At 36.6% G+C, this 117,878-nt stretch overlaps 2 protein-coding genes across 3 annotated transcripts; one reads left to right on the top strand and one right to left on the bottom strand.

Moving 5' to 3' along the window:
- The first annotated feature begins 34,345 nt into the window (after positions 1-34,345).
- On the top strand, positions 34,346-88,026 carry LOC138330440 (kinesin-like protein KIF18B). 2 transcript variants are annotated; one of them, XM_069278069.1, is made up of 21 exons: positions 34,346-34,447; positions 39,258-39,715; positions 40,574-40,731; positions 41,027-41,131; positions 45,513-45,623; positions 46,714-46,911; positions 47,227-47,324; positions 47,634-47,709; positions 50,903-50,977; positions 52,274-52,371; positions 53,463-53,622; positions 60,247-60,420; positions 64,776-64,897; positions 77,022-77,224; positions 77,721-77,906; positions 81,894-82,694; positions 83,236-83,344; positions 84,026-84,231; positions 85,430-85,511; positions 85,933-86,007; positions 86,999-88,026. In XM_069278069.1, exons 2-21 carry the CDS (start codon positions 39,313-39,315, stop codon positions 87,054-87,056), a joined length of 3,498 nt encoding a protein of 1,165 aa, XP_069134170.1. In that variant the 5' UTR covers positions 34,346-34,447; positions 39,258-39,312; the 3' UTR covers positions 87,057-88,026. The 2 variants fall into 2 exon arrangements, with proteins under 2 accessions (XP_069134170.1, XP_069134169.1); XM_069278068.1 differs by having other exon boundaries at positions 52,274-52,395.
- A 65-nt stretch (positions 88,027-88,091) lies between these two features.
- Positions 88,092-108,271, bottom strand: LOC138329920 (WD repeat-containing protein 76-like). The gene is made up of 7 exons (XM_069277203.1): positions 108,248-108,271; positions 107,641-107,762; positions 103,935-104,036; positions 92,885-93,040; positions 92,418-92,468; positions 91,207-91,309; positions 88,092-89,526 (listed from the first exon to the last, which is right to left on the bottom strand). The coding sequence occupies exons 1-7, from the start codon at positions 108,269-108,271 to the stop codon at positions 89,371-89,373; spliced, it is 714 nt and encodes a 237-aa protein (XP_069133304.1). The 3' UTR covers positions 88,092-89,370.
- Positions 108,272-117,878: the final 9,607 nt, after the last annotated feature.

Raw genomic sequence — 117,878 nt, 5'->3', positions numbered from 1 at the left:
CACACTACACAACAAGAGAAGTCCATATACTATGAAGGTCACACTACTTCACTACGGGAGACCTGTATATTGTATGAAGGTCACACTTCACAAACACGGAAGTCCATATACTATGAAGGTCACACTTCACTACGGGAGACGTCTGTATATTGTTAGGGTCACACTACACAACAAGAGAAGTCACATAACTACATATCTAAACAACAAGAGAAGTCCATATACTATGATCACTATGACGTCTGTATATTGTTAAGGTCACACTTCACTAACGGGAGACGTCTGGAGACGTATATATGTTAGGGTCACACTACACAACAAGAGAAGTCCATATACTATGAAGGTCACACTTCACTACGGGAGACGTCTGTATATTGTTAGGGTCACACTTCACAACAAGAGAAGTCCATATACTATGAAGGTCACACTTCACTACGGGAGACGTCTGTATATTGTTAGGGTCACACTACACAACAAGAGAAGTCCATATACTATGAAGGTCACACTTCACTACGGGAGACGTCTGTATATTGTTAGGGTCACACTTCACAACGGGAGACGTTTCAGTATACAATGTTAGGTCACACTTCACAACGAGAAGTCCAATACTTGTCCATATTCACTACGGGTCATATTGTTACTCACACAAACAAGAGAAGTCTATATACTATGAAGGTCACACTTCACTACGGGAGACGTCTGTATATTGTTAGGGTATTGTTTCACTACGGGAGGGTCACACTAACAACAAGAGAAGTCCATATACTATGAAGGTCACACTTCACTACGGGAGACGTCTGTATATTGTTAGGGTCACACTACACAACAAGAGAAGTCCATATACTATGAAGGTCACACTTCACTACGGGAGACGTCTGTATATTGTTATAAGGTCACACTACACAACAAAGAGCAGTCCAATACTATGAAGGTCAGCACTAACTACGGGGAAGTCGTCAGTATATTGTTTGGGTCACACTTTAAAAAAAGGGAGAAGTCAATATACCATATGAAAGGTCACAATTAACTAATAATAAGGGAGGAAGTATGGTAATATTGTTAGGGTAAATCTTCATTCGTGAGACGTCTGTATATTGTTTAGGGTTCACAAGTCAATACGGGAGGAGTATGTATGTTTGTTAGGGTCACACACTACACAACAGGAGCGAAATCAATATACTATGACGGTATTCACTAGGGAAGGACGATCTGGTCATTTTTTTAGGGTACACTTCGCTACGGGAAACGTAGTATATTGTTAAGGGTAAAACTAAACAAGAAGAGGATCTCAACATACTATGGAAAGGTTCAACTTCATACTAACGGGAGCCGTCTGTATATTGTGTTAAGGTCCCACTACTCAACAGAGAAGGTCCCATAGATATGAAGGGTCTACTTCACTACGGGTGGTTGATATTGATAGGGGTCACACTAAACAACAAGATAGAGTCTATAATCACTATGAAGGTCACACTTCACTTACGGAGACTCCTGTATTTTTTATGGTCATACTAAACAATAAGAGGAAGTCAAAATACAATGAAGGTAACATTTTCACTTACGTGGAGAAAGCCACTGCGCTATTTTTTAAGTCCACACTACACAACAACAGAGCCATTATACATTTGAAGCACACTTTCACCAACGGGAAGACGTTTGTATATTGTTAGGGTCACACTACGACAATACCAGAGAAGTCTTTTTACTATGAATGGTCACACTTCACACAAAAGGGAGACGTCTGTATATTGTCAGGGATCACACTTCACCAAAAGAAGAAGACTGTATAATAGTGAGGTACTAAATTAAACTAACGGGAGGACGTATGTATATTTGTTAAGGTCACACTAAACAACCGGGAGAAGTCCATATATAATGAAGGGTCACACTTCACTACGAGAGTTATCTGTTTATTGTTAGGGTCACACTAAAACAACAGAGAGATATCTAATATACGATGAAGGTCACACTTCACTTCGAGAGACGTCTTGTATATTGTTAAGGTCACACTGAGCACTAAAAGAGAGAGTCCATATACTATGAAGGTATCACACTTCGCTACGGAGAAGTCCTGTAATATTGTTAGGGTCACACTTTAAAAACGGGAGGAAACGTCCATTAACATTGTTAGCGTCACCCACTTTCACAAAGGGAGATGTCTGCTTTATTTGTTAGGGTCACACTACAAAACCAATAGGAGTTCAGGTATAATATGAAGGTCACACTTCACTACGGGAGGGTGACGTCTGTATATTGTTGTAGGGTCACACATACACAACAAGAGATGTCCAATATTCTATGTGAAGGTCACATTTCACTTAGGGAGAGCGTATGTATATTGTTAGGGTCACACTTAAAAACTGGTAGACGTCCAAATACAATGAAGGTCACACTTCAATCGAACGGAGATGTCTGTATATTGTTAGGGTCACACTAACAACAAGAGAAGTCAACTATACTATGAGGCTCACACTTCTCACTAAGGGAGGACGTCTGTATATTGTTTGGGGTCACACTAAACAACATCGATCGAAAAGATTCGATATACCTATCGCAAGGGTAACACTTCAAAAACTTTTACGGGAGACGTCTGTATTTTGTTCTAGGGTCACACTACACAACAAGAGAAGTCATGCTATACTATGAAGTTTACACTTCACTACGGGAGTAGACGTTCATGTATATTGTTAGGGTCACTACTACACAACAAGAAGAAAGTCAATATACTATTGAGGGTCACACTTCATACGGGAGACGTCTGTATTTTTGTTAGGGTCACACTTCGTACGGGGAGACGTATGTATATGGTTAGGGTCACACTAAACACAACGAGAGAAGTATCGATTATAATATGTAGGTCACACTTCGCTAAGGGAGAGTTCTGCTATAATTGTTAAGGTCACCATAAACACCAAGAAGAAGTACAATATATGTATGAATGTCCCCACTTCCACTCTCAAATGACACGCGGCTGACGCTCCAGCTCTGTATATTCGTTAGGGTCACACAAAACAACGAAGAAAAGAAAAGTCTGCCTATACTATGAAAGGTCCAACTTCACTACGGGAGAACGTCTGCTGTATATTGGTAAAGTCAAACTACACAACAAGAGAATTCAATATAGCTATGTCTATATATTTTGGGGTCAAACTATGTGAAACCTTTGCAAAACACAATTTATTATTATTTATCAATGCTATTGCAAGACACTTGTAACAATTCATTTTATTTTTTTTATTTCATTTTGGTATGGAAGCACAGGTTTAATAACTTAACTTTTGATTTGAATTTAAATGTATAAAATTCTGCATGAACTTAAAAGAGTGTACTAATGAATAAACATAAAATCTTAAATAATGTGTTCATTTCATAAGAAATTCTATGAAAATTATTATTGCCTTAGCCTTGTCGAGTAAAAAACTTAAGATTAGAAAATAAATAGATGAACAAATATTTTCAAAAAATATTTTTGATCAAATCACTACAAAAAATTTAAAACATAGTTGTGATGTCATCTATTGTTGTTTCTGTACTTTTAACTCCAGGATTATGGGGCCATTACTTGTAACTGTCCTATATGCTTACCTTTAAACTGTCTTATATGTGACTCTAATATAAGGAACAGTCCCTTATAAGGTACAGTAAAAGGTAACTTATGGAGAGAGTTATACACAATGAGGGTGAGTATATGTCTCCGGGCCAGTAATCCAATAATTATTTTAATTAACACGTGCATCGAGCACCACCCAACCTGCTCAGGAATATTCCATAATTTTTAAATCCAAATTTACGAATAAAATCCAACACAATGAATATGGAGACAATTTATTTTCTCTTTTGATGCAGAATTAAACACATCCACCAGAATTTCTGTATATATCCCATATCAAGTTTTCCTTCTTATTATGAATTCACATTTAAACACTTATCTACAGCATTAACTCCAATTTCCGCTTTTCTGAAAACCTTGTTTTTGTACACCCACCTTTTGATTTTAAATTTCCAAATTATCTACAATGTAGAAGTTTTTACATTTCTTTTGATTTTTGTTTCAACAACAAATATTTCAAGATTTCACCTAAATCCCATTCAGCTTGTTGAATGAAATTGCACATGGTATAAATTAAATCCCAGATTGTCCTAGAGAGGTCGAAGAAGTTTTAAATCCTTTGAAAGCAATGTAAGTTCTGAGGGCACACCGACTGTTTTGAACTAGCCTGGAAAATCTACAATTTGTTATGCGATCATTTTAAGCAAGACGCTTTTATCAAACAAAACAAAAAAAACCTAAATTGCAAGTCTAGTTTCATGTCATTTACTTAACTCGACATCCAGGACAGTGACATCAGGACGAAATGTACCTTTTAAGCAAAAAAGAAATAGAAGCAAAAAAAGTCATCTTAAGTCAACCTTCATTAATATCTTAAATTAATATAAAGAAGTAATATCCTTCCATCATGTCGGTGGCATGGTTAAAAAGGAAAGCGAATACAGATAGTTGCAGTCCAAACCCAAAAGCATGCTTCTTGCATTCCCCCGTTCCCGTTGAATGCTTATTCATCACATATAACACAGGCAAAGTAAACAATTCTTATGTTGCCTATTGTCTATATTGGATTTGCCATGGTTGAATGCACATTTGGTAAGCATTACCATGAGCTCATAGACAAAGGCAAACCAACTGGTTTATATTAGAAATAAAAGTGTACTTTAAATAATCACAAAGGCTTGCTATGTTTTTAACGTTAGAGATAAGCCGAAAACTGTACAATATGTTGAAGAAAGAACAGATCTGTCGGCCCTGACGGGCCCTCGATACAGTTCTATTCTCTCAAGGCATATTGTACAGATTTTCGGCTTATCTCCCATACCCTTACATTTCAAAGAATTCTCAAGTCAAACCACTATTCTCTGCGAAAATTCAAGCGGAGGGCCGCCATTTTGACCCAACCCCTCGGACGTCTTTTTTCCTGACAGGAACGATACCCGAGATTATAATTGTGTCTTTCTTGACGTCACCATGAACTTTCACAGCTGCAATGAAAATCTCCCCAGGTGATTTTTACACTGCAGCTAGTGACATAATACAAAAATATAACAGGGGACGTGACATATACAAACATATAAACAGGTGTACGAAATTCATGGATATGATGATTATGTGGTAATCGATTTATCTTCCACCCCGGTTTGGGTTTATATCAAATTATGACCGCCATCTGTTATTTTTTTTTTTTTTTTGTTATTTTTTTTTTATTGTTTGTTCTCCCAACCACTTGGAGGAAAAAAGGAAATATTAGTTGAACGTTATATCCAACTTTCAATCGTATTGACCGTCACCAGGTTCAATTTATTGAGCACGCAATTAATTGAAAACACAAGTGTAGCACGCAAGGAATATTTATTAGAAACGATGACGTTAATTAAAAAGCCTCGGTTCCCCTACCATCAAAGTTTTGACAATTAGCTAGGCAGATCTAGACCCATAAATACATTTAGCCATTGGGCATTCAGAATTTTATTATGTTATACCAGATGGGCAAATCACGAAGAAACTGGACAATGTAAGCGATAGAAAGTGAAACGTTTCCAGCCTAAACGGACAGTGTTACAGATATACCCCTATACACACGTCGTCAAGATTGTAAGTGGTTTTAAAGTAACAGAACCTATGAAATCTAATAGGTAATATCATCATATAAAGTAGCAGAAAAAAATATCATATAATTTTTCATTTGTTTATTGTTTTAAAACCTTTTGTGTTGAACGATATTCAGAAGCATGATGATTGGCAGTTCCGACTAAACCTTTGTAATAAACACAAAGCCAAAAAATAAGAAAGGAATATTTATCGCCTGGATTTTTAAAGGTCGTTCTATAAGCAATTAACTGTTACCGAAGCATGGACATAACGTTTATATTAATCCCCCTCCGTTCCAGAAAATAACCAGGAATGAAGGGGCGCCATTCTATTTATCTCCTTCCGATGGGCTTCATAAGAAGGGTTGTCCAATCTGGTAAACAGTTATTGCTATATGATACTAACGGGTTAAGAAAGGGCCGGGTTCGACGGTTTATCGACTTCTTTTTCGACTAATGTAATAACTTTAGCCAAAAATTAAAATAAACGCCTCCAAAGCAGCTTCATCGTCTTTGACCACAATACAGCGGAATGTATAACTTCGACCTATAGGGTTCCATGATGGATTACGGGTAAGGGCCTTGTAATAAAAAATAACCGGTCAAAGAGCTGGATTAATATTAGGCCTAGTACAAGAAATAAATGATTAATATCACAAGAGAGGTAACTCGTTGATGTCTTGCGCACAGAGCTAAAATATCTGTACCTATTATGTCATCGAGAACTGGTTCATCCAAGAAAGAGTTTTATTGAGTAAACGTTATTCAGCACATTAAATTAACAGGAGTTTGAACTTACGCATTTCTATAATGCAAAGGTTTTTAATGTTACACAAATATCAAAAATGGTCTATGCTTGTATTGCCAAAAAAATATGATACAAGAGTACAGATAGTGCAACAACGGGGTAAAGAAAAGACGGTCAACCTCATCCATGACGACACTCGCATGGGGTTCCGATCACGTACGTCAAAGGGCTGAATTCCTTGTTCTGTTCTGTTGCCTCCAGTTTTAACTATGAGATAGTCCAGGGGTGTAGTATATTGTAAGTTATATCGGAACCCCTGGAGTATTGAGGGTGGGTGTCAGCCTCAAGAAACTAAGATTGTGAGCTAAAAGAAATAAAAACAATATCTAATTTGAAAAGAAAAATCATTATCAGTTGATCATTGTAAAGCGCGCTCGTTAATCATTTGTTCATGTTTTAGTAATTAAAGTCTAGGTAACGTCAGTATTGTGACTTATGTTTTACAAAATATTATAGTCCGTTTAGGTCATCTGGTGGGATCGTATTTGTGTTCCTTTGGGTATAAGTCTTTTTACTGTCGATTATGAACGGAATGTTAGAATTATATTACGGTAAATGATAGCAAAGAGTTATCTTCACTTGTATAGTTTAAATATAGTACCCATTTTTATCAGTTGAATAATAAAACAACATTAACAAAAACAATCATATGAAATGACTGTAAAATTAAAGAATATCTTGTTTATATGAAGGTTAGAGTGGTGGGCGAGAGGAGGGGAGGAAAGTCAGTAGGATACCCTTCGCATCAACTCATTTATTGATCAGTCAATCTTTTATTAATAATAGATATTGCCCATCCCTCTTCTCTTCTCTTATATTCACACATCGTAAACAATTAGTCATGTATTCAACACTTAAAATGTCACTCGCCAAAGCTGAGATGACACAAATTTTCATATCTTACTATTATAGCTAAACTGATGTGGAAGACATACCGTAGATCACTGTAGAATGGTTAAATTATGACACTGTACATAATAGACTATAGTAAATTGCTATGGCGACTAGTCATCCCTTTAAAGATCTCACCTACTCCTGGTCTAAGACTGTGGTGACTCAATAACTATAGTACGAAGAAAACACTACCTTTGATAACTGCTACAAACGCTCTATTCTGTATTTGAATATTACAGAGTTATCTGTCCGTGTGGGTAGGTATTGATTGTGACGTCGTGTGTTTGCAAGCGTAATGTCATATTTTTTGGTAAAAACGACGTGAATTGTTTCAACAAAATAATGACGTAAAAATCGATACTTACCCGGGAGCTAACTCTGAAATATGCAAAAACGGATAATTTGAAGTTGGATTACAAGAATATTTCTGAAGTGATAATTTTGCTTTATGAGCTTAAATGTGAACAATCAGTTTCGTTGAAAACAAGATTATTATTTTTGATTATGTACATGTACATTATACATGTAAATCAAGTATAAATGGTTTGAAAAAGATGCCCCACCGCCGACAGAGCATTAAATGAATATTCATCATTTGAACAATAATTAGTGTTTAATCGTGTATACATAAACTCTAATTAACACAAAAAATTGTATTTAAAAATAATTTATTTTGCCTTTGGGTCATGAGCAATTGTCTAGTATTCATTCATTCCATATAGGAACAAGTGCCACGGAATTTTTTTCGGGATGCATTAATTATTTTTTATTATTTTTAACTTGAAGTAAAATTAAAGTCAAACTTTTCAATAGAGCGGTAATTGATGTATCAATAAGTAACTTTTGTAACTGAATAAAAATACTTAATCGTCTAACCACACTGTTTTTGTAAGTGAAAAAATACCATTTTTTATCAACAAATCGGGTGGAGCATCTTTAAATGATATCGTATCAAAAACATACAAAATGCTGTATACATAGAATCTGTAAAAACAAATTTCATCAACACTCGCATTTAATTTGAGGGACGTGATTCTGCTAAACCTGTCAGTCAAATCTTATAATGGTCAAATTTTATTTCCTTATAGGCTAACTGATTAACAGATATCTTTCCAATTCTCTCGGCAAATTTTAACGAGAGATTTGCCTCTAATGCTAAAAAACAAGGTGATATTTGAAGGATAAAGAATGTTATTCTTCAAAGTCAATAATTACTTCTAGATTGGTGAAGGTGATTGTTTTTTTAATGAAACAAATCATTTTGATCCTAAAGCGGAAGAAGGATTTTAAATAATTTACTTTATTTCACCCTTTTTTTTACATAATTAATCATTGATATAGTGATAAATGAAACATATGGTAATTGCAAGATCTCAGCGATGTTTTAGCTGAATCAAATACTTCAAAATGTTCCAATATTGGCTTATTAATCCGCGTTTATATTTTAAATGAATGGAGCTAAAATAGTGAACTGTAGGCAATCGTAAACTGTTAAACACATCTATGTCAACTGGTGTAATGCTTGATGTAAGGGCTTTTACAAATATTAATAACATCCTAGTAAATTATAATACAAAAGAAGATTCAGAATGATTTTGAAATTTTCGGACATATATCGTCTTCTTAGTAATATTAATAAAGGTATAACTGTGTATATAGAAGTGATTACATTTAAAACATGTACAGTTTAAATAACATTTACAAAAAATCTGTTATATCAAGTTGATTTTCACTAACTCCAAATCAACAATCAATGTTATCAAATAAAAAAATACAGTGGTAAATTTCAAATCCATAGCATATTGATGTTGACTTTCGTTTTGTTTAGAATTATGAAATCAAAAAAAAAAACACAGTAAGTTTACATTTTGAAGTAAGGATTGTGACCTAAATCAACTAATTAAGTTGACTATTATCAATTGAAATGTTGAAAACAAACTATTTTATGTCTAGTTTGTAATCTTCCATTATCTTGTAATACAATCTTAAAACAATGAACATCCATAAGGGATGAATCGGAAATTAGTGTAAATGCTATTACAGTTACACCTTGAGGTCAATATTAAATTATGGAAACAAATGTACTGATACAGGGTAAAATTTTGTGAAAATTCACAATATTGATTTGAAATTCAAAACATTATATTTGTTATGAACTGTTAAAGTATAAAATGATATATTTTTTTTGAGGTACAAAAAATTGAGACTAGAGAGAGAGTAACTTACGTACTAAAAGTGTATAAAATTGATTTAGTCTTCATGATTAGATGATTATATAACACAAATAATGGTCTGAAATATGAGAATTATTTTATGAGGTCAAATAGTTGCTGACAAGTAAAATTTACAAATGTCTTTCTAAGATTATATGTAATAAAGAGGAAAGATACATTTTGTACTTAATAATTTTATGATAAAAAGAAACAATGTAATTTTGTTTGTACGTTGTAAAAACAATCATATAAAAAAAGTACTAATTGTCATACAAGATACTCAGTTTCCATACAAAATACATTAATTGTACGTACAAATTATTATGTAGTTTGAATACAATGATTATTGTTGTTACGTAATTACTAAGTTCAAATAAAAGTTTTATCTTTTACAATCTTTGTAGTTTCAAGAATTGTACGTACAAGTTCTAAGATTGTACGTACAAGATACTGTGAAATTTTGTACGTACAAGATTAGAAAAGACTTAGTACGTACAATGAGATACTATACTTGTACGTACAAGATAACTTCTTGTCAGTACAAAGTACTAATTATCTTGTACGTACATCTCAAGAACAATGTTGTACGTAAAACTATAGTTGGACTGTACGTACAAGATATTAGTATCTGTGTACACAGATACCGCAATTTATTGTATCGTATATCAAGGGAATACTATCTATGTACGTACAAGATAAGTATAAATAAATGTACGTACATGATAAAATAAAAAATGTACAATGTAGGGCCCTAATACGCCGCCGTAATTAATATGTACCAATTGTATACCTGATGAAAGTATTTGTAAGCGGAACTGATTGATTTTGTTTGGTATGGAATGATGTCAAAAAAATATAAAATGCTCAATAATTCAACAAGTCAACCAGTATTACTTTAATTAGCGATTCACAAAGACGATCATCGTAACCATCACATTGGAAATACTTATGATCGCATACAAATTTTTTATTAAGTCCCATTGATTCACCACTGAATTATATATAATCATTTCACATAACTACGGATAAGCCGATGTGTTTAATTATTTTCCATTAACTTTAAACGTATTATTATTTTTTGAGTTTCAATTTCGCGATCTGTTTTATTGTGTAAAACATTTTGCGATGGTTATAATTTTGCATTGTTAAACACCTTACAGCTCAAACATACTGTAAAACAATGCAAATGTTCACTTGTTGAAAAGATTATCCTGAATTTAAAGTCCTCGGTTTTCTCCTCAGTAATTTCAATATACTACATTAGAAAGAAATTTTCACTGTAGGTTGCCAGTAACATATTTTCAGTAGTAGTAATCACATCAAATAAATCTCTCTCGACAAATTAATGTTTAACTTTTATTTGTTAATTCGAAACTGATTTTTATCTATAACGTTTTATCAGCCGTAAATGGGCAAAAATTATGACAAGTTATTTTTTTTTTTCAAGTAATTTATATTACAACCATTAAGTTTGATAATTATTAAGTTGTGAAAATGAATCATATAAAACATTGGACTAATGAATGACATTTTTTGTAACAATGAAAGAGACTTGCTTTGTAAAGTTACAACACAGAATGTATGCATAATAAAATGTTGTTTTTATACCTTACTGTATATTTAGATGGTAAATAACACACAATAGATTAATCATGCATAAATTTATTGTTAAAAAAACCACCAATTGTAGGTGAAATGATTTGAATTGACCCACTTATTTTGGCTTTGTTGCTTTTATGTACCCTATTTTACTTATAATAAGATGTAATTATTTTCAGCTATTATTTGTGTTTTGCAATTTAATTAAACAATTATGCCAGCCTTGTAAGCATGTAATTTCAAAACTTACTATCTTTTTTTGTGGTAAAGTAAATGATAATGTAAAACTTCCCTGATTCGTTAGTCAATGAAAATACGTGACATATAACTTAAAGATCTCAATTTGTAAGTATTTTTATAGCTATCAGAATTTACGTTTTACTTAATGATTCAAATACTACAACAGTAAGATTTCGAAAAAAAAATTGTCTTTCTGATGATTTCTACCTTAATCCCCAAATAATGATTTTATATGTACTTTTCATTTCATTTATTTTCATCTTTTTCGTCATTTTTCCGTGTTTTGTAAATATATATATATATATACTAACGAAAAAATGTAAAGACAAATGATACTATACTTGTAAAGATACATAATCTTAAGAAAGATAACGCCTTAATCTCTTTGATTACTTTTTTGATAGCAAATTTCAACACATACTATTTGATGTACAATCATACTATCATGTGAGCCTTAATTCCTTTCGCGGCATTAAAATTTACAAACTTGAATTTCAAAGAAAACAATCAGACCTTGTATCAAGAATTAATATTCAGTACTGTTGAAATGAAAGTCCAGTATTAGAATTTTAACAAAGATTTTCAACCCTACAAGAAGAATTTTTTCGAGGTTATCGTCGTACCCAATGGATTGTTTTTGTCAAATCCATATGAAAAAATCAAATAGGAAGTGAAATTTGTACTTGCATCATTTTTCATGGACTAGTAATTGTTACTATATTCAATATATTTTTAGATTATTTTGATATTAATTCTTAAAATATTTTTGATGTAGTAACAGATACCTAAATTTTTATGCACTTTGTAATTTAACAGTTCGTGGACTATTTAAAGATTAACAAGATGCAATTAATAATGATTGTAAGTACAAGTAATTTTTCCGTAAACAAGCCATTGTAGTCTATAATTAATTGATTTAATTGATATTATACTTCGAATACTTAGATTTACTTACATAAAAGTAAACTTAATTGTCAGCTAGGTTGTTTTTTCTTGGAGTATTATATAATGAAAAAATGGTAAGGTCATATGTACAATAAAGCCTAATAAATGAATATAACTTTTTATTGTTTTCAAATGATAATAAAGTAAATATCTACTAATGATTCTTTACTGTTTCATTCATGATACTGTTACTCATTTACCATTGTAATTGAAATCGCTTGAAATGGCTTCTGTAAACGCTTAATCTTTTCATTTTTTAAGATTTGATGTAGCACATCGTATTGAATGTGTACGTAAGATAAATCCTATGTTGTGCAAAAAAAGTATATATAAATATTACACATCGCTATTTTAAAGTATAACTGTCAATATTTCAGATTTGACTTAGACGGATTTTCGATACAATTCTAATTTTTTGCATGACTATTGAGTTAATCGGTAAAAAATGTATGTCCACAAATTGTGACGTCCCTCACTTTTATGATTTATTTTGTGGAAAAAAAAATACGTCGGTAATTTCTGCAAAACAAATGGTGACGTTTTATCGAAATAACATGGCGTTGACATTGATACCTACCGGCAATTGCAAATAACTCAACCAATAATCAAATAAAGAAATAGTATATGCAAATATATGTAAATGATTCACACTATTTAGTGATCCCAAATATTTGATTTTCAAAAATTTTCCACCCTTAGCATTAAAATTTAAAAAATAGTTTGCATAACTGGTAGTAAGTGAAACTGAAACTACAATTCATTTCGTTCAAATGCCGGTACTTACATGAAATTTTAATCGAATTACAGATTAAATAGTGTTATCAAATGTAAACTCTACATGTCTAGCTCTTTAATTAGTAGGTCCAAGCTAAGAGTAAGAGATTGGTTCTACACCTTTTAACTCTCCCTATTTTCTCCGCTCATTATGTCGGGCAAAGGGTAGCAGTGATATACATGATAAAGACATCCGAAATGAGACCATAAGAGCTGAGGTTTTTATAATTAAGCTGAAGCCCTCCTGTTATTAATTTTATGCATAATATTAAAATTATAAACAATTGATTTTTGTACCTAAATGTGGTGTGTAAGATTCAAACTAGGATTGTGAATTAAATGACAGGCTTCACATTTGCATAAGAGATATTTCTTCAGTCCAAAAAAAAATTCCACAAATGGGTTTCAAGCTATAAATCGTGTTTATACAAGGTATCCGATATGAAAGCTGTCTAAGAATGGATAAAAAAACAAAAATAATCCAGATACTAGTAGACATGAGAAATTGTTAGCTGGGCGGGGTACGATGGTTTGATTGTCTACACAAAGTGTATTGATATAATCCTATGTCGATATACAAGGGCTATCTGGGTCGCTAGTCACGGGCAGTGATTGACAGTGGTTTTTTTAAACTAGTCTGTCAAAGCAAGAAAACAAAAATTGGCTCACTATGATAAAGGGGTGTATGATTTTGGTACGAATAATATATCCAATTAGTTTTATTTGGCATTTTTTCAAAGAAAAACTAATTTGGTTACGCCATGGGTTTTTTACTACGTACTACTCACAAAAACCACAAAAAAGCAGACCTTCGTCCAAAACATTGAAACTCTGCATAACTATTTGCAAATGTTGTGTAGATTAAATATATATATACTTTTATATAGATGTTATATCTAAGGTTAAACATTGCTGTGTACGTGTACACATAATTCATAAGAGCCTGTTGCACTTCATTTTGCTGAATTATTCAAATCTAACAGTACACAGCTTACGGTTAAAAGTCCACTGCCCACCTTATAAGCTGACATGGACATTCTCTAAAATTGTTTATAGGAAAATGACCTTGGAATTATAATATGATATATGCTATACAAATTCTTCATTCATATTATCCATAGAAATCACAATCACTATGCTATCTCATATTTGAAACTGTTGTAAAATACATATTATTTCTTCATTTTACAACTATAAAGAGTAACCAATGGCGTCATTTTGCCATTCATGCATAGATTTTGCATCAGACCATAGGTAGTGGTCATGATATGCTTGCGCACTAAGTTATATTGAATTATATAAACATATTTTAACACTTGGAAACAGACGGGAAGTGGGGTTGAAGGAGAAGGGGGGAACACGACTTAAAAAAAAAAAAAACAAAACAAAACACCCCCCAACAAACCGCCCTCTACCACCACGCGACCAAGAGCACCTGAGTTATAACACCATCCCCAACCCACCCCACCCCCCGCTCCCACCCCCCACTCCCCCCCCCCCCTCCCCCCAATCCACACCCCCCCCCCACTATTCCCCCAATCCCCACCCGCAACCCACCCCCCCCCACATCTCCCACCCCCCACAGCCCACCTATCATCCACCACCCTCCGCCTCCACCAGCCCACACCCCTCAAAACCCCCCCCCGGAAACCTAACAGCACGAAAGTGCATAAATAATGGACACAATTTTTCATTGATAAATCTCGTTTTCATATAATTAAGCATAATATGTAGGTTTATTGTACCAAATGAGTGTTCAGGAAAAACATAAGACCAGTAAATTGTCAATTATAATTGACACCATTTTATCTTAAGATAAAAGGGAAAAGAGACTCTATTTTTTCAACAAAAATGGTAATAAGTACAAGTTTTAAATGATAATACATGATTAATAACTTACTGGTATGTCAAAGGGATCTGGATCACAATATTTTGATGTAATATGCAAGGAAATTATGGAAATTTCTTTAGAATGTCATTATTAAGATTCTTATCTATCAGAAAAAAGTGTCTTAAAAATGCAGAGAGGGAAAGTAAGCAATAAGGATATTTTGTATTGTCAGAAAACAGAAAATACATAACACTAAAGTTTTATTATAGAACGTAACATTTTGCCACATATAAATGATCACGTCACCATAATTATGACGTTATATGGTAACTATGCGTCACAGTACGGGTCAGATTTCATAGAAACCCAGTAGTAGGTAAAGGTCAACCCAGTAGTAAGTTTGAGTAAGTAGTTTTTATTTTAGTTAGTACAGTTAGTATTTTTTTTATATCATAAGTTAGTTATTAAAATACCCCCTGTAGTATAATTTCACTTTCCTTTTTCCGCAATTAGCGGTAGACGAGAAACTACCCAAATAATAAAAAAAAAAATCGGCCATATCAAAATTAATCAGAATCAATTTTATTTCAGTATAAGAAAGGGGGGAGGGGAAATAACAGCGATCATTGTTATTAAACTTTTCAATTTTTCTCAATTACACTCCACCTTGTTACTTAGTATTGGATGGAATAATTGGTTGTAAAATAATACCTTTATAGAGATGGAGAAGATTGGACATTCAATACGTTGACTATGTAGAGATTACACAGGATCTCCGAGACTAGGTCAATTATTGTTCGATCCACAAACTTATTTAAGACATAGATTTGGGTTTTCGGGAAAACTTGTATAAGGTAGCAGTGTACAGTAAGACCGAATGGCCATGGGTGAGATTTTTATTAAGCAGAAAGCCCCTGTTTTATTATATGCATAAAAAATTAAAAAATGTATATGTCCTAAAATTGGTGAATTCAATCTAGAGAATTATATGCAGGCTTCACATTTGCATAAAGAAATTCCCCAAAATGGGTTCGAGATTAATGGTTTAGAGGGTATCCGAATGTGCGTCTAAGATGGAAAAACTCGATACTGTAGCAGCAGAAATTGATAGCTGGGGTACGAGGTAAGATTGCTCAAAAGTTTAATGATATACCTATGTCGAAATAGGCTCAGTTCCGCTATCACGGCAGTGATGCTTGGTTTTAAACTGTGTTCAAGAAAAAAAATTCTCCTAGAGGGGGTGTAATTTTGGGTTGAAAATCCCAATTTTTTGCATTTTTTCAAAAAAAACAAATTTGGTTACCATGGTTTTTACAGGCTCACAAAACCACAAAAAAGCAGACCTGTCCAAAATTGAACTCTGCATAACTATTGCAAATGTTGTGTAGATTAAAAATATATATACTTTTATATAGATGTTATTTAAGGTTAAAAAGCTGTGTGTACATAATTAAAGCCTGCACTTCATTTTGCTGAATTTTTCAAATCTACTGTACACTGCCACCTTATAAGTGACTGAAATTCTCATTTTTTGGAAAATGACCTTGATTATAATTGATTTTGCTAAATTTTCATTCATTTATCCTAGAAATCACAATCAAACAGTTTGAAACTGTGTAAATACATATAATTTTCATTTGGTACAACTAAAGGGAGGTAACTGGCTCATTTTGCCATTCTGTAATTTGCTACCTAGGTATGGTATGATATGCTTGACTGTTAATTGATTAATCATTTTACACTTGAACAGCAAGCTGAAAACAGCTAACCGCGTGTCTCTCAGTCCATTTAATATGAATTCTAATTAATTTTGCTCTGCTAATTACCCGGTATCCATGGAAATTTACAGCAAAAGTGCTAATTTTGGGATTTTTTTTCATTGATTTCTCAGTTTTCATATAATTAAGGCTATATATATATGTATTTTTTGTACTAGAATGAGTGTTCGGCTAAGCCGGTATTGTCAATTATTGCCATTATCTTAAGATAAGAGGGAAAAGGGGCTTTTTTTCAATAAAATGGGAATAACGTACAGTTTTATATGATTACATGTAATATTCTGTATTTCAAGGGTGGGATCACAATATTTTGATGTAATATGCAGGAAATTATGACATTTTGAATGTCATGTTAAGATTTATCTATCAGAATAAGTGTATTTAGTGCTAAGGTGAATTAGAATAGGATTTGTATTGTCAGAAATAATAACACTAAGTTTTTATGACGTCATTTGCACATATAATGATGACGTCACCATTATTATGACGTCATGGTAACTATGACGTCACAGAACAGGGTCAGATTTCATAGCAACCCAGTATTTTTTTCACTTTTCTGCATAGAGAGAAACTCCAAATACCATATCAAATTTTCAGAATAATTTTATTTCAGAAAACAGCATAGTTATTAAACTTTCATTTTTTCAAATTACCTCCCCTTGTTACTTGTATTGGAGGAATATTGGTGAAAATATACCTTATGGGGAAATTGGCATTACTCGGTGACTATTAGAGATACACAGTATCCGGATAGGTCATTTTGTTCGTCACAACCTTATTTAGACATAATTTGGGTTTTCGGAAAACTTGAAAATACAAAACATGCTGTATAAGGTAGCAGTGTACAGTAAGACCGAATGGCCATGGGTGAGATTTTTATTAAGCAGAAAGCCCCTGTTTTATTATATGCATAAAAAATTAAAAAATGTATATGTCCTAAAATTGGTGAATTCAATCTAGAGAATTATATGCAGGCTTCACATTTGCATAAAGAAATTCCCCAAAATGGGTTCGAGATTAATGGTTTAGAGGGTATCCGAATGTGCGTCTAAGATGGAAAAACTCGATACTGTAGCAGCAGAAATTGATAGCTGGGGTACGAGGTAAGATTGCTCAAAAGTTTAATGATATACCTATGTCGAAATAGGCTCAGTTCCGCTATCACGGCAGTGATGCTTGGTTTTAAACTGTGTTCAAGAAAAAAAATTCTCCTAGAGGGGGTGTAATTTTGGGTTGAAAATCCCAATTTTTTGCATTTTTTCAAAAAAACAAAATTTGGTTACCATGGTTTTTACAGGCTCACAAAACCACACAAAAAGCAGACCTGTCCAAAATTGAACTCTGCATAACTATTGCAAATGTTGTGTAGATTAAAAATATATATACTTTTATATAGATGTTATTTAAGGTTAAAAAGCTGTGTGTACATAATTAAAGCCTGCACTTCATTTTGCTGAATTTTTCAAATCTACTGTACACTGCCACCTTATAAGTGACTGAAATTCTCATTTTTTGGAAAATGACCTTGATTATAATTGATTTTGCTAAATTTTCATTCATTTATCCTAGAAATCACAATCAAACAGTTTGAAACTGTGTAAATACATATAATTTTCATTTGGTACAACTAAAGGGAGGTAACTGGCTCATTTTGCCATTCTGTAATTTGCTACCTAGGTATGGTATGATATGCTTGACTGTTAATTGATTAATCATTTTACACTTGAACAGCAAGCTGAAAACAGCTAACCGCGTGTCTCTCAGTCCATTTAATATGAATTCTAATTAATTTTGCTCTGCTAATTACCCGGTATCCATGGAAATTTACAGCAAAAGTGCTAATTTTGGGATTTTTTTCATTGATTTCTCAGTTTTCATATAATTAAGGCTATAATATGTATTTTTTGTACTAGAATGAGTGTTCGGCTAAGCCGGTATTGTCAATTATTGCCATTATCTTAAGATAAGAGGGAAAAGGGGCTTTTTTTCAATAAAATGGGAATAACGTACAGTTTTATATGATTACATGTAATATTCTGTATTTCAAGGGTGGGATCACAATATTTTGATGTAATATGCAGGAAATTATGACATTTTGAATGTCATGTTAAGATTTATCTATCAGAATAAGTGTATTTAGTGCTAAGGTGAATTAGAATAGGATTTGTATTGTCAGAAATAATAACACTAAGTTTTTATGACGTCATTTGCACATATAATGATGACGTCACCATTATTATGACGTCATGGTAACTATGACGTCACAGAACAGGGTCAGATTTCATAGCAACCCAGTATTTTTCACTTTTCTGCATAGAGAGAAACTCCAAATACCATATCAAATTTTCAGAATAATTTTATTTCAGAAAACAGCATAGTTATTAAACTTTCATTTTTTCAAATTACCTCCCCTTGTTACTTGTATTGGAGGAATATTGGTGAAAATATACCTTATGGGGAAATTGGCATTACTCGGTGACTATTAGAGATACACAGTATCCGGATAGGTCATTTTGTTCGTCACAACCTTATTTAGACATAATTTGGGTTTTCGGAAAACTTGAAAATACAAAACATGCTGTATAATTATAAGTGACTGAAATTCTCATTTTTTGGAAAATGACCTTGATTATAATTGATTTTGCTAAATTTTCATTCATTTATCCTAGAAATCACAATCAAACAGTTTGAAACTGTGTAAATACATATAATTTTCATTTGGTACAACTAAAGGGAGGTAACTGGCTCATTTTGCCATTCTGTAATTTGCTACCTAGGTATGGTATGATATGCTTGACTGTTAATTGATTAATCATTTTACACTTGAACAGCAAGCTGAAAACAGCTAACCGCGTGTCTCTCAGTCCATTTAATATGAATTCTAATTAATTTTGCTCTGCTAATTACCCGGTATCCATGGAAATTTACAGCAAAAGTGCTAATTTTGGGATTTTTTTCATTGATTTCTCAGTTTTCATATAATTAAGGCTATAATATGTATTTTTTGTACTAGAATGAGTGTTCGGCTAAGCCGGTATTGTCAATTATTGCCATTATCTTAAGATAAGAGGGAAAAGGGGCTTTTTTTCAATAAAATGGGAATAACGTACAGTTTTATATGATTACATGTAATATTCTGTATTTCAAGGGTGGGATCACAATATTTTGATGTAATATGCAGGAAATTATGACATTTTGAATGTCATGTTAAGATTTATCTATCAGAATAAGTGTATTTAGTGCTAAGGTGAATTAGAATAGGATTTGTATTGTCAGAAATAATAACACTAAGTTTTTATGACGTCATTTGCACATATAATGATGACGTCACCATTATTATGACGTCATGGTAACTATGACGTCACAGAACAGGGTCAGATTTCATAGCAACCCAGTATTTTTCACTTTTCTGCATAGAGAGAAACTCCAAATACCATATCAAATTTTCAGAATAATTTTATTTCAGAAAACAGCATAGTTATTAAACTTTCATTTTTTCAAATTACCTCCCCTTGTTACTTGTATTGGAGGAATATTGGTGAAAATATACCTTATGGGGAAATTGGCATTACTCGGTGACTATTAGAGATACACAGTATCCGGATAGGTCATTTTGTTCGTCACAACCTTATTTAGACATAATTTGGGTTTTCGGAAAACTTGAAAATACAAAACATGCTGTATAATTATAAGTGACTGAAATTCTCATTTTTTGGAAAATGACCTTGATTATAATTGATTTTGCTAAATTTTCATTCATTTATCCTAGAAATCACAATCAAACAGTTTGAAACTGTGTAAATACATATAATTTTCATTTGGTACAACTAAAGGGAGGTAACTGGCTCATTTTGCCATTCTGTAATTTGCTACCTAGGTATGGTATGATATGCTTGACTGTTAATTGATTAATCATTTTACACTTGAACAGCAAGCTGAAAACAGCTAACCGCGTGTCTCTCAGTCCATTTAATATGAATTCTAATTAATTTTGCTCTGCTAATTACCCGGTATCCATGGAAATTTACAGCAAAAGTGCTAATTTTGGGATTTTTTTCATTGATTTCTCAGTTTTCATATAATTAAGGCTATAATATGTATTTTTTGTACTAGAATGAGTGTTCGGCTAAGCCGGTATTGTCAATTATTGCCATTATCTTAAGATAAGAGGGAAAAGGGGCTTTTTTTCAATAAAATGGGAATAACGTACAGTTTTATATGATTACATGTAATATTCTGTATTTCAAGGGTGGGATCACAATATTTTGATGTAATATGCAGGAAATTATGACATTTTGAATGTCATGTTAAGATTTATCTATCAGAATAAGTGTATTTAGTGCTAAGGTGAATTAGAATAGGATTTGTATTGTCAGAAATAATAACACTAAGTTTTTATGACGTCATTTGCACATATAATGATGACGTCACCATTATTATGACGTCATGGTAACTATGACGTCACAGAACAGGGTCAGATTTCATAGCAACCCAGTATTTTTCACTTTTCTGCATAGAGAGAAACTCCAAATACCATATCAAATTTTCAGAATAATTTTATTTCAGAAAACAGCATAGTTATTAAACTTTCATTTTTTCAAATTACCTCCCCTTGTTACTTGTATTGGAGGAATATTGGTGAAAATATACCTTATGGGGAAATTGGCATTACTCGGTGACTATTAGAGATACACAGTATCCGGATAGGTCATTTTGTTCGTCACAACCTTATTTAGACATAATTTGGGTTTTCGGAAAACTTGAAAATACAAAACATGCTGTATAATTATAAGTGACTGAAATTCTCATTTTTTGACCGAATGGCCATGGGTGAGATTTTTATTAAGCAGAAAGCCCTGTTTTATTTTATATGCATAAAAAAAATTAAAAAAATGTATATGTCCTAAAATTGGTGAATTTTGCAATTCAATTTGCTACCTAGTATTATATGCTTGATTGGCTTCACATTTGCATAAAGAAAGATTTCCCCAAAATGGGTTCGAAGTTTAATGGTTTAATTAGGGCTATAATTACGATCCATGGAAATTTACAGCGTTTCTAAGATGGAAAAACTCGATTACTGTAGCAGCAGAAATTAATATGATAGCTGGGGTACGAGGTAAGATGTTCTGCTCAAAAGTTTAAATGATATACCTATGTCGAAATAGGGGCTCAGTTCCCGCTATCAAAATGGCAATGATTGACTTGGTTTTTAAACTGTGTTCAAGAAAAAAAATTCTCCTAGGGGGGGTGTAATTTTGGGTTGTAATTAATATGAAAATCCCATTTTTTTTTAAGCATTTTTTAAATAAGTGTAAGTGTAAGGTGAATTAGAAAGGATTTGTATTGAGAATTAAAACAAAAGTGACTGAAATTCCAAAATTGAACTCTGCATAACTATTTCAGCTCATTTTTTGGAAGGAATAAAAATATGACCTTGATTATAATTGATTTTTTGCTAAATTTTTCATTCATTGCCACCTTATAAGTGACTGATCATAGAAAATCACATTTATCCTAGAAATCAAACAGTTTGAAACTGTGTAAATACATATAATTTTCATTTGGTACAACTAAAGGGAGGTAACTGGCTCATTTTGCCATTCTGTAATTTGCTACCTAGGTATGGTATGATATGCTTGACTGTTAATTGATTAATCATTTTACACTTGAACAGCAAGCTGAAAACAGCTAACCGCATGTCTCTCAGTCCATTTAATATGAATTCTAATTAATTTTGCTCTGCTAATTACCCGGTATCCATGGAAATTTACAGCAAAAGTGCTAATTTTGGGATTTTTTTCATTGATTTCTCAGTTTTCATATAATTAAGGCTATAATATGTATTTTTTGTACTAGAATGAGTGTTCGGCTAAGCCGGTATTGTCAATTATTGCCATTATCTTAAGATAAGAGGGAAAAGGGGCTTTTTTCAATAAAATGGGAATAACGTACAGTTTTATATGATTACATGTAATATTCTGTATTTCAAGGGTGGGATCACAATATTTTGATGTAATATGCAGGAAATTATGACATTTTGAATGTCATGTTAAGATTTATCTATCAGAATAAGTGTATTTAGTGCTAAGGTGAATTAGAATAGGATTTGTATTGTCAGAAATAATAACACTAAGTTTTTATGACGTCATTTGCACATATAATGATGACGTCACCATTATTATGACGTCATGGTAACTATGACGTCACAGAACAGGGTCAGATTTCATAGCAACCCAGTATTTTTCACTTTTCTGCATAGAGAGAAACTCCAAATACCATATCAAATTTTCAGAATAATTTTATTTCAGAAAACAGCATAGTTATTAAACTTTCATTTTTTCAAATTACCTCCCCTTGTTACTTGTATTGGAGGAATATTGGTGAAAATATACCTTATGGGGAAATTGGCATTACTCGGTGACTATTAGAGATACACAGTATCCGGATAGGTCATTTTGTTCGTCACAACCTTATTTAGACATAATTTGGGTTTTCGGAAAACTTGAAAATACAAAACATGCTGTATAAGGTAGCAGTGTACAGTAAGACCGAATGGCCATGGGTGAGATTTTTATTAAGCAGAAAGCCCCTGTTTTATTATATGCATAAAAAATTAAAAAATGTATATGTCCTAAAATTGGTGAATTCAATCTAGAGAATTATATGCAGGCTTCACATTTGCATAAAGAAATTCCCCAAAATGGGTTCGAGATTAATGGTTTAGAGGGTATCCGAATGTGCGTCTAAGATGGAAAAACTCGATACTGTAGCAGCAGAAATTGATAGCTGGGGTACGAGGTAAGATTGCTCAAAAGTTTAATGATATACCTATGTCGAAATAGGCTCAGTTCCGCTATCACGGCAGTGATGCTTGGTTTTAAAACTGTGTTCAAGAAAAAAAATTCTCCTAGAGGGGGTGTAATTTTGGGTTGAAAATCCCAATTTTTTGCATTTTTTCAAAAAAACAAATTTGGTTACCATGGTTTTTACAGGCTCACAAAACCACAAAAAGCAGACCTGTCCAAAATTGAACTCTTGCATAACTATTGCAAATGTTGTGTAGATTAAAAATATATATACTTTTATATAGATGTTATTTAAGGTTAAAAAGCTGTGTGTACATAATTAAAGCCTGCACTTCATTTTGCTGAATTTTTCAAATCTACTGTACACTGCCACCACTTATAAGTGACTGAAATTCTCATTTTTTGGAAAATGACCTTGATTATAATTGATTTTGCTAAATTTTCATTCATTTATCCTAGAAATCACAATCAAACAGTTTGAAACTGTGTAAATACATATAATTTTCATTTGGTACAACTAAAGGGAGGTAACTGGCTCATTTTGCCATTCTGTAATTTGCTACCTAGGTATGGTATGATATGCTTGACTGTTAATTGATTAATCATTTTACACTTGAACAGCAAGCTGAAAACAGCTAACCGCGTGTCTCTCAGTCCATTTAATATGAATTCTAATTAATTTTGCTCTGCTAATTACCCGGTATCCATGGAAATTTACAGCAAAAGTGCTAATTTTGGGATTTTTTTCATTGATTTCTCAGTTTTCATATAATTAAGGCTATAATATGTATTTTTTGTACTAGAATGAGTGTTCGGCTAAGCCGGTATTGTCAATTATTGCCATTATCTTAAGATAAGAGGGAAAAGGGGCTTTTTTTCAATAAAATGGGAATAACGTACAGTTTTATATGATTACATGTAATATTCTGTATTTCAAGGGTGGGATCACAATATTTTGATGTAATATGCAGAAAAATTATGACATTTTGAATGTCATGTTAAGATTTATCTATCAGAATAAGTGTATTTAGTGCTAAGGTGAATTAGAATAGGATTTGTATTGTCAGAAATAATAACACTAAGTTTTTATGACGTCATTTGCACATATAATGATGACGTCACCATTATTATGACGTCATGGTAACTATGACGTCACAGAACAGGGTCAGATTTCATAGCAACCCAGTATTTTTCACTTTTCTGCATAGAGAGAAACTCCAAATACCATATCAAATTTTCAGAATAATTTTATTTCAGAAAACAGCATAGTTATTTAAACTTTCATTTTTTCAAATTACCTCCCCTTGTTACTTGTATTGGAGGAATATTGGTGAAAATATACCTTATGGGGAAATTGGCATTACTCGGTGACTATTAGAGATACACAGTATCCGGAAATTTTGTTCGTCACAACGTAGTAAAACAAGTCACGTGCTAAATACCTCATTCATGCCATTGGCCGAAATATATACATGGAAATGTATTACGGGTAACTAGTGATCACATGATTGTGTGTTTACTTCAAATATAGCGATTCTCTGACCTGTTATTTATAGTATGAATAATTTGGCTTTTTGACGGAGATCTTATTTTCCTTGGGATATATTTATCTGTTTTGAAACCCAAGCAGGTAAATATAAATTCAGCATTCTACGAATTTGGCCGGGAGTAGCCGATCTTCGCTGATCCTAGATTAGACGGTTAGACCGATTGAATTTGTCATTTCGCATTATATCATTTATACATAAAACGTGGAAATGGCGGCTTTATATCTCATTTCAGTCCATAATTGACGTAAATCAGTACATATCTGCAAGTCAAAATGATATGCATGCAATATATAATAACATTTTTAAGTCTAAATATTTTCAGATAAATAATTTTCTGAAAAAATGGCAAGCAAACTATCACTATATTTGGAAGTAAACACACAATCACGTGGTCACTAGTTACCCATAATGCAATTCTATATTTCAGCCAATCGCATGAATGAAGTTTAAGCACGTGACTTGTTTTACTACGTTTTTACTACAAAAAATTGACGCAAATCCATATCGCGAAATTCAATGTAGTTCCCAACTTTGGAGGTAAAACCACATCCCGGGAGGATTATCACCCCAAAGGTTGAACCAATATATATTATATTTTGTACATGGCCACTGAGACTCTAAAAGAAATCCGTTATGCCTTTATATAAGTGTAGCGGGGAATGTAAATATTTTTGTATATATGTGGACAGGCTAGGACAAGCTAACAAGTTAAGTTAAGCTGGTCCCTTTGTGTAACTATATGTATACTGTGGTAGTGTTTGCATCGTGAATTTATTTCTCGTGAGTTTGCTCTTGTCGTGATTGGCTGTTTAGTCTCGGGTATTAGATAAATTCATGGTAGGAATTGCATATTGGGCGTTGTAGGCTCGGTTATAACTGAAACATTAAGCCCCATCAATCAATCATATACCTTGGTCGTATCTGATCAACGTCCTTCGGAGAAGGACGTCAGATTCCTTCCGTGTCAATCGGTGTACGGTCAGTCACGCCATACACGTTAAAGATCCTCTCGTGGTATTCGAAAAGAGAAGGCTTATTGCAAGCCGCCACAGAGTAGTTTGTAGGTTTTGTTAGGTTAATATAGATTAGGTAGCTGGGTAATGTAGGCATAGGTAATTCTGTGACAGTCCAAAAATACCAAGTTTATTTATATGTATTCTTCGCACCTCTTTCAATCCATTCTCTCACAATGGACACTTTTTTCGGATTCTCTCCATAATCAAACAATTATAAATATATATACAAGTATTAGCTTCCCAAAAAGTTAAATTGAATATGGAAATTAAACAGTGAATATGATAATATTGGTTAGCAATTTTAAATGATCGAAATGAAACCACGATCCGCGAGGGATTTTCCAGATAACTGTACAAAACACGTGTTCCTTGCAGTAAAACGTAGTAAAACAAGTCACGTGCTAAATACCTCATTCATGCCATTGGCCGAAATATATGGAAATGTATTACGGGTAACTAGTGATCACATGATTGTGTGTTTACTTCAAATATAGCGATTCTCTGACCTGTTATTTATAGTATGAATAATTTGGCTTTTTGACGGAGATCTTATTTTCCTTGGGATATATTTATCTGTTTTGAAACCCAAGCAGGTAAATATAAATTCAGCATTCTACGAATTTGGCCGGGAGTAGCCGATCTTCGCTGATCCTAGATTAGACGGTTAGACCGATTGAATTTGTCATTTCGCATTATATCATTTATACATAAAACGTGGAAATGGCGGCTTTATATCTCATTTCAGTCCATAATTGACGTAAATCAGTACATATCTGCAAGTCAAAATGATATGCATGCAATATATAATAACATTTTTAAGTCTAAATATTTTCAGATAAATGAATTTTCTGAAAAAATGGCAAGCAAACTATCACTATATTTGGAAGTAAACACACAATCACGTGGTCACTAGTTACCCATAATGCAATTCTATATTTCAGCCAATCGCATGAATGAAGTTTAAGCACGTGACTTGTTTTACTACGTTTTTACTACAAAAAATTGACGCAAATCCATATCGCGAAATTCAATGTAGTTCCCAACTTTGGAGGTAAAACCACATCCCGGGAGGATTATCACCCCAAAGGTTGAACCAATATATATTATATTTTGCACATGGCCACTGAGACTCTAAAAGAAATCCGTTATGCCTTTATATAAGTGTAGCGGGGAATGTAAATATATTTGTATATATGTGGACAGGCTAGGGCAAGCTAACAAGTTAAGTTAAGCTGGTCTGTGACCTTTGTGTAACTATATGTATACTGTGGTAGTGTTTGCATCGTGAATTTATTTCTCGTGAGTTTGCTCTTGTCGTGATTGGCTGTTTAGTCTCGGGTATTAGATAAATTCATGGTAGGGATTGTATATTGGGCGTCGTAGGCTCGGTTATAACTGAAACATTAAGCCCCATCAATCAATCATAAACCGGACAGCCTGTCCTTCGGAGAAGACGTCAATCCGTGGTCCGGTGTACAGTCAGTCACGCCATACACGTTAAAGATCCTCTCGTGGTATTCGAAAAGAGAAGGCTTATTGCAAGCCGCCACAGAGTAGTTTGTAGGTTTTGTTTGGTTAATATAGATTAGGTAGCTGGGTAATGTAGGCATAGGTAATTCTGTGACAGTCCAAAAATACCAAGTTTATTTATATGTATTCTTCGCACCTCTTTCAATCCATTCTCTCACAATGGACACTTTATTAATATATATACAAGTATTAGCTTCCCAAAAAGTTAAATTGAATATGGAAATTAAATAGTGAATATGATAATATTGGTTAGCAATTTTAAATGATCGAAATGAAACCACGATCCGCGAGGGATTTTCCAGATAACTGTACAAAACACGTGTTCCTTGCAGTAAAACGTAGTAAAACAAGTCACGTGCTAAATACCTCATTCATGCCATTGGCCGAAATATATGGAAATGTATTACGGGTAACTAGTGATCACATGATTGTGTGTTTACTTCAAATATAGCGATTCTCTGACCTGTTATTTATAGTATGAATAATTTGGCTTTTTGACGGAGATCTTATTTTCCTTGGGATATATTTATCTGTTTTGAAACCCAAGCAGGTAAATATAAATTCAGCATTCTACGAATTTGGCCGGGAGTAGCCGATCTTCGCTGATCCTAGATTAGACGGTTAGACCGATTGAATTTGTCATTTCGCATTATATCATTTATACATAAAACGTGGAAATGGCGGCTTTATATCTCATTTCAGTCCATAATTGACGTAAATCAGTACATATCTGCAAGTCAAAATGATATGCATGCAATATATAATAACATTTTTAAGTCTAAATATTTTCAGATAAATGAATTTTCTGAAAAAATGGCAAGCAAACTATCACTATATTTGGAAGTAAACACACAATCACGTGGTCACTAGTTACCCATAATGCAATTCTATATTTCAGCCAATCGCATGAATGAAGTTTAAGCACGTGACTTGTTTTACTACGTTTTTACTACAAAAAATTGACGCAAATCCATATCGCGAAATTCAATGTAGTTCCCAACTTTGGAGGTAAAACCACATCCCGGGAGGATTATCACCCCAAAGGTTGAACCAATATATATTATATTTTGTACATGGCCACTGAGACTCTAAAAGAAATCCGTTATGCCTTTATATAAGTGTAGCGGGGAATGTAAATATTTTTGTATATATGTGGACAGGCTAGGGCAAGCTAACAAGGTCTGTGACCTTTGTGTAACTATATGTATACTGTGGTAGTGTTTGCATCGTGAATTTATTTCTCGTGAGTTTGCTCTTGTCGTGATTGGCTGTTTAGTCTCGGGTATTAGATAAATTCATGGTAGGAATTGCATATTGGGCGTCGTAGGCTCGGTTATAACTGAAACATTAAGCCCCATCAATCAATCATAAACTGGACAGTGAGTCCGTCGGAAAGGACGTCAATCCGTGTCCGGTGTACGGTCAGTCACGCCATACACGTTAAAGATGTTCTCGTGGTATTCGAAAAGAGAAGGCTTATTGCAAGCCGCCACAGAGTAGTTTGTAGGTTTTGTTAGGTTAATATAGATTAGGTAGCTGGGTAATGTAGGCATAGGTAATTCTGTGACAGTCCAAAAATACCAAGTTTATTTATATGTATTCTTCGCACCTCTTTCAATCCATTCTCTCACAATGGACACTTTTTTCGGATTCTCTCCATAATCAAACAATTATATATATATACAAGTATTAGCTTCCCAAAAAGTTAAATTGAATATGGAAATTAAACAGTGAATATGATAATATTGGTTAGCAATTTTAAATGTTCGAAATGAAACCACGATCCGCGAGGGATTTTCCCGATAACTGTACAAAACACGTGTTCCTTGTAGTAGAACGTAGTAAAACAAGTCACGTGCTAAATACCTCATTCATGCCATTGGCCGAAATATATGGAATTGTATTACGGGTAACTAGTGATCACATGATTGTGTGTTTACTTCAAATATAGCGATACTCTGACCTGTTATTGATTTTCCCGATAACTGTACAAAACACGTGCTCCTTGTAGTAGAACGTAGTAAAAGAAGTCACGTGCTAAATACCTCATTCATGCCATTGGCCGAAATATATGGAAATGTATTACGGGTAACTAGTGATCACATGATTGTGTGTTTACTTCAAATATAGCGATTCTCTGACCTGTTATTTATAGTATGAATAATTTGGCTTTTTGACGGAGATCTTATTTTCCTTGTGATATATTTATCTGTTTTGAAACCCAAAGGAGGTAAATATAAATTCATCATTCTACGAATTTGGCCGGGAGTAGCCGATCTTCGCTGATCCTAGATTAGACGGTTAGACTGATTGAATTTGTCATTTCGCATTATATCATTTATACATAAAACGTGGAAATGGCGGCTTTATATCTCATTTCAGTCCATAATTGAAGTAAACCAGTACATATGAGCAAGTCAAAATGATATGCATGCAATATATAATAACAATTTTAAGTCTAAATATTTTCAAATAAATCAATTTTCTGAAAAAATGGCAAGCAAACTATCACTATATTTGGAAGTAAACACACAATCACGTGATCACTAGTTACCCATAATGCAATTCTATATTATAGCCATGCACATGAATGAAGTATAAGCACGTGACTTGTTTTACTACGTATTTTATATCGCGAAATTCAATGTAGTTCCCGACTTTGGAGGTAAAACCACATTCCGGGAGGATTATCATTCCAAAGGTTGAACCAATATATATTATATTTTGTACATGGCCACTGAGACTGTAATAGAAATCCGTTATGCATTTATATAAGTGTAGCGGGGGATGTTAATATTTTTGTATATAAGTTAAGTTAAGCTAGTTTCCCAATGTGTATTGTTTATCTGTTCTGTGACCTTTGTGTAACTTTATACTGTGGTATTGTTTGCATCGTGAATTTATTCCTCGTGGGTTTTCTCCTGTCTTGATTTGCTGTCTTAGTGTCTAGTCTCTGGTATTGGATAAATTCATGGTAGGGATTGTATACTGGGCGTCCTAGGCTCGGTTATAACCGGGACAAGGACGTTAAGCCCCATCAATCAATCAATCATATGCTGGGCAGCCTGTCCTTCGGAGAAGACGTCAATCCGTGGTCCGGTGTACGGTCAGTCACGCCATGCACGTTAAAGAACCTCTGTTGGTATTCGAAAAAAGAAGGCTTATTGCAAGCCGCCACAGAGTAGTAGGTTAATATAGATAAGGCAGAGTATTGTAGGCATAGGTAATTCTGTGACAGTCCAAAAATACAAGGTTATTTATGTATATTCTTATTTAATTATATTTTAGTATTTATCTTCTAGGCACAGTGAATGTGGTTCTGGCCCAACAATGTTTGGAACTTTTATTTAATGCGAAATTGCCTCTCGTAGTATCCCCACAAGGAATTTGCCGAGTTTAGTTTACATCGTGCGGCAATCTGATTAAAATCTGATTAAAATCATGGGCATTTTGCTCGAACGTTCATTAAAGAAATCATTAATTAAATCATCATTAAATCTTTATGATTCATCAACCCACTAATGATAAATTAGCTAATCTATCATTAAGACGGCGTTGTTCAAAACGTCATTTACAACGGAGTATCAAATAGCTGTTTTCAATGAGAATTCATCGTGGGGAATCTATATTAAATCATTCATACTCATCTGTTAGCTACATGAACACCATGTGATAATGACACCGGCACTACATGTAGGTACCTCTTGAAGCGTGAGTGAAAAAATCAGGATTTGAACAGCGCTAAGATTATCTCCATTTAGAGATGTTTTTGGATACTGACGTATGATAAACGCGTTTCCGAATATATCAGCCACACAATAATATATAAATGGTTTTCGCGAACTGTCGCAAAAAAACACCTTGAAAGATGTAAACATGTCACCACGTCAAGGAAGGTACCGACGTAAATCGCCTGTCTTTAGAACAGATGTTGGAAAAGATTTTTCCATCGACCAAAATACATCACTTACACTCATCTACCATAGAAATGACCTCCAATGCACCCACCAATGCAGGGGCAGATTCAGTTTTAAGATTAGAGGGGGCATGGGACCAAACAAATCAGGCGAAGGGTAGGCGGCCCCCAGAAGCTCTCGAATAAATGGTGCAAAATCCTGCATTCTATGGACTTTATGAACATTTTCCAGAAAATAATTGAAACCATTCAAGGATGTTTATTTATGATTTTCATGTCTAGTGTCATATTTTTTTTATTTTAAGTTTTAATTTAATTTTCCCATCGCAATACCAAGTAATCTTAATATTAACATGGACATAAAGCGAAGAAGGGCGGGAGTCTGGGGGCCTATGCCACCAGAAGGCTCTTGAATAAATGCTCATAAATCCTGCATTTAGAGGACTTCGTGCACACATTTGCCAGAAAATAATTGAAGCCATGTAAACATGTTAGTTTAATGTCATATTTTGAATATTAAGTTACAGAATTGCAATACCTAAAATCTGAATATTTATAGAGGCACGAAGGAAAGAAAGGGGTGGGGGTCTGGGGGCCGCCTATTTTAGGTTTTTATAGGACTAATAAAAATGTATATGAACTTTTTAAATAGATCTTTTTATCTTTATGCATTACGTGCCAGGTTAGATAATTTATTTTCCTAACATATACACAATCTTCATAATTCGTATATTGGACAAATAAAGAAAAGAAGACTATTCTATGGCCAGACGCTGCAATGAATCATTACTATCATTGTGTTTTCTAATACGAACACTTTCCACAAATTAGAAAACAATCATGACCCTTTTGCCATGTATGTTACCTTTTAATATTGTTTTACCTATCTTAAAACATTCATAGGGTGCACCCAGACCCCTAGAAGTTCTCAAAACCTTCTACAAAAACATGTATTTTATTGCCTTGAGATCGTCTTTAAAACTGAAATAAGGACCCCTTTTGATTTACATTTCCATTTTCTTCATCCATTTTCTGTCGCATTTGGTTCTCCCTTTGGTTTGATTTTCCACCTTTTTCTTTACACACATTTTCTTAGGACCTAGAAGCATTCGAAGTCAGTAGTGATGCTGAATACCTTAATTAATTTCACTTGTAACTGGCGCGTTAAAAGTACGCACACATTTTACATTGATAGTCGGAACGAAGGGCATGATTTGTAGTCAACCAACGATGACCCATGGCCACGTACGATTGTAGTGTATAGTTGCTGCTGTCCGGTGGTTTGTTTTGTGTACGTATTCATCAGCACTGGGTGTGTTGTGCTCCGATTGTGTATAGGGGTTGTCTCCCTTCAGCTAGTGTATTGTAGTTCAGAGAGGTACTCTGTCATTATTTTCATGTGTTGTACATAGATATTTGGATAATGTTACTGGTAGTAACCATCATTATTTGTATATATTCATAACAGGGACCCAAGTATATCTTGGTAACAACCCCCGCCCGGTACGTTACACTTCTTTTCCTTCCTTCCCCTCTTTCTTTTCCCTTCTTTTTAACTTTTCCCCCCTCCCTTCTATTTTAGGAGAGGGGGTGATTGGGGCGGGGGCGTGCGCCTTGTCCGCACCTCTCCCCATTGGATCTGCGCCTGTAATGAAGATATTCGGAAGGAATTATCCAAACATAGAGCAAGTATGTAGTATTAGTACAATGCCACTCTCTACACTTGCATAAGGAAAACACACATGGCCATGCCAATCAGGGTTTATAGGGGAGCTTTGGTTACATTGCAATAATTCAATCGTATTTATTACACGCTGGTACATTGAGCACTGGTTGACGGCACATTACTCTCGCCCTGTTACACTCTTATCAGAGACATAGATAATTACTATCTAAATCTCTGCTCTTATATAGTCACACAAAATGTCTCGTAATGAAAATGTATATGACAAGATACTAATCAGTGTCTATAGACCATAAAACATTACCCACGGCATTCATGTAAAACTCTACACAGACGACTTATGAATAAAAACCCATTAAATTGTATACCTACATATACCCCAATAACTAGGCCGAAATCAAAATCTACGCTTATGGTGTTACACCGTACCCATGCAATGTAACTGTGTCAATCCACAATATCTGTTAGAGGTGCTATGTCCCTTACTTTGCAGAATCTCCATTTAAACATCGTGCAGTTCACTTACTTTAACCATCACTGTCTAGCTGCAATATTGTAGCTCAAAAGACTTTTTGACAGAAAATGGTGTCGTCTTTAGCGCTACAATTGGTGCCTATTACTGCTAATGGAGCAAAGTAATGAGTATGCAAACCATTATAAAACGTTTGTTGCATTTTTATTGTACTTGTTTGATATCGCTTACCTTCTTTAATTGTGAGCGGTACGGTAGATATTAAGAATGGTAGTTATGTTTGTTTTGGACAAAAACCATATGTAAATGCATTTATACGCATAAAATAATTGAAAACCTACAAAAAAGTAAAGAAAACGATGCCCAAGTGATTTTCGGAGGCAGTGCTCCACTACGACACACGGACCAGTTCGTACCCGGTCGAAAGGTAGTCAAAAAAAGAAGAACAAACAAAAAATGATATGAAGGTTCGATTTTAAAGTTTGTTTGTGGTCAAAATGCTTTTTACAGTTAAAATACAAAATAGCTAAAAATGAATTCGTCGATGGTGAGATTTGAACCAACTTCGTAAAGTTCTCTGTATCAGCACCTCGGGTGACCGTCATCTGACTGCAAAAGTAATCTCCCCTTCCAAATTCGCACTTCCGGAAAATCGACCAATCAAATTCTTTGTGATGGAATAGAGGGTATTTTGAAAATATGTCGAAAGAAGTTCACAAGTAAACAAACCCCAAAAGAAAGACTTTTACAGGTAACTCTCCGATACATAAGTAGCTAATTGCACCTAAGGATTCGCCGTGTTATTAGATATACTCACCGAAATAAATGATCGCAAAACGCTTAAAAATAATTGCGAACGAAAAGTCAACAGCTTGGTCGACGTCTCACGCGTTTCGTAGTAGGCCTAGTCAACATTATTGTAATCTGTGTGCTTATATCTCTGTTCTGATTGAGTTCACGTGCCAATTGAATTGTGATGCTTATTGAGTTATTGCACACGATCGTTTCCTACACAAGTTTTAAGGAAAGTGGTACTAGGCAGGCCTACTTTATTTATTAGTGCAAGTCGATTTGCATAAGTTTTAACTCACTGTGACCACTGTATACATGCAATCACCATTTCGGAAATTTGGCTTGCATCTACATAAATATTGAGTCATGTCTGACGGATGTCTAAGCTTGGTGTAAGGGCCAAACTGGTTAATTGAGAATAGACTCATCAGTGTCTGAAAATATAGAATAACTTATAATAGCTGTACTGGGACCCTACCATTAGTCGTGATTGTGGGGAAATTTGATTGTTTGAATCTCATGAAACACATTATTTCCAGTTAACCCTCTTGCTGCCAGAACTCTGTTTGAAATATGTGACGTCACTGCCAGAACTAATGACATAACGTCAAGTTCGCGACGTTGTATATGTACATGCAGCTGCAGGTGCAGTACCAGTTTAGTATTGACGATCCCAATCATTTACGTCATCAACCTCGATGATATTTTACAATAAAAGAGAGAAGAGATGGAACTGTACAATGTGCATTATTTATTATTCTTGTTAAGCACACAGGGATCTGAGAATTCATTGACCCACCAGAGTGTCCTAACACCATTTTAGACGTTTTAGAGCTACGAGGTCTAGATAAAAAACGGTAAAAATCATAAAAAAAAATCAAAAATGAATGTATATTCTACCATGTATGATTTTTATCGTTTTTTCATCTAGAGGGTAGGTGGGTCCATGATTACATAATGTGTAACTTATTCTCAGATCCCAGTGGTTAAGCACGCTTGAAGTTTCGCGAAGAGAGCTATTTCCTAAACATTTTTTCCTGAAACACACTTAACACACATTTAACACACAGTCCGGCATCACGAAAAGAGCACCATATTCTTCTTTGACTTAGGCCTATCTGACAAAATTTCTTTTTGGATCTTAGGCCTAAAATAAACCCCATTATTACCACTTACATATACTTTATATTGAGATTTACAACAGGGGTATTGAGCTTCTTTTCTTTTTTTTTATGTCGCAAGTAATAATGACGATTTGTCGATGAATAAAAATACGATAATAATTTATTGATCTTTTGATTCTCCTTGTCACGTCATATTCGTAAATATGTGTAAACCAATATTTTGTATCATTACACTATATAATTCTTAACTTTTTGAATACATTTGTATCAAATCTTTTATTTTTTTATTGAAACAGTAATTTGTAGTTTCAAAGATTTACCGTGGGGAGCCCATCGGAAACAAATTGTCAGTTTTCCGGTCACAATAACGAGGACCATTACATGTATATATTTCTGCACTGTATATGTAGGTTCCAAGTGTTTTGAGAGAAATACATACAGCTGTATGATAGCCTGTTTCCGACTTGGCCAAAACGAGTCAAATCTTTGTATTTTTGTCTTCCTATAATAGAAAACGATAATTCTCATTTATGCAAAACAAACTCGCGTTTTCTAATGAGCATGGATACATTAAAATTAAGTTAACAAACGCGCTTAGATTTAACCTATGAGTATTTTCGTGGTTAGACTACACTGTGTTAAAATAAATAATGGAATCTAGGCTTGTCTGACCATATTTATTCTCAAATGTACAGTGATGGATAATGATTCTAAATTGAAAATGCTCTCGCTAGAATCATATGAATCTAAGAATTAGTTGTATTTCTTAAAATATTTTTGGACCATTTTAGATTTTTTAGGCGTTCTACATGCTGTGTATCCGGCCATGTAGGGTATGATGTTTACCTACTTTTATATATCCCCAACCACGACTAAAACTGGTCTTTGAAGGCTAGGATATATAAATGTCCAAATTTATAATACTGTATCAATTAATAATTCTCATATCCCTCTGATCAAAATGTTCTATGGTCTTTATTTCAATTCTATTTTACATTTTTTTGCCAATTTACAGTTAGGAAATCCGTATAGTTCAACACTACTTTTGAAACTCACAATACTTTCGTCGATTGTCAAATCCCGGGCTACATTTCATAACCCATTTTGAAAGTCCGATTGAATAAAGCCAGATTTTTTATTCTTCATTAATCCTATATGCTGAATAATGCAGTTGGAAATAAAGAAATTGAAATGAATCGGTATGACTGCTATTGTTTTCCATCCGTCAATATCGTCGGATATTTGAGTCTGGTAAATGATGAGGGGGGGTTATACACAGTAAGGGTTTTTGTTGAACGTGATAGAATGAAGAAAAAAAAACTAGATAGAAAAGAAGAAAAAATGTAGAAAACAAGAAATTTTATGGCTAGCGAATCGTTGTAAAGGATTCAAGGACTTTTATAGGGATATCTGCCTTGAAGTCTGCTAGTGTGGTGCTACATTGTATGATACAATATACTGCTTCCGTTGTGTAATTGTGGAACGGGAAAGGGGTGTTTTACACGATGTGTATGCATATTCTTACACCGGATATTGCTATCAGTGAAAGGTATGTAGATCTAGATGAACTATTTACACTATAATCATAATAATTGTTTTTACATGTTGGCTTGTTTACAAAAGTTACCTACTTAGCCCATATATTATTTGTATATGGTTAAGATGTCCCGACATATTACCACAAGCCCTCCACCTCTGGGAAGCGGGTTCGAATCCCATGTGGGGCAGTTGCCAGGTACTGACCGCTGGCCGGTGGTTTTTTCTCCTGGTACTCCGGCTTTCCTCCATCAACAAACCTGGTACGTCCTTACATGACCCTGGCTGTTAATAGGACGTAAAAATAAACAAACCAATATTTGCATACCCTGAATCTACAATATTTGTTGGGGGAATTGGTGTCTTGGGTAGCAGATATTTATCTACATGTTAATGTGCCTACCTATAGTTCTACTACCTGTTCCAGTTAATATTATTATTATGGTATAAAAACCATATCATCGGACATGTTCAATAAGATAATATGCATTTTTGACGGTCACGACGAAGAGATACAGCCATACACATGTCACTTTATCTGGATTTGTATCCTGCCATTCATGCATTTAATCCATAGCACGGTGTTGTCTTGATCAAAATACTTCCTTTTGTATATGTTAATATCTTGGACATAACCTCATTTAAATGAGTTTCCGTTCCGGGAACTGAAAACAGGTTAAAGTAGTCAATAGAATCCGATTTGATATCTGGCGAGTCGATGAACCTTATGTCTTTCACAAACTCACATAAGTGTATACGTCACGAAGATCTCGTCCATTGTCCTCGAGATCTGGCGGTCCTCGCCTATAGCATTAATTATCTTCGTTTGATATATCAAATTCCATATCAGAATCGTTTTCTAAATAATATTCCATATCAACATGTTTCGTATATGGTGTCACTCATCTAAATTACGTAGTTACGTGCTAATCGGCGGAGTGACTACATTAAATGAGATAAAAAAGTTATATAAAGTACCGAAGTTGTAACGCTGTGCAACATCTTACGATTTACGATATACAGACGTCAGTAATTAGATCCCTCTTACCCAAAGTAACCTTGTAATTGCACTGAGTTTTTTCTTTTCATTTTGTGTTTCTACTGTATCTTATTTTGATGAGAAACATAATTTGGCCCAATACAATGATACATTTGAGAACAACCGCTTTCAATAACGTCATTATTTTGCGACCGTTTCCTATCGCAGCAGAGTTAAAACCCGCAAATACGCTGTGTATTTCTCCTATAATATTCTATCGTAATGACATTATCACTGTAATCCAAAAGACTTCTGCTATTTTTAACAAATTATCCTCTGCTGAAAAGTAAATGGGTTTCTCAAAAACCATTGCCTTGTTCATCATATTGTTCCGTACGTCATATATGCTAATCTTTGCGTCATGTGTTAAAATGTGTTTTTTTTTTTGACAAAGTGGGACATTAAAAAGTCACTGTGTACCATGAATTATTTCAAAATGAAATATTTTCGCTGTATATATGATGGAGTCGTGATTCTAGGTTCATTGGAGACCAATAACGATAGTCTGTTGAAAATCAAGCGAGCTATACGCCACGCACACGGGATTACTTGAAATGGACATATATGTACACTCTGGCAGCCAGCCGACAATGTACATATATGTACACTCTGGCAGCAAGAGGGTTAAACAAAACAACACCCATCATTAAGAATTCGTCAGCAGCTCCAGCCATTCGGAAATCTGGACGCAGAGTAGAATATGCACACAATCACGATTACTGTTTCGTCACGACAACTGGTTGGGTACTATTGTAAAGTCTAAAAACCTTGCCGTTAATACCACACTGGTGTTTTATGATAGCGTCCTAATCAATTTTAAATAGATCAATTAAATATTATTTAATTCCAACTCTGCATCATCAAATTAGACATTTACAAACAAGAGGTGGAGGAAAGAGGTAGATAGTTGGGAACGGACACCTCTAGTCTAATAAACTTCAAGTTATATCAATTAAAAACTATACTTGGCCCCCATACACAATAATGATTGAAATGTGCAGTACTAAAAAAATATGTCTTCAATATCTGACTAATAATTGTTATTGTTCATTTCTTCTCTCGCATTTCAGATTAAATGTGATGTGATAATTTTGATGAAGTAGTTTGAGTTTGTTTAATGACACCATGACGCTTGGACAGAGGACACGTGCACCGAGTTATGCAGAAGTGGTAGCCACGCCTCCTCACAAATCTTCAGATTCGTCAGAATCCTCAGAGGCAGGGAAGAACAAGGTCAAGGTTGTGGTCAGAATTCGGCCTGAGAATGCATCAGAAGGGGGAGGCAATTCTCGGGTAGTGGTTAAAGCCATGAATGAAAACGTATTGGTGTTTGATCCCAAAGAACAAACATCACCTAGTTATGGCTATCGAAACCGAGGTCGTCGGAGAGACATTCGTAAGAGACAATGTAAGGATCTGAAATTTGCTTTTGACCATGTGTTTGACCATAATTCTGCCAATCACAATGTTTACGAGGAATCAACCAAGCAAATTCTGGATGGATTGCTGGATGGATATAATTGTTCAGGTATATATTTAAGTCATGATTGAGTCTTTTATTACATGTACACAAAAATACTATACCAAAGTGGATATCAGGATGATTATGTTATAAATAAAAATATTTCAAATTAAAAGCCTGCTTTATTGAGATTAGTTTTACCTTTCACAATCAATCTATCTAATATTTAAGCATTAATTTAAAAATAAATCATAACACGCTAATGTATGTTATTCAATTTGTCTGCAATCCTTGGAGAATTATAGGACCATAAATCACCCAGTTACCATTTATATCCAATTACCCTTTTCCCTCCAAAGTGGAGTCAAGATCTCTTCATTTGAAGTACTGTGGCACCATTCACAGTACGGAAAAATAAGTCCATGGAAATAAACATAAAATCATAGTACACTTCCAACATTTAATCAATATGCCTATGTTCCATCTTACTATATTCAACATTTTAAAATCAAAACTACAAATATTGTTGCCAATAACGTGGAACAATTGGGGTTTTTCATTCTTGTAGCACATACGTACCCACAAAAAATGTGCATGGCATTGTTATGTCATGACGTTGGCAGTAGCTCGACATCACCAAACATGCTCTATATATCACTACACCACAGGAGTTATTCTGTATTTGCATATTACAGAGTTATATACAAGCGTAATGTCATATACTTTATGGAGAAAATGATGTCACTCGACTCACAAAATAATGACGTAACAAACAATACCTACCCCCAAGGGAGCTAACTCTGTAATATGCTAAGACGGAATAGGAGAATTATGATCTCATTAATTCCCTTTTTGGTTGGTAAGGTTATATAGTGTCAGTCCCGAACAAATGAAACATACCAATTATCTATTTGTCATCGATAGTGTTTGCCTATGGAGCTACGGGGGCAGGTAAAACACACACCATGCTGGGAAACCCAAAGCAGCCTGGAGTTATATACCTTACAATGATGGACCTTTACACACGAATAGGGAACATTCAGGACGAGAAAATCTGTGACGTAGCCGTGTCTTATCTAGAGGTAATTACAGTACTCATCGTTAGGCACAATTGGTGTAAATTTAACATTAACCATGTAAAGAGACATCAAATGTTATTTTAAAGATGTTTTTATAAAATACTGTAACAACCTAATTTTTGTATAGATTTGTTTGTGAAGCTTTGAGGATAAAATTATTTATCATTACTGGAGAAATCAACTCAATTAATTATAAGATCATCTGCTCTATTACTAATTGTAAAATAGAAAAATTTCAGTTTATCTGTATGAAAGAAGTTGATCTGTCCTATATCTAGTTTTTACTACTTACTTTTAGGTGTACAATGAGCAGATACATGATCTGTTGGTCAAGGGAGGTTGTCTGCCTGTCCGAGAGGATGCCAAGAGTGGAGTCACAATAACAGGACTATCACTGCATACGGTCAGTCCACTTGGTAAACCATAGTCAGAATAACAGGACTATCACTGCATACGGTCAGTCCACTTGGTAAACCATAGTCAGAATAACAGGACTATCACTGCATACGCAATAACAGGACTATCACTGCATACGGTCAGTCCACTAGGTAAACCACAGTCACAATAACAGGACTATCACTGCATACGGTCAGTCCACTTGGTAAACCATAGTCACAATAACAGGACTATCACTGCATACGGTCAGTCCACTTGGTAAACCACAGTCACAATAACAGGACTATCACTGCATACGGTCAGTCCACTTGGTAAACCACAGTCACAATAACAGGACTATCACTGCATACGGTCAGTCCACTTGGTAAACCACAGTCACAATAACAGGACTATCACTGCATACGGTCAGTCCACTTGGTAAACCACAGTCACAATAACAGGACTATCACTGCATACGGTCAGTCCACTTGGTAAACCATAGTCACAATAACAGGACTATCACTGCATACGGTCAGTCCACTAGGTAAACCACAGTCACAATAACAGGACTATCACTGCATACGGTCAGTCCACTTGGTAAACCATAGTCACAATAACAGGACTATCACTGGATACGGTCAGTCCACTTGGTAAACCACAGTCACAATAACAGGACTATCACTGCATACGGTCAGTCCACTTGGTAAACCACAGTCACAATAACAGGACTATCACTGCATACGGTCAGTCCACTTGGTAAACCACAGTCACAATAACAGGACTATCACTGCATACGGTCAGTCCACTTGGTAAACCACAGTTACAATAACAGGACTATCACTGCATACGGTCAGTCCACTTGGTAAACCACAGTCACAATAACAGAACTATCACTGGATACGGTCAGTCCTGCTAAACCATAGTCACAATAACAGGACTATCACTGCATATGGTCAGTCCACTAGGTAAACCACAGTCACAATAACAGAACTATCACTGGATCGGTCAGTCCTGCTAAACCATAGTCACAATAACAGGACTATCACTGCATATGGTCAGTCCACTAGGTAAACCACAGTCACAATAACAGGACTATCACTGCATATGGTCAGTCCACTAGGTAAACCACAGTCACAATAACAGGACTATCACTGCATACGGTCAGTCCACTTGGTAAACCATAGTCACAATAACAGGACTATCACTGCATATGGTCAGTCCACTAGGTAAACCACAGTCACAATAACAGGACTATCACTGCATACGGTCAGTCCACTAGGTAAACCACAGTCACAATAACAGGACTATCACTGCATATGGTCAGTCCACTAGGTAAACCATAGTCACAATAACAGGACTATCACTGCATACGGTCAGTCCACTTGGTAAACCATAGTCGCATAACAGGACTATCACTGCATACGGTCAGTCCACTTGGTAAACCATAGTCACAATAACAGGACTATCACTGCATATGGTCAGTCCACTAGGTAAACCACAGTCACAATAACAGGACTATCACTGCATACGGTCAGTCCACTTGGTAAACCATAGTCACAATAACAGGACTATCACTGCATATGGTCAGTCCACTAGGTAAACCACAGTCACAATAACAGGACTATCACTGCATATGGTCAGTCCACTAGGTAAACCACAGTCACAATAACAGGACTATCACTGCATATGGTCAGTCCACTAGGTAAACCACAGTCACAATAACAGGACTATCACTGCATACGGTCAGTCCACTTGGTAAACCACAGTCACAATAACAGGACTATCACTGCATACGGTCAGTCCACTAGGTAAACCACAGTCACAATAACAGGACTATCACTGCATACGGTCAGTCCACTTGGTAAACCACAGTCACAATAACAGGACTATCACTGCATATGGTCAGTCCACTAGGTAAACCACAGTTACAATAACAGGACTATCACTGCATACGGTCAGTCCACTAGGTAAACCACAGTCACAATAACAGGACTATCACTGCATACGGTCAGTCCTGCTAAACCATAGTCACAATAACAGGACTATCATTGCATATTGTCAGTCCACTAGGTAAACCACAGTCACAATAACAGGACTATCACTGCATATGGTCAGTCCACTAGGTAAACCATAGTCACAATAACAGGACTATCACTGCATATGGTCAGTCCACTTGGTAAACCGTAGTCGCATAACAGGACTATCACTGCATACGGTCAGTCCACTTGGTAAACCATAGTCACAATAACAGGACTATCACTGCATACGGTCAGTCCACTTGGTAAACCATAGTCGCATAACAGGACTATCACTGCATACGGTCAGTCCACTTGGTAAACCATAGTCACAATAACAGGACTATCACTGCATACGGTCAGTCCACTTGGTAAACCACAGTCACAATAACAGGACTATCACTGCATATGGTCAGTCCACTAGGTAAACCACAGTCACAATAACAGGACTATCACTGCATATGGTCAGTCCACTAGGTAAACCACAGTCACAATAACAGGACTATCACTGCATACGGTCAGTCCACTTGGTAAACCATAGTCACAATAACAGGACTATCACTGCATATGGTCAGTCCACTAGGTAAACCACAGTCACAATAACAGGACTATCACTGCATACGGTCAGTCCTGCTAAACCATAGTCACAATAACAGGACTATCACTGCATATTGTCAGTCCACTAGGTAAACCACAGTCACAATAACAGGACTATCACTGCATACGGTCAGTCCACTTGGTAAACCATAGTCACAATAACAGGACTATCACTGCATACGGTCAGTCCACTTGGTAAACCATAGTCGCATAACAGGACTATCACTGCATACGGTCAGTCCACTTGGTAAACCATAGTCACAATAACAGGACTATCACTGCATACAGTCAGTCCACTTGGTAAACCATAGTCGCATAACAGGACTATCACTGCATACGGTCAGTCCACTTGGTAAACCATAGTCACAATAACAGGACTATCACTGCATACGGTCAGTCCACTTGGTAAACCACAGTCACAATAACAGGACTATCACTGCATACGGTCAGTCCACTTGGTAAACCACAGTCACAATAACAGGACTATCACTGCATACGGTCAGTCCACTTGGTAAACCACAGTCACAATAACAGGACTTTCACTGCATACGGTCAGTCCACTTGGTAAACCACAGTCATAATAACAGGACTATCACTGCATACGGTCAGTCCACTTGGTAAACCACAGTCAGAATAACTGGACTTTCACTGCATACGGTCAGTCCACTAGGTAAACCACAGTCACAATAACAGGACTATCACTGCATACGGTCAGTCCACTTGGTACACCACAGTCAGAATAACTGGACTATCACTGCATACAGTCAGTCCACTTGGTAAACCACAGTCAGAATAACAGGACTATCACTGCATACGGTCAGTCCACTGGTAAACCACAGTCATAATAACAGGACTATCACTGCATACGGTCAGTCCACTTGGTACACCACAGTCAGAATAACTGGACTATCACTGCATACAGTCAGTCCACTTGGTAAACCATAGTTTAAGTGGAACAAGAGATGATCAGATGTCCTGACATATTTCCACTAGCTCTCTATCTCTGACTCTGATGTATAGCAGGATGAAACATGTTTGAAACATTATGTTGTGTTAGGCAGTTTACACGATGTTGATATTTTTAAAGTTTGGATTGTGACAGTATTTTAATGCATTTAGATAGGCAACAATGGTTTTTTTTTATAGATAAACCAATAGTTTGACGAAATCAGATGTGAAATATATTCACATATCTTAACATAAAGTTTGTATTGCATATCTGAATAATTAATTTTTCTTTGTTTTCATACCAAATCTGGCTTTCTGATTGGCCAATATTTTTTTTGCATACCACTATGAAAAAAATAATCTAGAATGGCGCGAAACCCCGACGTTATCCTGACGTCACAATAGAGATGTGGACGTTGCGTATTGATTCGGAAAAAAGAATCCCTTGAAAAACCACTATAATGTTACATTTAAACATACTTCATTTTTATCAAATAGAGTATAAAATTAATTATAAGTATTGATGTCACTATTTTTTTATTTTATCGGGTTATGAAAAAAAAAATTGTTTGCAAACTTTTATGAGAATCCGCTACGCGGATTCACACAGTTTGCAAACAAATTTTTTTTCATACCCCGTTAAAATTAAAAAATAGTGACATCAATGCTTAAAAAATTTAAGAGTTCCAAATAAGACAATCTCATAAAGACATGATCTTGTGATATCGGGATGCTGTCTATAGACCTGCATGATCTTGTGATATCGGGATGCTGTCTATAGACCTGCATGCTAAAACTGCTGTTTTGAAATTAGTTAAAATAAAATTTGTGAATTTGGTGACATTGCAGCCTCGGGACGCTCAAGAACTCCTTCACATGCTGCACTTTGGAAATCAAAACAGAACACAACACCCTACTGATGCCAACGCTGAGTCATCGCGCTCCCATGCAGTCTTTCAGGTAGTATACCATGATAACTCTTATAAATCGTTTGTTCAGTAGCTAGGACACCAAACCACCCTGATATTGCATGTGACTCTGGCATTGAACAGTGTTTTTATTGCGTGAACACTGGTATGAACGCAATTAGATACATATCCTCTATTATTTAGATTTCACAAAATTTCCACATTTCTATATGATTTTCATAATCTAGGCATATTTAGGACCGTTTTTTGTTTAAAAAATTCATCTAAAAACCACAGAACACATCTTTGTAAAAAACAACTTTATATTCTCCTAAAGATGTATCTGAAGTTACTATTTGAAATTTTTGTATGTGTATTTGTATTTCAAAGGAAGAGGGAAAAGAAGAGAAAAGATCCCTCTTTTCATTATTTGACATTATACAAATATTGTATATACAAAGACTTTTTGCAGGTTAATAGAGGAATTGTTAAAACTGAGAAAGGTGATATTCCCCGAGGCCAAAGGACGAGGGAAATATCACCTTTCAAAGGTTTAACAATTCCTCGTATTAACCTACAAAAAGCCAATAATTGTTTTGTTATATGAAACGATACAATGATACAAGTTTTGCTATTGGAACAATTTTGAAACAAGGACAGCGCAAAGACTAATTAATTAAAAAAATCAAGAAAATCTTCATCCATATATCCTAAGTAAGTACTTTTAGTACTTCTGCTGTACTTCTTCACAATATCACTTTCGAACATATAGCTATATTTAAAAATGTGTGAAAGCATCTTTCCTAATCCTACCTCACTGTTGTCTGCCATGTTGGATTTGGCTATTGTCCGATGATCGACAATGCTCTATTTTGATTGGTTAATAATGTGGAAGAGACAGGGAATTCCCTGTATCTATTTATAGCCAGGTTACCGGATTTGCAATGGCAACCTCTGAACAGGTGTTCATCGGTCTCAGGTTGACATTGCATTTTGTCAAGACCTGTCTGAGCGGTCTAGACCAATCAGAAAACGACAAAACTCACAGTCATATAACAAAGATAAGTCTTTGGCGGACGCTAAGATCCTTCTGGGATTCCCTTGCTATCATTCTAATAACATGTGTTCATTGATTTCTGTAGGTGTTTGTGCGACAGCGAGATAGGACAGCCAATGTCTCAACAGAGGTACGTGTAGCTAAGATGTGTCTAGTGGATCTAGCTGGCTCGGAGAGAGCAACCGTGACCAAAAATTGTGGGGCAAGGTTCCGTGAGGGTGCTAATATCAACCGCTCACTCCTTGCACTTGGAAACTGTATAAATGCCTTGGCAGACAGCAAGGTAAGAATTAATATATATTCTCGACTTTAGCATTTAAATTGTAAAATTTTTGTAAAAACAAAAATCCAAACGTAATTGGAAGAGTCAAGCTGTTTTGTTAGTCTATAGTTCTATATCTGTTTCCCACTAAAGTCTACGAAACATATGGTAGACCTCAGCATTTCATGAACATGATGAAAAAATTGGATGTTGCCTTGGATGTTTAAAACAATGTTCTATGTTAAATTCTTCTTGTAAAATGCTAAAACTCCCAGTTTATATGAAAATGGGAAGTATCAAATGGAATGTTGTATAACCAATGCTAATTTCCTTTAGTACAAAGGCTATGTGCCATACCGAGACAGCAAGCTGACCCGACTGCTGAAGGACTCCCTCGGGGGCAACTGTCAAACTGTTATGATAGCGGCTGTAAGGTAAACATTTACTAACCGGGACATCATATTGAAATGTATGTGTTAATTATCTATTATGGCCTTGTTTAAATGGCACTATTCATCACAATTTCACATGACAGAATACTGGATTCTGATTGGCTACACACGTTAATATTGGTAATTGCAAAAGTTCTGGGGAACTAGGCCCTATTGAAGTGGTACAAAATTGGCTAAGCTTATCCAAGTAAAACTTTACACCAACATCACTTCAAATGGATAGAGTTTTCAAATTTTCAGTGGTAAATGTTGTCATTTATATTTATCATTTTAATGCTTTGTGTTTTTAAGCCCATCCAGTTTGTCATATGAGGATACGTACAACACTCTTAAGTACGCTGACCGGGCCAAACATATACAGACTCAGGTAAATATACAGGTTAATCATAGCTGACAGGGCCAAACATATACAGACTCAGGTAAATATACATGTTAATCATAGCTGACCGGGCCAAATATATACAGACTCAGGTAAATATACAGGTTAATCATAGCTGACCGGGCCAAACATATACAGACTCAGGTAAATATACAGGTTAATCATAGCTGACCGGGCCAAACATATACAGACTCAGGTAAATATACAGGTTAATCATAGCTGACAGGGTAAAACATATACAGACTCAGGTAAATATATATACAGGTTAATCATAGCTGACAGGGTAAAACATATACAGACTCAGGTAAATATATATACAGGTTAATCATAGCTGACCGGGCCAAACATATACAGACTCAGGTAAATATACAGGTTAATCATAGCTGACAGGGTAAAACATATACAGACTCAGGTAAATATATATACAGGTTAATCATAGCTGACAGGGTAAAACATATACAGACTCAGGTAAATATACAGGTTAATCATAGCTGACCGGGCCAAATATATACAGACTCAGGTAAATATACAGGTTAATCATAGCTGACAGGGTAAAACATATACAGACTCAGGTAAATATGCAGGTTAATCATAGCTGACAGGGTAAAACATATACAGACTCAGGTAAATATATATACAGGTTAATCATAGCTGACAGGGTAAAATATATACAGACTCAGGTAAATATACAGGTTAATCATAGCTGACCAGGCCAAACATATACAGACTCAGGTAAATATACAGGTTAATCATAGCTGACAGGACAAAACATATACAGACTCAGGTAAATATACAGGTTAATCATAGCTGACCGGGCCAAATATATACAGACTCAGGTAAATATACAAGTTAATCATAGCTGACCGGGCCAAACATATACAGACTCAGGTAAATATACAGGTTAATCATAGCTGAGAGGGTAAAACATATACAGACTCGGGTAAATATATATACAGGTTAATCATAGCTGACAGGGTAAAATATATACAGACTCAGGTATATCTACAGGTTAATCATAGCTGACCAGGCCAAACATATACAGACTCAGGTAAATATACAGGTTAATCATAGCTGACCAGGCCAAACATATACAGACTCAGGTAAATATACAGGTTAATCATAGCTGACAGGGTAAAACATATACAGACTCCGGTAAATATTCAGGTTAATCATAGTTGACCGGGCCAAACATATACAGACTCAGGTAAATATACAGGTTAATCATAGCTAACAGGGAAAATATATACAGACTCAGGTAAATATGCAGGTTAATCATAGCTGACCGTGAAAACATATCAATCCCTTGTAAATTTAGCACAGTTCTAAAAATTAATTTGCCCAACTCTTTGAAAGGGAAGCTGCATGGAAATGTCAGCAAGGACAGAGCCAGTCGGGAGTACATTTTAGGATTCCTATGATATAGATTAATTTCTTTGCATGCAGAACGATTTTGATGGGAAATTTTATTTTTCTATTTCATAAGAAATTATACTGGATATCTTAACACCATTTTTACAGATTTTAGCGTTCTTTGACCGACTATTCACTTTATTAATTTTATATGTTTTTATTTTTTTAGCCCACAATCATCAGATGGTGGCCTATTCAATTCGCCTTTTGTCCGTGGTCCGTCATTAGTCTGTCCTTCCATCCATCCATCCGTTAACAATTCTTGTTACCGCTATTTCTCAGAAAGTGCTGTAGGGATATTTTTAATTTCACATGTAGGTTCCCATAGGGCCCTAGTTGTGCATATTGTATTTTGGGACCAATCGGTCAACAAGATGGCCGACTGGTGGCCATCTTGGATTTTGATATTTAAAGTTTGTTACCGCTATATCTCAGAAAGTACTGAAGGGATCTTTTCAAATTTCATATGTAGGTTCCCCTAGGACCCTAGTTGTGCATATTGCATTTTGGGACCAATCAGTGAACAAGATGGCTGACCGTCGGCCATCTTGGATTTTGATAGTTAAAGTTTGTTTCCACTATTTCTCAGAAAGTTCTGAAGGGATCTTTCTCAAATTTCATGTGCAGGTTCCCCGAGGGGTGTAGTGCATTTTCGGACTTATCGGTCAGCAAGATGATCGACAGGTAGCCTTCTTGGATTTTGATAATTGAAGTTTGTTACTGCTACATATCTCAGAAAGTACTGAAAGGATCTTTCTCAAGTTTCATATATAGTATGTAGTAAAAGTTTGAAAAGCAGGGAAAAGATCCCTCTTTCTGTTGTCAGACACAGATCATTCTTTGGTGGGCTCCAAGATCCCTCTGGGATCTCTTGTTGCAAAAAGATATGTACATGCATTTTAAACATCAGATAATTTGAAACATATAAAAAGCAGAAAATTTTCTGCAGTTCACTGAGGCAGTGCACCACTACTACCCATAGGGACAATTTCGCACCCTGTCTGAAAGCATAGTAGGCTGGGTACATATAATCAATACAAATGTATGTTAAAGGTTTACAGTTATCCTGATGTTCACTTGTCACTTCTACTATATAAACTGATCAAGCCAAAGTGAATCTGAGAGTATAAATGACACCCAAAACGTGTCCATCATGATGTCACTAACATGTTCACGTCAACAGATCACTGTCAAAATGGCTGTTCTACCTTCTGGAATATATCCCTAAAAATTGACTGTTGTTTATCACACTTCCGTTAGTTAGTTTTCAATTTTTGAAGTAGGCACAAGCTTTTCAAAATCACAAAAATGAACTATTTAAAGAGAGTTTAGATAAACATGATAAATAAGAGGCTTGTGTTGGGGAACTTGTTATCCCACTAAGTTATTTCTTATTCCAGGAATCTTATGCTACAGAGTTTATCTCATGATTTTCCATTGTGAAACATTCATCAATATGGGATTATTGGTTATGCAGACAATCTTTATAATAGATTCTTGAGATGCCAGAGCTTTGCAGACATAATGCACGATTTATGGACATTGTTTGTAAAACCCTGGCACCAGTATAGACCATAGATTCTATATGAAGATAAAGTTTATGCCTTTATTTACATAATTAAGTCATTTTGGGGTCTCTGTATTAAAATTGCTTAAATAAACTGTAGCTTACCAGTGATTTGTTGATCTTAGGGGCAGAGATAAACCTCCAGCTCAGTTTGTTCGTTAGTAAGCATGATTAATTGATAATGACCTCATATATTTGTTGCAGTTGAAGAAGAATGTCCTCAATGTTGACTTCCATGTGGCCAGGTATGGTCAGATCATCAAGGAGCTCAGAAAGGAGGTAGGCATTTACAGGATAAGCCTTAGGGTTGATATACATGTTAGAATGGTCTTATTATCAACTTGAATTATACATAGTACTTGTATTATACGTTGTACTTGTATTATACTTGGTACTTGTATTATACATGGTACTTGTATTATACATGGTACTTGTATTACACTTGGTACTTGTATTACACTTGGTACTTGTATTACACTTGGTACTTGTATTATACATGGTACTTGTATTATACTTGGTACTGGTATTATACATGGTACTTGTATTATACATGGTACTTGTATTATACATGGTACTTGTATTATACATGGTACTTGTATTATACATGGTACTTGTATTATACTTGGTACTGGTATTATACATGGTACTTGTATTATACATGGTACTTGTATTATACTTGGTACTGGTATTATACATGGTACTTGTATTATACATGGTACTTGTATTATACATGGTACTTGTATTATACATGGTACTTGTATTATACATGGTACTTGTATTATACATGGTACTTGTATTATACATGGTACTTGTATTATACTTGGTACTGGTATTATACATGGTACTTTTATTATACATGGTACTTGTATTATACATGGTACTTGTATTATACATGGTACTTGTATTATACATGGTACTTGTATTACACTTGGTACTGGTATTATACATGGTACTTTTATTATACATGGTACTTGTATTATACATGGTACTTGTATTATACATGGTACTTGTATTATACATGGTACTTGTATTATACGTGGTACTTGTATTATACTTGGTACTTGTATTACAATTAGTACTTGTATTATACATGATACTTGTATTATACGTGGTACTTGTATTATACATGGTACTTGTATTATACTTGGTACTTGTATTACAATTAGTACTTGTATTATACATAGTACTAGTATTTTACATGGTACTTGTATTTTACGTGGTACTTGTATTATACGTGGTACTTGTATTATACATGGTACTAGTATTTTACATGGTACTTGTATTATACATGGTACTTGTATTTTACGTGGTACTTGTATTATACGTGGTACTTGTATTATACATGGTACTTGTATTATACATGGTACTTGTATTATACATGGTACTTGTATTATACTTTGTACTTGTTTTATACTTGGTACTTGTTTTATACATGGTACTTGTATTATTCTTCAATCTTGTATTACACTTGTATTGGACTTGCTACTTGTTACATTTTATTGCACTTGTTTGTGTGGTTGATGAAAACTTCTGCAATTTTTTATGTCTGTGAACATGCATTGGTTTTCATTTCAGATAAATGAACTGAAAGGAAAACTCCAGAGTTACGAGGATGGAAAGATGGTGGTTACTACCCAGCAATTATGTACAGTACCCAACAAACATGTGTCAAGGTATGACAATGTCAAGGTCAAAAGGTATAGTGGTCAAGGTCACAATTTACAGTAGTCAAGGTCACAATGTACAATAGTCAAGGTCACAATGTACAGTAGTCAAGGTCGCAAGGTACAGTGGTCAAGGTAAACATAAATGTTTTCACATCAAATATTTTATTTTTAAAAATATTTAGATATTCGTGAATATATTGATATTAAATTTTATTCATTTCATCTCACATAACTATATTTAATATTTTTTTGAAAAAAATCACGATAATGGGTACAGTAACTTGACGTGATTACGATATGTTGCAGCTTTTTTCAAACAACTGCTTTTGTTATAAAATTGGTTATAAATTGATAGAAACAGCTATTAACTGAACTGTTGTGAGGTAAAGATTATTTAGATGCCTAAAAATCATACATTAAATACGAGAAAAATGTCCATTTTTTCACGATAATGGGTGTCCAGCCAGTAGTTTTTTTTCTCATATCCTATCATATACACTATATTGTAGTATAGTTACATACTGTATAACTGTTGATGAATTAAAGAATATATCCTTTTAGTTCTACCTCTTTATATCAACTGTCCATGTTAAAAGAAATGCAATCGAAGGGAAATAATTCTTTTTACATCCAAACTAAATTATCTCCCTTAGTTTGTTAAAGATGCTCCACCGCTGACAAATGGTATTTTTTTCACTATCAAAAACAGGAACAGACGATTTAGTATTTTTCTTCAGTTACAAAAAGTACTTACTTTTCACCATTACCACCATTGAAAAGTTTTTAGCTTCTAATTTTACTTCAAGTTAAGAATATGAAAAATAATTAATTGCATCCCGAAAAAATTCCGTAGTGCTATATCCTACATGGAATGAAAAATTGATTGCACATGCGCTAAAGGCGAAATAAATTATCTTATGTTATTTTTTGTGTTAATTAGTCACATATATACACGATTAAACACCAACTATTGTTCAAATAATAAATATCATTCATGCTCTGTCGGCGGTGGAGCATCTTCAAAATAACTTGCAACACCCATAGGACCTATATTCACAACAATATCCTGTCTTACACTGTAATTGTGTTATTTTCAGGTTGAAGGAAAATATGGAGGACATTTTCCTCTCCAGACTACAGATATGCCGTGAATATCTGGATTCTGAGTTGAAAAGTCGTGACATGAGATGGATAATCAGTCGAAAGGAACGCTGTCTGGCCAGAATGGCTTGTTTTAATGGTTCTCAGCAAAATGGGGTAGGAATTAGTGGATTTCAAAAAGAACGGATTGTTTTGTAATTATAATGTTATAAATATGAAAGTCCTTTTAATTGTGCAATACTCATTTTCTTGGTTTTATTCCTTGAAGCATTTTCCTGTTTCAAACCTACACATAAAATACGAGTTTGTTGTTACCTACTGTACTTCGGCATAGAATTGTTGTTATTTCTGAATTGAAATTGGGGCTATACTGTATATGTAAGAGGGGTTATACTGTATATGTTAGAGGGTTATACTGTATATGTTAGAAGGTTATACTGTATATGTTAGGGACCTATACTGTATATGTTAGAGGTTATACTGTATATGTTAGGGACGTATACTGTATATGTTAGAGGGGTTATACTGTTTATGTTAGGGACCTATACTGTATATGTTAGAGGGTTATACTGTATATGTTAGAGGGTTATACTGTATATGTTAGAGGGTTATACTGTATATGTCAGAGGGTTATACTGTATATGTTAGAGGGGTTATACTGTATATGTTAGAGGGTTATACTGTATATGTTAGAGGGTTATACTGTATATGTCAGAGGGTTATACTGTATATGTTAGAGGGTTATACTGTATATGTTAGAGGGTTATACTGTATATGTTAGAGGGGTTATACTGTATATGTTAGAGGGTTATACTGTATATGTTAGAGAGTTATACTGTATATGTTAGAGGGGTTATACTGTATATGTTAGAGGGTTATACTGTATATGTTAGAGGGTTATACTGTATATGTTAGAGGGTTATACTGTATATGTTAGAGGGTTATACTGTATATGTTAGAGAGTTATACTGTATATGTTAGAGGGTTATACTGTATATGTTAGAGGGTTATACTGTATATGTTAGAGGGTTATACTGTATATGTTAGGGACCTATACTGTATATGTTAGGGGTTAGTAGTTAGGTTATACTGTATATGTTAGAGGGTTATACTGTATATGTTAGAGGGTTATACTGTATATGTTAGAGGGTTATACTGTATATGTTAGAGGGTTATACTGTATATGTTAGAGGGTTATACTGTATATGTTAGAGGGTTATACTGTATATGTTAGAGGGTTATACTGTATATGTTAGAGAGTTATACTGTATATGTTAGAGGGTTATACTGTATATGTTAGAGGGTTATACTGTATATGTTAGGGACCTATACTGTATATGTTAGGGACCTATACTGTATATGTTAGAGGGTTATACTGTATATGTTAGAGGGTTATACTGTATATGTTAGAGGGTTACACTGTATATGTCAGAGGGTTATACTGTATATGTTAGAGGGTTATACTGTATATGTTAGAGGGTTATACTGTATATGTTAGGGGGTTATACTGTATATGTTAGGGACGTATACTGTATATGTTAGGGACGTATACTGTATATGTTAGGGACGTATACTGTATATGTTAGAGGGTTATACTGTATATGTTAGAGGGTTATACTGTATATGTTAGAGGGTTATACTGTATATGTTAGAGGGTTATACTGTATATGTTAGAGGGTTATACTGTATATGTTAGAGGGGTTATACTGTATATGTTAGGGACGTATACTGTATATGTTAGGGACGTATACTGTATATGTTAGGGACGTATACTGTATATGTTAGAGGGTTATACTGTATATGTTAGAGGGTTATACTGTATATGTTAGAGGGGTTATACTGTATATGTTAGAGGGTTATACGGTATATGTTAGGGGGTTATACTGTGTATGTTAGAGGGTTATACTGTATATGTTAGAGGGTTATACTGTATATGTTAGAGGGTTATACTGTATATGTTAGAGGGTTATACTGTATATGTTAGAGGGGTTATACTGTATATGTTAGAGGGTTATACTGTATATGTTAGAGGGTTATACTGTATATGTTAGGGACCTATACTGTATATGTTAGGGACCTATACTGTATATGTTAGAGGGTTATACTGTATATGTTAGAGGGTTATACTGTATATGTTAGAGGGTTATACTGTATATGTTAGAGGGTTATACTGTATATGTTAGAGGGTTATACTGTATATGTTAGAGGGTTATACTGTATATGTTAGAGAGTTATACTGTATATGTTAGAGGGTTATACTGTATATGTTAGAGGGTTATACTGTATATGTTAGAGGGTTATACTGTATATGTTAGGGACGTATACTGTATATGTTAGAGGGTTATACTGTATATGTTAGAGGGTTATACTGTATATGTTAGAGGGTTATACTGTATATGTTAGGGACGTATATACTGTATATGTTAGAGGGGTTATACTGTATATGTTAGAGGGTTATACTGTATATGTTAGAGGTGTTATACTGTATATGTTAGAGGGTTATACTGTATATGTTAGAGGGTTATACTGTATATGTTAGAGGGGTTATACTGTATATGTTAGAGGGTTATACTGTATATGTTAGAGAGTTATACTGTATATGTTAGAGGGTTATACTGTATATGTTAGAGAGTTATACTGTATATGTTAGAGGGTTATACTGTATATGTTAGAGGGTTATACTGTATATGTTAGAGGGTTATACTGTATATGTTAGAGAGTTATACTGTATATGTTAGAGGGTTTTATTGTATATGTTAGAGGGTTATACTGTATATGTTAGAGGGTTATACTGTATATGTTAGAGGGTTATACTGTATATGTAAGAGGGTTATACTGTATATGTTAGAGGGGTTATACTGTATATGTTAGGGACCTATACTGTATATGTTAGAGGTTATACTGTATATGTTAGGGACGTATACTGTATATGTTAGAGGGTTATACTGTATATGTTAGAGTGTTATACTGTATATGTTAGAGGGGTTATACTGTATATGTTAGAGGGTTATACTGTATATGTTAGAGAGTTATACTGTATATGTTAGAGAGTTATACTGTATATGTTAGAGGGGTTATACTGTATGTTATGTTAGGAGAGGGTTATACTGTATATGTTAGAGGGTTATACTGTATATGTTAGAGGGTTATACTGTATATGTTAGAGGGTTATACTGTATATGTTAGAGGGTTATACTGTATATGTTAGAGGTTATACTGTATATGTTAGAGGGTTATACTGTATATGTTAGAGGGTTATACTGTATATGTTAGAGGTTATACTGTATATGTTAGAGGGTTATACTGTATATGTTAGAGGGTTATACTGTATATGTTAGAGGGTTATACTGTATATGTTAGAGGGTTATACTGTATATGTTAGAGAGTTATACTGTATATGTTAGAGGGTTATACTGTAATGTTGAGGTATATACTGTTAGAGGGGTTATACTGTATATGTTAGAGGGTTATACTGTATATGTTAGAGGGTTATACTGTATATGTTAGAGGGTTATACTGTATATGTTAGAGGTTATACTGTATATGTTAGAGGGTTATACTGTATATGTTAGAGGGTTATACTGTATATGTTAGAGGGTTATACTGTATATGTTAGAGGGTTATACTGTATATGTTAGAGGGTTATACTGTATATGTTAGAGGGTTATACTGTATATGTTAGAGGGTTATACTGTATATGTTAGAGGGTTATACTGTATATGTTAGAGGGTTATACTGTATATGTTAGAGGGTTATACTGTATATGTTAAGGACCTATACTGTATATGTTAGAGGGTTATACTGTATATGTTAGAGGGTTATACTGTATATGTTAGAGGGTTATGTATATGTAGAGGGTTATACTGTATATGTTAGAGGGTTATACTGTATATGTTAGAGGGTTATACTGTATATGTTAGAGGGTTATACTGTATATGTTAGAGGGTTATACTGTATATGTTAGAGGGTTATACTGTATATGTTAGAGGGTTATACTGTATATGTTAGAGGGTTATACTGTATATGTTAGAGGGTTATACTGTATATGTTAGAGGGTTATACTGTATATGTTAGAGGGTTATACTGTATATGTTAGAGGGTTATACTGTATATGTTAGAGGGTTATACTGTATATGTTAGAGGGTTATACTGTATATGTTAGAGGGTTATACTGTATATGTTAGAGGGTTATACTGTATATGTTAGAGGGTTAATACTGTATATGTTAGAGGGTTATACTGTATATGTTAGAGGGTTATACTGTATATGTTAGAGGGTTATACTGTATATGTTAGAGGGTTATACTGTATATGTTAGAGGGTTATACTGTATATGTTAGAGGGTTATACTGTATATGTTTATAGTAGGGGTTATACTGTATATGTTAGAGGGTTATACTGTATATGTTAGAGGGTTATACTGTATATGTTAGAGGGTTATACTGTATATGTTAGAGGGTTATACTGTATATGTTAGAGGGTTATACTGTATATGTATAGGGTTATACTGTATATGTTAGAGGTTATACTGTATATGTTAGAGGGTTATACTGTATATGTTAGAGGGTTATACTGTATATGTTAGAGGGTTATACTGTATATGTTAGAGGGTTATACTGTATATGTTAGAGGGTTATACTGTATATGTTAGAGGGTTATACTGTATATGTTAGAGGGTTATACTGTATATGTTAGAGGGTTATACTGTATATGTTAGAGGGTTATACTGTATATGTTAGAGGGTTATACTGTATATGTTAGAGGGTTATACTGTATATGTTAGAGGGTATACTGTATATGTTAGAGGGTTATACTGTATATGTTAGAGGGTTATACTGTATATGTTAGAGGGTTATACTGTATATGTTAGAGGGTTATACTGTATATGTTAGAGGGTTATACTGTATATGTTAGAGGGTTATACTGTATATGTTAGAGGGTTATACTGTATATGTTAGAGGGTTATACTGTATATGTTAGAGGGTTATACTGTATATGTTAGAGGGTTATACTGTATATGTTAGAGGGTTATACTGTATATGTTAGAGGGTTTATACTGTATATGTTAGAGGGTTATACTGTATATGTTAGAGGGTTATACTGTATATGTTAGAGGGTTATACTGTATATGTTAGAGGGTTATACTGTATATGTTAGAGGGTTATACTGTATATGTTAGAGGGTTATACTGTATATGTTAGAGGGTTATACTGTATATGTTAGAGGGTTATACTGTATATGTTAGAGGGTTATACTGTATATGTTAGAGGGTTATACTGTATATGTTAGAGGGTTATACTGTATATGTTAGAGGGTTATACTGTATATGTTAGAGGGTTATACTGTATATGTTAGAGGGTTATACTGTATATGTTAGAGGGTTATACTGTATATGTTAGAGGGTTATACTGTATATGTTAGAGGGTTATACTGTATATGTTAGAGGGTTATACTGTATATGTTAGAGGGTTATACTGTTATATATGTTAGAGAGGGTTATACTGTATATGTTAGAGGGTTATACTGTATATGTTAGAGGGTTATACTGTATATGTTAGAGGGTTATACTGTAATATGTTAGAGAGTTTATACTGTATATGTTAGAGGGTTATACTGTATATGTTAGAGGGTTATACTGTATATGTTAGAGGTTATACTGTATATGTTAGAGGGGTTATACTGTATATGTTAGAGGGTTATACTGTATATGTTAGAGGGTTATACTGTATATGTTAGAGGGTTATACTGTATATGTTAGAGAGTTATACTGTATATGTTAGAGGGTTATACTGTATATGTTAGAGAGTTATACTGTATATGTTAGAGGGTTATACTGTATATGTTAGAGGGTTATACTGTATATGTTAGAGGGTTATACTGTATATGTTAGAGGGTTATACTGTATATGTTAGAGGGTTATACTGTATATGTTAGAGGGTTATACTGTATATGTTAGAGGGTTATACTGTATATGTTAGAGGGTTATACTGTATATGTTAGAGGGTTATACTGTATATGTTAGAGGGTTATACTGTATATGTTAAGAGGGTATACTGTATATGTTAGAGGGTTATATACTGTATATGTTAGAGGGTTATACTGTATATGTTAGAGGGTTATACTGTATATGTTAGAGGGTTATACTGTATATGTTAGAGGGTTATACTGTATATGTTAGAGGGTTATACTGTATATGTTAGAGGGTTATACTGTATATGTTAGAGGGTTATACTGTATATGTTAGAGGGTTATACTGTATATGTTAGAAGGGTTATACTGTATATGTTAGAGGGTTATACTGTATATGTTAGAGGGTTATACTGTATATGTTAGAGGGTTATACTGTATATGTTAGAGGGTTATACTGTATATGTTAGAGGGTTATACTGTATATGTTAAGGACCTATACTGTATATGTTAGAGGGTTATACTGTATATGTTAGAGGGTTATACTGTATATGTTAGAGGGTTATACTGTATATGTTAGAGGGTTATACTGTATATGTTAGAGGGTTATACTGTATATGTTAGAGGGTTATACTGTATATGTTAGAGGGTTATACTGTATATGTTAGAGGGTTATACTGTATATGTTAGGGACCTATACTGTATATGTTAGAGGGTTATACTGTATATGTTAGGGGGTTATACTGTATATGTTAGGGGCGCATACTGTAGATATATTACCAATTCCACTGTTGTGGTCACACCAATAATAGTGGATTTATATTACACTTTGAGACAACACTTTCTTTATACAATTGGATTTTTTTTTTATTAGACGACTGACAAACTCCAGCGGATGATCCACTCCGCTCATGAACGGATGACGAGTTTTGTGAAAATGAAGGAGGACAAGAATGTGAGACTAGCCAAGAGTAACCACAGTTTGGAGGGGCTGAAGTCAGCTGTGCAGGAACAGACAAGTCAAGGGGCAGAAAACCCAGCGGCAGAGGTAGACTGTCAGGGATGGTGAGGAGGGGGAAGGGGGAAGGGGGAAGGGGGGACAGACCAGTCAAGGTAAAGACATCCCCATGATAGAGGTAGACTGTCAGGGATGGTGGGGGAGGGGGGAAGGGGGATGGGGGGGACAGACCAGTCAAGGTAAAGACATCCCCATGATAGAGGTAGACTGTCAGGGATGGTGGGGAGGGGGAAGGGGGATGGGGGGACAGACCAGTCAAGGTAAAGACATCCCCATGATAGAGGTAGACTGTCAGGGATGGTGAGGAGGGGGAAAGGGGATTGGGGGACAGACCAGTCAAGGTAAAGACATCCCCATGATAGAGGTAGACTGTCAGGGATGGTGGGGAGGGGGGAAGGGGGATGGGGGGACAGACCAGTCAAGGTAAAGACAACCCCATGATAGAGGTAGACTGTCAGGGATGGTGAGGAGGGGGAAGGGGGATGGGGGGACAGACCAGTCAAGGTAAAGACATCCCCATGATAGAGGTAGACTGTCAGGGATGGTGGGGAGGGGGGAAGGGGGATGGGGGGGACAGACCAGTCAAGGTAAAGACAACTCCGCGACAGAGGTAGACTGTCAGGGATGGTGAGGAGGGGGAAGGGGGATGGGGGGACAGACCAGTCAAGGTAAAGACATCCCCATGATAGAGGTAGACTGTCAGGGATGGTGGGGAAGGGGGAAGGGGGATGGGGGGACAGACCAGTCAAGGTAAAGACAACTCCGCGACAGAGGTAGACTGTCAGGGATGGTGGGGAAGGGGGATGGAAGGACAGACCAGTCAAGGTAAAGACAACCCTGCGATAGAGGTAGACTGTCAGAAATGGTGGGGAAGGGGGATGGAAGGACAGACCAGTCAAGGTAAAGACAACCCCGCGATAGAGGTAGACTGTCAGGGATGTTGTGAAGAGGGGAAGGGGGATGGGGGGACAGACCAGTCCAGGGGCAGACAGCCCGGCGATAGAGGTAGACTGTCAGGGATGGTGGGGAGGGGGGAAGGGGGATGGGGGGACAGACCAGTAAAGGGGCAGATAACCCTGCGTTAGAGGTAGACTGTCAGGGTTGCTGAGGAGGGGAATGGGGGATGGGGGTACAGACCAGTCAAGGGGCAGACAGGGTTGGGGTAATTAAAAATGTAATTGTAATTAATTGCAATTAATTACATTTTTTCAAGTAATTGAAAGTAATTTGTAATTAAGAAATATTTCAATTACAAGTAATTGTAATTGTAATTAATTACATTATAAAAATGTGTAATTAACAATTACATTTCAATTACTTTTCAATTACATTTATATATTTACTAATGTCTAAATAATTACCAAGATTAATGAATGCATGACATTTATTTGGCTATGTAGAAATTTAAACAGGTAACATATGTGAGACAGTAACCATAGTATACAGTATAGTATAGGTACCTGTAGTTTACCCCTCAAGCATTATACAAGTTTGAAGTTGTGAACACAAAGCCTGTGATTACAACTCACAAAGGTCTTGCTTATATAACACCTGTTGATCACCTAATTTGCAAATCTAATGAAGGCAAAAATATAGATGATAGTTCAGATTTGTCTTCACTGCCCCTGCCAAGAAAATTATAATTAACAGAAGACTTTTTTTCAGTTTTCTTCCCACTATATAAATAACACTGTTACGAAAGAGACACAACTGAGGTCTTAAATCCAATGAATTGTAGGCATCTACATTAGTGAAGTTTGCACAGAGAAATATTGTGACCCATTAAAGTTCTGGAAAGATTATTCTTGCAGATTTCTAAATTCGGTCTTTTTTAGCTAGCAAGTACTTAGCTATACCAGCCACTTCAGCTCCAGTAGAGAGATTGTTTAGTGTTAATTTCTGGCAAAGTATTCCGACCAGACAGATAGAGACTGTCTGATGATGATTTTGAGATGCTAATGATGATAAAATGCAATAAAAAATATGAATACCTTGTACATAAAGCTGACGCATTTGACAATATTACTGCTAGGTCCAATAAAAATGTACATGTAAAACAAATACACCCTACCAATACTCAATTGTACCTTGCGGTTTATGTGAAGTGAACATGTGTTCTATCAGAATTTACTAATATCGACTTATTATATCTGTATAACTGCTACAGTGTATGATTATACAAATGTGTATATGCAATGACGTATATCTCACTTTTAAATCCTTGGTATAAACATATAAAAAACATAGTAAGAAAATGTAATGTGTAATTGTAATTAATTACTTTTTGAATGTAATTGTAATTGTAATTAATTACATTTACAAAACTGAGTAATTGTAATTGTAATTGAGTTTTGACCAAGTAATTGTAATTGTAATTAATTACATTGCAATGTAATTGACCCCAACCCTGGGGGCAGATAGCAGCAATATTGTAGCTCAAAAGACTTTGAGACAGAAAATGGTGTCATCTTCAGAGCTACAATTGATGTCTATTACTGCTAATGGAGCAAAGTAATGTTTATGCAAACCATTATAAAACATTTGTTTGCATTTTATCGTACTTGTTTAATATCGTGTACCTACCAGGCAATAAAACTGAACTACATAAAATATCAAATTCTCATTGAGGCCTTTTTTTTTTACATATTACATTAAGAAGAAGTCTTTCTGAACGGAATTTATACGGCAAGTCCCACAAATTGTGAATTTGACATCTTGTGAGCTGTACGGTAGATATTAAGAATGGTAGTTACGTTTGTTTTGGACAAATATAATATGTAAACGCATGTATACGCATAAAATAATCGGAAATCTACAAAAAAGTATGAAAAACAACGCCCGAGTGATTTCTGAGGCAGTGCTCCACTAAGGACACATAGGGACCAATTCGTACCCGGCCGAGAGGTATAGTAGGCTTGGTTACATATATTCCTTCTAACGGGCAGACAACCCTGCGATAAAGGTAGACTGTCAGGGATTGTGGAGATGGGGGATGGGGGGACAGACCAGTCAAGGGGCAGATAACCAGTGATAGAGGTTAGACTGTCAGGGATCGTGGGGAGGGGGATGGGGGATGAGGGGACAGACAAGCCAAGGGGCAGCCATACCCCGCGATAGAGGTTGACTGTCAGGGATGGTGGGGAGGGGGAAGGGGAATGGGGAGACAGACCCGTCAAAGGGCAGATAACCCTGCGATAGAGGTAGACTGTCAGGGATGGTGGGGAAGGGGGATGGGGGGACAGACCAGTCAAGGTAAAGACAACCCTGCGATAGAGGTAGACAGTCAGGGATGGGGGGAAGGGGGGATGGGGGGATAGACCAATCAAGGGGCAGATAACCCCTGCGATAGAGGTAGACTATCAGGGATGGTGGGGAGGGAGGATGGGGGGGACAGATCAGTCAAGGGCAGACCGCCCCACGATAGAGGTTAGACTGTCAGTTAATGGTCGGGAGGGGGAAGGGGGATGGGGGGGACAGACCAGTCAAGGTAAAGAACAACCCCGTGATAGAGGTAGACTGTCAGGGTTGGGGAGAAGGGGGATGGGGGACAGATCAGTCAAGGGGCAGACAGCCCCGCCATAGAGGTAGACTGTCAGGAATTGTGGGGAGGGGGATGGGGGGGACAGACCAGTCAAGGGGCAGACAACCCTGCGATAGAGGTAGACTGTCAAGTTTTGTGGGGAAAGGGATGGGGGGACAAACCAGTCAAGAGGCAGATAACCCAGTGATAGAGGTAGACTGTCAGGGATGGTGAGGAGGATGGGGGGATGGTTAAACAGACCAGTCAAGCGGCAGATAACCCTGCGATAGATATAGACTGTACATGTCAGGAATGGTGGGAAGGGGGGATGGGGGGACAGACCAGTCAAGGGTCAGATAACCCAGTGATAGAGGTATACTGTCAGGGATGGTGGGGAGGATGGGGGACAGTCTAGTCCAGGGGCATACAACCCAGCCCAGTGGCAGAGGTATACTGTCAGGGATGGTGGGGAGGGGAACAGATCAGTCAAAGTTGTAAAACACAAAGGTTGAGATCTCCTGTCTCACCTCTAAAAGGGTGAATGATTCATTTCTCTTACCCTGTGTACCAGTTTATGCCTATAATAATGATGTGTCAGCATGCTACTGATATTGTGACATCATGAAAGTGGCTGTGATGTCATGCAAATGTTGAGAATATGCAAAGATCTTGAGTAGCTTGCCTTTACCCTAGGGTGAGATTTAAAAAAAAATCACACACCGATAAATCTGCGGATATCCATAGCCCGTCCAGGGTTAGAGAATTTAAAATGCTAATTTTCGTATTGGTTTTGCACTAGGTATGAAAATCATACGTCATTAAGAAGCAATCGTTTGGTTGATTGATTACATTCCTGTTACTGCAGATCCTGAAGCTCAATCTACAGATACATGAATCCAGTCTTGCCTTAACAGAATCACAGCACTGTATGAAGTATATGGCTAAAGTGGTCCGCTCTCAGGAACGGGAAATCTCAGGTGCAGAGAGGTAGGGTTGCCATTTTAGAGTATGGTAGTAGAATAACCATATGTTTGAGTAAAATAAGTCCCACATTGCAGTGACTGTTAAACTGTCCCAATAATAAGTCCCACTTTCAGTGATTGTTATACTTTCCCACCTTCCAGTGATTGATATACTTTCCACCAATTAGTCCCACCTTCCAGTGATTGTTTATACTGTCCCACCAATTAGTCCCACCTTCCAGTGATTGTTATACTTTCCCACCAATTAGTCCCACCTTCCAGTGATTGTTATACTGTCCAACCAATTAGTCCCACCTTCCAGTGATTGTTATACTGTCCCACCAATTAGTCCCACCTTCCAATGATTGTTATACTGTCCCACCAATTAGTCCCACCTTCCAATGATTGTTATACTTTCCCACCAATTCGTCCCACCTTGTAGTGAATGTTATACTGTCCCACCAATTAGTCCCACCTTCCAATGATTGTTATACTGTCTCAACAATTAGTCCCACCTTACCAATGATTGTTATACTGTCCCACCAATTAGTCCCACCTTCCAATGATTGTTATACTGTCCCACTTGAGTCCCACCTTCCATGATTGTTATACTTCCCAATTAGTCCCACCTTCCAGTGATTGTTATACTGTCCCACCAATTAGTCCCACCTTCCATTGATTGTTATACTGTCCCACCAATTAGTCCCACCTCACCAATTAGTCAGTGATTGTTATACTGTCTCACCAATTAGTCCCCACCTTCCAATGATTGTTATACTGTCCCCCCTTCTGTCTGTCCACCAATTAGTCCCACCTTCCAATGATTGTTATACTTTCCCCACCAATTAGTCCCACCTTCCAATGATTGTTATACTCCCACCTTCCATGATGTTATTGTCACCAATTAGTCCCACCTTCCAATGATTGTTATACTTTCCCAACCAATTAGTCCCACCTTCCAGTGATTGTTATACTGTCCCACCAATTAGTCCCACCTTCCAGTGATTGTTATACTGTCCAACCAATTAGTCCCACCTTCCAATGATTGTTATACTGTCCCACCAATTAGTCCCCACCTTCCAGTGATTGTTATACTGTCCCACCAATTAGTCCCACCTTCCAGTGATTGTTATACTGTCCCACCAATTAGTCCCACCTTCCAATGATTGTTATACTTTCCCACCAATTAGTCCCACCTTCCAATGATTGTTATACTGTCTCCCCAATTAGTCCCACCTTCCATGATGATTGTTATACTGTCCCACCAATTAGTCCCACCTTCCAATGATTGTTATACTGTCCCCACCAATTAGTCCCACCTTCCAGTGATTGTTATACTGTCCCACCAATTAGTCCCACCTTCCAATGATTGTTATACTGTCCCACCAATTAGTCCCACCTTCCAATGATTGTTATACTGTCCCACCAATTAGTCCCACCTTCCAATGATTGTTATACTGTCCCACCAATTAGTCCCACCTTCCAATGATTGTTATACTGTCCCACCAATTAGTCCCACCTTCCAATGATTGTTATACTGTCCCACCAATTAGTCCACCTTCCAGTGATTGTTATACTGTCCCACCAATTAGTCCCACCTTCCAATGATTGTTATACTTTCCCACCAATTAGTCCCACCTTCCAGTGATTGTTATACTGTCCCACCAATTAGTCCCACCTTCCAGTGATTGTTATACTGTCCCACCAATTAGTCCCACCTTCCAATGATTGTTATACTGTCCCACCAATTAGTCCCACCTTCCAGTGATTGTTATACTGTCCCACCAATTAGTCCCACCTTCCAGTGATTGTTATACTGTCCCACCAATTAGTCCCACCTTCCAGTGATTGTTATACTGTCCCACCAATTAGTCCCACCTTCCAGTGATTGTTATACTGTCCCACCAATTAGTCCCACCTTCCAATGATTGTTATACTGTCCAACCAATTAGTCCCACCTTCCAGTGATTGTTATACTGTCCCACCAATTAGTCCCACCTTCCAATGATTGTTATACTGTCCCACCAATTAGTCCCACCTTCCAGTGATTGTTATACTGTCCCACCAATTAGTCCCACCTTCCAGTGATTGTTATACTGTCCCACTTTCTAGTGATTGTTAGTCCCACCTTCCAGTGATTGTTATACTGTCCCACCAATTAGTCCCACCTTCCAATGATTGTTATACTGTCCCACCAATTAGTCCCACCTTCCAGTGATTGTTATACTGTCCCACCAATTAGTCCCACCTTCCAATGATTGTTATACTGTCCCACCTTCCAGTGATTGTTATACTGTCTCACCAATTAGTCCCACCTTCCAATGATTGTTATACTGTCCCACCAATTAGTCCCACCTTCCAATGATTGTTATACTGTCCCACCAATTAGTCCCACCTTCCAGTGATTGTTATACTGTCCCACCAATTAGTCCCACCTTCCAGTGATTGTTATACTGTCCCACCAATTAGTCCCACCTTCCAATGATTGTTATACTGTCCCACCAATTAGTCCCACCTTCCAGTGATTGTTATACTGTCCCACCAATTAGTCCCACCTTCCAATGATTGTTATACTGTCCCACCAATTAGTCCCACCTTCCAGTGATTGTTATACTGTCCCACCAATTAGTCCCACCTTCCAGTGATTGTTATACTGTCCCACCAATTAGTCCCACCTTCCAGTGATTGTTATACTGTCCCACCAATTAGTCCCACCTTCCAATGATTGTTATACTGTCCCACCAATTAGTCCCACCTTCCAGTGATTGTTATTCTATCCCACTTTCTAGTGATTGTTATACTGTCCAACCAATTAGTCCCACCTTCCAATGATTGTTATACTGTCTCACCAATTAGTCCCACCTTCCAGTGATTGTTATACTGTCCCACCAATTAGTCCCACCTTCCAATGATTGTTATACTGTCCCACCAATTAGTCCCACCTTCCAATGATTGTTATACTGTCCCACCAATTAGTCCCACCTTCCAGTGATTGTTATACTGTCCCACCAATTAGTCCCACCTTCCAATGATTGTTATACTGTCCACCAATTAGTCCCACCTTCCAATGATTGTTATACTGTCCCACCAATTAGTCCCACCTTCCAATGATTGTTATACTGTCCCACCAATTAGTCCCACCTTCCAATGATTGTTATACTGTCCCACCAATTAGTCCCACCTTCCAATGATTGTTATACTGTCCACCAATTAGTCCCACCTTCCAATGATTGTTATACTGTCCCACCAATTAGTCCCACCTTCCAATGATTGTTATACTGTCCCACCAATTAGTCCCACCTTCCAGTGATTGTTATACTGTCCACCAATTAGTCCCACCTTCCAGTGATTGTTATACTGTCCCACCAATTAGTCCCACCTTCCCATGATTGTTATACTGTCCCACCAATTAGTCCCACCTTCCAATGATTGTTATACTTTCCCACCAATTAGTCCCACCTTCCAATGATTGTTATACTGTCCCACCAATTAGTCCCACCTTCCAATGATTGTTATACTGTCTCACCAATTAGTCCCACCTTCCAATGATTGTTATACCCACCTTCCAATGATTGTTATACTGTCCATACCAATTAGTCCCACCTTCCAATGATTGTTATACTGTCCCACCAATTAGTCCCACCTTCCAATGATTGTTATACTGTCCACCAATTAGTCCCACCTTCCAATGATTGTTATACTGTCCCACCAATTAGTCCCACCTTCCAATGATTGTTATACTTTCCCACCAATTAGTCCCACCTTCCAATGATTGTTATACTGTCCAACCAATTAGTCCAACCTTTCAATGATTGTTATACTGTCCAACCAATTAGTCCCACCTTCCAATGATTGTTATACTGTCTCACCAATTAGTCCCACCTTCCAATGATTGTTATACTGTCCCACCAATTAGTCCCACCTTCCAATGATTGTTATACTGTCCCACCAATTAGTCCCACCTTCCAATGATTGTTATACTGTCTCACCAATTAGTCCCACCTTCCAGTGATTGTTATACTGTCCCACCAATTAGTCCCACCTTCCAATGATTGTTATACTGTCCCACCTTCCAGTGATTGTTACACTTTCCCACCATGATTGTTATACTGTCCCACCAATTAGTCCCACCTTCCAATGATTGTTACACTTTCCCACCAATTAGTCCCACCTTCCAATGATTGTTACACTTTCCCACCAATTAGTCCCACCTTCCAATGATTGTTATACTGTCCCACCAATTAGTCCCACCTTCCAATGATTGTTATACTGTCCCACCAATTAGTCCCACCTTCCAATGATTGTTATACTGTCCCACCAATTAGTCCCAACCTTCCAATGATTGTTATACTGTCCCACCAATTAGTCCCACCTTCCAATGATTGTTATACTGTCCCCCAATTAGTCCCACCTTCCAGGATTGTTATACTGTCCCACCAATTAGTCCCACCTTCCAATGATTGTTATACTGTCTCACCAATTAGTCCCACCTTCCAGTGATTGTTATACTGTCCCACCAATTAGTCCCACCTTCCAATGATTGTTATACTGTCTCACCAATTAGTCCCACCTTCCAGTGATTGTTATACTGTCCCACCAATTAGTCCCACCTTCCAGTGATTGTTATACTGTCCCACCAATTAGTCCCACCTTCCAATGATTGTTATACTTTCCCACCAATTAGTCCCACCTTCCAATGATTGTTATACTGTCTCACCAATTAGTCCCACCTTCCAATGATTGTTATACTGTCCCACCAATTAGTCCCACCTTTCAATGATTGTTATACTGTCCCACCTTCCAGTGATTGTTACACTTTCCCACCTTCCAATGATTGTTATACTGTCCAACCAATTAGTCCAACCTTTCAATGATTGTTATACTGTCCCACCAATTAGTCCCACCTTCCAATGATTGTTATACTTTCCACCAATTAGTCCCACCTTCCAATGATTGTTATACTGTCCCACCAATTAGTCCCACCTTCCAATGATTGTTATACTGTCCCACCAATTAGTCCCACCTTCCAATGATTGTTATACTTTCCCACCAATTAGTCCCACCTTCCAATGATTGTTATACTGTCCCACCAATTAGTCCCACCTTCCAATGATTGTTATACTTTCCCACCAATTAGTCCCACCTTCCAATGATTGTTACACTTTCCCACCAATTAGTCCCACCTTCCAATGATTGTTATACTGTCCCACCAATTAGTCCCACCTTCCAATGATTGTTATACTGTCTCACCAATTAGTCCCACCTTCCAATGATTGTTATACTGTCCCTACAATTAGTCCTACCTTCCAGTGATTGTTATACTGTCCCACCAATTAGTCCCACCTTCCAATGATTGTTATACTGTCCCCCACCTTCCAGTGATTGTTATACTGTCTCACCTATTAGTCCCACCTTCCAATGATTGTTATACTGTCCCTACAATTAGTCCTACCTTCCAGTGATTGTTATACTTTCCCACCAATTAGTCCCACCTTCCAATGATTGTTATACTGTCCCACCAATTAGTCCAACCTTCCAATGATTGTTATACTGTCCAACCAATTAGTCCCACCTTCCAATGATTGTTATACTGTCTCACCAATTAGTCCCACCTTCCAGTGATTGTTATACTGTCCCACAATTAGTCCCACCTTCCAATGATTGTTATACTGTCCCACCAATTAGTCCCACCTTCCAATGATTGTTATACTGTCCCACCAATTAGTCCCACCTTCCAATGATTGTTATACTGTCCCACCAATTAGTCCCACCTTCCAATGATTGTTATACTGTCCCACCAATTAGTCCCACCTTACAGTGATTGTTATACTGTCCCACCAATTAGTCCCACCTTCCAGTGATTGTTATTCTATCCCACCAATTAGTCCCACCTTCCAATGATTGTTATACTTTCCCACCAATTAGTCCCACCTTCCAATGATTGTTATACTGTCTCACCAATTAGTCCCACCTTCCAGTGATTGTTATACTGTCCCACCAATTAGTCCCACCTTCCAATGATTGTTATACTGTCCCACCAATTAGTCCCACCTTCCAGTGATTGTTATACTGTCCCACCAATTAGTCCCACCTTCCAATGATTGTTATACTGTCCCACCAATTAGTCCCACCTTCCAATGATTGTTATACTGTCCCACCAATTAGTCCCACCTTCCAGTGATTGTTATACTGTCCCACCAATTAGTCCCACCTTCCAATGATTGTTATACTGTCCCACCAATTAGTCCCACCTTACAGTGATTGTTATACTGTCCCACCAATTAGTCCCACCTTCCAGTGATTGTTATTCTATCCCACTTTCTAGTATTGTCCCACCTTCCAGTGATTGTTATACTGTCCCACCAATTAGTCCCACCTTACAGTGATTGTTATACTGTCCCACCAATTAGTCCCACCTTCCAGTGATTGTTATTCTATCCCACCAATTCTAGTGATTGTTATACTGTCTCACCAATTAGTCCCACCTTCAATGATTGTTATACTGTCCCTACAATTAGTCCTACCTTCCAGTGATTGTTATACTTTCCTATCAATTAGTCCCATCTTCCAGTGATTGTTACACTTTCCCACCAATTAGTCCCACCTTCCAATGATTGTTATACTGTCCCAAATTAGTCCACCTTCCAGTGATTGTTATACTGTCCCACCAATTAGTCCCACCTTCCAGTGATTGTTATACTTGTCCCACCAATTAGTCCCACCTTCCAGTGATTGTTATACTGTCCCACCAATTAGTCCCACCTTCCAATGATTGTTATACTTGTCCCACCAATTAGTCCCACCTTCCAGTGATTGTTATACTGTCCCACCAATTAGTCCCACCTTCCAGTGATTGTTATACTCCACAATTAGTCCCACCTTCAATGTGTTAGTCCCCACCTTCCAATGATTGTTATACTGTCCCACCAATTAGTCCAACCTTCCAGTGATTGTTATACTGTCCCACCAATTAGTCCCACCTTCCAGTGATTGTTATACTTTCCCACCAATTAGGTCCATCTTCCAATGATTGTTACACTTTCCCACCAATTAGTCCCACCTTCCAATGATTGTTACACTTTCCCACCAATTAGTCCCACCTTCCAATGATTGTTATACTGTCTCACCTATTAGTCCCACCTTCCAATGATTGTTATACTGTCCCTACAATTAGTCCTACCTTCCAGTGATTGTTATACTTTCCTATCAATTAGTCCCAACTTCCAATGATTGTTATACTGTCCAACCAATTAGTCCCACCTTCCAATGATTGTTATACTGTCTCACCTATTAGTCCCACCTTCCAATGATTGTTATACTGTCCCTACCAATTAGTCCCACCTTCCAGTGATTGTTATACTGTCCCACCAATTAGTCCCACCTTCCAGTGATTGTTATACTTTCCCACCAATTAGTCCCACCTTCCAATGATTGTTATACTGTCTCACCAATTAGTCCCACCTTCCAATGATTGTTATACTGTCCCACCAATTAGTCCCACCTTCCAATGATTGTTATACTGTCTAACCAATTAGTCCCACCTTTCAATGATTGTTATATTGTCCCACCTTCCAGTGATTGTTACACTTTCCCACCAATTAGTCCCATCTTCCAATGATTGTTACACTTTCCCACCAATTAGTCCCACCTTCCAATGATTGTTACACTTTCCCACCAATTAGTCCCACCTTCCAATGATTGTTATACTGTCTCACCTATTAGTCCCACCTTCCAATGATTGTTATACTGTCCCTACAATTAGTCCTACCTTCCAATGATTGTTATACTGTCCCATCAATTAGTCCCACCTTCCAGTGATTGTTACACTTTCCACCAATTAGTCCCACATTCCAATGATTGTTACACTTTCCCACCAATTAGTCCCACCTTCCAATGATTGTTATACTGTCTCACTTCCAGGATTAGTCCCACTTTCAGTGATTGTTATACTGTCCCACAATTAGTCCCACCTTCCAATGATTGTTATACTGTCCCTACAATTAGTCCCACTTCAATGATTGTTATACTTTCCCACCAATTAGTCGCACTTTCAGTGATTGTTATACTGTCCCACCAATTAGTCCCACCTTCCAGTGATTGTTATACTGTCCCACCAATTAGTCCCACCTTCCCATGATTGTTATACTGTCCCACCAATTAGTCCCACCTTCCAATGATTGTTATACTGTCTCACCAATTAGTCCCACCTTCCAATGATTGTTATACTTTCCCTACAATTAGTCCCACCTTCCAGTGATTGTTATACTTTCCCACCAATTAGTCCCACCTTCCAATGATTGTTACACTTTCCCACCAATTAGTCCCACCTTCCAATGATTGTTATACTGTCTCACCTATTAGTCCCACCTTCCAATGATTGTTATACTGTCCCTACAATTAGTCCCACTTTGCAATGATTGTTATACTGTCCCACCAATTAGTCCCACTTTCCAATGATTGTTACACTTTCCCACCAATTAGTCCCACCTTCCAATGATTGTTATACTGTCCCACCTTCCAATGATTGTTATACTGTCCCACCAATTAGTCCCACCTTCCAATGATTGTTATACTGTCCCACCAATTAGTCCCACCTTCCAGTGATTGTTATACTTTCCCACCAATTAGTCCCACCTTCCAATGATTGTTATACTGTCCCACCAATTAGTCCCACCTTCCAATGATTGTTATACTGTCCCACCAATTAGTCCCACCTTCCAGTGATTGAAATACTTTCCCACCAATTAGTCCCACCTTCCAATGATTGTTATACTGTCCCACCAATTAGTCCCACCTTCCAGTGATTGTTATACTGTCCCACCAATTAGTCCCACCTTCCAATGATTGTTATACTGTCCCACCAATTAGTCCCACCTTCCAGTGATTGTTATACTTTCCCACCAATTAGTCCCACCTTCCAATGATTGTTACACTTTCCCACCAATTAGTCCCACCTTCCAATGATTGTTATACTGTCCCACCAATTAGTCCCACCTTCCAATGATTGTTATACTGTCTCACCAATTAGTCCCCTACCAATTAGTCCCACCTTTCAGTGATTGTTATACTGTCCCACCAATTAGTCCCACCTTCCAGTGATTGTTATATTGTCCTACCAATTAGTCCCACCTTTCAGTGATTGTTATACTGTCACACCAATTAGTCCCACCTTCCAATGATTGTTATATTGTCCCACCAATTAGTCCCACCTTACAGTGATTGTTATACTGTCCCACCAATTAGTCCCACCTTCCAATGATTGTTATGATTGTCCCATAATTAGTCCCACCTTCCAATGATTGTTATACTGTCTCACCAATTAGTCCCACCTTCCAATGATTGTTATACTGTCCCACCAATTAGTCCCACCTTCCAATGATTGTTATACTGTCCCACCAATTAGTCCCACCTTCCAGTGATTGTTATACTGTCCACACCAATTAGTCCCACCTTCCAGTGATTGTTATACTGTCCCTACAATTAGTCCTACCTTCCAGTGATTGTTATACTTTCCCATCAATTAGTCCCACCTTCCAGTGATTGATATACTTTCCCACCAATTAGTCCCACCTTCCAGTGATTGTTATACTGTCCAACCAATTAGTCCCACCTTCCAATGATTGTTATACTGTCCCACCAATTAGTCCCACCTTCCAGTGATTGTTATACTGTCCCACCAATTAGTCCCACCTTCCAATGATTGTTATACTGTCCCACCAATTAGTCCCACCTTCCAGTGATTGTTATACTGTCCCACCAATTAGTCCACCTTCCAGTGATTGTTATACTGTCCCACCAATTAGTCCCACCTTCCAATGATTGTTATACTGTCCCACCAATTAGTCCCACCTTCAATGATTGTTATACTGTCTCCCAATTAGTCCCACCTTCCAATGATTGTTATACTGTCTCACCAATTAGTCCCACCTTCCAATGATTGTTATACTGTCCCACCAATTAGTCCCACCTTCCAGTGATTGTTATACTGTCCCACCAATTAGTCCCACCTTCCAGTGATTGTTATACTTTCCCACCAATAAGTCCACCTTCCAGTGATTGTTATACTGTCTCACCAATTAGTCCCACCTTCCAGTGATTGTTATACTGTCCCACCAATTAGTCCCACTTTCCAGTGATTGTTATACTGTCCCACCAATTAGTCCCACCTTCCAGTGATTGTTATACTGTCCAACCAATTAGTCCACACCTTCCATGATTGTTATACTGTCCAACCAATTAGTCCCACTTTCCAATGATTGTTATACTGTCCCACCAATTAGTCCCACCTTCCAATGATTGTTATACTGTCCCACCAATTAGTCCCACCTTCCAATGATTGTTATACTGTCCCACCAATTAGTCCCACCTTCCAATGATTGTTATACTGTCCCACCAATTAGTCCCACCTTCCAGTGATTGTTATACTGTCCCACCAATTAGTCCCACCTTCCAATGATTGTTATATTGTGTCCCACAAATTAGTCCCACCTTCCAATGATTGTTATACTGTCCCACCAATTAGTCCCACCTTCCAATGATTGTTATACTGTCTCACCAATTAGTCCCACCTTCCAGTGATTGTTATACTTTCCCACCAATTAGTCCCACCTTCCAGTGATTGTTATACTTTCCCACCAATTAGTCCCACCTTCCAATGATTGTTATACTGTCCCACCAATTAGTCCCACCTTCCAATGATTGTTATACTGTCCCACCAATTAGTCCCACCTTCCAATGATTGTTATACTTTCCCACCAATTAGTCCCACCTTCCAATGATTGTTATACTGTCCCACCAATTAGTCCCACCTTCCAGTGATTGTTATACTGTCCCACCAATTAGTCCCACCTTCCAATGATTGTTATACTGTCCCACCAATTAGTCCCACCTTCCAATGATTGTTATACTGTCCCACCAATTAGTCCCACCTTCCAATGATTGTTATACTGTCCCACCAATTAGTCCCACCTTCCATGATTGTTATACTGTCCCACCAATTAGTCCCACCTTCCAATGATTGTTATACTGTCCCACCAATTAGTCCACCTTCCATGATTTTATCTGTCCACCAATTAGTCCACCTTCCAATGATTGTTATATTGTCCCACCAATTAGTCCCCCACCTTCCAATGATTGTTATACTGTCCCACCAATTAGTCCCACCTTCCAATGATTGTTATACTGTCCCACCAATTAGTCCCACCTTCCAGTGATTGTTATACTGTCCCACCAATTAGTCCCACCTTCCAATGATTGTTATACTGTCCCACCAATTAGTCCCACCTTCCAATGATGTTAAGTCCCACCAATTCCACCTTCCAATGATTGTTTACTGTCTCACCAATTAGTCCCACCTTCCAATGATTGTTATACTGTCTCACCTATTGCCCACTTCCAATTAGTCCCATTGTATAATGTTCCACCAATTAGTCCCACCTTCCAGTGATTGTTATACTGTCTCACCAATTAGTCCCACCTTCCCATGATTGTTATACTGTCCCACCAATTAGTCCCACCTTCCAATGATTGTTATACTTTCCCACCAATTAGTCCCACCTTCCAATGATTGTTATACTGTCACACCAATTAGTCCCACCTTACAGTGATTGTTATACTGTCCAACCAATTATTCCCACCTTCCAATGATTGTTATACTTTCCCGCCAATTATTCCCACCTTCCAATGATTGTTATACTTTCCCGCCAAGTAGTCCCACCTTCCAATGATTGTTATACTGTCTCACCTATTAGTCCCACCTTCCAGTTATTGATATACTTTCCCATCAATTAGTCCCACCTTCCAATGATTGTATACTGTCCTACCAGTTAGTCCCACCTTCCAATGATTGTTATACTGTCCCACCAATTAGTCCCACCTTCCAGTGATTGTTATACTGTCCAACCAATTATTCCCACCTTCCAATGATTGTTATACTTTCCCGCCAATTATTCCCACCTTCCAATGATTGTTATACTTTCCCGCCAAGTAGTCCCACCTTCCAATGATTGTTACACTGTCCCACCTTCCAATGATTGTTACACTGTCCCACCTTCCAGTGATTGTTATACCGTGCGTTCAATGTGTGGTGGCTGAGTCATGAAGATGTCCCGACATTTCAATTCTGTTATACTGTCTTCTGTTTATCTTAGATTAGTTATACAACTTCTTCAAATGGTGAAACAACAGCACAGTATCCTGAAAGACCATGACCTTTTGACCCCGACCCTTGACTCCCAGTACCACACCATTCAGTCGATGACTGAAGGTCGTGAAGTGACCTTTGCTGACCAGAGCTTTCCAGATCAGAATAATGCCTTCTCCTTGGGAGAAATGCTCAAGTCGTTACCAGCAGGTTTGTAATAATTTTTGCTCGAGCGTCAACTAATCGTAAAAAAATGTTCATCTTTAAAATAGCTTGCCAGCAGATATTTTGTAAACGATAATTTCACTTTTGTGTTCTCTTTGGAATGAATTATTTCAACTTGGCTTTTAATAACCACTAAAATAAACTCTTATTTTGAGTTATATCTCCATTACATACAAAATCTGTCCAAGGATTCTCTACATGAAAGTTGTGTTGGTATTAATATAAAGGTAAGAAATCTTGGAATCATATTCTTTCAGAGAAGTATTTACAATTTACTTTGACAAGGGCTAATTGAAACTACATGTTTACAGAATGTTTCTTCAAAAAGGACTAGGTACTTTCAAGAAATCCTTGTGAATATATGTGTTTTAAAAAACTCTACAAAGTTCCAAAGAATAAGGCAATAACCTATCTGTGTATATATGTGACCAGTTTTAAGGATTTTGTAGGTTGCTATTTCAATGATAATATCATATTACAGCTCAACATATGGCTGAGAAGAGTGCTTTCAAACCTAGTCAGTCATCTCTATCATTGACCAGCCATTCATCTGTGACTGACCAGCCACTGTGTGCTCGGTCATCTGTGACCAACCTCTCGTCAGTTACTGTCTCATCATCCATACAGTCCTCTGTGATATCAGACACGGATCAGGATACCATGCCAGGTAGGCCACTATTTATCTATTATGGCCTGGTTGAGAGGCCACTATTTATCTATTATGGCCTGGTTGAGAGGCCACTATTTATCTGATATGGCCTGGTTGAGAGGGCACTATTTATCTATTATGGCCTGATTGAGAGGGCACTATTTATCTATTATGGCCTGATTGAGAGGCCACTATTTATCTATTATGGCCTGGTTTAGAGGACTGTATTTATCTGTTATGGTCTGGTTGAGAGGGCAGTATTTATCTATTATGGCCTGGTTGAAAGGGCACTATTTATCTATTATGGCCTGGTTGAGAGGCCACTATTTATCTATTATGGCCTGGTTGAGAGGGCACTATTTATCTATTATGGCCTGATTGAGAGGGCTGTATTTATCTTTTATGGCCTGGTTGAGAGGACTGTATTTATCTATTATGGCCTGGTTGAGAGGCCACTATTTATCTATTATGTCCTGGTTGAGAGGCCACTATTTATCTATTATGGCCTGATTGAGAGGGAAGTATTTATCTATTGTGGCCTGGTTGAGAGGACTGTATTTATCTATTATGGCCTGATTGAGAGGGCAGTATTTATCTATTATGGCCTGGTTTAGAGGCCACTATTTATCTATTATGGCCTGGTTGAGAGGCCACTATTTATCTATTATTGCCTGGTTGAGAGGGCTGTATTTATCCATTATGGCCTGGTTGAGAGGGCTGTATTTATCTATTATGACCTGGTTGAGAGGGCTGTATTTATCTATTATGGCCTGATTGAGAGGGCAGTATTTATCTATTATGGCCTGGTTGAGAGGGTTGTATTTATTAGCCCACCTGGTCTGAAGGACTGAGGTGAGCTTATGGGATACCGCAGCGTCTGGCGTCCGGTGTCCGTCGTCGGCGTCCAGCGTCCGGCATCCGTTGTCCGTCAACAATCGATTTCCTCTCCATAACCGCTGGTCGGATTTCAACAAAATTTGACTGGTAGCATCCTTATGGGCTACTAACAGAAAATTGTACAAATTATGGGGCTGACCCACCGGGGGCCTGAGGAGCGGGGTCAAAAGGGGTCATTTTGGCTATTTCCATATAAACGATTTCTCAGAAACTAAGCATGAGAAAGCACCCATAATGCAATGGTAGCATCCTTATAGGGTGGGGATTCAAAATTGTGCAAATGACAGGGCTGACCACTGGGGGCCTTAGGGGCGGGGTCAAAAGTGGTCAATTTCCATATAAATGACTTCTTCTCTGCAACTTAACATGGGATTACGTTCATAATGCAATGGTTACATCCTTAAGGGTTTGGATTCAAAATTTTGCAAATGATGGGGCTGACCCCCCCCCCGGGGGCCTGAAGGGTGGGATCAACGGAGTTCAATTTAGCTATTTCCATATAAACGACCTCTTCTCTGCAACTAAGAATGGAAGAGCACTTATAATGCAATGGTAGCATCCTTATAGGGTTGGGATTTGAAATTATACAAATGATAGGGCTGACCCCCGCGGCCTTAGACAGCAATAGACGCGCGGTCAAAAATGTCAATTAGGCTACTATTTTCATATAAATTACTTTGTCTCTGAACCTATGTATTGGATAACATATTTGTATGGTAATAATAGCATCATTGTATGGTTGTGATTCAAAATTAAACTTTGGGAGTCAATTTTGCTAATTTTTCTTATTGTCTTTGTGATAATTACTAAAAAAAAACAGGTGAGCAATACAGACCCTCTGGGCCTCTTGTCTATTATGGCCTGATTGAGAGGGCTGTATTTATCTATTATGGCCTGGGTGAGAGGGCTGAATTTATCTATTATGGCCTGATTGAGAGGGCAGTATTTATCTATTATGGCCTGATTGAGAGGCCACGATTTATCTATTATGGCCTGCTTGAGAGGCCACTATTTATCTATTATGGCCTGGTTTAGAGGACTGTATTTATCTGTTATGGTCTGGTTGAGAGGGCAGTATTTATCTATTATGGCCTGGTTGAAAGACCACTATTTATCTATGATGGCCTGGTTGAGAGGCCACAATTTATCTATTATGGCCTGGTTGAGAGGCCACTATTTATCTATTATGGCCTGGTTGAGAGGCCACTATTTATCTATTATGGCCTGATTGAGAGGCCACTATTTATCTATTATGGCCTGGTTGAGAGGCCACTATTTATCTATTATGGCCTGGTTGAGAGGCCACTATTTATCTATTATGGCCTGGTTGAGAGGGCACTATTTATCTATTATGGCCTGGTTGAGAGGCCACTATTTATCTATTATGGCCTGGTTGAGAGGGCACTATTTATCTATTATGGCCTGGTTGAGAGGGCAGCATTTATCTATTATGGCCTGGTTGAGAGGACTGTATTTATCTATTATGGCCTGGTTGAGAGGGCTGTATTAATCTATTATGGCCTTGTTGAGAGGCCACTATTTATCTATTATGGCCTGGTTGAGAGACCACTATTTATCTATTATGGCCTTGTTGAGAGGCAACTATTTATCTATTATGGCCTGGTTGAGAGGGCTGTATGTATCTATTATGGCCTGATTGAGAGGGCAGTATTTATCTATTATGGCCTGGTTGAGAGGGCACTATTTATCTATTATGGCCTGGTTGAGAGGGCAGTATTTATCTATTTTGGCCTGGTTGAGAGGGCACTATTTATCTATTATGGCCTGGTTGAGAGGGCTGTATTTATTATGGCCTTGTTGAGAGGGCTGTATTTATCTATTATGGCCTGGTTGAGAGGGCTGTATTTATTAGTGGTGCGCGGTATTATCGGTATACCGATATATCCAGGTTCAATTTGAAAACGATACGTATCGCGGTACGATTTAGTCGTATCGGTTCACTCGGTATCATTCGGGGATTTTCCGTATATTTCCGTGAAAATTTCGTTTTTGACGGGAAATATTTTTAAAATGAGAATTTGTATAAAAATTAAAACTGAAATATATATTTTAACAACATTTCAGACAAATGTATAGGTTAAGATGGATTTTTGGGATGTTATTATACGTAGATTATGATTGATCTTGTGCTTAGTAAGGTTTCAAAATGGCGACCTTCATAGGCACGAATGATAACCTCGTAAAAAATCCCAAGCAAAAGCGGTTGTATGGCAGCATTTTGGCCTTATAGTACGTAAAGGGGAAATAAATAGCGAGTAAAGCATCGCTTGATGTCGATTGTGTACGGCAATCGTTAAATGTAGTGGCGGAACAAGGAACCTGACGACTCACTTGCGTCGCCATCACCCAGCTACTGAGTCCCGTCCAGTAGTAAGTGTTTGCAAAACATCGAGCGGAAGTAACACAGACATTATCTCGCATTTTTTAGATAAAAACAAGAATAAAAGTGATATATTGACAAAACATTTATTTCATACTCTTTTTAGGTGATTGACAGAAAAAACCATGCAATTCTTATTCTACAAAAATAATACCAAAATATCATGATACGTATCATAATACACTTATGATGTATCGTGATATATCGCGATACAAAATTTTTCGCGATACCCATCCCTAGTATTTATCTATTATGGCCTGGTTGAGAGGGCTGTATTTATCTATTATGGCCTGATTGAGAGTGCAGTATACATCTATTATGGCCTGTTTGAGTAGGTTAAATGGTTGGGAATTTGTGTATAAACAGACGTCTAATTAATTTTAATCCCTGCTTCAAAGTTAAGATTGAGTACACTGAAATCGGGTTGTCTGTCTGTCTGTCTGTCTGTCTACCTGTAGACACAACTTAGTCCTGCAAACTCCTCCTAAACTACTGGACAGATTTTGATAAAATTTGGTACACAGAACTCTGACATAAAGGGGAGTTGAGTAAACTATAAAGGGTTCTTCAATATCTCCTATTCATGGAGTTATTACTAAATTTGTACACACGGAGTATTAGTCATCCACTCTGGCAACAGTTCTAAGTGAATACTAAAAAAGCCATTACAAAATCTGCAGTAAAGCCTATTGATTTTGATATTCCAGGGCCCACTAGGGTACCAGTATCTAGAAGGAATGTTCCGCCTGCCAGAGTGCAGAGAGACCAACCTTGTTCTGAATGCAAGATGTCCAGGCTGATGTCATCTGATACAAAACCAACCGGACCGACACTGCCTTCCACCTCAGATCTTCAGTGTTCTGATGATGTTTTTGTGGATGTACCCAATCGTATCTCAGCAAAGAGTATTAAAAGTTCAGTTGGTGAAATAGGTTGTGGTGATAATGAGGTGAGAGACTCCACAGTGATAAAGAAAAGCTGTGTAACAAACGTTGAGCCATCTCGTGTACTGGGTGGTGCAGAGCAAGTTCATATGTCACAAACTGAAAATCAGAAAGAGGCTAGTCAGGATTTAAATTCCACGTTTACTCTTAACCAGGAAAATATTGACCAGTGTGTTCTTAGTCGATTACCGATAGTCACCGACAGGAGTGTAGGTGAGACAGGTAGTGGTCCTTCACAGCCACTTGGTGGCAGCAGGGATAGACAAGTCATTAGTGCTAACTCCTACAGTACAGCAATTCTAAACTCAGCTAACAAATCTTCACAACCAATAAATACGCCGGCCTCGTCCAACAAGTCCTCACTATTGACACTTCTGAACATGCAGCCTGTCACCACAGACACACAATTAGTTTCTAGTGCCAATTCTTCAACAAAGACAGCAAACTCAGTTAATTCTGGAACTGTGACCAAGGGAGGTAACCCAAGTAATCAAAGTGTGTATACAGAAAGGAGCAGTTGTGTCCGCTCAATTCAGTTTGACGGTGCTTGTACGACGAGTAAAGGTATGTTTGTGAAAAAGATTTCATTTCCAATTGTTTATACCACATAAATAAGAAGATCACAGGACAGTAACTAAGTACTGTAATTTATAGAACAGTGAATGATCTTGGTTAAAGCACACTTGCTTATCTCATAGTGTCGTCCGTCGTCCAACATTTCTTTGAATCGCTATACTAAGCTTGTCATAGAGTTTTGTATGGATTGTAGCCAAATTTAGCAAGAAACATCTTTGGGCGAAGTGGAAAATAGTCTGTGTGTATCTTGGCTCTGTATCCCTGGCACAGGAGGGTCGGGGCCCAATAGGGAAATTAAAGGTAAATCTTTAAACTCCTTGAGAAAACAAACAATGAACCTGTATCAGAATATTACTTACCATAACAAACCAGGTGAGCAATACAGGCCCTCTGGGCCTCTTGTATGTCATTTAATGAAGAATGTTTCCAAAATTTAAAATATATGACTTGATAAGGGCATGTAAATTTAAATATAATTTTCTTTTTCGTTTTTGTCAAAGATCTATTTTGTAACTTTTTTCCACTTCAGTGCGATCCTATGCTGAGGTAGCGTCTAGTCCTTTGTGTGGCAGAGTGCCACTGCAACAGATGAACAGTAACACACCGCTAGCTATCCAGATGACAATGGGACGCAGTAGGTGAGTATCACGTGGGTACTGCTGTCAGCCTAGCATGGGTGCACATATGTACCCGGCTTACACATGTACTCAGCACACACATGTACTCAGCACACACATGTACTCAGTACACATGTACTCGGCCCACACGTACTCGGCACACACATGACCTCTGTACAGGCACTTAACATGCATGTTACATGTATATAGAGGCCTCAATAGTTTATACCGTTATAAACATTTTAGGTGAGGAGCTAATTACACAAACATCTTTCCACTATGTAACAAAAAGCCTGAAAATCGCAAAAATAACAGACTTGAAATGTTTCCTAGTGGAAATTTTATCGTAAATTAAGCGCTCACGGATATATTCATGAATACATTATCAAGTTCTCTCAGACCTGGGGGAATTCACTCTCTACACACTATACATGTATATCCATTGATGAAACAAAAACATGCCTGTTTAGTTCCACTTCTTTATATCAACTCTTCGTGTTCCAAGAGAATTATTATCAAGAACTACTACCCTTTATATATCCAAACTAAATTATCTCCCTTAGACTGATATACTAATCTTGCAACACCTATAGGCACAGCATGTGTTCCAATAATAGGTATGATATATAATGTATATAAGATATATCTATGATTATTTCAAAATATGACATGCTGTCATCAGGTAGTTTATTTCTGTTCTAGAAACATTGATGACAAAGAAAATACACCAGTTAGAATATTGAAGGAAAATCTCCAAAACACTCCAACAGATGGTAAATTAAATACTCCCAGACGAGTCCTGAAGGCCTCAGGAAACCAGCTGTCAAGGCAGGCAACAGACAACTCACACAAGGAAAGGACTAAACTCCAGCAGATGGGCCTCTTCTCAATGTCAGACCGGCTACAAGGTTAGATATTCTCAATGTCAGACCGGCTACCAGGTTAGATATTCTCAATGTCAGACCGGCTACAAGGTTAGATATTCTCAATGTCAGACCAGCTACAAGGTTAGATATTCTCAATGTCAGACCGGCTACCAGGTTAGATTTTCTCAATGTCAGACAGACTAAAAGGTTAGATATTCTCAATGTCAGACCGGCTACAAGGTTAGATATTCTGGTATTTTCTCAATGTAAGACAGACTGCAAAGTTAGATTTTCTTGGATTTTCTCATTGTCAGACAGGCTACAAGGTCAGATATTCTGGGATTTGTTCTATGTCAGACTGGCTACAAGGTCAGATATTCTGGGATTTTCTCGATGTCAGACAGGCTACAAGGTAAGATATTCTGGGATTTACTCAATGTCAGACAGGCTACAAGGTCAGATATTCTGGGATTTTCTCAATGTCAGACAGGCTAAAAGGTAAGATATTCTGGGATTTTCTCAATGTCAGACTGGCTACAAGGTCAGATATTCTGGGATTTTCTCAATGTCAGACAGGCTACAAGGTAAGATATTCTGGGATTTTCTCAATGTCAGACAGGATACAAAGTCAGATATTCTGGGATTTTCTCAATTTCATACGGTTATAAGGTATGATATTCTGGGATTCTCTCTTTGTCAGACAGGCGCCGAGGTTAGATATTTTGAGACTTTTCAGTAGCTTCATGATTTCAGCAGATGGAGCTTTTCTCCATATGAGTAACTCTGTGTTAATTTAGGTCAGGGAAACTATTTGATTTGACGAGTACCAGGTTGTCTCTCTCGACACTGATTAAAATATGTAGATTTAAAGCATTTGTATATTGATTGAGAATTATTTCAAAGCAGTTTTTATTCTGTGAAAGGTGTATCATTGCGAACATGTTTTGAAATGGAAGTTACAAAATTTTTTAGTCGTGGAAAGAAAGCTGGTCCAAGACTGTTACTATGCCTGCTGTTTGTTATTGGTAATGTGACACACTCTCTAGTAATGAGAATAAGTTGGGAGATCGAATAAGTTGGGAGATCGAATAAGTCGGGAGATCGAATAAGTTGGGAGATCGAATAAGTCGAGAGATCGAATAAGTTGGGAGATCGAATAAGTTGAGAGATCGAATAAGTTAAGAGATCGCTTGTATTGTATTCTATAATAAAGATGACATGTTTGTTCCTTTGTAAACAGAAGAGCGTGTGGAGGTTTCCAAGGGAACGACGCCTGGTTATATGAGGATGACCAAAGCAGCGTCTGGCAGATTTCCTTCCAGGTTAGTTTTTCATCAAACAATAATTGGTAATACAATATACTTACTACATTTAATCAACTCACTTGTTTATTCTACTATTGCCTCCTTCAGTAATTACCTTATTTTGATTTACTCTACTACCAGAGAGATCACGGCTATTTACCGTAATACGGTTTGAATGGTTAGATCTAGTTGTTCGTATTTGCATTAATGGCAGAGTTGGTGATTTCATAATGTTGTTAGGTGAGCATTGACCCATATCAACATCTGTAGGTCTATTGGGATTTACAACCAGTCAAAAAGTATAAATCTACATATTCTTAGTAATAAACAGAAATCAGGCCATCATTAAATGACTTTCATCTAAGTTTCACTATCTGTCTGTCTTCCAAATTGTACTACAATGTAGATGTATGTATAAAAGGATTAATCTGACTTACAGACACAGGAGAGGAATGACCGAGGGAAATGAGGAGCACCGAGGTCACACCTACAAATCCAAGTCGAGTAAATCTTTGTAAGTGTTGTGTACATACAGGTCAAATGACTAAATCTTATGGTAATAAAACCTTGTTATTCTCAAAGAAAATGTAAAATAACCTTAGCATAACAAGTTTTCATATAAGAAATAAAGGTTCCCCAACAAGTGACTGTTGTTTATCATGTTTATCAAACTTGAGTTAGATAATTTTCAAACTTTGAAAAGACACAAGCTTTAGCAAGTGTCTTTTAAAAATTTGAAATTTAACTAACTAGAGTTTAAATAAATTGGGGAACTTATTTATCCCATAACTATAACTATATTTATACTGTGGTGACCATTTTCTCGCCTTCATTCAGGGTACAATATGTAGTGACATCTATCCACCATGAAATATAGTGCCAAATAGAGAGCCAATATTCTATTGTTTAATACTTTGAATACGCAACTACCTGTTCAACAGTAAATACAATGCTATTTAAAAGAAAATGGGCTATGAAAAGTAGCCCGAAGTTGAGAGCCAGTCAGAATCAAGAGATCTTGGAGTTGACCAATCAGAGGCGCCGTAGGTGTGTAAACATAAATGATAACCAACTGCTATGGATATTACCTCATGGGTTTTCCATTGTGAAACATGCCTAGTTATGGGATGACTTTTTCAGCACTTGTACTGTGTAACAGTCTGAACTAATGCATCATTGATTTGTTTGCAAATATCTGTTGATTTGCTGTACGAACTGATGCATTTGTGATAAATATTTTGTCTGAACTGATCACGTGACTAATGAATATAACCATCATCAAATATTAGATCATGTGTAACCCTCTCTGATGTAGGAGCAGTACGATGATCTGTTCATCCTCGATTGGTTTCCAGAGATTTCCGAAACAACTAATTAGTACGTTAGTATGTAGATGTGCAATAGGGCCTTTAGGGGTTTCAATTTTCAAGGAATCTTCGGCTTTGATGGCCCCCGATATAGCAAAATCGGTTTTATTTAATTAAAATAATGTAATTATATTACAGGTTTCGCCAGAAAAGCCAGTCAACGACTAACTTAGCAAGACGTGGATGGCAGTTATAACAAAAATACCATTCAGTAATTCTTACAAGACTTCCAACCAATCATGTCCAGATGTGTACCATTGACTGTGGTCAATAGAACTCTTTATTACGCCTGTGAAGTTTGTTACCATTATCATGTTCATAGAAATCCGTGTTCAGAAGAAATGTGTTCATCAGATATCATAAAATCTGTATACATCCAACAGCTCACGATAGAAATGACATTCAATTGCCATGTGTTAGTATATATGCTGATGAAATCTAGCTTTACACATCTTTTAACTATAAAGTTCTTAGATTAAACTTTTCTTCAAATGGCAATATAAGCTTTCTAGTCTACACATAATTTTGGTTTGCCTTGTATTGCTTGTCCCTTAGCTTAAGCACAACCTTTAATATATTTCTTGACAAATGTCAACAGATTCCTTGCTTCTGTGATATCAAAGGTTTGTAAATTGCCTTTATAGCCAACCATCATTAGATGGTGGGCTATTCAAATAACTTTTCGTCTGAGGTCCGTCCGTCTGTTAACAATTCTTGTTACCACTATTTCTCAGAAAGTGCTGAAGGGATCAAATTTCATATGAAGATTCCCCTAGGGCCCTAGTTGCGCACATTAAATTTGGGCCGAATGGGTCAAGAAGATATCTGACAGGTCACCATCTTGGATTTTGATTCTTGAAGTTTGATATCCCTTTTTCCCCTTGTTATAGATCAATTTTTGATGAGCGCCAAGATCCCTGTGGGACATCATGTTAAAGTATACAACAAAACAAAATTCACATGTAAGACAATTTTATTTGAAACATTTTTCATAAAAACATGATCTTTTATTTGTTGTCTGATCTTATACTTAAAAATAAAAAGTGTTTGACAATACTTCAACATACAAACTTGTATGATCTGTTTTAACAAAGATTTTTTTATCTGTAAATATATTTATATCATTATTAAAATTTTTTGATTCTGAAATTAGAATCAGAACTTGATCTTGTTCGTTTCTTTTTATTACATATGAAACATGCCTAGTACATACAATCTGATATATAGAAGGTAGTTATGTCTAGGCTTACAAAGTAGATTGTTTATCACTGAAGATGGCTCATTCAATTCAGTACCATGATTCAGATTATTGAAAATATACCAGTACTTCTGTAAATCAAATTTAGGATCAAAGTAAATACATGATAACTGCAAAAGGTTATAGTTGTATACTGTATAGTTGCTAATATTGGTGGGGGTTTTATTTCACGAATCCATCCAGAGTAAAGTTAATACCTTGCAAAATTATCAAATACTGACGCTATACAATACAAGTCATATGAGATATGTCTTATCTATAACTGACAATTGAACAATATACATTTATGTAGATGTTTTTTCCCATCAATATCGCAAGACTGAAGATAATGTGATACAATACACCTCAATATGATTACTACCTCCAGATGTAGGGAAAAAAAAGCCATATACAATTAAAAAATGAAATATCACTCTTAGTTACTGTACACCTTCAAGAACAGAATACCCAAGAGATACAACTTCCCATATGTATTGTCCTTTAAGCAGTGACAATACAGTCAACACTTATATCAGTGATATCACTATGTCCACAAGTGACATATTGGCCATCGTCCATATATGTGACATATCGTCCTTCATTCAAATGTGACATACTGGCTATCGTCCTCATGTAACATATCGGCCTTCGTCCACATGTGACATATCGACCATCGTCCATATGTAACATATTGACCATCGTCAACATGTAAAATATAAGCCTTCGTCCACATGTAACATATCGGCTTTTATCGGTATGTGTCATATCAGCTATCATCCACATGTAACATATCGGCTTTTATCGGTATGTGTCATATCAGCTATCATCCACATGTAACATATCGGCTTTTATCGGTATGTGACATATCAGCTATCATCCACATGTAACATATCGGCTTTTATCGGTATGTGACATATCAGCTATCATCCACATGTAACATATCGGCTTTTATCGGTATGTGACATATCAGCTATCATCCACATGCGACATATCGATCATCATCCACGTTACATATTCGCCATTGTCTACACGTGACATAATGACTATTATCCACATGCGACATATCGACCATCGTCCACATTTGACATATCAGCATTCTTCCACATGTGATATATCGACCATCGTCAACATGTGACATATCGGCCATGTTGACGTATAATATATGGCCAACGTCCATGTTTGACAAATCAAAGATCATCTATGTGTGACATATCGGCCATCGCCCATGTGTAACATAGCACCATACAATATCAATGAAACCTATGGTCCATTTTCATGAATTCATAAAAACATGTAGCCTTCCACTGGAGTTAGCTCCAACAAGGATGTCCCTGGTGGAGTGTATGGCGTTTAGTGAACACACAGACCCTAAGTTGTCTGGACACTTAAAAGTTGTCAGAGCTTCACACGAATCGTTGTATATCTCGATCTGAAACAAGAGAAAGACAATCTTACAAATCTTGTAGATAGTCCTGTTAGCTGAATAAGTAATACATTGGTCATTTTCTAAGTCATAGAGGTCATTTCTGAAACTAAAATGTTCTAGTATATACTGGTAAGTGTTGACCTCAAACAGAAGCAAAAGAGAACTTGATGGAAGTGGATGATGTTATTGGAGGGGAAACTCAAGTACTAGGACCAAGGCCAGAGACCTCATCACAGAAGTAAACACCATTATACCCCTGTATCCTAAACACCATTATACCCCTGTATCCTAAACACCATTATACCCCTGTATCAATGGCCCAGAGACCTCATCACAGATCTAAACACCATTATACCCCTGTATCCTAAACACCATTACACCCCTGTATCCTAAACACCATTATACCCCTGTATCAATGGCCCAGAGACCTCATCACAGAACTAAACACCATTATACCCCTGTATCCTAAACATCATTATACCCCTGTATCCTAAACAACATTATACCCCTGTATCCTAAACACCATTATACCCCTGTATCAATGGCCCAGAGACCTCATCACAGATCTAAACACCATTATACCCCTGTATCCTAAACATCATTATAACCCTGTATCCTAAACACCATTATACCCCTGTATCAATGGCCCAGAGACCTCATCACAGAACTAAACACCATTAGACCCCTGTATCAATGGCCCAGAGACCTCATCACAGATCTAAACACCATTATACCCCTGTATCAATGGCCCAGAGACTTCATCACAGAACTAAACACCATTATATCCCTGTATCAATGGCCCAGAGACCTCATCACAGATCTAAACACCATTATACCCCTGTATCAATGGCCCAGAGACCTCATCACAGAACTAAACACCATTATACCCCTGTATCAATGGCCCAGAGACCTCATCACAGAACTAAACACCATTATACCCCTGTATCAATGGCCCAGAGACCTCATCACAGAACTAAACACCATTATACCCCTGTATCAATGGCCCAGAGACCTCATCACAGATCTAAACACCATTATACCCCTGTATCCTAAACACCATTATACCCCTGTATCAATGGCCCAGAGACCTCATCACAGATCTAAACACCATTATACCCCTGTATCCTAAACATCATTATACCCCTGTATCCTAAACAACATTATAACCCTGTATCCTAAACACCATTATACCCCTGTATCAATGGCCCAGAGACCTCATCACAGAACTAAACACCATTATACCCCTGTATCAATGGCCCAGAGACCTCATCACAGATCTAAACACCATTATACCCCTGTATCCTAAACACCATTATACCCCTGTATCAATGGCCCAGAGACCTCATCACAGAACTAAACACCATTATACCCCTGTATCCTAAACACCATTATGCCCCTGTATCCTAAACACCATTATATCCCTGTATCCTAAACACCATTATACCCCTGTATCGATGATTATGCACCAAAGAAAATCACGTCAAAATATAACTTCACAATCACTAGAAGATGGGACTAATCAAGAGTAAATTGATGACAGTTGATATATTTGGAGAAGACACCTATGCCGGGTTACCCAAGCCTGGCATTTGCCCTATGAGGGATGCACATTAAAAATATCAAGCACATTCACCACTACGCCATTATGACCCTCCGACTCATAACCTGAATCACCGTACCTACCTGTCGTGGCCTCTTCATGCTGCCAACCACAAATAAATCTTCTCGTCGAGGATGCCAGACAGCTCGGAAACTGGACAACCAACGACCAACATGGTTGTCATGTCTGTCAACATAAAACCTCATATTACACTCCTAATTTCAACAAAAATGTTTGGAATAATTAAAAGATTGTATTAATGATCTTTATAATGACTACACAACAAATTAACATTTTCAGGCAGAAATGAACTTATTTATACTGATATCTTGTGTACAAAACAGCAAGGCCAAGTATTTAATTTAGGACCCGGCAATGTATATTTTACTTTGAACTTGCTATACCTGATAAGAACACGTGGTAAAAATCGTCAATGTTTGTTAGGTGCCTAGTCAAATCTAGATAAAGATATCAGTTAACATGGACATTAAAATATTTATTCGGTCTATCTTTAGTCAGCTGATCGAGGTGTAAATTATCTGTAATTATGTGCCTCACGCTGGCTTGGATGGGCCATTTATACGACGAGTCACAGCGAGCATCAAAAGCCAGCTGCTGGGTCACAGCGAGTGGGTGTGATAACATATTCACCTTCATCCAAAATAATCCCTTTGTTGACATATTAAACAATAGATACATATCTTTTCATCAGATTAAGTCTAATAACGCAGTTATCTATTTTAAAGCATCTATAATATGTCATCATTGGGGATTGGACAAAATCTGACAGTTCAATTGTGACCTAATTTTACAAACTGAATGTAAACATATATTTTCAGCAGCAGTTTCGTAAATGCACCTAGACTTCTGTCTTCTACCTAAGTTACCAGACGTTGATGTACACACATGTAGGCTCTCGGCCATGATCGAATACGGCACTGATTCGGGGCATTGACCATGTGCACATACAGTTGTATGCATGGCTTCTGCTATGTAGGAAATTCATTAAATTAGATTTAAAAATTAGAATGGTTTACAAGGAATTGTTTCAGGTAAATCAGCAAATTATGTAATTATCCTAATGATTGTCTGTCTTACATTGCATAATATCAATACTCAAACTGATTTTTACTGATTTCAACTCGGATAGTTCAAACTCACGAATTTTTCCTGGAGCATAATCCGGACAATTCCAACTGGGCCATCAATATATATTTAATTTTGTTCCAACTAACCAAAGGTTAACGTACTGTAAATACAATAACACGTAACAGTCAAACAACGTTAAACCTACCTCATGGCTTTGTCTGTGGTTAACTTGCCTTGTGACGAATGTTTTATGATACTGAAAATAAAATTCAAAATCAAGCTCACATTTTAGTCATACATCAACAGTATTACATGTCATTATTTTGACACTACATTACTGTAAAGGTCACATTTTAGTCATACATCAACAGTATTACATGTCATTATGTTGACACTTCATTACTGTAAAGGTCACATTTTAGTCATACATCAACAGTATTACATGTCATTATGTTGACACTTCATTACTGTAAAGGTCACATTTTAGTCATACATTAACAGTATTACATGTCATTATTTTGACACTACATTACTGTAAAGGTCACATTTTAGTCATACATCAACAGTATTACATGTCATTATTTTGAAATCTTTTGATATCAGACAGATATTAAGAGGTCTTATAATGAAGGTGGCCTCTTATACGAAGTTATTGGTGAAATTCCTACTCACCTGATTTTGTCATCTACAGAGGTGGATAGAATGTATTTGCCAGTCACAGGAGAAAAATAAGCACTTGTTACACTTTTAGCATGCTGTACAAGGTCAACAGGTTCATTTTTCTTGCCTTTGGACTTAATCTTTCTATGATCCCACAAACACACAGTCCTAGAATTAAAACACATCAAATAGAGTTCAAAACAACCAAAAATAATCTACAAATGTTAAACCTGCCTTAGCGACCACCTCTGTATAAGGATCACCTGGCTATAACGACATGTATTTCTTGGTCCCTGGGGTGGTCTTTATAGACAGGTTTGACTTCCCTTAGATGGTCTTTATAGACAGGTTTGACTGTTCCTTGGGTGGTCTTTACAGACAGGTTTTTATATCCCTTTGGTGGTCTAAATTGACAGTCCCTGGGGTGGTCTTTATAGACAGGTTTGACCGTCCCTTGAATGGTTCTTATAAGACAAGTTTGACTGTCCCTTCAGTGGTCTAAATAGACAGGTTTGACTGTCCCTTAGGTAGTTCTTATAGAAAAGAAAGGTTTGACAAACATATGTGTCTGTACATGGTGGACACTGTAACAAACATATGTGTCTGTACAAGGTGGACACTGTAACAAACATATGTGTCTGTACAAGGTGGACACTGTAACAAACATGTGTGTCTGTACAGTGTGGACACTGTAACAAACATATGTGTCTTTACATGGTGGACACTGTAACAAACATATGTGTCTGTACAGTGTGGACACTGTAACAAACATATGTGTCTGTACAGGGTGGATGCTGTGACCAACATATGTGTCTGTACAGGGTAGACACTGTAGCAAAAATATGTGTCTGTACAGTGTGGACACTGTGACAAACATATGTGTCTGTACAAGGTGGACACTGTAACAAACATATGTGTCTGTACATGGTGGACACTGTGACAAACATATGTGTCTGTACAGGGTGCACACTGTAACAAACATGTGTGTCTGTACAGGGTGGATACTAACAAACATGTGTGTCTGTACATGGTGGACACTGTAACAAACATGTGTGTCTGTACAGGGTGGATGCTGTGACAAACATATGTGTCTGTACAGGGTAGACACTGTAACAAACATATGTGTCTGTACATGGTGTACATGGTGGATGCTGTGACCAACATATGTGTCTGTACAGGGTAGACACTGTAGCAAAAATATGTGTCTGTACAGTGTGGACACTGTGACAAACATATGTGTCTGTACAAGGTGGACACTGTAACAAACATATGTGTCTGTACATGGTGGACACTGTGACAAACATATGTGTCTGTACAGGGTGCACACTGTAACAAACATGTGTGTCTGTACAGGGTGGATACTAACAAACATGTGTGTCTGTACATGGTGGACACTGTAACAAACATGTGTGTCTGTACAGGGTGGATGCTGTGACAAACATATGTGTCTGTACAGGGTAGACACTGTAACAAACATATGTGTCTGTACAGGGTGGATGCTGTGACCAACATATGTGTCTGTACATGGTGGACACTGTAACAAACATATGTGTCTGTACAGGGTGGATGCTGTGACAAACATATGTGTCTGTACAGGGTAGACACTGTGACCAACATATGTGTCTGTACAGGGTAGACACTGTAACATACATTTTTTTTTTTTTTATTCAGCTTTTTTGTTGTTACATTCATTTTCCATGTTACAAATCAACACACAGTAAGAAAAACAAATGGCATACATGTACTGAAAGTTCAGGAAGTTGTCAATTATAAATACATACATAAACTATGTAAATTTGATTTGTATCTTTCTTCCGCTAATCTCCAAAAAAATTGGCCACAAAAACCCACTTTTGCTTTATTTTGTTTTTTTTTCTCTCTGAATATGAAATTAAATCAAAATTTTCAATTTCTTTGTAAAATAAAGTATAAGCTTTCCACTCTCCAATAGAAGGAGTTTTTGATTTTAATTTACAATAGTATATATAATATTTCAGCAATAATATCAAAAAATTCAATTCATAGCTAAAAACATTGTCTACAATACCAAAAGCCATTATCATTGGGTCTCTGCCCAGCTCAATGTCATAGTTTGATTTTAATAAATTCAAAAAGGATGTCCAAAGAGATTGAACATGGCAACATTCCCAAAAGAGGTGCATGAGTGTTTCTCGACCATCTTTGCAAAAAGAACATCTTTCTGTTTCACTCATTTTACATTGCATTAATTTGCAATTGGTATATATTATTTTATGGAGAAATTTAAATTGAAAGTTTTGAAGTTTTATATCATCTGTAACATTATAAGGTATGATGAAAATCTTATTCCAAACCTCTCTTGGGATGTTGACATGCAAAATCTCCTGCCATGAATTTTGACTTTTAAGTGGATATTCAATAATCGGTTTTAGCATAAGATGGTAAAAGTATTTTGTAATCTTATCATATTTCTTAAGATATTGAATAAATTTGTTTTGATTCAAATTGATTAAGTCATTTTCCTGTTCAAGCAATATACTCTTCCATTGCCTTGGAATTGAATTCATTACACTATAAAATTCAAGAAAATTAATTGTCAGGTTATATTTATCACAAAACCTTTCATAAGTTACAAGTACATTGTTTTCTATCAAATCATTAATAAAAAAAAATTTTTTTTCACACCAATGTTTGTAGAAAAAAGTTTTGTTATCAATCTTAATGAAATTATTTAACCATAATGGTTGTGAGGCAACTAAAACTGGGGTTGTGGGGAGTTCCTCTCCACTTAGCTCAGCCCATATCTTAAAAATTTCTTTCCAAAAAGTATTTAAAGATCTACTTATTTCCAAAATCCCTTCTTTTCTTAGCCTTAAGACCTTGTCCCCTCCATAAGCTTCAATATCATCTAAAAGAAGTGACTTCCATGGAGAACAATTTGATGGGTCTATTAGTTTTTTTATCCAACACATTTTCAAAGCATGACAAAAAGTTAAAATATGCGGAACTCGTAGTCCACCTTCTTCATAATCCCCATACATTACTTTTCGTTTTACTTTATCTATTTTATTGTTCCAAATAAATTTAAAAAAAAACACTTCTGGAGTTCTTGCACAATTTGAGGAGGCGGATCAGGTAAAACTGTCATTGATTGGATAAAAATGGGTAGAGCTAGACTTTTTATTACAGTTACTTTACCAATGTATGTAAGATTTCTAAAGGACCAGTCATTTAGAAGTCTTTTAACAGAAAGTTAATTTTTTAACAAAATTATCATAAAATATATTTTCTGATTGGAGATTGTATGAAATGCCAAGTAATTTAAATTTCCCTTGATGATTCCAGCTTAAATTTCTTTCTGGAAGTATTTCCTCACCACAACCCCTTTTTGCCCCAATCCATATTGCCTGGGTTTTTTCAATGTTTATCTTAAGACCTGATATATGGCCAAAATCCTGTAAAATATCAAGAACAATATTCATAGAGTGTGGATCATCTGATAATGTGAAGGAAGTGTCATCAGCAAATTGATTAATTAGATATTCAGAGTGATTTATTGTGATACCTTGTATATCAGGATGGAATTTAATTGTTGCGCTTAAAATTTCAACACAAAGAATAAAAATATATGGACTGATGGGGTCACCCTGCCTAACTCCACGAGAAATTTTAAAAAATTCAGAACAATGACCATTATTTGTCACACAACATGAACTATCATTATAAAAAGTTTTTATCCAATTTAAAAAAGAAGGACCAAAACCATAAAAAGAGAGAGTTTTCAAAATAAAATTAAAGTCTAAAGAATCGAAAGCTTTTTCAAAATCAATTAGCAAAAGTAAACCTGGGATATTCTCTTTTTCTGTTTTAAATATCAAATCATTAATTATTCTACTGCACTCCCCAATATATCTACCTTTTAAAACCCCCTTTTGAGTTTCACTGATGATACTATTTAATACTACTATTTTAAATCTATTAGAAATAATTGATGATACAATCTTATAGTCTACATTTAATAGAGTAATGGGTCTCCAATTTTTAAGATATAATTTTGACTTACCTTCTTTCGGGATACAAGTTATCATACCCTGACGTTGACTAATTGAGAGCATACCAAGTTCATGTGCTTGATTAAAAGAATTTATCAAAAAGTTATAAATATCAGCCCAGAAAAATTTATAAAATTCCACAGTAAACCCATCCAAACCTGGTGACTTATTATTATTCATATTTTTTAATGATTTAAGACATTCGTCATAATTAATATCACCTTCTAGAATATTTTGTTGCTCAACAGAGAGTTTGGTTATAAAAGGATTATCATTGTTAAAAAATAAATTATCTGTATTTGCTGTTTCATTGTCATTAGTGGTACTAGAGTAGAGACATTCATAATAATGTTTTTGTTCATTTAAAATATCTTGTAGATCTGTAATTTCATCACCAGTATCTTTTAAAAGCTTTGGTATAATTTTTTCTTGGTAGTGCCTTTTCTCTAGATTACAAAAAAACTTAGAACTTCGCTCACCTTCGACTTTCCATTGGGATTTGGCTCTCATTATAATACCTTTTATTTTACTTTCTCTAATAAGTATCAATTCATTTTCAACCTCCTCAATGACTTTAGCCCTTCTTTCCTTTTCATGATTTAAACTTTCAAGTTTTTGCTCAAGGTTTTTTTCTATTTTCTCTCTTTCCTTTTTTTTGAATGAAGAATAAGCAATTGTTTTTCCTCTAATCATTAATTTCATAGTTTCCCACAATAATTGATGGCTTATTGTATAATTAATTAAATTTTGGTCATCTTCTTCTGGATTAATAGCATAAATGTTTATGGTATCTCTAATACAATTTTTAACAATATTTACATATTCTGGGTCACCCAGCAGACTATTATTAAACTTCCATGTTCCCCGCCCTTTTGGTTGATTTACAAATTTTAAATTCAAAAATATGGGTGAATGGTCAGAACGATAGCTTGAACCAATTTTAGAACTACAAACAAAGGGAGATAAATCTGAAGATATTAAAAAATAATCTAACCTGGCTTGTTTTCTATGTGGACCTTGCCAAGTGAATAAATGTTTATCAGTATTTGTTTTTTTCCAAATATCCAAAAGATCAAATAGTTCCATTAATGCAAGAATTTCTTTTCGATTTACCTCATTATTTCTGTTAACATAATTCTTGGTATCTACATCATAACTCTGTGGAGCATTCCAATCTCCTCCTAAAATAAAAGAAGTGTTCTGTCGCAATTGAAGTTGCTGTGAAAGATAATGATAAAAATTAACATTGGTATCATTTGGGCCATAAACTGCCACTAGAGTTATGTTTTTATCAGAAGAAGCAAGTACAATGTCAAGAATAAGAATATTTCCAGTTTTGTCTCGGGTAATAGACAGTAGTTTATAGCCAAAAGTGTTATTAAAAAGAATCCCAACCCCACGACTATTTGAGGAATATGAATTAAACCATGCCTGATAACCCCATTCATCTTTCCATTTTTTTTCTACTTCTTCAGTTGAATGGGTATCGATCAGGAAAATGATATCACTTTTCTTTTTATACTTTTCGAAAATGTCTCTTCGCTTCACAGAATCAGAGGCTAAACCTCTACAATTAACGCTACATATTTTCAATTCATCCATATATATTTATAATCTATATAGATATAAGATTGACAGATAAGATAAAAGCATATGCACAAAATATACATACTGTAACTACAAAAATGTTTGTTCCAAGACCTAGCACATACATACAGCTTTGACTTGTACATGTATTTGAAAAAACATAGAAAACGAATGTAACTGATTTTACAATTTAAGTATATCCCTTCCCTGTTCCCAATCATAAAAAAGAGCAAAAATAAGCAGAGACAAAGAAAGCAACTACGAATTCCTGTCTCATATTTACTTAACATTCCCGGATGTGAATATATGACCTAGCTCCCCCACTCCGGCTCAAACCAAAGAAACAAAAAGCAAAGAAAAAATATTAAAAGTTTAAATGAGACGATGAAGAATTTTTCAAACTCTTTAACCCAGTACTGTCTTCATTAATTCGTACAACAATAACTACAAATGTACTTCTGAAAACGATTGAGTAAGTCAGAAGTTACAATTACATTATACTGATTATTAAAATAGCTAAATAAATAAAAGTACGTGTGTAAGTTTCGGTTCATATTTAAACAGAACAATAACAACGAATGATAATCGTAATAATAATAGTATGTGATATTTTCCCTTTTGAATTGGCCTATGGCTTACAGCGATACCAGGTACATCTGTATGTAAACGGCCTAATGTATTGTATCTTAGTATAAATATCATAATCTTCAAATAATTCACACGTGTCTGAGTTCATAAGAACAGCGAAAAATACTTATACAAAAGCTATTATTCAAATCACTGTTTCGGTTTTATATACATAGAATGCAGAAGATTTCAATTTGATTCCACTTTTCAATTTGACCTGCCAACATACATGTAGATAGGCGACTTACATACAATAAAAAACATGATGTACCAATCCTCGTGTCATAGCCTAGCTGTTTACGCCGGAAGTACAGATAACTCTGTTTGGCATCACTAAATGACAACTCATTTTTTAGTCGGCTCAATGAAAGCGCCAACACATAAACTTCTCATTAATTAGTTTTCGTAACATAATACTCATGACAAACAAAAAAGAACAAGCAGTTTTCAATTACAATTCAATATATATTTTATCATTTAAGGTTAAAGTTAAAAACTAGCTTTGATTCGGAAATTGATGCCGAGTTAACACTAAATATAGATTCGCATGGTGGGAAAGACGTCAGTAATCCGCCTACACAAAAGTACTGCACTAAACTGTTATTTCCAAGAATCAACCTGTATGTTTACCATTGTTCATATTTTTATGGTGGAGCTTTATATAAATCAGACTAATTGTCTAAAATACTATATACATATAATATTATATACTGTGCATGTAAAGCGTTACAAAGTTCCCTCCCTTGCCAAACAGTAAGTCACGCAACAATTTAAGAAAAAAAATCTTATTTTGAACCAAGGACGTATATTCTCACTTATAATTCCTTGTTTGAACAGTCATTTTTTTTCAATATATAAGCTCAGAGAAAGTTTACATATTTATTATTCAGTCAAGTGTGAAAAATGAGATTTAAATAAAATAATTTAATGTATCAAAGTATTTTGTAATTCTTACACAGGTAACATTTTATAGAATAACGCAATGTACTTATTTAGAAAACAAAATTCTAAAAGGACCATGTACAAAAGTATGTATAACATATCTTTTTATTTTTTTTTTTTTATTTTCATAAGTTCAGATTTGAATCACTTGGTCTTTTTTTTTATTTAATTATCGATGACGTTTCTCAACCAATTCTACAAAAGGGTGGTCCTTTCTATATATCAGCTTGTAATTGTTCCTTTCCCGTGGGGGCATTTTCCAGCGTTTTTCAAGCAGGGAAGACCGACGCTTACTTACGACGTTTGGCAGATCAGGGATCACGCTGAAACCGGAACCCCTTTTTAGTTTATATGCGGCGTTCATGATGTCATCCCTGTCCAAAAGGCTACTCAACCTAATAATGATGTTAGGACATCCTTCAGAGCCTCCTTGGAGTCTGTGGACGGCTGTCAAGAGAACGGTTTTAGAAAATGATTCCTCCATTTTCAAGGTTGTGATGAGGAATTCTCTTACAACCTTCTCAGTATTTCTGGGATTTTCTTTCGAATCGCCCTTTACACCTCTGATAATCAAGTTCCATTTTCTCCCCCACATGTCAAGCTTCACTCTCTCATTATCTACCGCTGCGATTTTATCCTCGATGTTAGGAATAGTCTCTTCATGGATAGTCCGTATACTTTCATTTGAGTGCTCCGCGAACTGCTCTAAATTGGACACCTTTGTCTTTAGACACTCGACGTCGGCTTGTACACCCGATATCTGGAGGTGGAGTTTCATGAAGCATTTGCCAATATCCTCAAACCCATTGCACTTATATGCGTCGGCTAAATTATCATTATTAGCGATAGACGAACCCGGATTAGCACCACTCCCCTTGGGAGCCTCACCACTTGAGTCCATAGGTGAGCTGGGTCGTTCATGGTCACTCGGTACACGGCCTGTATGTGTACTCGACATAACGTACTATATTGGCCTACACACACGTGTGCACGTGCACAAATGTTGAAATACGGGTATGTAAAAGGCAAGTTCAAAGCACGTAATTGGGTTTTGCTATATCTCCGCTTTTGAGATATGTATATACAGTGTTACAAAGAGCACAAAGTTTTTCAACAGAGAAGACCGTTCATGGAGTCTTTTTCAATATATTTTCAAAATAAACCGGAGCAGGTTCACTCACCGCCTCACTGGTTCGCCATTCAACCGGAAGACACTGTAACAAACATGTGTGTCTGTACAGGGTGGAATCTGTGACCAACATATGTGTCTGTACAGGGTGGATGCTGTGACAAACATATGTGTCTGTACAGGGTGGAAGCTGTGACAAACATATGTGTCTGTACAGGGTGGATGCTGTGACAAACATATGTGTCTGTACAGGGTAGACACTGTAACAAACATATGTGTCTGTACAGGGTGGATGCTGTGACAAACATATGTGTCTGTACAGGGTGGATGCTGTGACAAACATATGTGTCTGTACAGGGTGGAAGCTGTGACAAACATATGTGTCTGTACATGGTGGATGCTGTGACAAACATATGTGTCTGTACAGGGTGGTCACTGTGACAAACATATGTGTCTGTACAGGGTGGTCACTGTGACAAACATATGTGTCTGTACAGGGTAGAAGCTGTGACAAACATATGTGTCTGTTCAGGGTAGACACTGTAACAAACATATGTGTCTGTACAGGGTGGATGCTGTGACAAACATATCTGTCTGTACAGGGTGGATGCTGTGACAAACATATGTGTCTGTACAGGGTGGATGCTGTGACAAACATATGTGTCTGTACAGGGTGGAAGCTGTGACAAACATATGTGTCTGTACATGGTGGATGCTGTGACAAACATATGTGTCTGTACAGGGTGGTCACTGTGACAAACATATGTGTCTGTACAGGGTGGTCACTGTGACAAACATATGTGTCTGTACAGGGTGGATGCTGTGACAAACATATGTGTCTGAACAGGGTAGAAGCTGTGACAAACATATGTGTCTGTTCAGGGTAGACACTGTAACAAACATATGTGTCTGTACAGGGTGGATGCTGTGACAAACATATCTGTCTGTACAGGGTGGTCACTGTGACAAACATATGTGTCTTTACAGGGTGGATGCTGTGACAAACATATGTGTCTGAACAGGGTGGAAGCTGTGACAAACATATGTGTCTGTACAGGGTGGATGCTGTGACAAACATATGTGTCTGTACAGGGTAGACACTGTAACAAACATATGTGTCTGTACAGAGTGGACGCTGTGACAAACATATGTGTCTGTATAGAGTGGAAGCTGTGACAAACAAATGTGTCTGTACAGGGTGGACGCTGTTACAAACAAATGTGTCTGTACAGGGTGGACGCTGTTACAAACATATGTGTCTGTACAGGGTGGACGCTGAGTGTACGCAAGGACTTACCCGTCAGTAGACGCTGTGGCACACATATGTGTCTGTACAGGGTGGACGCTGACTGTACGTAAGGACTTACCCGTCAGTAGACGCTGTGGCAAACATATGTGTCTGTACAGGGTGGACGCTGACTGTACGTAAGGACTTACCCGTCAGTAGACGCTGTGGCAAACATATGTGTCTGTACAGGGTGGACGCTGACTGTACGTAAGGACTTACCCGTCAGTAGACGCTGTGGCAAACATATGTGTCTGTACAGGGTGGACGCTGACTGTACGTAAGGACTTACCCGTCAGTAGACGCTGTGGCAAACATATGTGTCTGTACAGGGTGGACGCTGACTGTACGTAAGGACTTACCCGTCAGTAGACGCTGTGACAAACATATGTGTCTGTACAGGGTGGACGCTGACTGTACGTAAGGACTTACCCGTCAGTAGACGCTGTGGCAAACATATGTGTCTGTACAGGGTGGACGCTGACTGTACGTAAGGACTTACCCGTCAGTAGACGCTGTGGCAAACAAATGTGTCTGTACAGGGTGGACGCTGACTGTACGTAAGGACTTACCCGTCAGTAGACGCTGTGGCAAACATATGTGTCTGTACAGGGTGGACGCTGACTGTACGTAAGGACTTACCCGTCAGTAGACGCTGTGGCAAACATATGTGTCTGTACAGGGTGGACGCTGACTGTACGTAAGGACTTACCCGTCAGTAGACGCTGTGACAAACATATGTGTCTGTACAGGGTGGACGCTGACTGTACGTAAGGACTTACCCGTCAGTAGACGCTGTGGCAAACATATGTGTCTGTACAGGGTGGACGCTGACTGTACGTAAGGACTTACCCTTCAGTAGACGTTGTGGCAAACAAATGTGTCTGTACAGGGTGGACGCTGACTGTACGTAAGGACTTACCCGTCAGTAGACGCTGTGGCAAACATATGTGTCTGTACAGGGTGGACGCTGACTGTACGTAAGGACTTTACCCGTCAGTAGATGCTGTGGCAAACATATGTGTCTGTACATGGTGGACGCTGACTGTACGTAAGGACTTACCCGTCAGTAGATGCTGTGGCAAACATATGTGTCTGTACAGGGTGGACGCTGACTGTACGTAAGGACTTACCCGTCAATAGACGCTGTGGCAAACAAATGTGTCTGTACAGGGTGGACGCTGACTGTACGTAAGGACTTACCCGTCAGTAGACGCTGTGGCAAACATATGTGTCTGTACAGGGTGGACGCTGACTGTACGTAAGGACTTACCCGTCAGTAGACGCTGTGACAAACATATGTGTCTGTACAGGGTGGACGCTGACTGTACGTAAGGACTTACCCGTCAGTAGACGCTGTGACAAACATATGTGTCTGTACAGGGTGGACGCTGACTGTACGTTAGGACTTACCCGCCAGTAGACGCTGTGACAAACATATGTGTCTGTACAAGGACTTACCCATCAGTAGATGCTGTGGCAAACATATGTGTCTGTACAGGGTGGATGCTGACTGTACGTAAGGATTTTAAATGTAAACTGTACTCATGTTCTGCCTCAACTCTGAAAACATCAAACATCATTGATTCATTTTTTCACAGATAAACTCGACCAAATGTTTATTTCTATTACAATATATATAACTTTGATACGAGATAGAATGACCTTGACATTCATTAATGACATAAATAAAGTTTAGTTGTGAAGGTGAAGGTAATAATACATGTAACTTGACCTTCACTATGATATGTTTATTCTTTATGTATTTTATAATTCAAATCTAAATGAAAGCCCAATTTTATAGTGCTCCCTTACCATTAAGCCACAGTACTGACAGGCTAGTGAATGCAAACAGGGACAATCTATTGTACAGTAGATGATTTTATCAATGACCTTCACATTTACTAAAGGACATTCACAAACCTCTAAAAAACTTCACATTCAATTAGATTACTGACACATTTGCAACAGGAAATTGAACATTAATACTATTATCTTCACCTTTATACTATAACCTTCACATTAATACTATAACCTTCACCCTTATACTGTAACCTTCACCCTTATACTGTAACCTTCATCTTTATACTGTAACAATCACCTTTATACTATAACCTTCATCTTTATACTATAACCTTCACCCTTATACTATAACCTTCACTTTTATACTATAACCTTCACCCTTATACTGTAACCTTCACCCTTATACTGTAACAATCACCCTTATACTGTAACCTTCATCCTTATACTGTAACCTTCACCTTTATACTATAACCTTCACCTTTATACTATAACCTTCACTTTCATACTATAACCTTCACCCTTATACTGTAACCTTCACCTTTATACTGTAACAATCACCCTTATACTGTAACCTTCATCCTTATACTGTAACCTTCACACTTATACTATAACCTTCACCTTTATACCATAACCTTCACCTTTATACTGTAACCTTCACCTTTATCCTATAACCTCCCATTTATACTATAAGCTTCACATTTACACTGTAACTTTCACATTTATACCATGACCTTCACATTTATACTGTAACTTTCCCCTTTATATTACAGTAAAACCCCTATAACTGGAACAGCAAGGATCACTAGTTTGAGGAATACAGGAAATTCGACTCATTCTTGGTTGGTCACTATCGATCATCAATAGACAAAACATCTTGTCTCAAAATATGACAAACAATTCATGTCAATGACATTTTAATTACCGTATTTTCCGGACAATAAACCGCACCTTTGTATAAGCCGCAGAGGCCTTTTTTCACGACTTTTTCAGGTTTTGTACACGTATAAGACGCACCGTTATATAAGCCGCACCCAAAAGTTAGGACCATGCACCCACGTAACCATCTGTGTATACGATCGATCTCTATTGAAGTACGGTAATGCTTATCGATCGTTTGGAATCACGAAAACTGTCTGTAAACTTGTACTGTAAATATATAACAAATAAAACTCACTATGGTGTAAATATCTTTAGCAAAATGGACTTGGTCATGTTTCTGTTCGTTGTTTATTCTGCCATTACGTAAGCCTACTAGTGTGTAAACAAACATGGCGGCCGTACGATTTCACGCTTACTCTCTCTCATATTTCAGCATGCCGGTTAAAATACTTTCTTCAGTATGCATATGATTTTATTTTATCTCTATTTTGATATATTTCGCGTATTTATTATATTGATGTGTAAAGGATTACTGTATTATCAAGGCTTGTATCATTAACCTAAAACTGACTTCGTTTAGAGTGTTATCTGTCAAGTTGCCATCCCATGATGCAATTCACCGAAGCCTTATTTTTGGAAAGTTCCGGATATTATTTCGTGGTGTTTGCCGCTATAGAGATCGATTAAATGATTTTAATATGACTGTGCGATGTTTTACACTCGGTATAATGTTCTAAATTACACGTGATTGACATGTATAAACTTGATTGCTGATTATTTCAATAAAATCACGGCGACAGGATTCCGGGAAATTCCCCTCTTGACCGACATATGTGTAAGCCCTAACTAACACGTGTGCAAGTTTGAGGTCATGCTTACTCTCCCTCATATTTCAGTACGCCGGTAAAATACTTTCTTCAGTAACGTTATGAATTGGATTATATTTCTTTTCTGATATATTTTGTGTATTAAATATGTCTTTGTGTAGAGAGTTACTGTATCAATCGACTTCGTTTAGAGTGTTCTTCCACTGTTTGTTAGCTAGGTATCCCATGATGCAATTCACCGAAGCCTCATTTTTGTAACCTTCCGGATTAAGACCTCTTGGTGTTTGCTGCTACAGAGATCGATTAAATGATGTTTTATAGACTGTTTGATGCTTATAACATCGCTATAATGTTCTATATAACATGTAAAACACGCAAATAAACTTGAATGCTGATTAATTCATTGAAATCACAGTGACAGGATTCCGAGAAGTACACATGCTGACCGAGTGTAACACGTGTGCAAGTTAGCAGTAATTCAGAAGATCGTTTTCTCGCTGTCTGCGGACATTTCTTGCACACACATAATATTTAAATAATATATTTAACTTATTGTTTGATATTTGATGATTTTTGACGTTTTAGTTATTATTTTCTTGGTAACAATCCTGCAGCAAATCGATAGCGAAATCAGTCCGCCATTGTGTTGTGACTGTAAACAACCACGCTTCACTCGGGCGATTTTCCCTGAATTAAACAATTTTACGATTGAGCATGTATCTGGTACGTTAAAATTTTTATCTTTATAATATTTCCATCACATATTATATCGTTTAAACACTTTTACAGTGATTTTTTCGATGTATAACTTTATTAAACCGCAATCGTGTTGTGATTGTAAACAAACATGTTTCAGTCGGCGGATTTTCCTCGAATTCAACAATTTTACGAATGAACATGCATCTGATACGTAATAATTTTCATCTTTAATATATTTTCATTGCATATTTTATCTTTTAAACACTTTTACAGCGATTTGTTCGATGTATAACTTTACAAAACAGGCGAGTAAAATTTACGATTTTCACATGTGAATCACGACGTAATAATGCAAAAACATCGTCAGATTTTGGTTTTCGTCCATGGATTAGCCGCACTGCTGTATAAGCAGCATTCCCGATTTTCAGGGAAAAAAGTCGCGGCTTATGCTCCGGAAAATAAGGTAGCGTGATTTTCTGCATTCTGAATTTTTATGAAAGTGGTTCATGATAGCAGCATCAAATTGAAAACATACATTATTACATATATTACCTTTACAAAATTTCTGTTAGAAGAATACGGTTTAATACAAGGTTTAATACTATGTATTTGATGAAACGGGGATATTTTTCTGTTCAAGGAATAAGGTGTATTAAATGAATAGCTGTTCGAGCTATCCAGTGTTTTGTTACATGAAATATATAGGGACATGTTCGGGACCCTGCGATCAGTTCGACAAATCGGAGGCATTTGAGGAATTAAAGTTCAATTAGAGGGGTTATACCATATAACCTTCACATTTATACAATTACCTTCACCTTTACACTAAATCTTTCACCTTGATACTAAAAGACCTTCACCTTGATACTAAATGACCTTCACGTTTAGACTAAATGACCTTCACGTTGATACCATAACCAACCCTTTAACTTCTGACCTTTCTGACCTTTATAACCTACCCTTTGGTCCTTCTGTCCACCAAGGCCACAGAACCATCCTGTTGTGAGACCAGAAGTGTGGAGTCGGACTGGAAATCAAAATTCTTCAGCAGGTTGTAATTATCTTCTGGTGACGAATAAACCTGAAAGGTGACAAAAAATGCTGAATGATGACTTCATCAATTCTGTATTTGCATATTACAGAGTTATCTGTCCTTGCGGGTATGTATCAATTGTGACATCACATGTTTGCGTTACAATCCTGTCTATTAGAGACCACTATTTACAATCCCCTGTCTAATAGAGACCACTATTTACAATCCCCTGTCTAATAGAGACCACTATTTACAATCCCCTGTCTAATAGAGACCACTATTTACAATCCCCTGTCTAATAGAGACCACTATTTACAATCCCCTGTCTAATAGAGACCACTATTTACAATCCCCTGTCTATTAGAGACCACTATTTACAATCCCCTGTCTATTAGAGACCACTATTTACAATCCCCTGTCTATTAGAGACCACTATTTACAATCCCCTGTCTATGAGAGATCATGATTTACAATCCCCTGTCTATTAGAGACCACTATTTACAATCCCCTGTCTAATAGAGACTACTATTTACAATCCCTTGTCTATGAGAGATCATGATTTACAATCCCCTGTCTATGAGAGACACTATTTACAATCCTCTGTCTATGAGAGACCACTATTTACAATCCCCTGTCTATTAGAGACCACTATTTACAATCCCCTGTCTATGAGAGACTATGATGTACAATCCCCTGTCTATGAGAGACCACTATTTACAATCCCCTGTCTATTAGAGACCACTATTTACAATCCCTTTTCTATGAGAGACTATGATGTACAATCCCCTGTCTATTAGAGACCACTATTTACAATCCCTTGTCTATGAGAGACCACTATTTACAATCCCCTGTCTATTAGAGACCACTATTTACAATCCTCTGTCTATGAGAGACCACTATTTACAATCCCCTGTCTATGAGAGACCACTATTTACAATCCCCTGTCTATTAGAGACCACTATTTACAATCCCCTGTCTATTAGAGACCACTATTTACAATCCCCTGTCTATGAGAGACAATGATTTACAATCCCCTGTCTATCAGAGATCATGATTTACAATCCCATGTCTATTAGAGACCACTATTTACAATCCTCTGTCTATCAGAGATCATGATTTACAATCCCCTGTCTATTAGAGACTACTATTTACAATCCCCTGTCTAATAGAGACCACTATTTACAATCCCCTGTCTATTAGAGACCACTATTTACAATCCCCTGTCTATCAGAGATCATGATTTACAATCCCATGTCTATTAGAGACCACTATTTACAATCCTCTGTCTATGAGAGACTATGATTTACAATCCCCTGTCTATTAGAGACTACTATTTACAATCCCCTGTCTAATAGAGACCACTATTTATAATCCCATGTCTATTAGAGACCACTATTTACAATCACCTGTCTATTAGAGACCACTATTTACAATCCTCTGTCTATGAGAGATCATGATTTACAATCCCCTGTCTATTAGAGACCACTATTTACAATCCCCTGTCTATTAGAGACCACTATTTACAATCCCCTGATTTACAATCCTCTATGAGAGATCATGATTTACAATCCCCTGTCTAATAGAGATCACTATTTACAATCCCTTGTCTATGAGAGATCATGATTTACAATCCCCTGTCTATGAGAGACCACTATTTACAATCCCCTGTCTATGAGAGACTATGATTTACAATCCCCTGTCTATGAGAGACTATGTTTTACAATCCCCTGTCTATGAGAGACTATGATTTACAATCCCCTGTCTATGAGAGACTATGATGTACAATCCCCTGTCTATTAGAGACCACTATTTACAATCCCCTGTCTATGAGAGACTATGATTTACAATCCCCTGTCTAATAGAGACCACTATTTACAATCCTCTGTCTATTAGAGACCACTATTTACAATCCCCTGTCTAATAGAGACCACTATTTACAATCCCCTGTCTATTAGAGACAACTATTTACAATCCCCTGTCTATGAGAGACTATGATTTACAATCCCCTGTCTAATAGAGACCACTATTTACAATCCTCTGTCTATTAGAGACCACTATTTACAATCCCCTGTCTAATAGAGATCACTATTTACAATCCCCTGTCTATGAGAGATCATGATTTACAATCCCCTGTCTATGAGAGATCATGATTTACAATCCCCTGTCTATGAGAGACCACTATTTACAATCCCCTGTCTATGAGAGATCATGATTTACAATCCCCTGTCTATGAGAGATCATGATTTACAATCCCCTGTCTATGAGAGACCACTATTTACAATCCCCTGTCTATGAGAGATCATGATTTACAATCCCCTGTCTATGAGAGATCATGATTTACAATCCCCTGTCTATTAGAGACCACTATTTACAATCCCCTGTCTAATAGAGACCACTATTTACAATTATGAGAGATCAATCAATCCCTGTCTATTAGAAACCACTATTTACAATCCCCTGTCTATGAGAGATCATGATTTACAATCCCCTGTCTATTAGAGACCACTATTTACAATCCCCTGTCTATGAGAGACTATGATTTACAATCCCCTGTCTATGAGAGATCATGATTTACAATCCCCTGTCTATTAGAGACCACTATTTACAATCCCCTGTCTATGAGAGATCATGATTTACAATCCCCTGTCTATGAGAGATCACTATTTACAATCCAATGTCTATTAGAAACCACTATTTACAATCCCTTGTCTATGAGAGATCATGATTTACAATCCCCTGTCTATTAGAGACCACTATTTACAATCCAATGTCTATTAGAAACCACTATTTACAATCCCTTGTCTATGAGAGATCATGATTTACAATCCCCTGTCTATTAGAGACCACTATTTATAATCCAATGTCTATTAGAAACCACTATTTACAATCCCCTGTCTATGAGAGATCATGATTTACAATCCCCTGTCTATGAGAGATCATGATTTACAATCCCCTGTCTATGAGAGATCATGATTTACAATCCCCTGTCTATTAGAGACCACTATTTACAATCCAATGTCTATTAGAAACCACTATTTACAATCCCTTGTCTATGAGAGATCATGATTTACAATCCCCTGTCTATTAGAGACCACTATTTACAATCCCCTGTCTATGAGAGATCATGATTTACAATCCCCTGTCTATGAGAGATCATGATTTACAATCCCCTGTCTATTAGAGACCACTATTTACAATCCCCTGTCTATGAGAGATCATGATTTACAATCCCCTGTCTATGAGAGATCATGATTTACAATCCCCTGTCTATTAGAAACCACTATTTACAATCCCTTGTCTATGAGAGATCATGATTTACAATCCCCTGTCTATTAGAGACCACTATTTTCAATCCCCTGTCTATGAGAGATCATGATTTACAATCCCCTGTCTATGAGAGACTATGATTTACAATCCCCTGTCTATGAGAGACTATGATGTACAGTCCCCTGTCTATTAGAGACCACTATTTACAATCCCCTGTCTATGAGAGACTATGATTTACAATCCCCTGTCTATGAGAGACTATGATTTACAATCCCCTGTCTATTAGAGATCATGATTTACAATCCCCTGTCTAATAGAGACTACTATTTACAATCCCCTGTCTAATAAAGACCACTATTTACAATCCTCTGTCTATGAGAGACTATGATTTACAATCCCCTGTCTATTAGAGACTACTATTTACAATCCTCTGTCTATTAGAGACCACTATTTACAATCCCCTGTCTATGAGAGACCACTATTTACAATCCTCTGTCTATTAGAGACCACTATTTACAATCCCCTGTCTATGAGAGATCATGATTTACAATCCCCTGTCTATTAGAGACCACTATTTACAATCCCCTGTCTATTAGAGACCACTATTTACAATCCCCTTTCTATGAGAGATCATGATTTACAATCCCTTGTCTATGAGAGATCATGATTTACAATCCCCTGTCTATTAGAGACCACTATTTACAATCCCCTGTCTATTAGAGACCACTATTTACAATCCCTTGTCTATGAGAGATCATGATTTACAATCCCCTGTCTATTAGAGACCACTATTTACAATCCAATGTCTATTAGAAACCACTATTTACAATCCCTTGTCTATGAGAGATCATGATTTACAATCCCCTGTCTATTAGAGACCACTATTTACAATCCCCTGTCTATTAGAGACCACTATTTACAATCCCCTGTCTATGAGAGATCATGATTTACAATCCCCTGTCTATTAGAGACCACTATTTATAATCCAATGTCTATTAGAAACCACTATTTACAATCCCCTGTCTATGAGAGATCATGATTTACAATCCCCTGTCTATGAGAGATCATGATTTACAATCCCCTGTCTATGAGAGATCATGATTTACAATCCCCTGTCTATGAGAGACCACTATTTACAATCCCCTGTCTATGAGAGATCATGATTTACAATCCCCTGTCTATGAGAGACCATGATTTACAATCCCCTGTCTATGAGAGATCATGATTTACAATCCCCTGTCTATGAGAGATCATGATTTACAATCCCCTGTCTATGAGAGATCATGATTTACAATCCCCTGTCTATGAGAGACCATGATTTACAATCCCCTGTCTATTAGAGACCACTATTTACAATCCCCTGTCTATGAGAGATCATGATTTACAATCCCCTGTCTATGAGAGATCATGATTTACAATCCCCTGTCTATTAGAGACCACTATTTACAATCCCCTGTCTATGAGAGACCACTATTTACAATCCCCTGTCTATGAGAGATCATGATTTACAATCCCCTGTCTATTAGAGACCACTATTTACAATCCCCTGTCTATGAGAGATCATGATTTACAATCCCTTGTCTATGAGAGATCATGATTTACAATCCCCTGTCTATTAGAGACCACTATTTACAATATCCCCTGTCTAATAGAGACCACTATTTACAATCCCCTGTCTATGAGAGACCATGATTTACAATCCCCTGTCTATGAGAGATCATGATTTACAATCCCCTGTCTATGAGAGATCACTATTTACAATCCCCTGTCTATTAGAGACCACTATTTACAATCCCCTGTCTATTAGAGACCACTATTTACAATCCCCTGTCTATGAGAGATCATGATTTACAATCCCCTGTCTATGAGAGATCATGATTTACAATCCCCTGTCTATTAGAGACCACTATTTACAATCCCCTGTCTATGAGAGATCATGATTTACAATCCCCTGTCTATGAGAGACCATGATTTACAATCCCCTGTTTACAATCCCCTGTCTATGAGAGATCATGATTTACAATCCCCTGTCTATTAGAGACCACTATTTACAATCCCCTGTCTATTAGAGACCACTATTTACAATCCCCTGTCTATGAGAGACTATGATTTACAATCCCCTGTCTATGAGAGACTCATGATTTACAATCCCCTGTCTATTAGAGACCACTATTCTACAACACAATCCCCTGTCTATTAGAGACCACTATTTACAATCCCCTGTCTATGAGAGATCATGATTTACAATCCCCTGTCTATACATGATTTACAATCCCTGTCTATTAGAAACCACTATTTACAATCCCCTGTCTATGAGAGATCATGATTTACAATCCCCTGTCTATGAGAGATCATGATTTACAATCCCCTGTCTATTAGAGACCACTATTTACAATCCCCTGTCTATTAGAGACCACTATTTACAATCCCCTGTCTATGAGAGATCATGATTTACAATCCCCTGTCTATTAGAGACCACTATTTACAATCCCCTGTCTATTAGAACCCACTATTTACAATCCCCTGTCTATGAGAGACCATCATGATTTACAATCCCCTGTCTATGAGACACTATTTACAATCCCCTGTCTATTAGAGACCACTATTTACAATCCCCTGTCTATTAGAGATCACTGATTTACAATCCCCTGTCTATGAGAGATCATGATTTACAATCCCCTGTCTATTAGAGACCACTATTTACAATCCCCTGTCTATGAGAGATCATGATTTACAATCCCCTGTCTATTAGAGACCACTATTTACAATCCCCTGTCTATTAGAGACCACTATTTACAATCCCCTGTCTATGAGAGATCATGATTTACAATCCCCTGTCTATTAGAGACCACTATTTTACAATCCCCTGTCTATTAGAGACCACTATTTATTTACAATCCCCTGTCTATGAGAGATCATGATTTACAATCCCTGTCTATGAGAGATCATGATTTACAATCCCCTGTCTATTAGAGACCACTATTTACAATCCCCTGTCTATGAGAGACATGATTTACAATCCCCTGTCTATGAGAGATCATGATTTATTACAATCCCCTGTCTATTAGAGACCACTATTTACAATCCCTGTCTATGAGAGATCATGATTTACAATCCCCCTGTCTATTAGAGACCACTATTTTCAATCCCCTGTCTATGAGAGATCATGATTTACAATCCCCTGTCTATAGAACTATACAATCCCTGTCTAGACTATGATTTACAATCCCCTGTCTATGAGAGACCACTATTTACAATCCCCTGTCTATTAGAGACCACTATTTACAATCCCTGTCTATGAGAGACTATCCCGTCTATTTATTACAATCCCCTGTCTATGAGAGACTCATGATTTACAATCCCCTGTCTATTAGAGACCACTATTTACAATCCCCTGTCTATAGAGACCACTATTTACAATCCCCTGTCTATGAGAGACATGATTTACAATCCCCTGTCTATTAGAGATCACTGATTTACAATCCCCTGTCTATGAGAGACATGATTTACAATCCCCTGTCTATTAGAGACCACTATTTACAATCCCCTGTCTATTAGAGACCATGATTTACAATCCCCTGTCTATGAGAGACCACTATTTACAATCCCCTGTCTATTAGAGACCACTATTTACAATCCCCTGTCTATGAGAGATCATGATTTACAATCCCCTGTCTATGAGAGACACTGATTTACAATCCCCTGTCTATTAGAGACCACTATTTACAATCCCCGTCTATGAGAGACCACTATTTACAATCCCCTTTCTATTAGAGACCACTATTACAATCCCCTGTCTATGTGAGATTATGATTTACAATCCCCTGTCTATTAGAGACCACTATTTACAATCCCTGTCTATTAGAGACCACTATTTACAATCCCCTGTCTATGAGAGATCATGATTTACAATCCCCTGTCTATTAGAGACCACTATTTACAATCCAATGTCTATTAGAAGACCACTATTTACAATCCCTGTCTATGAGAGATCATGATTTACAATCCCCTGTCTATTAGAGACCACTATTTACAATCCAATGTCTATTAGAAACCACATATTTACAATCCCCTGTCTATAGAGACCATCATGATTTACAATCCCCTGTCTATTAGAGACCATTACTATTTATAATTTACCCCTGTCTATTAGAGACCACTATTTACAATCCCCTGTCTATGAGAGATCATGATTTACAATCCCCTGTCTATGAGAGATCATGATTTACAATCCCCTGTCTATTAGAGACCACTATTTACAATCCCCTGTCTATGAGAGATCATGATTTACAATCCCCTGTCTATTAGAGACCACTATTTATAATCCAATGTCTATTAGAAACCACTATTTACAATCCCCTGTCTATGAGAGATCATGATTTACAATCCCCTGTCTATGAGAGATCATGATTTACAATCCCCTGTCTATGAGAGACCATATTTTACAATCCCCTGTCTATTAGAGACCATATTACAATCCACTATTATTTACAATCCCTGTCTATGAGAGATCATGATTTACAATCCCCTGTCTATTAGAGACCACTATTTACAATCCCCTGTCTATGAGAGATCATGATTTACAATCCCCTGTCTATGAGAGATCATGATTTACAATCCCCTGTCTATGAGAGATCATGATTTACAATCCCCTGTCTATGAGAGATCATGATTTACAATCCCCTGTCTATTAGAGACCACTATTTACAATCCCCTGTCTATTAGAAACCACTATTACAATCCCCTGTCTATTTGAGATCATGATTTACAATCCCCTGTCTATTAGAAACCACTATTTACAATCCCCTGTCTATGAGAGATCATGATTTACAATCCCCTGTCTATTAGAGACCACTATTTACAATCCCCTGTCTATGAGAGACCACTATTTACAATCCCCTGTCTATGAGAGACCATGATTTACAATCCCCTGTCTATTAGAGACCACTATTTACAATCCCCTGTCTATGAGAGACTATGATTTACAATCCCCTGTCTATGAGAGACATGATTTACAATCCCCTGTCTATGAGAGACTCATGATTTACAATCCCCTGTCCCATTAGAGATCATGATTTACAATCCCCTGTCTATGAGAGATCGTTGTATATATATAATAAAGATTCCATTGTTATGATTGATTGATGGGGCTTAATGTTTCAGTTATAACCGAGCCTACGGACGCCCAATATTGCAATTCCTACATGAATTTATCTTAATGTTTCGTTACAAAACCGAGACTAAACAGCCCAATCACGACCATGAGCAAACTCAGCCACGACATAGAAATAAATTCACGATGCAAACACTACCACAGTATACATATAGTTACACAAAGGTCACAGACCAGCTTAACTTAACTTGTTAGCTTGCCCTAGCCTGTCCACATATATACAAATATATTTACATTCCCCGCTACACTTATATAAAGGCATAACGGATTTCTTTTAGAGTCTCAGTGGTCATGTACAAAATATAATATATATTGGTTCAACCTTTGGGATGATAATCCTCCCGGGATGTGGTTTTACCTCCAAAGTTGGGAACTACATTGAATTTCGCGATATGGATTTGCGTCAATTTTTTGTAGTAAAAACGTAGTAAAACAAGTCACGTGCTTAAACTTCATTCATGCGATTGGCTGAAATATAGAATTGCATTATGGGTAACTAGTGACCACGTGATTGTGTGTTTACTTCCAAATATAGTGATAGTTTGCTTGCCATTTTTTCAGAAAATTTATTTATCTGAAAATATTTAGTCTTAAAAATGTTATTATATATTGCATGCATATCATTTTGACTTGCAGATATGTACTGATTTACGTCAATTATGGACTGAAATGAGATATAAAGCCGCCATTTCCACGTTTTATGTATAAATGATATAATGCGAAATGACAAATTCAATCGGTCTAACCGTCTAATCTAGGATCAGCGAAGATCGGCTACTCCCGGCCAAATTCGTAGAATGCTGAATTTATATTTACCTGCTTGGGTTTCAAAACAGATAAATATATCCCAAGGAAAATAAGATCTCCGTCAAAAAGCCAAATTATTCATACTATAAATAACAGGTCAGAGAATCGCTATATTTGAAGTAAACACACAATCATGTGATCACTAGTTACCCGTAATACATTTCCATATATTTCGGCCAATGGCATGAATGAGGTATTTAGCACGTGACTTGTTTTACTACGTTTTACTGCAAGGAACACGTGTTTTGTACAGTTATCTGGAAAATCCCTCGCGGATCGTGGTTTCATTTCGATCATTTAAAATTGCTAACCAATATTATCATATTCACTATTTAATTTCCATATTCAATTTAACTTTTTGGGAAGCTAATACTTGTATATATATTAATAAAGTGTCCATTGTGAGAGAATGGATTGAAAGAGGTGCGAAGAATACATATAAATAAACTTGGTATTTTTGGACTGTCACAGAATTACCTATGCCTACATTACCCAGCTACCTAATCTATATTAACCAAACAAAACCTACAAACTACTCTGTGGCGGCTTGCAATAAGCCTTCTCTTTTCGAATACCACGAGAGGATCTTTAACGTGTATGGCGTGACTGACTGTACACCGGACCACGGATTGACGTCTTCTCCGAAGGACAGGCTGTCCGGTTTATGATTGATTGATGGGGCTTAATGTTTCAGTTATAACCGAGCCTACGACGCCCAATATACAATCCCTACCATGAATTTATCCAATACCCGAGACTAGACAGCCAATCACGACAAGAGCAAATTCACGAGGAATAAAATTCACGACGCAAACAATACCACAGTAGAGTTACACAAAGGTCAAAGAACAGATAAGCAATACACATTGGGAAACCAGCTTAACTTAACTTGTTAGCTTGCCCTGTTCACATATATA

Source organism: Argopecten irradians, chromosome 8, assembly GCF_041381155.1.
Source record: "Argopecten irradians isolate NY chromosome 8, Ai_NY, whole genome shotgun sequence".
NCBI classification, from domain to species: domain Eukaryota; kingdom Metazoa; phylum Mollusca; class Bivalvia; order Pectinida; family Pectinidae; genus Argopecten; species Argopecten irradians.
The sequence above is the reverse complement of the archived record's forward strand: the minus strand, read 5'-3'. Positions and strand labels throughout refer to the sequence as shown.

Coding starts and splice junctions, on each gene's coding strand:
- LOC138330440 (XM_069278068.1), top strand. CDS start 39,313: ATGACGCTTGGACAGAGGACACGTGCACCGAGTTATGCAGAAGTGGTA. Junction 40,732..41,026: donor TAGCCGTGTCTTATCTAGAG/GTAATTACAGTA, acceptor ACTTACTTTTAG/GTGTACAATGAGCAGATACA. Junction 45,624..46,713: donor GCTCCCATGCAGTCTTTCAG/GTAGTATACCAT, acceptor TGATTTCTGTAG/GTGTTTGTGCGACAGCGAGA.
- LOC138329920 (XM_069277203.1), bottom strand. CDS start 108,271: ATGATCTCTCATAGACAAGGGATT. Junction 93,041..103,934: donor GCCACAGCATCTACTGATGG/GTAAGTCCTTGT, acceptor TTTTAATTCTAG/GACTGTGTGTTTGTGGGATC. Junction 92,469..92,884: donor TCTGTAGATGACAAAATCAG/GTGAGTAGGAAT, acceptor TTTTATTTTCAG/TATCATAAAACATTCGTCAC.